Source organism: Rosa rugosa, chromosome 1, assembly GCF_958449725.1.
Source record: "Rosa rugosa chromosome 1, drRosRugo1.1, whole genome shotgun sequence".
Classification (NCBI taxonomy): domain Eukaryota; kingdom Viridiplantae; phylum Streptophyta; class Magnoliopsida; order Rosales; family Rosaceae; genus Rosa; species Rosa rugosa.
Window position 1 is genome coordinate 15533853 of NC_084820.1, and position 117196 is coordinate 15651048.

Consider the following 117196-nt stretch of genomic DNA (forward strand, 5'->3'; position numbering starts at 1 on the left):
ACATACAGTATCAGGAAAATAAAATTATTTCCAACTGTCTTAATGTATACACACTCATCTACAATATTTTATGTGAAACCAAATTTAGAGATTACTGAATCAAACTTCTTATATCATTGCCTAGAAGCTTGTTTAAGTCCGTAAATCGATTTCTTGAGTTTGCACACTAGATTTTCTTTTCCAGATTTTACAAAACCTTCAGGTTGTTTCATGTAGATGACTTCATCTAATTCCCCATTCAGAAAGGCTGTTTTCACATCCATCTGATGTAGTTCCATGTTATAATGTGCTACAAGAGCCATTATAATTCTAAATGAGTCTTTAGTGGAAACTGGGAAAAAGGTTTCTGTATAGTCAATACCCTCTTTTTGTGTAAAACCCTTAGCTACTAACCTGGCTTTATGTCTTTCTATATTACCCTTTGCATCCCTTTTGGTCTTAAACACCCATTTACACCCAATAGGTTTGTGGTTTGGATCAGGTTTGACAAGTTCCCAAACTGAGTTTTGACTCATGGATTCTAATTCAGCTTCCATGGCCTTTTTCCATTCCTTAAACTCACTGCTTTCAACAGCTTGTTTAAAGCTTAACGGATCATTGTCTTCTGCAAGATTTTCATCAAGTTCTTGCAAGTACACAATATACTCACTGTCTTGCCCTCCAAAGGTAGGTTTCCTAACTCTTTGGGATCTTCTGGGTGGAGGAATTTCTGCATTTTCAACATTATTTTGCACTGCAGGTTGAATTTGAGGTTCTTGGTTGGCTGGTTCAGCTAAATGGTGTGGTGAAGCTACTGGACTTATGATGTTTTGGTTCGAAACTATATTTTCTGTGGCAGTTGCAGTTAAGTCATGATCTTGTATCAAAGGCAATATCATACTTAAATTCACATTTTCTGTAATTTCCTCAAAATCTGAAGAAAGATCTTCAAAATTTGTGTTACAGAAATTTTCATCCAGAAATTTTGCTTGATTTGTTTCAAAAATTCTAGGTGAATGGTGTGATGCATAAAATTTATAGCCTTTTGATTTCTCACAATAACCAACAAAATTACAACTCACTGTTTTTGATTCTAGTTTCTGCACTTGTGCATTTGGAATTTTTGCCTCAGCTTTGCACCCCCACACATGGCAGTGATGCAAGCTTGGCTGCCTACCACACCATAACTCGAAAGGTGTTTTATCTACAGATTTACTTGGGGCCCTATTGCAAATGTAATTTGCTGTTCTTAAGGCTTCACCCCAAAGAAATTTAGGCAATCCTGAGGTGCACATCATGCTCCTCACCATGTTAAGAAGGGTTCTATTTTTCCTTTCTGCAACCCCATTCTGTTGGGGAGTGTACAAAGTTGTATACTGGGCCTTAATGCCTTGTTCTTGCAAGAACAAAACAAATGGTCCCTTTTGTTGACCTGCCTCAGTATACTTACCATAGAACTCTCCTCCTCTATCAGACCTTACAACTTTAATTTTTCTTTCTAACTGTAGTTCTACTTCAGTTTTAAAAATTTTAAAAGCTTGAAGTGAATGTGCTTTTTCTGATAGTAACTGAACATGGCAATACCTAGAATAATCATCTATAAATGTAATGAAATACACATTGCCACAAATAGTCTTATGCTTGAAAGGACCACAAACATCAGTGTGTATGAGTTCTAAAAGGTTTTGACTTCTTGTTGCTTTAAGTTTTCTGAAATTTGTCAATTTTCCTTTATAGCACTCAATACATTCTTCAAGATCAGAAAAGTTTAATTCTGGCAAGATTTTGTTTTTCTCAAGTACTTTAAGTCTTTCTTTTGATATATGACCTAATCTTCTGTGCCATAAATATGCAGATTTTTCATTGAATAAAGATCTCTTAACACCTGCAACAGTGTTATTTCTTAATGTGTTTTGATTATTTTCAATCAACATAATATCCTGTTAAGGAACAGAACAGTTTAATTGTAAATAATTGTTCATAATAACACCTGAACCAAGATATGAAGAACCTTGATAAATCTTTATTCCATCATAATCAATAAAAAGTCTACATCCAGAAACCTTAACCAAAAGAGAAACAGAAAGCAAATTCCTTTTCATAGAAGGAATATAATAAACACTATCTAGAATCAAAAATTTTCCTAATCCTAAATCTAGCTTCAAGGTTCCAATTGCTTTCACAGCTACCCTCATCCCATTGCCTACACAGACATGGACCTCATCACTCCTTGGCACCCTCCTGTTTGTTAAATCCTGCAAGGAATTCATAATGTGTATAGGTGAGCCTGAGTCCTACATTTATAAAATTAACTTCTAAGGAGAAAACTGAAGAACTAACTTACCCTTCTTAATCATCCAAGCTTTGAACCCGCTGCACTCTTTCTTCATGTGTCCAACCTTCTTGCAGAAGTAACACTTAAACTTGAATGGCTTTGTAGCCTTTGAGTCTGCAGGTTTTCCAGAAACTTTAGTATTGGTTGTCTTCTTCAGCTTAAGCTTGTTCTGTTTCTTCCACTTGGGTTTTTCAACCAAGTTCACTGCTTTAGTGGGTTCTCTATCCTCTTCATCCACACAAATTGAAATAAGTTTGTTGAGGTCCCATTTAGACTCGGTTGCATTATAGGAGGTTCTGAGGTTACTATAGTCACTTGGCAAGGAAAACAGTGCTACATGAACAACCTGTTCATCATTAACTCCCATCCCCATGTCCCTCAACCTAGCATTGATCTCTATCAGCTCCATAATATGTTCTCTCACACTCCCACTTCCAGAAAATTTCAGCTCATTGAACCTCTTAGAGAGCCTAGCTGTTTCAGCCTTATGACTTTCCCTGTATTTGTCAGCAATAGCTTCCAAAAAGTCCATAGCTAGGTCTGGTTCTACTATTGACCCTCTAACAGTGTTGGACATCGTGCTCCTAATTACATTCTTGGCCTTCCTGTTGCATTGGTACCACTCCTTGTAGTACTTCCTATCCTCTTCAGTGCTGTCTGTGTCCAACTCAAGTGGCTGTTCTTCAATCAGACAGAGGTCCATATTTTGGTGCATGGAAAGGTAAAACTCTACTTGATTTCTCCAGGTCTTATAATTCCACCCATTTAGCAATTGAATCTGACCTAAGGTCACCACAGAGAGTCCTAAACAAAAAGAAAATAATTTTGTGTAAGTTCCTTGTTTGTGTGTTTAAAGTTACTTAAAGTTTTATGTAACCATGTACTGTTTCAGGAAAAAACAAAACATACAAAACAGCTGCAATCACAAAACGCAGCCATAACATAAAACAAAATTCCCATAACTGAAATCAATGTTAAGCAGCACCTATTTGTGGCAGAAGACATAACATGCTTAAGTTCTAAATCATTACACTATATTCAGTAGATTCCAGTTATTCAAGGAAACAATCAACATCTTTGGATAGAGAAAAGTTTCAATGCATCGAAATAGGAATCTAGAGTTTACATGTAATGCTGTTCTGCATCTAAATATACACAGTAAACACTTCTTTGGAAGACAAAATATAAGTATATATTTAAAGGCAGTAACACAAGTTTCAGTTTTGTTAAAACTCAAAAATTTCTGAAAAATAATAGTGAGAGTTTGCTTTGTGCAACATAATCAATACAATTTTTCAGAAAATTACAAAACCAAAAACTAATAGCTATATGTTCTGATCAACTTAAGAACCTATTAGTTTTACATGTTAGCTGTGAAGACAACAATGACCATAATTCTGCAGATTCAATAAATTGGGAGATATTCATACGCTTAGTCATTGTCAAAAAACACATCAAGCTAAAGCAATCAACACTTGATCACAATTAACAATAGAGTCATTAAGAGCTTTATGAATCACAAAATCAAAAGTTAATACTACATGTTCCGAGTTACTGTTTTGAACTTACTAACTTTTATCTTACTGTGAGAACATCAACAAGACTATCATTTTACACAATTGGGAGATATTGTTATTCTTAATTCTTGTCAAAAATCACAGCAGCATAACCAAGCAACAATCAATCATAAAAACAATAATTGAATCAGTATAAGCTTTATGAACACAGAATTCCCAATTTCACGTTTCAATCTCATACCCACGAGAATCATTCAAATCACATATGCATAATTCCAACAACCAATATGAACAAGCAATATGAATATGATTATGACAACCCTTTCCATATGCTAAACAATAATACATATGACAACCCTTTCCATATGTAGAAATTGAAATTCGAATTGTGAAGATTCCATGGACATACCTTAGCCTCTGCTATAGCGCTGCATCAGAAATTAGAGGAAGCAAAAATCGAAAGCAAGCAAGTAGCAAAACCCAGCCCTTCATGAATCGAGCGCCTGAATGGGTCTTGAATCCCTTTGAGATCCTCAATCTCATGGTGCGCTCTCATCCCCCAAACCTAGGGCTGGCATTTTCAGCCGAGACAAACCAACCAACCGAGTTCGAGCCGAACCGGAAAAGTTGGTAGCCGACTATATCGGTAACCGAAAGTTTGGTACGGTAGTACCGAACCGAGAGAGATATATTGGTACGGTATTGGTACTGATTTTTAGACATATACGGTATACCTTACCGAACCGTATATTGTATATATTATTTATTTATTTAAATATATTTTATATCTATCGATCTGAACCGTTGATTATTATTAGTTTTATTTCATATTAAATTATAACCGTTCGATTTTAAATTTTCCAAACCTTAAGGGAGTAAGGGGGGTATCTCAATTCACAATTCAGATCGAGCCCTCTCTCAGTCTCTCTCAGACTCGAACCCTCTCCAGTCTCCGCCTCTCGACCTCTCCTTCAGCCTTTGAAGTTTGAACTTCGAACTATCCAAGAATCGAACCCAGAGATGCGCCGGTGAAGTTCGAACCTAGCGTCCTACGGCCGGTGAGTTTTCCCTAAGAGTACCTCGATTTTTGTTTCAATTTTAGCTAGATGCGCCTGGATCTCAAGTGGTATCTATGAGTGGTATTTATGCGCCTGGATCTGTGATTTGTTGCTCTTTCTTTACCAATATGTTCTGGGTTTTCATGGTTTCCCTTCTGTGCTTGTAGGAACAGGAGGATCGAGGACTGAGTTTGAGTGTTTGACTGTTTGAGACTTTGAGGGAGACGAAGAAGAAGAGGGAGAGCTGGGTCTGGTCTTAATCTTAAGGCCGTGTTTGGATCGCGGCTTTTCTACTCTGGTAGTCTCAAGTTTTGTGAAGTTCTGGGCTTTTTTGGGGATTGGCTTATCTGATTGGTGAGTTTTCTGGGGTTCTTACTTTGCTGCTGTAAAGGGTCTTAGAAGGTGTGGTTCTTGAAGGGTTTTTTTAATGGGTTGTGTTTAGTTTCTGGATTTGAATTGTTGATGGGTGATATGAGTTTTTGCAAAGAATGTTTTCCATTTCTTAAGAAGATAAGGAGATCTAAATTGTTTTCATTTCGTTTTGTTATGCCACTTTGTTTCATGTATATTTTGATATTTGTGATTGGGGGACGGAAAAGAATTGAACTTTTCTGGTGGGTTTTCTACTTAGTTTTCAGGATTTGGGGACTGAATATATTAACTTGTTAACATTTCTAACATTCAGGTAAATATATTTGCAGGATTTTCATCAGAAAGGCTGTCCATCCATGCTATTGGTCATTGCACAGTTGATGTATTGCTTTATTTGCTCATGGTTGAACTGAAGTGATGATGAGATGAAGATGAACTGAAGTTGATGTATTGCTTTAAAAGTTCTCTTGTTTATTTGCTTATGCTTGAACTGAAGTGATGATGAGATGAAGTATTGAACTTTGTTTATTTTTCATTTGCAGATTTGCTTATGGTTGAGCCTTTAAATTCATATGGTTATTGCTGTTTGAGTTTGCTGGACAGGTTTGGCCGTTTGGGCTTTTACAATTGCAGTTGGGCCGGAGCTGAAATCTGGCCCAATCTTAAAGTCAGTTGGAGGCCCAACCAACCGAAACCAACCGGCTATCTCGGTATACCGAGAAGTTGGTATACCGACTTTTTGGCCGGTAATTGGTAGCCCATTTTGTGTACCAACAATGTTCGGTTCGGTAGGTGGTATTGGGCTTCAAGGTCCGGTACCGAACCGAACCCAGCCCTACCCAAACCAATCCCAGATGCTAAAGTGAACGTCGTTCAGTAAGGTTTTCTGAATTTTTGGTTTTATTCCACAACGGGTTTGGGTATGGTGTAATTAAAATGGGCTGGGTCTTAAATCAGGTTTGGGTATAGTGACATAGCAGAGAAAAATAATTTATTTTCTTAAAATGATTTTTCTTTGTCTTTGTTTTTCTAAATCAAGACAAAACTCACATGATTTGTGTTTTATGAAAACGTGCTTTGATACCATTTGTGAACATGATGCAGCAACCATATCATCATACACTCACCATGATCAATTCATAATTACACAAATACATGTACTGCAGCTATATATATAAATATGCATTCAAGAACACTGCTAATAGAATTAGAAGTTCACCTGCATCCACACTCTTGATCCCATCTAGAATAGTTTGGCCAAAGGAGTACATGTTTGACATCAGATCACCAACACAGCAACACAGCAACAATGAAGCAAATCTGCAGCAGCAACTCTCCAAGGGAATAGCCTTCTGCCTTCTACTTACTATAAACCTCACTAATGGGAAATGAACTGAATGTTTTCGTAGTAGAGGCAGGGACTGTCTCCTGCTATATATATAGGCAAAACTCAAGATGAACTCATCCCATAAAGGAGTCCAGATAAAGCCTAAACTTATCGCTTAGAAGACTAAAGTTTATCACATAATCTTAATGTTAATCAGGTAAGGTTAACTTGAATTTCCAACTCCTAAAGAGAGACATACAATCTCAATAGGTAACTAGATAGAGATAACTCATGTATTTCTTGTTATTTATCTTAAACTAAATCAATTGTTATTTACTTAATGAATATAGATAATGTAAAGTCCACTTAATTCTAACACGATCTCCCAAAATAATTTCTGGGTTCTTTACCCAACAATGCTCCAAGTTGGAATTGCATTGGAAACTTCAACAGCCCTGTAGGTATTGTGATGAGAGAGATTTTATAGGTAGGGAATAATAACCCGCTAACTTGGAACAATGCTCCAAGTTAGAATTGCACTGGAAACTTCAACAGCCCTGTAGGTATTGTGATGAGAGAGATAGACAAATTTTATAGGTAGGGAATAATAACCCGCTCCTAAACTTGGAACAATGCTCCAAGTTGGAATTGCACTGGAAACTTCAACGGCGCTGTAGGTATTGTGATGAGAGAGATAGACAAATTGTATAGGTAGGGAATAATAACTGGCTCCTAAGGCTCTTCGATCGGATTAATTTCTTTGTACTAAAATGTCCATCTGAGACTCTTCAAGGCAATGCCTTAATGTCCCAAGAGAAGATTTTGTCCAGGTACTTTTCTCAAACGTCTCTTTTCCATCCCAGACCTTACTCTATCAGCATCAGTCCCTCTCCCATCTGCTCCATATATATTATGAAGCATTATTACTCAATTTCTTAATTAATGAATCAAATTTGTTTTAATTTAACAAATTTGAGTTGACCCGTGTGCTTAAATCTTCATCACCGTCGTCATTTTTAAGCATTTCCCAGATGAAGCGATCGATGTCTTCGTCCTTAACATCACTACTCCGTCCCTCTTCCTGATTCGCTGACTTCACAGAACTCGCGGTGACTTGATTGACCTCACCAGTCTCCATGCTTTGCCTAGTCAATGCTGCACCAGTAGTAGTACTACCAGCTTCACTGCTTAGCGGGAAGTTGAGCTTGGCTCTCTCTCCTCGGAACTCGATCGCCGCCGTGTCATAAGCCCTGGCTGCCTCCTCCGCCGTCTGAAACGTCCCGAGCCAAACCCGAACCGCGCGACGCGGGTCACGAATCTCCGCCGCCCATTTTTCCCCTGGTCTCTGCCGCACTCCCCTGTACTTGCTCGTCTTCATCTTTTTCCCTTTCCCTTTCCCTTCGTCTTGCTCGCTTGGCCGGAACAAACCACAGCCAAGGCAATCGTCCATCTTCATATTACATACCTGACACGTGTCACAATCCGAAAAAGGTATCACTACTTGATCGGTGCCACCCGTTGGAGGAAGTGATGATGAGGCATAATGGAGCTGCGGCGGCGGTGGCTGGGTGGTGCCACCGCGGACTACCTGTTTCAGGGCGGAGACAATGATAGCGTGCTCCTGCTCCTTGGGTAAACCGCCGGAATGCGAGGGCATTTTAGTTCCACTGCTTTCCATTTTTGAGTTAGAGTCACTAACTTCTCCGAGTGCAGATGGGAAGGGGAAAATAGAAATCCAAGGGAACAAAATGAGTTTTTATAGGCGGGTCAGGATTCTAAACATCAATAGGGGGAAAGGGTTTGTGGGTCAGGATTTAAACATCAAAAGGGAGGGGGGTGTTGGCGGTTTGTGCAAATTGTTGGGGGTGAGTCAGGGCTTTTTTACAGAAAATACGTGGCACGTGAGCTGCCAGACTTTAAAGTTTAAACAGCTAGGCGCTTGTGTGGGAACATTTTATGCTGCCACAAGCTTGATTGACCTCATCGTCTCCATTGTTTGCTTGGTCAATGCTGCACTAGTAGTACTAATAGCATCCCTGACACTGACACGTACGTGTGGCCATCGGAAATTGATATCACGAGTTCCACTTCCACCTTCAACTGCTGGCTGAGAGTGTCCACTGCTTTTGGAGGTATTGCCGCCGCTTATGAGGGCGGAGACCATGATAGCCGATCGATGGCGTGCTAATGCTCCTTGGGAATGCGAGGGAATTTTCGTCCCAAGGGTTTTCTATTCTGCTGGCGTGCTAATGACAGGTTTGGAAAAGATTGCGCGCTTAGTGGACGAAAAGAAACGGCGGGAGAGATTCGTTTCCAAGCGTTGATTCCAACGTTGTCAACGTGGTGGAAAAAAGTTGTCGACATGACTGCCGTGTAAGCATTTAATCCGCTGCTAGGAGCCATGGCGCTCAGGGACAGGGACAGATCGAACAGTGCCCTGGGACGTACCTCGTCTGGAATTCTTGTCCACCTGTCATCTGCATTGATAAGCTTACTGTTCATCTTTTGGTATCTTATTGGAACTTCCGAAACTGCTCATGGTTTGAGTGACGTGGAAGATTACCACACCTGTGTACTATCGTGTCTATGCGTCTTTGTTTCTACCGATTTCTACCTCCGTAGTCCATCGCTTCGAACTCCTCTTCTGTTTGTGTGGGATGGAGTACAGCAGACCAGTGATGGAGTGAAGGAGAAGTCCAAGGTGAGCTAGCTCTTTCTTCCCTTATACCGATTTCCAATTTGAAACTCAAATATATTTAAAAACTTAGTTTCCATGAAAAATGTTTCTGGGTTTTTTTAATTTCAGCAAATGAAACTAAATGTTAGGAGTATTATGATTATGTTCGGTGTGTAAAGATAGGAACTTTCATATTCTTTGAAGCATTATGGAGAGTATAGAATTGAGTGGTTTCATATTCATTTTGCATCCCTATACACATAATTTTTTTTTTTTTTTTGCCAGATCTGTTTTCTTTTCATTAATGGAGTCATTATAGAAATCAATGGTTCACTTTCATTAATTTCCCAGAATTATGTTCAAAGCTATTTTTTTGTTCCTTTTTGTTTGGGGTTTTGGATGAATTTTGAATTTTGATGATGTAGGTTTTCATTTTGGTGGTGAAAAGGGATTCTTGGATGATCCGTTTGCACAGCTGAAGAAGCTCCAGGATGAAAATAGTCCAGATTTTGTGGTTGAGGTTGTTTCTCTGTTCTTTCAAGATTCTGAGAAGCTTCTCAACAATATGGCCAGGGCTCTGTGAGTTTTCGACTTAATCTTTAGCGTCAATCTTTGATTGCTTCATTTTGTTTCGGTTTGTGGTTGTAGTGATGTGTGTGAATAATGTCAATTAGTTTTTTTTTTTTTTCCGTGTACAGAGCAGAATGTTGTATATTTCAAACAAGTAGATGCCTGTGTCCATCAATTCAAGGGTAGCAGTGCCCGTTGTGCAATATCGTAGATTTCAGAGAACACGTTTCTGATGTTGAGATTGGTTTTTTTCCCTGTTGTACAATATTGTGCTGTTTGTTTGTGTTTAAAATTATTAGAAGCTTGTAACCAAAAAAAAAAAATTATTAGAAGCTCTAAGGTACGCGCCTACGCGGTACGCTAGGATATATTAGCTAATTTTAAACAGTCTTTACGGTACGCGGTACGCTAGGACATATTAGCTAGAATTTTAATTATAATAAATTACTTATTTATTTTACCTAAATACCCCTTATTAATATACTATAAGAAACACCTTACTTATGGAGGATAAACAAGTAAATTAACAAATAACATAAAATAAATAATAAAAATAGCTGTTTTTATTTTTTATTCTTTATTGGATAATCTTGGAGTTGGATCAAATTGAGATGATTATATGGCACAATTTGGGATTCTCTCTAGATTGCGATTTTGTATTCTTTCCCAGAATCCCAGCAAATCGAATATTACATTTTTGCATCCGATTCTTTTCATCTCTTCAAAAACTAGAAGGAACTGCAGCCGCCGCCGCCGCCGATCTAGAGGAAGCTAGAGGCGAGCAGTCATTCCTTCTCTGCCGCAAGCTGAATTCGCGGTGGCGTTTGACGATGCGGTGCAGATCAGCAGAGGTTCTGGCTTCCTTAGATCGGTGTGGAAAATCAAAAGAGCTCTTGGAATTGGTTCAGATTCTCAGAATCTCAGTACCATTGTCTCTGATGTGTGTGAGTTTCCAGATTCCGGTGACACCATGTTTTTGATCTGTTAATCTGTTTGAGTTGTGATTGGAATTGGCTCTGATGTGCGTGAGTTCGCCAACACCATGGGATCGCTAAACATAGCGATCCGGATCACGAACGCCCCGCGATTGGGTTCGTTCGATCCGAAACGTGGGTCGCCGGCAGGTGCAGCGTTTCCGGTGACTCTGGTTTGAGGAAAACAGAAAACTCAACGGCTTGGTTCTCGCCGTCGAAAATCCCGGCATGTTCATCGTCGACTTCAACGTCTCCAAAGAGGTACACACAAATTTCCACTCCTCATGACTTCAATCACTGCCAAATCGTCGCCGTTTTTACCAACTCCCCCAATTTCAATTGTGGTTGCAAGACTTCAGGTGACAATTGGAATCTGGTGCTAAATTCCAAATGGACTTCACAGCAAAGGTGACAACAAGACTATTTTGGAAGGGAATCTGGTGCTCAATCCGGCCAACAAGGTCTCGGCCAATCATGTACTCGGCACCGGAAATGGGAAGCTCAATGGAAGAGGAAATCAACCTAGATTGATGTTTTTCTTCTTTTCGGAAGGGGAAAAAAAACTGCCCTTAATTACATTTTTTTAGATAAACAAGACAATAAATGTTTTTATAATTTTTTTATTTTCTCTTATAAAAAGTAGTGATTAGACAAAATTGCCCTCAATTTAACGGCTTAAAATAGTAAATTTAACGGCAATGACTAAAGTGATAGACGGTGTTTAAGTTGAGTGACTAAAGTGATATTTTCAAAAGTTGAGTGACCAAAGTGTCGAACATGTCATAGTTCAGTGACCATTTGTGATATTCTCCCCTTCATTATATTGTATATAGTACTGCCATGTAACCAAGTCATGTAACAGTTGATAGCTACAGGTTTTGATAGCTGTCAGAAAGTCATACATTTTCTTAGTGTAACCAAATTGTTCATAACAGTGGGCTGTACCTTTGGTTCTATCTGGATTCTTTGTTTCTGGTCTTACCATGTCAACATGGTTTTTCAGTCATCTGTGATTTGATGCAAATCCTCTTTTTCAGGTTTAATGTTAATTTTTCAGGAAGTGTGTTGGTGACGAGGAAAAGATGCTGATCATGTATTCTAATCAGGTGAGTTCCTGTTTTATTGTATTTGGAAAATATGAATGGCTTATTGTAGCTCTTTGAAACTTCAATCTGTATTCACTCTTTTTAATCTTTTATCAAGGACTGTCCACTATTGAGAAGGAATCAGTGATAAAAAATGTTCAGCAAAAAAAAGGTATACATATATACGATGACAATTTAAGCTACACAGTTACTTTCAGGGTTCAGGGATGCATCTCAGTGGTATTTCATGTAACCTCTAATATCTAATACGGAAGTCTAGACTTGGCTGCATGGATGTCCTTAATGTTTTGATAAGATTTTGATCATTGATCAAGAGAGTCAAAGACTATAATAAAAATATTAAACACTTGGAAGCCCTGTTTTTATCATATATACCTGCTACGATAGAAGAGAAGGAATACATGAAAATAGGCAAGTGCTGTAAAAAATACATGGAAAATACTTTCGGTTACTATGATTGAACCCATGGAAATACAATTGCTTCGAGTTTCTTGAATTTTGTCCCAAATTAAATTTTATTGCACCTTTTTTAATTGGGTGAAGCAATTTAAATTTCTTGATTGATTATTCGCTGGTGTCAACTCTGGAGCACAATGTAAAGATACAAGAATGTAATAGCAGCGACTCTTTATGCGAAAACCGGAATGTGCTAGCAGCAGCTTTTCAATTGTTCATGAAGGTATAGAAAGAGGTTCCATTGAGGAAACTTTGTTTTGGGGAGGTAGGGGTAAGAAAAAAAATGAAATATGTATTGAGAAGCAAGGCAAAAGCAGCCCCTTATTTGAGAAAAAGTTGAGAATTATGATATAGTTGAGTAATTCTGACCGTTGCATGTGCCTTTGACCATATATAAAAGATGGACAATATAAATAATGAGTTAATTTGATTTAAGTCTAAAATTCACACCCCATATTGGATGTAGTCCGGATGAATTTTTTTATTAATCGTGGTCCTCTGACTCAGCTGACACGTTGAATTTATTTCCTTTTCTATCTTACTGACTCAACACCTAAATTTTCCATTCCTAACATACCCTTATTTAATATATTCTACACAATAAACAGTAAAAATTAATATATTAATTGTAATCCTAAATTATTGCAATCTTGTTAATGTAAAATTAGCAATTTTAATATATTGACTTTAATTAACATTATGAGATCCTTTTTTTTTTTTTTAAAATAGAAGTTGAATGCATTAGATTAACAGCCAAAGGCTAAAGTCTACAAAGTTTACATAAGCCATCCGGCAAGAAAATCCGAACTACCTATCTAAACCAAAGCAAACTCTTAAGAATCTCTGGGACTCTCACATTTAAGCGAGTCTATACAAGAAAAAGACAAACCTCGCCTCCTACGGAAATGAAATCATTCAACTAGCCCTAGCTTGCCAATCACGCAATTGTGGTACAAACTAAAAACTAGAAACGTCATAGAAGACTCATAGAAGCTTGTCCCATCTCACACAGGCTCATACCCAACTGAAATAAAATGAGTAAATAACTAGCTCCTTCCCTTTCGAGTTGGAGCTCATACCAGCAGATGCAGCCTTCACCTTATTCATTTTGGGAGCCTTCTGCACTTGCCCAGCCTCATTTGCTGCACCTTTCTTTTTCTCCCCATATGGCAGCTTATTCCTACTGCCAACCGGACGACCTCGCTTCCTCTTCCCACTACTAGAACTGCCCACCTTCGGCAAAGAGACCAACCCTAGGTTTTCCGGCTCCAAATTCAGATTACGCTTGCCTACAGCCAAGCTAAGCTTTAACTTCTTCAGGGAGATCGTCACTCCCCCCTCAGATCGACCTCGACGCTTACCGGTAACTCTCTCCGGTGTCATAGCAGTTGCCTGGAGTTCTCTGATCACCACTTGTCGCCGAGGTTTGTTCAAGAACGAGCTCAGAGGAGGTTCCACAACCGGCTGAGGGATAGGGGTCTTAAACACTAGGGTTTTTCCATGAATCAAAACCCTAGCATTCAAAACCGAGCTGCTGCCTCCCTTCATCCCCGAACTCGAAGCCGAAGCTCCCAGCTGCATCTACATACCACCAGTCCAAGTCATCGGCGGTGCAGGTGCATTTTGCGATCCCAACACCATTCTCTCAGAGGAATTCAACCTCGTCTTCCACCCAATACCAACGTTTAAATGGCAGCGGCTTGTTCAACGAGATTTCCACCCGAATGCGAAGCTTTCTGGCCTTCTTCCCCGTCTTATCGATCTCCTGAAAATCCCCAAGTGTGTAACCAATCATAGTCATCACTCTTTCAGACCGAAACGCAGGGGGAATACCTTGCAGTGTTATCCAGTATGAGGCCATGGTCAGAGGAACCTTTTCCACGGGCGTCACACCATCATAACATGCCAGCGCCACCGGGGCATGATTGTACCCCCACGGAGCACCCTTCCAGATATGAACTCGATCCGAAGGATCCGACAAAGTGAACAGAACCCTCTAATCATCTGTCTCCTCCACCCGCAGGGATCCATTGATCCTCCATGCATTGCGGAACATCCCAAGAAAGGATCGGATCTTATAATCCCGAGCAGTGAGCAACTTCCCCACCATGAAAACCTCCGACTGACGCAAACCTTGACCTTGCGTAGGACAGAGGTCAATCTGTTTCTTTCCTTCAGCAATCGCGAGAGATGAAGCTAGCCTTGCAGCCATGGCATCAACAGAACTCATGGTTACGTTGAAAGAGAGAAGCAAAGAAACCTAACCCTAACCCTAGCAGAGAGAAAAGGAGGCGGCTCTAACTAGTTAAGCAGAACATTATGAGATCCTTGATTGAATTCAAAAGAGGAATCATTATATATTAAGACATTATTTTTCCTTGCTATTGCCTATTACATATTGTCTCATTCTCCTTCTCCTTCTCCTTCTTCTTATTCTTCTTCTTCTTCTTCTTCTTCTTCTTCTTCTTCTTCTTCTTCTTCTTCTTCTCTACCGAATCATCTCTTTTTTCCTCTCCTTCTTCCATGCATATCTTCTTTCTAACACATACTTCTCATTTTTTCGTTTATTTGTATTTTTTGTGTGGCTTCTTCCTTCTCAATTCGTTTTTAGGTCTTACTAACATGATTTCTTCAATTCGCAGCTACCTTTATTATAAACTTGGTAAGAAGTTTTCGTTTACGTTTGATATAGAATCGATTATGGTGTTATAGGTAACATTTGTCATAGAATTTGATCAGACATTTTTATTTCACATTTACATGCCTTATTTATTTATAGGTAAGATTTCACAAGTTAGCCATACACGATGGTTCTCTCATCTTTCAAGTTTCTCTATATCTCTATATCTAAGGTTCTCTCATTATCTCTCACTTTCTCTTTCATACCTTTATCTTTTTTTTTTTTTAAAGGGGTTTGGAACCCAGCCTAGCTGGGAGGCTCAGCCCCACGCCCGGTTCCATTTATTGAAATAATACTTTGCAACGGGAGGGACATAAAACCTGAACCCCGTGCTACATTAGAAAGATTACAATAATCCTCGTAGAGTACATCCTGAATAATAGCAGGAGTCTCCTCTAACCATACATCATCAACAATCTTGCAACTAACGAATCTGGCCTTTGAATCAACCTCCACCCTTGTTTAGCTAAGAGAGCTAAGTTAAAGCAATGCATATCTCGAAAACCCATCCCACCCTCCACTTTGGGGAGACATAATTTCTCCCATGAGACCCAATGTATCTTCCTATCATTTTCAGAGCCACCCCACCAAAACCGCGCCATAAGTTGGTGCATTTCGTTACACAAATGCTTCGGTAACTCAAAACAGCCCATCACATAAGAAGGTATAGCCTGCGCAACAGCCTTAATCATCACTTCTCTACCAGCAATAGACAACGTTTTTTCTCTCCAACCTTGACACCGGGTTCTAATCATCTCATTCAAGAATACAAAGGCCTCTTCTTTTGAATAACTGATCTCAACCGGTAAACCCAAATACTTGTCATGTTTCTCAACCCTTGTAACCCCTAGAATGGCAGCCAACGCAAACTGAGCATCCAATTCTACATTCTTGCTGAACGATATACTACTTTTTTGCAGGTTAACCTGTTGCCCGGATGCATTCTCATATTCCCGCAGGAGACTCAACAACACCATACACTTAGACCGTTCTGCTTTGAAAAAATAAACGAGTCGTCCGCAAAAAATAAGTGACTTATACTGGGGGCACCCCTACAAATCTCTACCCCATGTAATTCTCATTCCTTTCTGCATGAATAATTAATCTCGAGAGGGCCTCAGCACAGAACAGAAAAAGATAAGGATAAATAGCATCACCTTGTCGCAATCCGCGTGATGGGATAACACGCCCTCTAGGCTCACCATTCACAATGAAGGAATAGGAGACCGTACGAACACAACCCATGATCCATCGCACCCACTCATCACAGAAACCCATTCTCCGCATAACCGCTTCCAAAAAAATCCATTCCACACTATCATACGCTTTACTCATATCCAGCTTCAATGCACCATAGCCCTTCTTCCCACTCCGACGCCTTTTCAAACAATGAGATACTTCAAAGGCCAAAAGAGAGTTATCTGAAATTAGCCTTCCAGGCACAAAAGCACTTTGGAAAGGAGAAATTAAGGTATTAAGTAAAGGCTTCAACCGGTTAGCCAACACTTTCGAGCCAATTTTGTAAATCACATTGCAAAGGCTAATTGGTCTCAGTTGACTCAAGTACTGAGGAGTATCAACTTTCGGGATTATTGCGACAACAGTACCATTTACCAATTCCAAATGCTCCTCTGAACCCACAAACGCCCTAACTGCTTCCACCACATCATCTCCAACCAAATCCCAAAAGGCTTGATAGAAGCAAGGAGAAAAACCATCCGGGCCCGGTGCCTTAGAAGGATGCATTTTTAATGGCTTGATAGATCTCATCTGCCTCGAAACCTTTAGTTAAGCCCACATTATCTGCTGCTGAAATAGAATGAGGAATTGCTTCCAGAATATTCTGGAAGCCTGCTGGGTGAGAAGAAGAAAACAGGTCCCTGAAATAATGAAGCACTATATCCTTCAAATCCTTATCTTCCGTAAGTCAAACACCCCCATTATCAAATAGCCCCAAGATTGAATTCTTCTTCCGTCTATTACACGCTCGCTGATGGAAAAACCTCGTGTTTAAATCACTATCAGTTAACCAAAAAACCTTTGCTCTCTGCTTCCAAAAACATTCTTCACGTCGAAGCAAGTCATGCAGCTTTGTCTCGAGAGCGAACCGGTTGTCATCCGGTGGTGCTGACAATGAATCATAAAAAAAAACCGCCAGCTGCGCACGTATTTTTTCTATCTCTCTCGTCAAACTCCCGAAGTGATCAAAGCTCCAGTTCTCAAGTTCTCTCCTCGTATTTTGAATTCTATTCCACAAATTATGGAAAGGATTATCACCAGAACCTCCTTCCCACCCTTTCTTAACTACCTCTCTGCACGTCTCCTCCTGCAACCAAAATTCTTCAAACTTGAATCGCTTTTTCTTCCTTTTCTTTTTTCGACGGACCTGATCTCGAACCTCCAGAACAATTGGAATATGATCAGACTTTGAGGGATTCAGATGACGCACCGATGAAGCCGGAAAAATATTCTTCCAACTATCAGTGCCCAAGAACTTGTCCAGCCGGATTTTCACTTCTTCGCCTCCCCTCTTCCCCCTCCAAGTAAACCTAGGCCCGAGAAATTTAAATTCACCAAGCTCACAAAACCCCATAGCCTCCTGTAGCCCCTCCATCTGTCGGCTTCTTCTGACAACCCCTCCACTCTTGTCTTCAGAAGATGAAATTTCATTATAATCTCCCCCTACAACCCATGGCAAGTTCCCAAGTAGACTAAGCTGACGCAACAATAACCAAGTTTTATAACGATTTTCCACTTTACGTTGCCCATATAATCCCGTAAACCTCCACCTCTTTGGATCGTCAACCTCACCAATGACCACGTCAATATGGCTTTCCGAATATGACTGGAGTTCCACTTTGGTAGGTTCATTCCACAACAGACAAAGACCTCCTGACCGACAATACCCTTTACTTTTTTTCCTTTTGACAAACTTACAATCCACCACAATAGCATTCTTCCACCCTAACTAAACTCGTAACTCACTAATATCAGCCGTTGTACATCTAGTTTCACTTAAAAAAATGATGTCGGGATGAATGAGGGAAATTATCCCTTTAAGCCCCGTCACTGTCCAAGGGTTCCCGATCCCTTGGCAGTTCCAACATAGCACATTCATGACTCGTGATGGGCCGAGTCCGGACCCATCACGGATGGACGAAGAGGAGCACGTCCATTGCTCAACCTTGGAATTTTCAGAACTTTTGATGCCACCACCACACCCTTCTTTCTTCCACCCCTACTCTGAGTACTAGGCCTTACTGCATCAGGGGCTACCTTGGCCTGTAAGCAACCCCCCGATGCAGAATTAGTCTTTATCGGCCCAACAGGCCCAGAAACCTTATTCCCCATCTTCTTCGCAGACTTGTCAGTCTTCCTATCCCCAATAATGCCAACTTCATCGTGAAACCCACCAGCCCCATCCCTCAAATTGGATTCAGCAGCCACAGACACCCCTCCATCCACCAAGTTAGGCTGCAAAACACTCAGGCCCAAACCAGTCTCATTTGGCACCGTTGACTTTACTTTTAAATTATTCGGAGGCGGGAAACAAATATTTCGTCCAAACAGAGTAAAATTCTGCCCGGATTTCTCTCCCCGATCAGCTATCCCATCTTTATCCTTGCCGAATTTAGTCTCAATTACACTTAATGCTTGCGTTAAATCCGAGGCGCATTGAATCTCTACTTCCCGTAAATCACGCGTATCCAAACTTGGCATCGCCTCCATCGTCTCTTGCAGACGTCTCCGTTTTGGACCACGGCGGCCCTCCGCCTCCTTCCCCGTCTGAGCCCCATCAATTTCCATGTCAAAACCCCCTTCACCATCCCCTTCCCCCTCGTCCATTTCCTGCCTATCACGCACCATGCCAGATAGAGGAAACTCCGGCGCCCGCATTGACCACCCACCACGGGCCTCAGCAAAAAGACCATACCTTCTCCCCTCATTGATCAATTGTTCCTCCGCCGCTGCTCTCGCCCTTTCCTCCCTCTCCCGTAGCCACCGATCCTTCCTCTCTGCACAAAGGAGCTCATCAAACTGTTTCTCGGTGATCACTCCAGAGCGATGTAGCTCACACCTATTTGAGTCATGATCGAGTATTCCACAGTAAAAGCAGAAAGTTGGGAGTTTCAAATAGTCAAGCTCAAAGCATGACGCTCTACTCTGCCCCGAAAGTCGGATACAAGCAACTCTTCGCAGCGGCTTCTCCACATCAATAAGCACCCTCACCTTCAAGTTAGTGCCCAGATAAATACCCTGAACCGATTCCTCCATCCTTGCAAAACGCCCTGCAGCATTCCCAATCCTGACACCAGTTTCATGTTCCATATAAAGCGGGGGAATCCCCCATGCACGAACCCAAAAGAACTGCCAGTTCAATGAGATACTAAGCAAGTCCTCCATTCCATCAGTCGCTACCACCGCAAACAGGGCTCGATCGAAATGCCATGGACACCCCCACAATACCCGGTTTCGATCATATTCATGGGTAAAGGAGAAGACAATCGCTGCCCTCCAAGATACACGCCGAAACCCTAGGTTTCTCCTTCAAATTCTTCTTCGGCGTCCAGAGCGATCTCATCGTACCAATAAGTGCCTCCTTCCGGTAAGGCTTATTGGTCATCAACTGACCAACAATCAAAATTTTTTTCGTTTTCCACTTCCCCGGATCATCAGGCAAGATTATCTCCTGCGCTTCGTCCTCTGTCAGGACCAAGTTCCTTACCAAACCCCCAAGTTCATCCTCCATTGTACAACACAACGAACCAATCGCTGTAGCCCACTCTCCGATCCTTTTACACTGATCCAACATGCGCTGTGAGTACAACGCCGACGAGAACACAACTGTCACCTTTGATCGACGACTCGAATCAAAGGAACCCTAACTCTCATACGCTAGAAAGAAACGCGAGAGAGAAGAGACTTTCTAAAATTTAATTTATTTCTAGTCCCAATGTCTAGAGCAATAGAGTTTGCTGATATATTTCCTGATGAAATTAAAGACAAAACTCAATCAATTGAAGAGCATCACAATATGAGGTTTTTGGTCATTCTTGAAATTGTTCATACCTTTATCTTTTAATTAGGTATAGGTTTTATATGTACATATTTGTACCTTTTGATTAGATTGGTAATATATTCTATGTTTCTTTTCCTGCTTCGTATGTCTAGGTATGTCAAATCTCTACTATACAACTTTAAATACCTACTATATAGATACAATTGAAGTAATAATGTTTGAATTTTTGTTCTAATGTTTTTCATTCTATAATGTAGGTATATAAGTATTCAATACCTACATCTTAGGTATATTGATTTCATAGGAATGCATTTAATCTTATATGTCTGAAAATTATTCATTGATTAATTCTAGATTTTGGAATTTGATTTGAAATTTAAAATTGAGCTAAAATTGTGATTTAATCAGTGAATTTGAAATTATTTACCTTATTTGGTTCTAAGGGTAAAATAGACTACTAAAAAAAGCAAATGGACCGCAATTAACATGAAAAGATGCGCGGACTACATCCAACTTTTATATAACAAAAAGGACTTGGATCGAAAAACCCCTAAAATAATCATAATAAATAATACAAAAATTAATCGCACAGCGAGCACCGCATTTCTGCACTTGCGTAAGTCAAAATAATACGAGAGTATCCTCTTAAAGTTTAAACATGTGGTGGCCTAAAATTATATAATGATTTCTTAATGTATTTTTTATGAATGATGATGAATCAGTAATAGTGACTCTGATGTGTGAGTCATTAATACTTTGAGTAAGTAGTGTAGATGGGAATTATGGGATAGGTTGTTTACCCCAAATGTACGTTCATTTTACTAAATATTTATAGGCGAGCTCAAGCGAATATCTCGAGTATTGTGCATAGTGGCGTACTTGGTCCACAAGTCATGCGTTATTGGATTCGTGACGCCACTCTCAGGACGACATGGAATGAAGAAGGCTTTCCGTTGGCTGATTGGTTCCATCTTATCCTGATCTACCTTGAGAATATTCCTCTTCAAGAGGATCTCTCCTTACTTGGATCGTTCTTCGAGGAGATTTCTCTCCACTTGGATCTTCCATCATAGGGTTCCACCCTATTGCAATCCTCCTCAAAGGGTTTTACCTTGTTGAAATCTTCCTTGACGAGTTTCACATTTTCTCGAAGAGTTTCATCCTATTGAGATCATATATCTTCGAAGGGTTTTACTTTATTGAGATCTTTGTCGAAATGTTTCACTTTTTCTAAAAAAATTTCACCTTATTGAGACTTTCCTCGACTAGATCTCTCCTAACGTGGATTTTTCTTGAGAAGATCGATTTCTCCTCAAGCAGTCTGTTATTAAAACCACTCTCAAAATTCACCCCCACAGTGGGCTTTCTCAGTTCATCCTTAAATAGTTCTCTTGGTAGAATCAAACAAAGCTTTGTATTGTGAGTTGCAAATTCTCTTTCTTTTTTTTCTTTTTTTACTTTAGAAAAGAATTATGACTGCTGAAGATTGCTGATGGTTCTATTTTGTGTTCACTTCAACATGATTGAGTTGCCATGCAAAACAAATCTGTACTTACCTGACACGAAGTGAGGACTTCCAATTGACAGGTAATAGGGGATATGTTCTATTTGCCAGGTGCTCAACAACTCTTCAAACTATTTTAAACACCATTTACTTTGCAAATGCTTTGAACAATCCAGCATATGCAGTTACTCAGCTCAGTTGTTTACATGCATGTTGCATAGGTTTATGCCAGACACCAAGTCTTGGGACGCAATTGTAGATTTTTAAGCAGTAGGGTGGATACAGATTCCTCTGCAGTATATCGGGTATATTTCTTTTTTTCCGCTATGATTATTGGTCTTCACCGTGTGATTTCATGACTTGTTGAAATAGATAGATCTTAGAGTTTACCATCTCATTTGATCATTTCAGCTACTTTACTTCAGATAAAGGAAAGCGTTCAGAATGAAAAAGCATGCACAATACGTATCCTGAATTACATGTTGCTACTTAACTACTATTCAATATCTTCCAAATGAACTGACATTTTTCATCTAATTTTACTTTGTTATTGTTTTATTCTTAGGAAGGATAAGAGAGTTCATTTTGGAATCTTCTTCATGTATCACGAATTCGTAATGCAACTGGCAAGGTATTTTACATGTTTTGTTTTGATGTCTTCAATTGAATCTTACTTTCTGTTAATGTTTGTCAATGAGATTTATACTGTCAACTTGATATGCCTTTGGCGCAAAGTATATAGGGAAGGATATGCCTTTTGAGTTTACTGACTTTGTCAAATTTGTGAATTCTTCTAAGCAATCAGGAGAAGAGAATTTCATACGATTGAAGTTTCTACCATAATAGTTGTGCTTTCTTTGTGGCTGTGTGATCTGAATAACTTGTAAAGCTCATCGGTACTAAAATTTGCATCACACGCTGTGAATTTCTGTGTATGTTTCACAGCATGGATAGTAAGAATCTTAGGATCGATAAATCGAATAGAAATTCTTAACTGGGAGAGAAGTCAGAGAACAGTGGCAGAGTTTGGAGATGTGCAGTTTGTATTGCATTGTTGTTTTTTCTCATCATCAAGATTATAATCAAGTGCATCAAGATTATAATCAAGTGCATCACTCTAAAATGAGTTGCATAATTTCGTATTATACTTTTTTGTTACTCTTTAAAATCCGTCAGATCTGTCAAATTCCGATTTGATTTTCCTCACATCGGAGCTTGTAGAACTTGTTCTAACAGAGCCTCCTGTTTTTGGAATTTATGTATTGCGTTCGATCGGCCCGGTAGGAATTACGATTTTGGTTATATATGTGCAAATCATGAAATAATTTACTGCATCACCTATGATCATTGGTTATGAAAGATATGCTTTTGATAATGTTGTGCTTGCTTCATCTCATTTAAAGTGGGTAAGTAATTGCATGTTTACTGTTTTTGGTTATGATTACCTGTTATTTGTGATGACGCTACTTGAAATGACATTATTGATGCATTTGAGCTGATGTTGGAAATAAAATATACTGATCATAAATGCAATTGAATTTAAGCTCTGTGGAGTAAACATTTCTGCACACAACCCAGAGAAAATTGCCCATGAAGAGCAAAGATTAAAGCCACAAACTCTCATCGAGAAGAAACAGAGATGATGGTTTCTAATAGATTAAGCACATGTTGGATGCAAGTCATTTTCATGATCTTTCTCGGACGGGAAAGTTTATACGTGGCACTTATAATAGGCACTTATTCAGGTCAAACCGTCAAACCTCGGTACGAGACAAATATAATAGGCAACTTCCACACTTTTACCAGGTCTACCCGTCCCCGCGAGTACCAGGTCGTCAACATTATTCGCCAACACAATCGTCACTTGGTCCCCATCTTCTTCGTCCGTCTCAACTTTAAGCATATGTCCCAGATGAGCCGGATCACGGATCCATCTCTTCCTCTTCTTCTTCCTCAGCAGCGCTGCTCTCTCCGACTGGACTTGTTTGGACTTTGGTCTCATCAGCCATTGCTCCACTGGTAGTACCAGTGTCCCAGGATGGCGGGAAGTTTAGCTTGGCTCTGTCAGCTCCGCGAAACTCCAGGGCCGCCGTGTCATAAGCCCTGGCTGCCTCCTCCTCCTTCTGGAAAGTCCCGAGCCAAACCCGAACCGCGCGACGCGGGTCCCGAATCTCCGCCGCCCATTTTCCTCCTGGTCTCTGCCGCACTCCCCTGTACTTGCTCGTCTTCACCTTTTTACCTTTGTCTTGCTCGCTTGGCGGGAACATACCACAGCCAAGGCAATGATCCATCTCCATATTACATACCTGACACGTGTCATCACAATCCGAAAATGGTATCACAACTTGATCGGTGCCACCCGTTTCTGGGAGCTGCGTCGGCGGCGGCGGTGGCTGGGAGGGTGCATTGTTTGTGCCAACGCCACCGCGGATTACCCGTTTCAGGGCGGAGACAATGATAGCGTGCTCCTGCTCCTTGGGTAAACCGCCGGAATGCGAGGGCATTTTAGTCCCATTGCTTTTCATTTTCGAGTCCGAGTGTAGCTGGGAAGAAGAAATCCAGTACAGAAACCAGGATTTGGAGCGGGTGCGAAAGAAATACGATTTGTTATTTATACTTGTGAACGCGTGGGCCAGGCTTTCTAAAGCAAATACGGCGCGAGGACGGGCCTCTATATTGGGATGGCCCAAACTGGATTTTTTATGCTGCCGCGTAAGCTCGTGCGTCACAAGCCTGTCGTCGTGGCCTCCTTATAGATTTACAGCCCAGCGCTTTCTGAGCTTTTAGAATATAATAATATATTTGATTTATCGTGCTTTTACTTAAAAATAATGGTGAATAGGAACTGCAGTGAGATCATTTTGAGGTCCTTCTCATTTTCAAGTCATTCATTTGCAATCATGAAGACCGAGAATGCTCTGATGCGTTTGGAAACTTGTTTTCTTTGTTGTTTTGAATGCTAATTGGTTAAGGAATACATTAGACAGAAATTGGTGATAATTTGAAGCTATTTTGTGAATCCATGAATTGATAGCTATTGGTGTGATAAAAGTTTTGCTAAATTGAAATAATGTTCTAGCATTGTCTCACAAGTAGGGAAGGGATGGAACTGGAAGATGTAGGGATAATTTCAAATTTTATACAAATAAAAAAAATTGAAGAAAGTGTAATTTAGATCTGTTATGGAGTGGTCAGATTTCCTTAAGTATTAGTAATTATGTTGCTATTTATTGTATAAATTAACTTCATCGTTGCTATTTATTGTATAAATTAACTTCATCGAAAAAAGCTTGACCTCTTCTTTTTTTTTAAAATTTTTTTTTTTACATTTATATGTACTAGCCCCTTAACATATGCTCCGTACATGTCAATTGGGTTTTTTTTAATTAAAAGAGTTACAACAATTTCTCTCCTGATTTTGGGGAAGTTTCTCATTTTTTTCATGGGAGATATTGCAATTTTTTCAAATATGATATAGCCTATTGGCTATCTTATCCTCATATAGAAATAATTTGTTTATTATGTTATATATTCTGTGGGGGTATAGATGGTAGTTCAAAAATTTAACCATTTCCTCAATAATTGGCTTAATTATATAAGATATTTGTGTTAGGAAAACTGAAATTGAGAGAGAATTGAGTCGTGCTTTCATTGATAATATGAGTCTTTTTATATATAGGATTACAAGTATAGAGATAGAGTTATACATGGAAACATAATCGTACATTAATTGGATATTTACGAATATCTCCGAGAATATCTATCACATAAACCCTATTACAACTAGAGCAAGTAACCTAGAGTTTTGGCCAGACACATATTCTGGATTTACTTGAACACTCCTCCTTGGGTCGCCCAAAAGTGGTGTTCCTCTCGTTGCCTCGTCAAAAACTTTGCCGAGTAACAAAAACCCAGTGGCACAAAAATAACCTCGGTCGAATGAGAAAAAGAGTACAACACAGTTTTCACGTTTCGAGACCATACATGTAAACATCTCCCCCTGATATATGCATCTCCCCTGATGACAATGGTCATGGTGTGACGCCCCAAGCCGCACCTCACCAGCTTAAACTCGTTACAGTGCCGCGAATCTCTAAAACATAAATCGAACGCTCGATTTTACATTCTATAGAACCACTAGGCATTTGGTTTGAAAACCTTTTTGTAAAAACACAGCGAAAGCTACGAATACTTTTGAGGTGAAAATCCGTTTCATTCGTCTAAAGCTTGGGATTAATGTTCACAAGGAAGGTATAAACTTCAAAGAACAAAAGTGTAACTAGATTTGACACACAACTGACTATTCACAATCACGGAATACGAAGTTCAAGAAATAGAATATAGAATAAAACCCAAACGGTGATTTACCGAACTTGTTTTGCACACCCAGCTCCGTCCGCTAATGTCCCGTCACCAGTGCACAGTACCTGCATCCAAACTGTTGTAGGGGTGAGCTTTCGTCCTCGCTGCCCAACAGGAACTCTAACTCGACTAGGTTTGAAATCGCTAATTGAAGTTTTGGAGCTCTAGTATAAAAACAGGCTTAAACCAAGTATTTAAAAGAACGACAAACTTTTCTTAAAAATGCTTTCTGTCTCGAAAATCGATGCATATTACTCAATTGAATACGCGAGTTGAATCTTACCCGATGGCCGGTCCCATAGACCCACTACACGACCTTACCTCAATTTACTTTATCACCAGATAAGCGTAGCGAGAGCATCCACTACCTAGTTACACACACGTACCGGGTCCGTAATTAAGATCGGAGTGCCCGGACGACCGGCGTAACGAACCCTCCGGAGGTTTAGGGAATCGAACCAAAGGAAGTCAGTGCCCATTTCGCTCTCAAGCCATCACATTTCTCACGATTTGGTTAGTATGCATTGCATTTCAACATAACCAAACCATACCACTTAACATACATCACTTTAATAAAATATATAAGAAAACCACTAACCGAGGAAAGTCCTGAATCCCTACCTGGATTCCGATGCTTTCTCTCACGCACTCCGAGAGTCGCGAACCTTCCGTTTCTCAGGTAACTGGAGTCCTAGATTCACCAGTGCACAGTACCTGCATCCAAACTGTTGTAGGGGTGAGCTTTCGTCCTCGCTGCCCAACATGAACTCTAACTCGACTAGGTTTGATATCGCTAATTGAAGTTTTGGAGCTCTAGTATAAAAACAGGCTTAAACCAAGTATTTAAAAGAACGACAAACTTTTCTTAAAAATGCTTTCTGTCTCGAAAATCGATGCATATTACTCAATTGAATACGCGAGTTGAATCTTACCCGAAGGCCGGTCCCTACCTGGATTCCGATGCTTTCTCTTACGTACTCCGAGAGTCGCGAACCATCCGTTTCTCAGGTAACTGGAGTCCTAGATTCTGACATTTCGTTCGTTAATAATCCATTGAACAATTATATGAGATCTCGACGATTAATAAATCGTCCAAACCAACTTTTCTTGGGTTGACCAGGAGTTGACCAGGATTGACCATTTTGACCAACGTTTGACCAATCGCAACAAGTTCGATAATTAACCCAAATTACCGAACATTCACTTGAAGCTTACGATATCAACCGCATATATATTAAGTCACCCAATTACTAAGGCCGCCCAATATATAATTTCTTTTCTTTACTTATTATCAAACCGCAAAATACACAAGCAAACCAATAACGACTTCATCAACGAAAGATCCCAAATTTACTTAACAATTTTGTCGCATAGTAATTCAATGGAATTTACTATGGACACCCAATACTTTCCAATTTTCATACAAGGTGTACCCAAAAACTACTAAGGACACCCAAGCTTCATAACTTGACCATTTTTTTCAAACTTTTCACAACCATTTCGAATAACCTGCCCTCGCAACCTTAGCAAAACACTAACTTGCAGAACCATACACGACCTCAGTCCACCATTTCCAACAAACTGCGGTAGCAATACTAACAAGACATCAAACTTGATACACACAATTCATTAAAGTCAAGACACAACAACCCATTCTACACATGCAACCAAACTGTCGAAGTGTACAGAGAAACTGAATTTTAATTTCATTCAAGCAAGGCCAAACTCAGTAGCATCACTTCCGATTTCATTAACACAAACAAACTCGATTCAAAGATCGAATTATACCTTCGGAAATCGACTGCAACCGAGCCCAACACACTGCCGAGACTGGGAAGGTGATGAACTGATGATTCCTCGTGCTACAACTCAGAAAGCTTCTTAATTCATCGTCTACAGTTGAAATCGAGGCCGAGACCAAGCCAAAGAGAGCCGGAAAGGGCGCCGGTGTCGAATGACACGGCAGCCCGAGACCAAACCCAGAAACGAAATTGTGAAAACTTGATTAAATCGAAAATCTAATTATACTAGAGTGTAGAGCACGACGAGGAGGTGAGGTTTCATACCACAAGCAGCTGAGACGGTGGCCGAAGTCGCCGGGAATTGCAGAAATCGCCGAAGAAGTCTCGGAGCTTCCAGTCGTCGTGTTTTCTTCTTAGTTCAGTGCATGGATGATCCAGGGACATGAGGCTGCTGGCGACGGCGGGACGAAGAAGATGGTGGTCGCGCGCCGTCGTGGGGTGGCTGAACGGCGTCCTTCTGGTCGGGTTCCCTCTCTGGTCGCGGTGGCGTCCTGGTCAGAGCTCCCATCTCTCTCTCTCTCTCTCTCTCGTGTTTTTTGGAACTGATCCCCATCCTTGATCTGATCAAGGAATATAAATACCCTAACTTAAATTGTAATCAAGGGCTTGGATGAAGCGGTGGATAGATCAACGGCTAGGATTGCACTGCAATAGTTTCTTTTTATTTAAATGAATTTCCATAATTTCCAAACTTCAGAAATTCATTATAAACACTTCGAGTGTCTGAAAAATTCTCTGAAAATTCCCACGAACTCGTCGTGTCGTGTACTTTATTACCCAACTCTTAAATTGAGGATTTCACTTTATGAAAATTTCTGAAAATATTCTAGAGTACTTTAACGTTTATCGAGATAGATAAGTAAATTATCGAACTATTTCACTTAAACTCGATAAACTTTTTCGGGGCTCACACATGGGAATTCCGATAACTTCTGCAAACGATGCTACCAACATGTTTCTCGAAAGTGGAATTTAGGCAATGATTTAGTGAGCAACTCTGCCACACTGTCCTCAGATCGAACATAGTTCATTTTGATCTTGAGGAGAGTCTGTTGTTGTTGATTATGCTTGGTGTTGTCGCTTTTGATGTAGCCTTACTTCATTTGTTCAAAACAAGCAGCGGTTTCCCTCAACTCTTAAAGGGCTTCCAATGAAGATTATGTCCAACATGAACCGCGATAGAATCCGAAACTTGTTATGGAAACGCTCGGGCATTTACATATCCCTTCCCAATCAAGTAGTCACTTTAGTGAATGTTTCAACCTCATTGCAAAGCGCTCCGTGATCTGGAGCCACTTGACTTGGGTGAATGAAGTTCACCATGAACCTTCATGTATATTCCATATCTAGATCCCCATAGAGATATGTAGTGACCACATTTGTAAGTTGCATGTTCAGTTATTCAGAAATTACCAAACTGACAGGGTAGTGGATTGCAATGACATCCATTACAGGAGAATATGTCTCATTGTAGTCGATTCCAGGGCGTTTTGTGAGAAGCCTTGGCCTTAAGGCGAGATTGCCATCTGTTTTTCTCATCACACTTTCTAACGAAGACCCATTAGTCAGTAGGTTTTATGTTAGGAGGTGTTGGCATCACTGGCTCGAAAACCATCCTCTTCGTTAGAGAATCCAACTTAATCTGGATCGTTTATTTCCATTTAGGCCAAATTTCTTTACGTTGGCATCCATTCATCAACGGAGCGTGGTTTGATATCATCGGACTCAACAAACTCATGTTCAATGAAATGTGCGAATACATCATCAATCATGATGGAGTTTCTATCCCACGTCTCATGTACACTAGTGTAATTTTCATAGGGCTCTATATTCTCAGGAATAGGTTCTGACATTGAGGCGTCCCCCAACGAAAACCATAATCCGAAAGACTCTCATGAGACTGATTTTGAGTGTCGATGATCAAAGGATTGGGTTGTGCCAAAGTATCCTTCGAACCCACGAGCCTCCCACGCATCCTAGCTGGGGCCATGGCCTGTAACGCCAGAGTGCCACTCTCTATGGCGTTGGCGACATACCTACCTCCCTGTAGGGTGGCACTATGTCCTCTCGTAGGGACGTCCATCCTTGCAGGCATGTTTGCAGCAGATATGTGTGATCTCGTCACTTTAGCGGGGATCGCGATGAGATATAGTGGCGACAGACCATGACAATTCCTATCGTTCATGCTAAACATCCGTGTTCTTATCTCCCCCTAACGACGGGAAGACTATCTCATTAAAGTGACAATCCTCAAATCTAGCGGTAAGGAGATCGCCTAGTAAGGGCATTAAGTGGCGGACTATTGTTGGAGTCTCAAATCCAATGTAGTTGCCCTTTCGTCTGTAAGGACCCATCATCGAGAGCTGTGGCGGCGTAATTGGCACATAAATGGCACACTCAAATATAGGTAAGTACGAGATACTAGTACCCAATCACTAGCTGTAACACAGAGGTAGATTGAGTTTCGGTAGGTTCCAGACGAATTAGCATAGCTGCATGCGATATTGCATCACCCTAAGCGGATATAAGGAGATTAGTGCGCATTACCAATGTCCGGGCTACCATCGTAGTCGTTTTCGCGAGACCATATGGGTGTGTTCATGGGAATATGATGTCCAACATCAGTCCCATTGCAATAACCATAGAATGTCTTCGATGTAAACTCTCTAGCATTGTCAGATCCAATTGATTGAATTGGATGATTTGGGGTGTGAGCCCGTTGTCATATGATATGTTCTAGGAGTGTAGCATAAGCAGCATTACAAGTGGACAATGGCACAACACGTGACCAGCGTGTTTGCGTGTCAACCAACATAATGCGATATTTAAACGTCCGCAAGTTGGTTGAATCAGTCCACAGAATCCCCACGGATTCTATGTAAGAACAAAATGAGTATGTTCATATCCTTTGCATAGGACGGTCTCAGTCCTAATTTCCCTAAGGAACAGACTTTGTAAAACGAGTGAGAGGCCTTAGAAGCAACCAATAAGAATTTTGGTTGGGCCTGAGCGTCTGAAACGCTATTTGAAGCAAAGTTGGTGATTGCAGCATCACCTGGGGCGCCATCACCATGATGGACGCCATCCATGGCGTCATGCATAGGGACTGTGCCTGCCCTAGGCTGGTGGTGGACGGCAGCGGCGCTAGAGGCAGCAGCGGCGGTCACACTTAGTCCAGGAATCAACTTTTGATTCATGCTTCGTTTCGCTCGAAAGAATGGATGTCCGTGTGAAGTCTTTAGTAGACGGATCATCATGACTAGGATGACCTATGTTATCGTGACAAAGTCATTATGTGTCTAAATCCAAGAGATGTTCTTTCATAATTTTATTGGATTTAATAGCTCGAATAGTGACATATAATTCACTAGAGAGACACATAAACTTCTCTAAGATACGCATTTGTTTACAATCATTAGAGGTATTGCAAAGGAACTCATTTCCGTTCTCTACATGCATTCCCACAGGGAATCCGTTGGCTCGAATGGCTCAATAGGGTTTGATTGGCCCTAGGAGCGTAGAGAGTTTCTGTGACAATAATCAAGGTGCCATTTGGCAAATGGACTTTGGGCTATTCCGTGTCCTTGAACTAATCCTGATGGTTGAGCCATTGTAGTCACAAAGGAATATGCTCAGAATTAAAATGGAGTTATAATGAAAGGAACTCAAAATTTTATTCATAAGTCAACGGTGTACATCATTGTCTCTTAACCATTAAGAGAATCTAATCCAAATGCTAGCTAATGCAAAACAAAGATAGTCGTTTGATTTCTTTCGGGAACTCCAAAATAAATATGACCAGGTGAGTATAGAGATGTCGGTAGAGCAAAACTCGCTTAAGTACCACTTATCTCAAACCTTCCTAGACATCATACTCATTTTGGATGAGCCTATGTGAAGAAAAACTAAACCAATGGAATTTACTACAAAGTATATGGCAATTGCCTATTACATCTCTTGGAAAAATAAAGACTTAAACAGAATTGGCGATCTATTGATCCCAGCTAGATTTGAAGTCTTTAACCCTTCACTCTAGATCATCTTCTTGATCTTCTTGTTTCAAATAGTGAGCTTCTCTTGCTTCACAATATTCTTTGCAGGCGGGGACAATTTCTTCACGAGCTCTACAAATGTGTGCCCAATGATCGGATACTCCACATCGGGAACATTCATCTTTGTGCTCAGACTCCACTGATTGAGGCACTTTGAAAGCGTCATTTGGATGGCTCTTAGTGTTGGTGGCGCCACCAATATGACCAAGGGCGCTGCTTCCTGATTTGATGCACATTTACGCAAGCGCACGTATCATTGTCAAGATAGGGAATTATTATGCCCAAAGTTATCGTACCACGGGGATTAGTGGCTAACCCATAATCCTTGGGTGGTCGAAAATAAAGACACTTAGCAAACAAAGAAAAATAAAAAAGAAAATAAATAAAAATGTTACTCTAAGACACCAAGCCTTAGCAATGCTCGGCTTTGGTTTGCACCAAAGCCTAATCAAAACTAAGACCTAGTGATGACTATTTACAATGAGATAGAAATTGTCTTTCAAAAGTGTGATTTTAATTTTCTAAATGACTAAGCCAAAAACTAAATGATGAACAACAACAATTAAAAATGAAGAATAATAAGATAGAGAGATTTTGGGTACTAGGGATCGCTCTCTAGCAATTTCAATGAACGAACATATTTCAAGCAAACAAACATATCTTCATGAGAACCAAATCCCGTACTTAATGCCGGTCAAGGCCACTAAGACGAATTTCCTTAAGGGTATTCACATTTTCGGTTAGGACAAATATGAACTCTCTAATTCATGAGTTAGTACCTTACTAGGGCTACCAAAACATGAACTAAAGGCCTAGAGCTCTAGAAATTAGGGATTTAAGCATGCAATAGTTACAACCTAAAATTTAACGATTACTTAGTTCTCTACCTAATGCCGGTTAAGGCCACTAAGTCAATTTCTCTTATTTGGTATCCATTCTTCCGGTTAAGGCAAGAATGAACTCTCTAACTCTAATCATTATGCCTTGTTAGGGCCACAACGTCTAGGATTAAAGGCGAAGGGCACAAGAAAATAAAAACTTAAGCAATCATTCATTCTCGATTAAGCAACTACTTGACACACCACACTAATTACATGAAGCTAGTGAACAAAAGAACCACCAATTGTATCACACATCACAAATCTCAACACATAACAAAGAGAGTGGTTAATTCCCTAAATTCATACATCAAGAACCAAGTAGCATAGTAATTAGAGTGCACCCATATCACTTGAAAAATATGTCAATTACATCAAAATTGAGCTAGAGTTAGAAACCCTAGCCCCCAAAAGTAACTACTCACAACCCATATTCATGAACATCAAAATTGCAAAATTCAAATAGCAAAGAGTAGAGAAGTGTAGGAGAAAACAAGGATAGTCACAAATAGCTATGAAGCTAGCATGACTAGCCTTGAATTACAACCCCACAAAATACCCAAATCTTGAATCTTGTAGAAATTGAGTCCCTTGATGGATCCTTGAAGCTTTGTATGAGATGTCCTTCAAATCTCAAAACAAAATATAAAGAAAAGAGGAAAAAATGGAGGAAGAAGATGGGAGAAGAGAGAAGCCCAAAGGGCTGCCCTGTTTTGGTGGTGTGCAGCTACTGTACAAGAGTTTCTCCCCTGGGCGAGGAGTATAGGAGTATATATATGTAGCTGGGTTGTGTGGTCTACGAGCTAAAGAAATAGATAAGCTCTGCGTGTCAACACTTAATTGGTGGGCCAAAAGCAAAACAAAATCCGCGCGTGAGCAAGTGTGATAAATATCTGGGAGCCTTCAGTTCGTGAAAGGAAGAAGAGGTAAGGATTTGATGATTAATTGAATGAAGGCCACGTGCTATTAGCATTTGGCAAGTGAATGAAAAGGATAAATTGCCACGTATCAAGTGAGCAATTAATCAAGGGGGGTGAAATTTGCACACCCCTCTTTACATTCTACACACCCTTTTTAATTTTTTAATTATGATCTCCTCTTATATTCATTTCCCATATTACCCTTCTTCTCCAACATTTTTCATCAGTCTCTCTCTCTCTCTCGCTCTCGTGCTCCTACCGGCGACCCGATTCCATCTTCGCCGTCCAGCCACGACACGACGGCGGACCACCATCAATCGAAGAGTCTCTTCATCGTTGACCTCTTGGTGGTCTCGGATCATCCGGGCATTGGCTGTAGAAAGAGAATCGAAGGCCCGAAGTTCATGATCCTTTTGACGGTTTCTGGGCAAGTTCCGGCAACTCCGGCGTCCGGCCACCCCACGACGGTAGAAGAAGCCTCTGAGGCGAATCGGAGGCATGTCTGATGCTCTCTCTATTGCTTCGGATCCTGGTTTCTCGGTCGCCGCTGCTCCCACTCCGGTGAAGACCCAATCTTTTACTGTCTACCATGTCCATTTTTACTTCTTTGCTCACTTTGGGTCGGAATTAGCTCCACCCATTTCGATTATGAACTCAATTTAATTTCTTATCCCTTGCATTTCCACATTTCTGAGCTTGATTTTGAACACCGATTGAAAAAAGAACAATGCTTTGACCAAGATTTGGTTAATTGTGTCGATTGTTTGGTTAATTGTAATGTGGATGATTAGTGGTTGGAAATTCAATTAGGGTAAGTCGTTGTTATGATGCAGGAAGAGCTTCAGAGCTGGTCGAGTAGTACTGGTGAGAAAGGTGATGACTTGATAAGGGTTCTGAGGGAACTTACCAGTGTGCAAAGGAAAATAGCAGATCTGCAAGTTGAACTTCAAGGGAGAAAAGTGAGCTTTTCGAGTCTATCTTCTGTCCTGTTTTTCGATTTGCTATGCATATAAGTGTTCTTCATGTAGCAAAAGGGTTTCTGATCTGTGTTTTATTTTTTGATCTGTTGAACCGGCATTGTGTTGTGTTATCTTTAGGATGATAAAGAGGAGAGAGAGAGAGAGACTGATGAAAAATGTTGGAGAAGAAGGGTAATATGGGAAATGAATATAAGAGGAGATCAGAAAATATTAAAAAATTAGAAAGGGTGTGTAGAATGTAAAGAGGGGTGTGCAAATTTCACCCCCCTTAATCAATGGGTAATCAACCCATAATTTCATTGTGTGCTGCAGGTTTTGTGTCTTGGTTAATTAACCAATTAAGCTTAATTAAGCAATTAACATATCCACAATTTTGTCCTTTCGTCGAAAACTCAAATCTTCACCATTTTCGCGCCATTCTTTTTTCGTTTTAGCAACTCTGCTTATTTCCTACAAAATAAATAAAAGTAGATTAATTACATAATAATTAACTCGAGGATTAGCTTAGTTCTAGTATTTTAGATATAATTACCCGCATAAAAATGCGTATAATCACTTCCCTCTCTCTCTCCATGTTGACCTATTCGGTTCCGTGTCCACATATTTTGGCGGTTACCTTCCTCATTAGAGCGAGAATATGGACCAAAACGTCCAGAATATTCCCTAGATTTAGGGTTTCGCTCTTGGCGCCCTCCCTTAGGGGCGCGACTATAATTGGACTCCGGAATATAATCTGTTCCCACGAATCTCGAATTATAGTTCTTCACAAGGATGTTGTCATGCTTTTCAGCGACATTCATAGCTCCAATGAGCTCATGAAATCTTGTGATCCGTGCTACAGATACATCGATTCGATAGTTCTTAGCAACCATTAATGCAGAGACGGGGAAGGTAGAGAGAGTCCTCTCAATCAACATCGCATCTGTGATATATTTTCCATAGAATTCCATTAAGGATTTAATGCGAAGTGCTTCCGAGTTGTAGTCAATAACTGACTTGAAATCACATAAGCGGAGGCTGTGCCGTCTCACTTCTAGTTTAGGAAGCAGAGAGTCACGGACATTGCCAAATCTTTCTTTGAGTGAGACCCACAGCCTTCTGGGGTCTTCTTCGTTCATATACTCGTACTGGAGCGAATCACCCATATGACGAGTCATTAGGATGATAGCTTTCGCCTTATTTGCCTCCAAGGCTGCTCTATTTGCTTCCGAATGTTGAGCTTGCTCAATAGTTAGCACGTCATGGCTATGCTCGAGAATCGTATCCAGGATTCCATCGGCCTTGAGATGTTGGCAGACATCACAAACCCACTTGTGATATCCAGAGCCAGTTGTTCCCAATGGAGCAAAGTCCAATTTGTTCAGGTTACTCATCCTGAAAGACAACAAGAAAAAGGGTTAGTTTTGGAGCGGAAAAAACTATCACGAAAACATATAAAATTTCTGAGCGTAATCGCTTCCAAGAAATTAGGAATTTCTGAGCGTAATCGCTTCCAAGAAATTCAATTCCAAGAGGTATTGGATTAGATCGAAACAATGATTTCTTAATGTATTTTTTATGGATGATGATGAATCAGTAATAGTTACTCTGATGTGTGAGTCATTAATACTTTGAGTTAGTTGGTGTAGATGGGAATTATGGGATAGGTTGTTTACCCCAAATGTATGTTCATTTTACTAAATATTTTTAGGCGAGCTCGAGTGAATATCTCAAGTATTATGCATAGTGGTGTACTTGGTCCACAAGTCATGCGTTATTGGATTCATGACGCAACTCTCAGGACGACATGGAAGAAGGCTTTCCGCTGGCTGACAGCTGGTTCCATCTTATCCTGATCTACCTCGAGAAGATTCTTCTTCAAGAGGACCTCTTCTTACTTGGATCGTTCTTCGAGGAGATTTCTCTCCACTTACATCTTCCCTTATAGGGTTCCACCCTATTGAGATCCTCTTCGAAGGGTTTTAACTTGTTGCAATCTTCCTCGACGGGTTTCAACTTTTCTCGAAGAGTTTCACCTTATTGATATCATCTTTGAAAGGTTTTACTTTATTGAGATCTTTGTCGAAAAGTTTCACTTTTTCTCAAAAAATTTCACCTTGTTGAGACTTTCCTCGACTAGATCTCTCCAAATGTAGATTTTTCTCGAGAAGATTTCTCCTCAAGCAGTCTGTTATTAAAACCACTCAAAATTCACACCCACAGTGGGCTTTCTCAGTTCATCCTTAAATAGTTCTCTTGGTAGAATCAAACAATATTGTGAGTTGCAAATTCTCTTTCTTTTCTTTCTTTTTTTTAATTTAGAAAAGAATTATGACTGCTGAAGATTGCTGATGGTTCTATTTTGTGTTCACTTCAAGTCTTCAACATGATTGAGTTGCCTTGCAGAACAAATCTGCACTTACCTGACACGAAGTGAGGCCTTCAAATTGACAGGTAATAGGGGATATGTTCTATTTGCCAGGTGCTCAACAACTCTTCAAACTATTTTAAACACCATTTACTTTGCAAATGCTTTGAACAATCCAGCATATGCAGTTACTGAGCTCAGTTGTTTACATGCATGTTGTATAGGTTTATGCCAGACACGAAGTCTTGGGAGGCAATTGTAGATTTTTAAGTAGGGTGGATACAGATTCCTCTGCAGTATATCGGGTACGTATATTTCTTTTTTCCGCTATGATTATTGGTCTTCACCGTGTGATTTCATGACTTGTTGAAGTAGATAGATCTTAAAGTTTACCATTTCATTTGATCATTTCAGCTACTTTACTTCAGATAAAGGAAAGCGTTCAGAATGAAAAAGCATGCACAATACGTATCCTGAATTACATGTTGCTACTTAACTACTATTCAATATCTTCCAAATGAACTGACATTTTTCATCTAATTTAACTTTGTTATTGTTTCATTCTTAGGAAGGATAAGAGAGTTCATTTTGGAATCTTCTTCATGTATCACGTATTCGTAATGCAACAGGCAAGGTATTTCATATGTTTTGTTTTGATGTCTCTAATTGAATCTTACTTTCTGTTAAAGTTTGTCAATGAGATTTCTACTGCCAACTTGATATGCCTTTGGCGCAAAGTAGGGAAGGATATGCCTTTTGAGTTGACTGACTTTGTCAAATTCGTGAATTCTTCTAAGCAAGCAGGAGAAGAGAATTTCATATGATTGATGTTTCTACCATAATAGTTGTGCTTTCTTTGTGGTTGTGTGATCTGAATAACTTGAAAAGCTCGTCGGTACTAAAATTTGCATCACACGCTGTGAATTTCTGTGTATGTTTCACACCATGGATAGTAGGAATCTTAGGATCGATAAATCGAATAGAAATTTTTATCTGGGAGAGAACAGTGGCAGAGATGGAGATGTGCAGTTTGTATAGCATTGTTGTTTTGTTCTCATCATCAAGATTATTAATCAAGTGCATCACTCTAAAAGGAGTTGCATAATTTCGTATTATACTTTTTTGTTACTCTTTCAAATCCGTTAGATCTGTCAGATTCCGATTTGATTTTCCTCACATTGGAGCTTGTAGAACTTGTTCCAACAGAGCCTCCTGTTTTTGGAATTTATGTATTGCGTTCGATCAGCCCGGTAGGAATTATGATTTTGGTTATATATGTGCAAATCATGAAATAATTTACTGCATCACCTATGATCATTGGTTATGAAAGATATGCATTTGATAATGTTGTGCTTGCTTCATCTCATTTAAAGTGGGTAAGCAATTGCATGTTTACTGTTTTTGCTTATGATTGTCTGTTATTTGTGATAACGCTACTTGAAATGACAATATTGATGCATTTGAGCTGATGTCAGAAATAAAATATACTGATCATATATGCAATTAAATTTATGCTCTGTGGATTGATTCAGTTTAATGCAGTAAACATTTCTCCACACAACCCAGAGAAAATTGCCCATGAAGAGCAAAGATTAAAGCCACAAACTCTCAAAGGTACTGTTTGAGATCGAGAAGAAACAGAGATGATGGTTTCTAATAGATAAGGCACATGTTGGATGCAAGTCATTTTCATTACCTTTATGGGACGGGAAAGTGCACTTATTCAGGTCAAACCGTCAAACCTCGGTTTCTAATAGAGTAAGCACATGTTGGATGCAAGTCATTTTCATGACCTTTCCCGGACGGGAAAGTTTATACGTGGCACGTATAATAAGCACTTATTCAGGTCAAACCGTCAAACCTCGGTACGAGACAAATATAATGGGCAACTTCCGGGCACAATAGTTAGTTAATGATCAAAAAGTTGCAAATCTCACTTGGTCCCCATCTTCTTCGTCCGTCTCAGATGAGCCGGATCACGGATCCATCTCTTCCTCAGCAGCGCTGCTCTCTCCGACTGGACTTCTTTGGACTTTGGTCTCATCAGTCATTGCTCCACTAGTAGTACCAGTGTCCGAGGATGGCGGGAAGTTTAGCTTGGCTCTGTCAGCTCCGCGAAATTCCACGGCCTTCGTGTCATAAGCCCTGGCTGCCTCCTCCTCCGTCTGGAAAGTCCCGAGCCAAACCCGAACCGCGCGACGGGGGTCCCGAATCTCCGCCGCCCATTTTCCTCCTGGTCTCTGCCGCACTCCCCTGTACTTGCTCGTCTTCACCTTTTTACCTTTGTCTTGCTCGCTTGGCGGGAACATACCACAGCCAAGGCAATGATCCGTCTCCATATTACATACCTGACACGTGTCATCACAATCCGAAAATGGTATCACAACTTGATTGGTGCCACCCGTTTCTGGGAGCTGCGTCGGCGGCGTCGGTGGCTGGGAGGGTGCATTGTTTGTGCCAACGCCACCGCGGATTACCCGTTTCAGGGCGGAGACAATGATAGCGTGCTCGTGGTCGTTGGGTAAACCGCCGGAATGCGAGTGCATTTTAGTCCCATTGCTTTTCATTTTCGAGTCCGAGTATAGCTGGGAAGAAGAAATCCAGAAAACCAGGATTTGGAGGGGGTGCGAAAGAAATATGATTTGGTATTTATACTTGTGGGCGCGTGAGCCAGCCTTTCTAAATCAAATACGGTGCGTGTGTGGCGCATGTGTGGAGGGTGGGCTTCTTGATTTATGATATGACCAATTCCACGCAAATAATGGGCCTCATCTCAATGATGGCCCAAATTTGATTTTTTATGCAGCGCGTAAGCTTGGACGTCACAAGCCTGTCGTCGTGGCCTACTTATAGATTTACGGACAATACTTGGCTGACCAGGGCTGGTCAGCCAAGTATTGTCCTAGATTTACAGCCCAGCGCTTTTTGAGCTTCTAGAATATAATAATATATTTGATTTATCTTGCTTTTACTTAAAAAAATAATGGTGAATAGGAACTTCAGTGAGATGGACCTTCTCATTTTCAAGTCATTCATTTGCAATCATGAAGACCGAGAATGCTCTGATGCGTTTGGAAAATTGTTTTCTTTGTTGTTTTGTATGCTAATTGATTAAGGAATACATTAGACAGAAATTGGTGATAATTTGAAGCTATTTGTGAATCCATGAATTTGATAGCTATTGGTGTGATAAAAGTTGCTAAATTGAAATAATGTTCTGGCATTGTCTCACAAGTAGGGAAGGGATGGAACTGGAAGATGTACGGATAATTTCGAATTTTATATAAAAAAAATAAAAAATTGAAGAAAGTGTAATTTAGATCTGTTATGGAGTGGTCATATTTTCTTCAGTATTAGTAATTATGTTGCTATTTATTGTATAAATTAACTTCATCGTTGCTATTTATTGTATAAATTAACTTCATCGATAAAAGCTTGACCTCTTCTCTTTTTTAAAAAAAAAAAGTTTTACATTTATATATACTAGCCTTAAAATATGCTCCGCACATGTCAATTGGTTTTTTTTTTTAATTAAAAGAGTTACAACAATTTCTCTCCTGATTTTGGGGAAGTTTCTCATTTTTTTCATGGGAGATATTGCAATTTTTTCAAATATGATATAGTCTATTGGCTATCTTATCCTCATATATAAATAATTTGTTTATTATGATCTATATTCTGTGAGGGTATATATGGTACTTCAAAAATTTAACCATTTCCTCAATAATTGGCTTAATTATATAAGATATTTGTGTTAGGAAAACTGAAATTGGAAGAGAATTGAGTCGTGCTTTCATTGATAATATGAGTCTCTTTATATAGAGGATTACAAGTATAGAGATAGAGTTATACATGGAAACATAATCGTGCATTGATTGGATATTTACGAATATCTCTCACATAAACCCTATTACAACTAGAGCAAGTAACCTAGAGTTTGGGCCAGACACATATTCTGGATTTACTTGAACACTCCCCCTTGTGTCGCCCAAACGTGGTGCTCCTCTCGTTGCCTTGTCAAAAACCTTGCCGAGTAACAAAAACTCAGTGGGACAAAAATAACCTCGGTCGAATGAGAAAAAGAGTACAACACAACTTTCACGTTTCGAGATCATACATGTAGATATCTCCCCCCTGATATCTGCATCTCCCCCTGATGACAATGGTCATGGTGTGACGCCCCATGTCACGCCCCGAATTTTGAATAAAGGAATTCAAATCTGAAACGCGAGAACAAACACAAGAAAACACATATAGAAATTTTTTCATTTAAACTAAGCAACAAACAAACTAAACTCACAATGTCAATACCGACTCGTTCTTTAGAGTCACATATATATTACATTACAATAGTTTACAAATTAAACTGAATATCAATTCAACGTGTAACCACTCTCACCAACTCACTACACAGCGGAAGACTACAAGTAAAAGCGCCCTTCTACACCACGTGACGGAAAGTCCACCTCAGCTTCGATAACAATCACTCGATATTCTAACCTGCACAATAACCCCTACACCATAGAATAGTGCACCGGGAATGTAAACAACAAACCCGGTAAGCTTTTCAGCCCGTATGAGTAAACTCAATTAAAATGACTCACGTCACTCATGCTTATAATTTCTCAATTCGTGAGATAATTAAAGCAACAATATTTAATTCCACAAAACACAACCAAACATCAAGTTCATATCATATCATAACATCACAACGACAAATCACAATAAGAATTAAGCAAAATCAGTAATCCCTGCATAGAAACTTAGTTCAGGAGATCACATGAAAACAAACAAAAGAAATCATATAAATCCCTGCATAGAGTTTAGTTCAGGAATTTACATAAAAACAAACAATTCAAAAGCAGTAATCCCTGCATATAACTTAGTTCAGGAGATTACATTAAAATAAACAATTCAAAAGGTAGTAATCCCAGCATATAACTTAGTTCTGGAGATTACATTTAAAGAAAACAATAGAATTCATAGAAATCCCAATCTCACGTAAACACAAACGAAAAACCTCAAAAACCTTTTCTGAACTACGACAGACTCGAGCTCAACTGAATCGTAACCTGTCACCTCTGCCGAGGTTTAATCTTACGACCAAACTTCAGACCCTTCAGTCATCAGAATAACTGAATCGTAACCTGTCACCTCTGCCGAGGTTCAACCTTACGACCAAACTTCAGACCTTTCGGTCCTCAGAATAGAAATCCAGGTTACCACTGTAACCTTAAAACTTCGGACCACTGTAACCTGGTTTAGACGCACAAAGTATGGCACGTAACTTGTACCAAAGAAAAAAGTATGGCCGTTGTTCAAATACATTTAAATATCTAGGTTGTCAAGGGCGAGTACAATGCACGAGTACTATTTATAATTAAATATAATAAGACCAAGAAAAAATATAATATAATAGCAAAATGCCTTCTAACTTCAGTCCATTCCCAGTGATCACTGCATTGTAAAAGTTTGTCACTGAAGAATGAAACGGTGGAAGGAACACTATTTCAATCAAGCACCACTTGGCAACAGTGGCTAGTAATCGGTAGCCTTTGCCCAAATTTCTAGTAGTGTACTTATGATCAAAATTTTATACCAGCAAAAAAGAAAAGTTTTGGATTTCCAAACTGGATAATGGTTTTAAAACATGAAACTTTGTGCGTCTTTTGATGTATTGCATTGCACGTTTATGTAGCTAGGTTGATAATAAATGTTGCCAAAACCCAGTGGGGCAAGAACATGTTTCTTAATTTTTTTATTTTTTAAAGTAGAGTACACTCTCATATCAATCTCTTACTTATATCCAGATTTCCCAACTTGATAATATGATGGTACTTGGATGTACACTCTCATATCAATCTGTAATAAATATGAACCGCTACGGCTTGTTGACTCCTAGTACGACGTTGACCCTACTTAGAAGAAATTGAGTGAAATTACTCAATTTCTTTATTTGATTCAAATTTGTTTAATTCAACAAATTTGAGTTGACCCATGTGCTTAAATCTTCATCGCCGCGCGTCGTCATCTTTAAGCATTTCCCAGATGAAACGATCGATGTCTTCGTCCTCAACATCACTGCTCTGTCCTTCTTCCTGATTCGCTGACTTCACAGAACTCGCGTTGACTAGATTGACCTCACCAGTCTCCATGCTTTGCTTGGCCAATGCTGCACTAATAGGAGTATTAGTAGTACCAGCTTCACTGGTTAGTGGGAAGTTGAGCTTCGCTCTCTCTCCTCGGAACTCGATCGCCGCCTTGTCATAAGCCCTGGCCGCTTCCTCCGCCGTCTTGAACGTCCCGAGCCAAACCCTCACCGCCCTCCGCGGGTCCCGAATCTCCGCCGCCCATTTCCCCCATGGCCTCTGCCTCACTCCCCTGTACTTGCCCTTCTTGATCCTTTTCCCTTTGTCCTGCTTGCTTGGCGGGAAGAACTCGCAGCCGAGGCAGCCGTCGATCCTGCACACCTGGCACGTGTCGCCATCCGAAATTGATATCACAACCTTCTTTGTTCCACTTCCACCTTCAACTGCTGGCCGAGAGTGTCCGCTGCTTCTGGAGGCAATGCCGCCGCCGCCGATGACCTGTTTAAGGGCGGAGACCATGATTGCGTGCTCCTGCTCTTTCGGCAAACCCCCAGCATGCGAGGACATTTTCGATTCTGGTGGCGACTAAGTGAAGCAGTGGAGTGCATGCACATAGAAAATAGAATTTCAGTAGCGACTAGCTAGTACGTGAGGAGTTTGGAATAGATTTGCTGAGTCGACGAAAAGAAACGGCGGGAGAGATTGGGTTTATAAGGGTGACGCGCCTGGGGAACAGTGGGTCTGTCCACGTGGTTGCCAGCTGTTAGAAGGTTTGCGCTATTGAGATGGTGGGCCCTCCGAGCAGCTAAGTTTGAGGGTGCCACGTAAGCATTTAATCCGCCGCGTCCGTCACAAACTCGGCGTCGTGGCGGCCAAGTACAGTGACAGAAGAGCACCCCGGGACGTTAGAGCTTATCGGATTTGCAAGAGACAATCCTCATCCGATTCCTTTCCAAATATTGATTCAGCTTAGATGTTCTGGAACATATATTGATTCAGCTTAGATGTTTTGGAACATTCTGGGGTACTGTTCATCAAAGTAATACGAGAGCATCCTCCTAAAGTTGAGACACATGGAGGCTAGGCCAAAATTATACAAAATGATTTCTCAAGGTATTTTTAATAAATGATGGAATATGGATCATAGTTTTTTTTTTTTTTTAAAGGAGATTTTATGTGCACAATCCTAAATACTTACACACATTTATCTACTTATTAAAATTCTTTTACCGCAAGTAATAAACAAGAAGAACCATTGTCTCTGGTAATTCTGGCGTTGATGGAATGATCGGGTTGTGAGGAGGTTGCTACCAATTAAGAATTTTGATGTGCGCTGTGCTTGATATGGTATTGGTGAGATTATTAAGGAAGATGAGTTTATACCAATTAATAGTACTAATAACAAAAAAAATGGCGAAGAAGAATTTCAATGAGATCGTTTTGAGGTCCTAGTGTTGAAGTCTCTTATTTGCAATTATGAAGACCGAGATGCTCTGATGCATTCAGAAAGTTGTTTGCTTTGTTGTTTTGTATGCTAATTAATTAAGGGACACAATAGAAATTGTTAGTTATTTGAAGCTATTTGTGAATTCATGAATTTGATAGCCATAGGTGTCATGAAATTTGTAGAATTGAAACAATGTTCTGGCATTGTCGATGGAAGTGGAAGAGATATGGGGTCATTTAGAATTTATATAAATAAAAAGAATTAAAGAATGTGTATTAAACCAGTAAACAATTATGATGTTGTATATATATATACACTCTTTCTAAAATTACACTAAATCTTAGTTTAATTTTACATTCTTGCGTTGCCATAATATTTAAAAGATATATCAAGCTTTACATTCATAATTTTTTAATCATTGAGTTGATTATATAACTGACAGAACTAGTTACAGTTAAATTGGAATTGGGGATAGTGAAATGGCAAAAAAGAAATTGGATCCTGATTGGGTACTTCACTTGGAATTAAAGGGTTGTTTGGTCACTTGGTCGGTTAGAGTTACCCATGTGGAAAAACCCGACTAAGTTACAAGTGTACAACGGCCAGCTGTTTACAACCCCTTCAATTCCAAACGTGCGCAACCAAATTAACGGTCTAATACTATTTTTGTTTTCCTGAACCAAAGGACAAAAGTAGGAATAGTTGTATTGGATAGTGACGGAGCGACCTTAAATTGGATGCTGACAAGGACCCATTAACTGCTTAGCCTAATAATGCAAAAGAAAACTGCTAGCTGTTTACAGCTTCAGCAAATGTCACATGGAACCGACCATATAAAACCAGAGGAAACCCCTCCATGGTCCTTCCCTTTTCTCCGACCAAGCAGCTTCTTCACTCCTTACACTCCAGCCTCTCCTAAAACAATTTCTGGGTTCTTTACCCAACAATGCTCCAAGTCGGAATTGCCGTGTCGATGTTGGTCATGTGACGAGAGAGAGAGAGAGAGAGAGAGAGAGAGAGAGAGAGAGAGAGAGAGAGAGAGAGAGAGAATTGTATAGGTAAGAAAGAAAAATCGATCCTAATTCGGTTTATGTTATTTGTACGATAATCTCCGTGGCATGAGAAGACTAAATCAATGTACTTGTCTCAATCATCTCTCTTCCATGCTAGACCATACTCTATAAGCATCGGTCCATCTCCCAGCTGCTGCATAAATATTATGTAGCATTACATGATGTCTTGAATTTTCAGGGTCCAATTCAGAGAGCAAACCACCAATTCTCTCCAAATTCAACATCCCATGAATTCTACAAGCACCCAAGTAGGCTTATACAAGGTTTGCAGGACAGTTCCCTAACAATATCATAAGCCTCGGTCAAATTACTCGTTCTTCCTAGAAGGTCCATCATGCATATATGCATAGTACTTCGTTTGGGGTATTAAACCATGTTCTGCCATAGACTTCACATTGCGGCCTTGCTCGACCAATCCACAATGTCCCATCCTTGATAACTTCATCATCAAGCAAACATTCAAGGCAGCTTCACCACTCCCATTTCAAGCTATACCCATTTATCACACCCCAAGACCCACTACCTTTCTTAACATCAAACAGCTTTCTAGCAATCGATATGTTTCCACTTCTTAAATGCAAATCACTACTAGCAAAACGGGCTTCTCACACGGATTTAAATCTGTGTGAAATACTACCATTTCACACGGATGTCAGTATGTAAAAGGTTGTACCTACGGTGCAAGCACGGAATTAATTTCGGTTGCCTTCGGAGGGGGCGCTAATGCTCTATTCACACTGTTTTTAGAGTCCGTGTGAAATTTTAAGTGGGTCCCACTAGTCTTCCAGCATGCATAGTAGAATTTTATATAATCCGTGTGAGATGGAAATAATATTTTAATAACTTGTTCAGTGTGAAATACATTATTAACACACACAGACATCTGTGAGAAGTAGCTCCTTAATTCACACTGATATCTGTGTGAAATACATTCTTAACACACAGACATCTGTGAGAAGTAGCTCCTTAATTCACACAGACATCTGTGTGAAATATGTTCTTAACTCCCACAATGTCCGTGTGAATTGTCTCATACTGAAATCTGTGTGAAAATATGAATACTATTAAAAAAAACAGTTGTTAATTAACAAATACAAAAATAAACAATTGCATTTAATTTTTCCCAACAAAAATAAACTCATCCACAATAACTCAAAAATATTATTTCAAAAAAAAAAAAAAAAACTCAAAAATATATAAAATTTACATTCCCAACCTGTCATCATTGTTTTAATCCAACTATATATCATTGAGAAAGAAACCAATATATACAAACTGGCCATGCCAGCAAGATCTTTTTTTACATTTCTTGGCATACAAAAAGGACATCTAGCTACTTCATACCTTAAACAAATTCTTGGCATACAAAAAACAAGGATGTTTTCCAGAATACAGTGTTGTTCAAGGTATGACTAAGATTTTCCCCCTTTGAACAACAAAATCCTTGGCCAAGAACATAATTTTGATGGAGCTTTGAGGATTAACTCAAAGTAGACAAAAACAAAACCATCAAAGTCAGGAAATGACATCTACATAAGGTAAAACTAACCAGCTCAATTCCGCTGCGATTCTGGAACAATTTGAGGTATTTCCGGGCGATATACACTATCAGTGATGGCTGGGGTTGGGATCACGGGTCTACTACCTTTAGTCATTGGCTCAATATCTACTTGTGATGCTGTGTCAATCCCCGAAAAACCAGCTTCTTTCATCCATCTACCCATTTCAAGTGTTGCTAGTTGCTTCACCTTCCTTGCCATCATTGCCTCTTGCTGTTTCTTAAACTGCTCCATTTGGGCTGTGAACTTTTTGTCCAGGTCAGCAGCTTCCTTCCTAATTCTTTCCTCCCTTTGGGCAGCTTCAATTCTCTCTTTTTCAGCTTCACTCCTCAATCTTGCGGTCTCCATGCGTTGTTCTTGAATTGTTGCTGTCAATGCTTCCACAATGCTTGAAACACCTCTTTTCTCGATATGAACATATGGAACATCACGCCAGCAGACACCCGCTCCAAGACCCCTCACTCGGTTACGCTTCTCTACCCCAAGAACCTCTGCATAGATATCTTCTCTAACTTGTGGAGTTATTTCAACATTCAAATTCCTTCTCTTCTCTTCAGCTTTTTCCAAATCTTGCTGCATTCAAGTTTGAAATTATAAAGCATTCAATTCATAAACCATCAGTCCAATCATAATTATATGGAATGTACTATGGAAAAGTGAGATGTTCTAAAAACCACAGCTGGCCAACAAAACTGAACTAGGTACGTATTGTGTAATGCATATAGTGTACATAAGAACCAAACTCAAAGTAGGATGAGATCAGTTTGTCATGAATAATAGAAGTGAAAAACAAAAAAAACAAAAACATAATAAGAACCAACTCCAACTTACTCAAGCAACAGCTAAAGACAAGGCAAAATAATCATGTATGGATATCGTTGTTCTATAAGGTGGTACTGAAATTTGTAACTGTACAATTGCTTTTAAACTATTTGGCACATGGTGTACAATTACTTATCCTAAGTACACAGAGGCATATTTTCAGGAAACTCATTGAAAGAACCAGAAGCTAATGAAAATGAAAAATGGGGTTTATGATGTACATGCATGTCATAGTTTTGTATGGTCAAGTTCGTACCTCACATATCTAATTTGCTACCAACACACACAATGAATGCCAAAACATATCTTATCTAGATACATGCGTGTACATGACAAAACATAATATTTGCATTTTGCAACCGTATGATGCAGCTACTTGAGAATAAAAAAACTATGTGGTATCGGCACCTGCACTAGAGATTTTGTGAGCAACTTAATCTTTTAAAGTTTATCTTACAATCTTACATGTCAAGGCTATATCCAGACCAGAAAGTGTTTACATTTTCTCTTGTTACCAAGAAGAGGCAAAAGGTGTCAGCAGTAACTAAGAAATGCAAGTACTCATGCAAAGACATGTGATATATAGTTAGTTAATTTCCTGAACTCTAGGAGAGCTACCATACCCTTTGTTTCTTTCTCTTCAGTCCACGAATATGCAAATGATGGAACCTAGGAAGTATAACTTGAATACCTCTACAAGACATGTATATGTACGGATGTTCAAGCAGTCGGATCGTAAGAAGCTAAATTTAGAATCCTGAGATCATGCATTCAAGTAAAAAACAAAAACAAAAAAATATATTCTTGCGCACAAACTCTGCACCAAAGCTGTACATGGTCCACAAACTATGCACTACAAATTTCACATGGATTCACATAAGAAAAAAAAAATAGCAAAAACCTGTACCACACAACAAGAACAATAATTTTCAAACTATAGGACCAGATACTCACCACTGCTTTGGTAGATGCAGCATCTACATACTCATTTTTTTTCCCCTTCTTACGATGTGTCAACTTGAATATTTCTAGCCTATCAGGTTCCTCCTCAACCCCATTCTCAAGTTGCTGCGTTTCATGATATATAAAGTATTCATCACTTGTAGGGAAATTTATGCAATAATAACAGGTAAACCTAAAAACAGATAATATTCATACTAAAATACTCACCCATTCATAAACAACTGCTGGAAAGGTTCTTGTGCCAGTACTATGATGCATTACCCGTTGCGAGCGATTACTAACATTTATAGCAGCCTTGGTCTGTTAAGATCACGTAAATATCAGATTACTTTGTTCATATGGAGTCAATTCAAACTTATTGTTTGACACACACGTACATGTTTTACATTACCTGAGTATCCTCTTCATCCAAGTGAGAAACCCACCTTACCCATGATCTCTGTCAATGGCAGCATAAGGGCACCTAAAACGGTCAGCAGTCCCTTGATTAGGTAACCAAAACACTTTTTTCAGATTTGACTTGTGTTGCTTCCAGCGATCTGCAAGTCTTTCAAATGCATACGACTTGATTTTGGATCTTTTAGTGGAAGTTGCTTGGTCTGTCCAATCAATTGTCCCCTGCATTTAGTCCAAATACAATCACTACAAACTAATTGAAAAATCTGAAAAACTAATTGGTCTTTTTTCCTACCTCAATACGTGTCCATGCCTTGCTATGGACATCCTCCTCAAAGTGCCGCCAATCCTGGACGTCAATAGGGTAATATCCACAATCAGCCGCTAGACTACCAATGAATTTTGAGTAGTGTGCACACTTATCCCTCGGCCACACTGGTGCACCAGATTTTCCCCACTTAACTCTTTCTCGTACTCCATTCACACCCCATTTAATAATGGTTTTCCCTCTTGTATTTTTCTTATTACTCTCATTAGCTCCACTATTTCTGTTTTGGGGACTTGTTGTTCGTTCATTCACAAACAAACGACCTACATCCTGAGTTTCACTATCATCATATTGGACGCGGTCATTCAGCGATGCGATGACATCATCATCCAATTGAAAATCCATGCGTTCATTAGACATTCCTGCATATATTAAACAAATATCTCACTTTCCTCTTACAAATGACTGTAAAGTAACAAAGATCAACAATTATACCAACTTTAAATCATCAAATGCCATAACAATAATGAAAATTATGTTCCTGCATATAATAAACAAATATGTCACTTTCCTCTTTTCATTCATGACTGTACAGTAGCTTGAATCAACTATTATACCAACTTTAAATCATCAAATGCTATAACAATAAGCATAATATTGTAAATGATCATATAAGCAATAAGCAAAAACAGACACCTATCTTTCAAAGTGAATTGTGTGAGTGCAGCACCAGTATGAAGCTGGAAAGATTTCAAACAAACAACAAAATGATAAACATACCAGCTCACTGCTTATTTCTTTCCCAGTTCTCCAATTTCTTATACACAAATTACTTTAGAAAAGAAAATACAAAAAAAAAAAAAATAATAATTAAATGAAAGAAAGTCAACCATAGAAAAAACAATAGGACTATTATCAATTGAAAAATAGTTCAGGCAGTACAATTACCAACACTTTATTATAGGAGTGGCATGTTTTGTATTTGCAAGTACACAGGTTGACAAACATTGGATCAACTCACCATTTGACTCCGGTCGCTTTGTGGTGTCATAAGTTTTGTTGGAAAGTTAAGAATGCCTATGTTCAGCTTATGAACAAGTTTGAATAAAGTAAACTATTGAAATCAAATGAGGACATTATATATCAATCAACCAAATCATTTTAAAAATAATTAACATGCTAAAAAATGACAATATAATACAAATATTACTTCAGGTGGTTGTCAATTTCTGGACAGTTAAGCAACACATGCGTATGAGCTCGTTGCTTCTCCTCATCAGTTAACACAAACTTTTGTGGACTTTCTAAAGCTCGTCCCTTTGTAACAAACAGTGGCAATCCAGGTCTGACGATGTTATTAGGGTCATCAGCATTACGAGATAGTCTAGTTCGTCCTGATTCAGTATCACCTGATAAATACATAGTACAAAATGAGAGATACTCATCTATTATGTATCCTTCTGCAATGCTTCCTTTGGGATGAGCCTTATTGCGAACGTACTCTTTCAAAGTGTGCAAATACCTAAACAATAATAATTTAATTTAATCAAGCCAAGCGATAAATATATTATTCATTCATAACTTATCAAATTAAATTTACCTTTCGATGGGATACATCCATCGATACTGAACTGGGCCTCCTATTGCTGCTTCATCAGCCAAATGAATGGGTAAGTGCTCCATTATGTCAAAAAATGAGGGTGGCATTATAGATTCCAAGTCACATAACGTTAAGGCAATCTTCCTCGATAGATCTTCAAAGTAAGCTTTTGAACCGACCTTTGTGCACAATTGTTTGAAAAATCCACTCAACTCTAAGAGCACTTTAATAAGTGTTTTACACTTAATGGGCCGACGAATGGCAATTGGTAACACATATTGCATCAAAATATGACAATCGTGACTCTTCAACCCAATTAGTTTTCTTTCTTCAACTCGGACACAGTTGCTAATATTGGAAGACCAGCCGTCCGGTGGTCGATAGTCAGCCATAACTTCACATATCATCGTTTTCTCTTCCTTTAACAAATTAAAGTTAGCTGGAGGATATCTTAAGTTGTCACCTTCAGCCACAGGATGTAGACTATTCTTGACATTGAGAAGAACCATGTCGTTTCGAGCATTTTTACTGTCCTTGTTTTTCCCTTTTACTCCAAGTAAGGTGCCAACAACACTATCAGTGACATTCTTCTCGATATGCATGACATCTAGATTATGGCGCAATAAAAGATGCTCCTAATAAGGCAATTCAAAAAATATACTTCTCTTCCTCCAATTACCAAATTCCTGCTCAGGTGGTCCTTCAGATATACGCTTACATTTTCGAGGAATTTTCTTCCTCTTCCCATTCCCAAATTGAATTGTCAAGCCATGCGTTGCTCGTAGACAATCAGAACCCGTCATAGGCTTCGGGCGAGGCCTTCGTTCTGCAGCACCATTGAAATTATTTTTCCACCCACGGTACCGATGATTATCATTCAACCATCTTCGATGTCCCATATAACATTCTTTTTGACAATTCACTAGCCTAACAGACTCTGTATCTTCAGCACACACTGGACAAGCTTTGTAACCTTTTGTGCTATAACCGGATAACATGGCATATGCAGGAAAATCATTTATAGTCCACAACACAGCAGCTCGCATGGTAAATTTCTCTTTCTTGAATGCATCATATGTCTCAATCCCTTCAGTCCACAACATCTTTAGCTCTTCCACGAGTGGTTGTAAATACACATCAATATTATTACCGGGTCCCTTTGGGCCTGGTATGAGTAATGACAAGAACAAGTATGGTTGCTTCATGCATAACCAAGGAGGTAGATTATAGACAGACATCACAACAGGCCAAGTACTATATGAAGAGCTCATCATTCCAAAAGGGTTAAATCCGTCACTAGCCAAACCCAGACGAACATTACGACACTCGCTACCAAATTCTGGATATTTTTCATCTAACTTTGCCCAAGCTGGAGAATCAGCAGGATGTCGAAGTACCCAATCTTTAGTCCTTAGTTTTGAATGCCAAGACATCGAATCTGCAGTATGACGTGACATATATAAACGTTGCAATCGAGGACCCAATGGAAAATAACGTAAAATCTTAGCAGCTTTTGGTTTTCCACCAACTTCATTGCCATTCTTCTTCTTTTTCCATCTGCTAATACCACAAACTTGACAACTTGTATCATTTTCATGCTCTTTCCAATACAACATACAATCATTCGGACATGCATCAATTTTTTCATACGACAAACCGATGTCCTTGATCAATTTTTTTGTCTTGTAAAAACTTTTTGGGAGAGTCGTATTTGCAGGAAATGTGTCTCTCAATAGATCTAGAGTCTCAGAAAAAGATACATCACTATTTGAGTGCAAACACTTAATCTTATATAACCTTACTAGAAATTCAAGCTTCTTCATTCGTGCTCCAGGAAAAAGATCAGTATCTACATCATCCAGTAGCTTGTAGAATTTATTGGCATCTGGGGTTGGACGAGAGTCATGACCTCCACCTGTCCCTAAAGAGGACGGAGGCATGGTAGTATCATCATGAAACCCAAAAGCATCCTGCAACATATTAGCCATATCATCTTTTGGCATAATATCTTGTGGGGCAGACGAACCTGCTACATCAAGTTCATTTATTAGGGGTAATTGCTCGCCATGTGCGGTCCAAGGCATGTTTACATAGTCATTCCACATGCCTACACAACGTATATGGTTTTCTACATCTTTCACAGATTGTCTCCACCGGTTTTTACATTCTTTACAAGGGCAATAGATTCTATTAGGAACAAGGGAGATAGCTTGTGCATGGTTGATAAATGCACGGCGCCCAAAAATATATTCATCAGTGTCCCGATCGAGAAACACCCAATATTTGTCCATATTGCTCAACTACTCGCTCCTTCGGTAAAGAATCACTGCATTATGAAAAAATTCATTAATAAATCACACATGCATGATGAATAAATTAACTATCGCCTTATATCTTCATTCCTAAGGTGTAGGACCTAACCCATTCGGCAATGACATATTATGTATATCTCTATGATACCTAAATCATCGCTACATATTATTGAAAAATTCGGCAGCACTTCGCCTATGATCCCATCTATGCACGAACTTAATAAGCATAGCGGGATCATAGGGTCGGGCTGTCGAATATTCCAATACCAAATCCTTAAACGGGTACTAAGGCTTTATGCAATGTAATGAATTTTACATAAATTTGAATAGTATATATAAATTTTCTTCACAAGCAATTGGTATAAATTTATACAATTCATGTGTTTGGAAAATTTATGTCATCCTACTCTAAGCAAAGTTTCAGTAGTAAATTCTAATTATGAATATAATAAATTAGTAAATTTACAATCAATTTACAACCAACTAATTATTAATCTCATTTTAGTTTCTATACAAACACACAAATATATTTTCTATATAGAGTAAACCAATAATCCAAACAACAACTTTTATAGACTTTTACTCTTCAAATTATGTCTTTCTACATATCATGATAATGAATTTGTTTTTCCACATAAAAAATCTATATATATATATATATCATGATCATGAACATCCTAAAATCATTCATGAACACACCATCATATCATATTTACTTGAAATATATAATCTGAGGGTAAGGGAAGTGGAAATTAATACCTGAACTCTATTAATCAACTGAAATCATTCACAGTCTTCTTCTTCATCATCTATGCAGCTCAACAAATGAAAACAATGACAGAGAATAACAATGGCACACTTCTTATCAATCATCTGGTTTTAAGAAGTATAGCTACTGATGTCCGTGTGAAATGCACTTCCAACTCTTACGGATGTCCGTGTGTATTTACGTCGGTCATCTACTACTGTCATGTCAATTGTCATTCCAATTTTCACACGGAAATCAGTATGAAAATTATATTCTCAAACGGATATCAGTATGAAAATTATATTCTCACACGGACATCAGTATGAAAATTATATTCTCACACGGATATCAGTATAATTATATTCTTACACGGATGTCAGTATGAAAATTATATTCTCACACGTATATCAGTATAATTATATTCTCACACGAACATCAGTATGAAAATTATATTCTCACACGGATATCAGTATGTTCATTGTACACTGATATATGTGTGATGCTCATTTCACACAGACATCTGTATCAAATTATATTAGCTACTGAATACCGTAGTTGTATAATACGTATAAGAATTAAAAAAATTCATGTTTAAATAATGAAATACTTTATTCACACTGAAATCTGTGTGCACTGATTTCCCCACGGACAACCGTGTGAAAGTATCTTAACTTTCACACTGAATTCTGTGTGAATTGTTATTTCACACGGATGTCTGTTGCTATTAGTATGACAGAAACCCATGTGGGTCCAATTCAACTGATTTTATACGGTTGTCTGTGTGTAATTCTATTTCACACGGACATCCGTGGCTGTGAAAAATCTGTGTGACTAAAATCTGTGTGAGTTGCCCGTTTTGCTAGTAGTGTATTACTGATAACCAGATCTTCCTCAAAGCCCTTACGAATGATCCTCAAAGCCCTTACGAATGATGTAACCGGCCATTACATAATTAGCAAGACTGATCCTTCTTGTTGTTGTGATTCTTTTGCTCTTTTATACTTTTTAAATTGATTCTTGGATTCCATTGATGTAATAGTTTTTCTAGTAAGTATTCCTTTAGTAAGCAGAGATGGTGGTTCTTGTATACGAAAATACACTTTTGTCTTTGGTTGGTAGTAATATGACTGGATACAATAGTTGCATTAGATTAAAGATTCTAACTTGCATCAATTAGGATTGCGAGGTTTAGGGAAACTGATATCAAAGAGGTGCCAACTTTTGTAAAATGATCAGATTTCTCATTATTCATTGCACATGCTGAGATTAGTATAAACCTTGTGAGTGTGCTATTTCACTTTGTTCTCTATGGTTGATGATATGTTTAAAACTTACAGATTTTCCTCTGCTGAACTTGCTGCGAGGACTGGTATAATCTAGGTGGTTTGCAAGTAGGAGGTGGGATCAATTCAGATAATTCTTTGCAATACATAGAAGAAGGGGCTAGCCATGTCATTGTCACTTTTGTGAGTTCTGTTTTTCTCCTCTTCTAAAATTGAAATACCATGTATATTTGTTAGAACAATTGATATCAGGAAAACATTTTCTAAAACTTGTCTTGGTTTTCTTGCAGTATGTATTTATTTTTCCAAGAATTATGTAATGGCAATTATGCCTTAATTAATAAATGACAATTTTGTATTAACTCTTTCTCAAGTGGCGCATCCAATGAAGTATGATGTCTAGGAAACTAATTGAGATTAGTGGTACTTAAGAGAGCCTCGCTCCACCGACATCTCTCTCTACTTCCCTGGTCATATTTGATTGGAGTTACCAAACGGATTAAGTGACTACAATCTGTCTAAGTTTGATTTCATTTTGGATTAGACTTTGGTTAAAGAAACTTTGATGTAATCATTGGCTATTAATAAAGTGTCGATTCTTTTACTTAATGTCTTGGACATACCTTAATTCGAACTTTATTTGAAAGATATAAAAGCCAATGGTTTTCATGTGGAAACACATTGTGAGAATGGACAAGAGTTCCTTTGCATCACCTCTAATGACTACGGACATAAACGAGTCTTAGATAAACTTATGTGTCGTTCTAGTGGGTTGGATGCAACCACTATTCGAATCATTGAATCAAACCATGTCATGAGAGATGATTTATGAGATTCTGACACATATAGGTTTTGGGATGACCATTTGGGACACCCAGGTCGTGACATGATGATCCGTGCATGTATTAAAGACTTCACACGGACATCCATTTTTCAGAACGAAAAGAAGTAAGAACCAAAAATTGGTTCGAGGAGCTGCACATGCGCCTCATGGGCGCCATGATTGTGTAAGACTGGCCACACATGGTTGACGCCGCCTACCCCATGTGGCCAATACATGGCATTGACGCCATACACCCTAATTCAACTCCTCTTGTTACTTCTAAAGTCAATTGTGACTTTATGGCTTAACCGAAATCATTAGTGGTTGCTTCTAAAGCCCAACCTTCGTTCTGCAAAGCCTGCTCTTTAGCAAAATTAGGATCGAGACCATTCTATGCAAAGGACACAAAAAGAAAGCATACCATTCTTACGAAGATTCTAAGGGAATTCTGTGGATTGATTCAACCAACTTGCGGACCGTATAGACATTTTATGGTGTTGGTTGATATGCAAACACGCTGGTCACATGTTGCGCTATCATCCACTCGTAATGCTGCTTATGATGAACTCCTAGCCCAGAACATATGGCTACAGGCTCACTACCCAGATCATCCCATTCAGTCAATTTGACTTGATAATGCTAGAGAGTTTACATCGAAAATTTTCGATGACTATTGCATATCATTGGGTATTGATATCAAGTATCATATTCCCATGTACACACCCAATTGGTCTCGCGGAAAAGCCACCATTAAAAGACTACGATGGTAGCCCGGACTTTGGTAATGCGCACCAATATTTCCGCTTGGGTTATGCAATATCGCATGCAGCTATGCTAATTCGTCTACGACTCATAGCAGCCACTCAACTTTTATTTGCGTTACAGCTAGTGACTGGGTTCGAGTCTAAAATCTCGTACATATGCATTTTTGAGTGTGCGGTTTATGTGCCAATTGCGCCGCCATAGCGCATCAACATGAGTCATTGCAACGAATGCATATATATATATATATATATATATATATATATATATATTTGTGTTGGACATAAGTCTCCAACCATAAGTCCGCTATGTAAAACCCTTGACAGGCGATCTCTTTTTCGTTGGATTTGAGAATTGTCACTTTGATGAGACAGTCTTCCCGTCGTTAGGGGGAGATTAGAATGTCAATGTTCAACAGGAACGACATGAATTGTCGTGGTCTGTCCCCACTATGTCTCATCTTGATCCCCTAAAAGTGACGAGATCACATATACCTGCTGCAAACATATCTGCAAGTAGGCCTCGTCAACGGGCCGGGCTTCATTGTAAATCAACGGATCCAAGCCCGTCCATATAAGGCGGGCCTTGCGGGCTTTTACTGGCCGGGCCGGGTAGCCCACCTTTTTACGGGCCGGGCCGGGCTTTTCTATAATGCAAGTCTCAGACCATTTTATTGTGCAATATTTAGCCTCGTCCACAGCAACTACTTTTACTGATCTCATTCAACTAATTGATAAGGTCTTGAGCTGAAATGGATACATCTCATATTAAGGATGCTATTTTTTTCCTTTTAAGGGGTTTGGAACCTAGCCGAACTAGGAGCCTCATCCCCACGCCCGTTTTAAACTTTTAATGTACTGAAATAAAAAGACAGAATACAAAGTGTCCCAATTTACAACTTAGAACGAAAGCAAATTATTAATACAATTTCTATGAGTTTATCTAATTAGGCATATTGTCTTCCATTCAGACTTGGTATCAATGACGCTCACAGCCTCACACTTAGAATCTGCTGGCAGCCCTGCATAATTGGTACAGCCCTGCAAAAAATTCTTGAAATGAGCCACTTATTTGTAATGCACGGACTACACAAAATAACCAAAACTCCAGTTTTATTTCTACTTGGGCATAAAGTTGAACATGCTTATTCCAAATATCTAATCTGCAGATTGGTTGAAAAAGCAAGCAACTCACAGTTTCAAATGAACCAATTCAAGCTTTAAAACTACCCACTATAGTCTAACTTTAGATAAAGTTTGTATGTAAAAGCATCCTAAGAATTGTTAAGGATCCAATTACTATTTTCCACATAAACTGCAAGTCTGCAAACTGCAACTTACTGACCTTGAAAAGTTGAAAATTTAAGGCTGCAGATTGGTTGATAACTCATGGGATTCAGCTGATCTTGGTACCTACCCATTTAAATAAAGAATTAAAAAACCAGAAAACATGTTTTGGTAAACTGAAAATAAAAAAATAGAAGCAATGAACTAGCCAAAACAATATACCTGTTCATGGGACTCATTTTCAGAATCATCATCAGATTCATTTTCAGCTTCATTTCCAGCTTCATCTTCACTATTTTCCATCCAATCTGGTCGTCCTTCCCTAATGAGCCTCCTTTCTTCAGCTAGCTGCATTTCACGCTGAGCCTCTTGCATCCTTGATTTTGCTAAAATCCAATCCTTCAAGCAAATCAATGCCTCTATTGTATTTGGACTCAAGCTAGCCCTTCTCTCGGATACAATCCTACCTCCTGCACTAAAACATGACTCCGAAGCTACAGTAGAAGCTGGAATTGTTAGCAAATCTCTAGCCATGAGAGAAACCACAGGGTATAATGATTCATTTGATTTCCACCAAGACAAGACACTAAATTGATTATCATCATCAACTTCAATAGTTGGTAAATCATAATACATTTGTAAATCATTAGAACTCGTAGTTGAAGTATGAGAAGATGATACCTTTGCCCTTTTCAAACTTTGCATTGAGAAATTACCAACAATAGGCAATGCTATAGAACCCGGAGATAAACTCGAGGTCGAAGAAGCTAAATTTTCAGATTGCCTAGGTGCTACATTAGACACAATATTCTTCTTATATGTTTCATAAAGAGCTTGCAATTCGGTTCTTAACTCTAACAATTTTGTATCAACATCAAGCTGACCAATACCCATGCATTTTAGCCATTCTCCAAGAGCAAATAACTTAAATCTAGGATCGAAAATTGTAGCAAAACAGAAAGCTTTGGGAAATGTACCCCAATACTTATCAAATTTGTCCTTCATTGCAGCCAATGCATCTTTAAAGACAGAAAAATCAGAATATGCCACAAATGCTTCATGGATATCTATCAAGCAATTAATAACACGACATGATGTAGGATAATAGACACCAGAAAATATCTTAGTTGAGGATGCAAAAATCCCCAAAAAGCCATTAACTAGAAATGCAATTGACCAATCTTGTTCCGATGGAACATCTAAATTGCAAGACCTATTTTCATTCACCTTTTGAGCATACCTATTCAACGGCCCCTTATACTTTATTGCTAGGTCTAAAAGTTCATAAGTAGAATTCCATCTATGAGGCACATCATTGTCAATATTTTTTTTTGGCAAATCAAAATCCTTACAACAATGCACCCACAGTTCATGTCTCTTATTAGAAGAATTCATGCTTCGAACAACATTGATTATTTTATCAATAGATGGACCTAAAATACGTAAACCATCTTGCACAATCAAATTCAAAATATGAGCACAACAACGTACATGAAACAATCTTTTAGGCACTTCCTCAAGCATAAGATAAGTGGGAAGAACAAATGCAGCCACATCATTATTTGAAGCATTGTCTAAAGAGATGGAAAATATTTTATCATGAATGCGCCAAGACAACAATTCTTCAAATATATGATTTGCAAGTGACTCTCCCGTGTGAGGGTACTCAATCATCTTAAAGCATATTATTCTTTTATTTAAAGACCAAGTGTTATCAATAAAATGTGCAGTAAGTGACATGTAACCCATTTTTTGACGCGATGACCAAACATCGGATGTCAAACAAATTTTTCCTCTAAACTTTTCAAAAAGACTCAAAAGCTCATTTTTGCCCTTAGTAAACTTCTTCATCACATCTCTTTTACATGTTGAGGCTGAAATTCCTACATATTGAGGACAAAATCCTTGACGAATCATTCCTTTAAAATCATGTTTTTCAACAAAAGTAAAAGGCAGTTCAGCTCTAATAACATAATCAACAAGTTCTCTACGTGCAACATTCTTATCGTAAGCAAACACATTGATATTTCCAGAACTATCAGGACCTAATCTTTTCTGCCCTTTTTCATGAATTTGTAAATGCCTTCTTAAATGACTAGTACCAGCACTCGCACCACCTCTAAGCAATGCCTTACAAACCCCACATTTATTTTTTGGTACCATACTTCCATGGTCATTAACTTGAACCCTTTCAAAAAACTCCCAAACATTACTAGTGAATCTAGTTTTCTTAGAAGATGCAGAAATAGATGAAGCTCCGGCTTCTGTCAAGTTATCAGCATTAATATCATCCATTTCTAGCTGGAAATAAACAAAGTTAAGATATTACTTGAGAGTTTTGAATGAGCAAGCTAAAACTTATTCGCAGAGATGCTACTGTCCATTCCTTTGTTTGCTCTTACTCATCCTGCAATGTAAGAGATCGTTATCAAAACAAGAAATAAAAAACTATGTACATAGTACAGGATATCTCTGTATATATCCAATCAAGCACACAAATTAGATATATAAATATATATAGGTATATAGTTACAATACCTTTTTTTTTTGTATGTTTCATTTTTTTTGTTATTATCAGGCACAGAGTAAAAACAAATTGCACAATCAAATTCTTTATTCATAAGTGCATCACTTTTATTTTTTTGTGGTATATATCAGACCCAGCTGCATCAAGAACTGGTAACTTCACACATATAACTCCTTATAATCTTAACAACACAAAACAAAAACCACTTCAAAGAAAGAATCATGTTGCACGCATGTGAAACAAAACCAGAGACCAAAGACATCAACAAAACCAGTACCTGCTCAATCAAATTTTTGCTCTCAGATTATCCCCTCTTGCAGCCCGTGAGATGAGAAGGAGAGGAGCTCGCCGTGACCACTTCAAACAAAGAAGGAAAGCAGATCGCCCTAAACACAAAACAAAAACCACTTCAAACAAAGAATCATGTTGCACGCATGTGAAACAAAACCAGAGACCAAAGACATCAACAAAACCAGTACCTGCTCGATCAAATTTTTGCTCTCAGATTATCCCCTCTTGCAGCCCATGAGATGAGAAGGAGAGGAGCTCGCCGTGACCGGCTTTACAACATGACCAGATCCAACTCACCGTGAAGCCGCCGTGTTCAAATCGTTGGTGGATATCCAGCCGGAGTGGAACACGCTAGAGGAGGCTGAGGAGCTATGGAGGTTTAGGTCGAGATCTGATACTCTGAGTCGTCGAGAGGAGGCTGAGGAGGTATGGAGGTTTAGATCGAGAGGAGGCTGATCAGGTATGGAGGTTTAGGTCGAGAGGAGGCAGATCAGGGATGGAGGTTTAGGTCGAGTCGTCGAGAGGAGGCTGAGGGCCTGAGAAGGTATGGAGGTTTAGGTCGAGAGGAGGCTGAGGGCCTGAGGAGGTATGGAGGTTTAGGTCGTTTAGATCTGAGAGGCTGAGGAGCTATGGAGTATGGAGGTCGTTTAGGTCGTTTAGATGAAGATCTGAGACTCTGAGTCGTCGAGAGGACTCAGAGGAGGCTGAGGCTTGACTGCTTTAGAAATGAGAAACAGAGAAAGTGATCAATTTTAGCCTCAAGTTTAGGTTTAGGTCATTGTCTCACAGGAGTCACAGCTGGTATCCAACCGTTAGGATTAGAAAACGGAAGGATCCAACAGTAAGATTAGAAAACGGTAACATCACAGTTTTCTAAAAACATATATATAATTTTACATAATTTAAATATAAATCTATATTTATATATCATACACTCCAAAGAGCAACCCCTATCAATTCAAAGAAAATGAAAAAACCGATCGTTGGATGAGTTTATTACAATAAATTATGAGTGTGGTAAAAAATTTAGCCAATTTCACCATATTTTCGAATCCGATCGGATTGATCAACCGTAGTCACTTATATGTTTTCTTGGTTGACCGATGGCGTAACAACCGCGAAACGTGCTTATTTTTTCACATCACGTTTATATATATTCCATCGATGGATGTGCGTGGACATAAGATAAAAAAAATTAATTTTAATTACAAACACATTGGCCTATACCAATTTTCTTCCTAAAGTTGTATGACTTCTACATTACATTTAAATTGTTTAGGTTCATTCTAAAGCAACCATGAAGTGGGAAATGAATTCGGAGAAACCAACCGCTCGATGGAGAGATTGTAATGTTTTATGGTGTTTGTAGAAAATCTAGCCAATTTGGTTATCGTTTCGAATTCGATCAACTAGGTCAAACGTAGTTACTCTTATAAACCTATATTTATATATCATACACTCCAAAGAGCAACCCCTATCAATTCAAAGAAAATGAAAAAACCGATCGTTGGATGAGTGTATTACAATAAATTATGAGTGTGGTAAAAAATTTAGCCAATTTCACTATATTTTCGAATCCGATCGGATTGTCAACCGTAGTCACTTATATGTTTTCTTGGTTGACCGATGGCGTGACAACCGCGAAACGTGCTTATTTTTTCACATCACGTTTGTATATATTCCATCGATGGATGTGCGTGGACATAAGATAAAAAAAATTAATTTTAATTACAAACACATTGGCCTATACCAATTTTCTTCCTAAAGTTGTATGACTTCTACATTACATTTAAATTGTTTAGGTTCATTCTAAAGCAATCATGCAGTGGGAAATGAATTCGGAGAAACCAACCGCTCGATGGAGAGATTGTAATGTTTTATGGTGTTTGTAGAAAATCTAGCCAATTTGGTTATCGTTTCGAATTCGATCAACTAGGTCAAACGTAGTTACTCTTATAAACCTATATTTATATATCGTACACTCCAAAGAGTTGCCCTATCAATTCAAAGAAAATGAAAAAACCGACCGTTGGATGAGTTTATTACAATAAATTATGAGTGTGGTAAAAAATTTAGTCAATTTCATCATATTTTCAAATCCGATCGAATTGGTCAACCGATATTTAGAATATATATATGCACATATTTTATATAGAAGTATAATAGTATAAGAACTTCCACACACACACACACAGATATATATATATATATATATATATATATATATATATATATATATATATATATATATATATATATATATCTCTATATATATATTAATATATATAAACACACACACACATATATATTAATATATATATATATATATATCTCTCTCTCTCTCTCTCTCTCTCTCTCTCTATATATATATATATATATATATATATATATAAACACACACACAGTCACACACACACATATATATATATCTCTATATATATATATATATATATATATATATATATATATATATATATATATATATATATATAAACACACACACACATATATGATGTATTGATATATGTATATATATATATATATCTATATGACTATATGTCTGTTTATATATATATATATATATATATATATATATATATATATATATATATATATATATAAACACACACACAAATATAGATATATCTATATATATAACACACACACATATATATATATATATAAACACACACACACACACATATATATATATATATAAAAAATATTTTGAGGGCTTTTACGGGCCGGGCCTAGCGGGCTTTTGGCGGGCCGGGCCTATGGGCCGGGCCGGGTTTTTGCGGGCTTTTTGGCGGGCCTCCATCGGCCCACCAAGGCGGGCTTTTGCGGGTTTTTTGACGGGCCGGGCCGGGCCAAAAGTCCTGCGGGCCGGCGGGCCTCCATCGGCCCACTTGATCCGCGGGCTTTTTGATGAGGCCTATCTGCAAGGATTGATGTCCCCACAAGAGGACATGGTGCCACCCAGAGGAGATGGGTACGGCACCACTACCATGGATGGTGGTATGGTGATGCCACAAAGGTGGCATAATGGCGTCATAGGTCATGGGTTCCGCTAGAGAGTGTAGGAGACCCATAGGTTCGATGGATTCTCGCCCTAGGAAGAGAGCGAGTTTGGCACAACTTGATCCATTGATCATTGATACTCAAAATCCGTCTCATGAGAATATTCTGGATTGTGGTTATGTTCAAGAGACATCGTTGGGGGACGCCTCAATGTTAGAACCAATTCCTGAGAATATAGAGATCTCTACGAATTACACTAGTGTACATGAAGACGTGGAATTATTGAGACCAATGACATCGAACCTTACTCCGTTGAAGAATGCCAACGTAGAGAAATTGGCCTAAATGGAAAGATGCGATTCAGGTTGAATTAGATTCACTAACGAAGAGGAATGCTTTTTGGCCTGAGGTGCCAACATCTCCTAACATAAAACTTGTTGACAATAATAGGTCTTCGTTAGATAGCGTGATGAGAAAAAGAGATGATAATCTCGCCTTATGGCGCAAGGCTTCTCACAAAACGCCCTGGAATCGACTACGAGAAGACATATTCTCTCGTAATGGATGACATTACACTCCACTACCTTGTTAGTTTGGTAGTGTCCGAATAACTGAACATGCAGCTTACGAATGTGGTCACTACGTATCTCTATGGGGATCTGGATACGGAATATAATGAAGGGTCTTGTGTACTTCATTTACCCAAATCAAGTGGCTCTTGACCACGGAGCGCGTTTGCAATGAGGGTGAAACGATCACTAAAGTGACTACTTGATTGGGAAGGGATATGATGAACTATGCCTCTGCGTTTTCATGACAAGTTCTGGATTTGCAATTGTCACGGTTTATGTTAATAAACATAATTGGAACCCTTGTGAATTAAGGAAAACCGTTGAACACCTGAAATCCTAGTTTGAGAGGAAGGACCTTGGGAGAACACGGTTTTATCTAGATTTAGAACTTGTATACCGTGTCAATAGATGCTTAGGCATTTTGATAAAGTCAAAAATGCACTCCCATTGTCGTCCGTAGTCTTGGCCCTAAAATGGATCCGTTTCGTCCCAGGGATGATGACGAAGACGTGTTAATAGCAGAAATGCTTACTTATGTACAATAGGAGCATTATTGTACTTAGCACAATACAAGACCGGACACCTCAATTGTTATGAACTTGTTGGCTAGATATAGCCCCGCGCCAACGCAACGCCATTGGACTGGTATAAAGGCAATCTTTCGTTACTTAAAATGTACGATAGATATGGGCTTGTTCTATCCCTACAGAGAGAAAAGAAATGACGGGAATTTGGGATTGGACCCCATAAGGAAAAACACCAATTTCCTTAATGTAGCCGTCAATGCCACTATCCATGGTGGCCGGCGTCCTACTCCTCCTCCCCTCCATCAAAATGACAACGATGTGTTGATGGGTTTTGCTGATGTAGGGTATCTCTCTGATCTTCACAAAGGTCACTCCCAAACGGGTTATGTCTTTACCATGGGAAGCACTACGATATCTTGGAGGTCTACAAAACAGACCCTTGTTGCTACTTTCTCAAATCATGCAGAGATTATTGCTCTACATGAAGCCGTGCGAGAATGCATATGGCTAAGGTATGTGATTAGACATATTCGAGGAACTTGTGGTTTGAAGTCTATCACAGATGAACCTACTTGCATTTATGAAGATAATGCAGCTTGTAATGAGCAAATGAAATTAGGTTTCATCAAGGGCAACAACACCAAACATATATCGCCTAAGTTCTTTTACAATCAGCAACAACATTGATCACTTCTAAAGATTGAAGTGAATCAAATCCGATCTAAGGATAATGTAGCGGACTTATTTACTAAGTCATTACCAAAATCCACCTTCGAGAAACATGTGAAGAGCCTCGGATTGAGAAAGTTATCCGAACTCCTATGATTGTAGCAATCAGGGGGAGATGTCGACATCAGAGGGAGACATGATGTCTACATGTTCGATCTCGAAGAGTGAAGGACGTGTTGTGCTCTTTTTGTCCCTTCGACCAGGGTTATTTTTGTCCCACTGGATTTTTGTTACCTGGCAAGGTTTTTAACGAGGCAACAATCAAAGCGTCATCACCAAGTTTGAGCGGCACAAGGGGGAGTGTTGAAGGATGTCGACTACTCCACATTCACGAGCGTTGTGCTCTTTTTCAACTTCGACCAAGGTTGTTTTTTCCCACAGGGTTTTTATTACTTGGCAAGGTTTTTGGCGAGGCAACTTAGAAGCGCATAGCAGAGGCAGCACTATTGACATGGAATATCCAAGGGGGAGTGTTGTAAATGATAATGACTATTCATGCAATAGGTATTGCTTAATGTATGCGATTGACAGACTCGTAATGTGTGCAATTGACATACTTGTAATGAGCGATTGACAGACTCGTAATGTATGCGATTGACATACTTGTAATGTGCGATTGATTAGTATAGCTATTATGTATTGCCTTTTGTATACATGATGTAACCCTATATAAACCTCATGGTGAGATGAATACAAGATATATACAATTTTTCCAATTCTCTACAACATCAAATTTTCAATCCGTTTTCACCACTTAAACTAACGCCTCAAGGACTTATCGGTTTTCAGCTTTCGAATAATTACGAATGATAATTTCTACATTTTGAACAATGAATCGAACCCAACCCAGTCTAATTAGAAATTCAGAAACCAACAGTCATGTAAAAGAAACAACAAAAGAACAAACATGTCAAGGTTCATTTATTTTTAGCTAAAGTTCATCAACAACAAAAAAAACAAACATGTCAAGGTTCTCCCCAAATTTGTGCTTATTTAAAGCAACAATATCAGCTTTCTTTCGAGAAGAAGAGTATTATTGGATACTGACATGAGGAGTCCAAGTGAGAATTATGGACTTGCATGTCCCCCTCAGTTATCATCCGCTTCTTGTGCAAGTAGACATATCATCTCCCTTCTGGATTAATCTCAAGGTTGGAGGTATGATGGAGACAAAATCATTACTTGACTCTCCTACCCACTTTCCCCAGCTTGGTTGTTCTCTTACTCAAAAATAGGTGAAATATTATTGGGCATCCGGATCTTTATCCCTTTAATAAGGCATTTACCTCCTTCCTGGTTTAGAAGAAACTACCACTCACTAAGTTGGGTGAACGGAAACAAAGGTGAGGTTGAACCTGGAAGGTAACGACTCTTGCTTTCGAATTAGGAACATGTCGGTAGCAGTGAATGGCCTTGTTGACTCGAGCTTTTGGGCTGGTTGGAAGACCAGAAGCTGGTGTGGATATCATTTTCTCTTCGAAAAAACGTTATTGACGCGGAGATTACCTTTGTTATTCTAGGAACAAACTGCTGGGTTTCTTATTTCTATGGTCCCCCCTTACTGTAGTGCGAAATCAGATTCTACCTTAAATAGGAAGAACTATCTACCATGGCTTTGTATTGGGTTTTAATGAACTTCTTTGGTCTCATGAAGTGGAGAGGTGCCAATCGTGGAATCCAAATAGAAGCAAGTATTTGAGAACTTTTTTGGATTCTATATAATCTTATTGATTTTGGTTTCAGGGGTCAAAATTTCACTTGGGCTCGAAAGGAAGATGGTGTTATTACCTAACAATAATGCTAGATTGCTAGAAGTCGGAGTTGCAATAGAAACTACAAGGTTACCGTATGTTAATGTGACGGGATTCAACTGTCTATCTTCGTATATCTCTTCCATTTGAGTAATCTACATTGGAGACTCTTCAAGGCAATGCCTTAATGTCCCATTAGAAGACTAAAACCAGGAACTTTTCTCAAACTTCTCTCTTCAATCCTAGACCTTACTCTATCAGCATCAGTCCATCTCCCAGCTGCGGCATAAATATTATGAAGCATTACATGTGGTCTTGAATTTTCAGGGTCCAATTCAGAGAGCAACCCACCAATTTTCTGTCCAAGTTCAACGTTCCCATGAATTCTACAAGCACCCAGCAGAGACTCAAGTAGGCTTGTTGAAGGTTTACAGGGTAGTTCCCGAACAATGTCATAAGCCTCGGTCAAATTACCCGTTCTTCCTAGAAGGTCCACCATGCAAGCAAAGTGCTTCATTTGGCGTGTTATCCCATGTTCTGCCATAGATTTGAATACGGCGTGGCCTTGCTCAACCAATCCAGAATGGCTGCAGGCTGATAAAACACTTAAATAAGTAATCCCATTAGGTGCTATCCCTGATAGCTTCATCTGCAAGAAAAGATCCAGGGCAGCTTCGCCATTCCCATTCAAGCCATACCCATTAATCATCACACTCCAAGACACAGCATCTCTCTTGACCAACCCATCAAACAGCTTTCTCGCAATGCATATGTTTCCACATCTTGAATGCAAATCTATTAGTGCATTACTAATAACCAGATCTTTGTCAAAGCCCTTGCGAATGATGTAACCCATTACAGAATTAGCAAGAGTGAGGCTATTCAGCTGAGCACATGAAGAGACCAAATTCAGAAGGGTCAAATTGTCTGGTTCCAATTTCATCTGGAGCAAGCTATTGAAAAATCCCACTGTATTCTCGCTACTTTTCGCTTGTATTTGCACCGACATAATGGCATTCCACAAAGAAATATCCTCCATTTTTCTCGTTTTAAACAGTAAGATACATGAATCATGGTTGTCAAATCTGGCATACATAAACATGAGTGATGAAAGAAGAGGGGTTTCATGGAGAATACTTGTTCTAACTGCCAGAGCATGAATAGACTTACCCTGTAACTGGGAGTAGCATGCAGGCAATAAATTTAGCAAAGTTACATAATTTGGTCTCTGATCATCCTTTATCATTTGACCAAAGACGGCCATAACCTCATTCTGTAAATTATGATTCTTAAAGCCAGTCATCAGAGCATTCCAAGACACCACAGTTCTTTTGGGCATGGTTTCGAAAACCAACCTCCCAGCATCAAGGTCTCCACAATTAAAGTACATGCTAATAAGTGAGTTAAGCAGAGAAATGTCAGAAGCAAACCCGTGTTTTATAGCGTAACCATGAAAAGCCATTCCTTGCCGTAAGTTTTCCTCGTCACTCCAACTAGGGAGTATACCGGTCAAGGTGACCAAGTCCAACTTGAAACCCTCTTTCTGCATCTGATAGTATAAGGCAACTGCTCCGTCCATTTCTCCATGGTGCACACAACTGGAAATTAATGTATTCCACGTTATGCCATTTCTTAGAGGCATTTTGTGAAATAAAGTAATAGAATAAGAGAGACGATGACAATCAGAGTAAAATGCCAACAATGCATTTGACAGATTGATGTTCGAGTGGATACCCTTTCTTATACTAAATGCATGGGCAGACCTACCCAACCTATCAGCCTCAAGTTTGGAGCAAGCAGAAAGAATACTAATAACAGAGACTGCATCCGCATCAAATCTTGAAACTTGCATTTCACGAAACAAACCCAGACTTAAATCCCATAACCCATTGTACACGTACCCAGAAATCATTGAATTCCACAAAAGAAGGTTTTTACTTTGCATCTGGTTGAAAAGATACCTGGATTCATCAATACTACCAAGTTTAGCATACATTGATACCAGGGCAGTCAATACCGGAAGCTGATTTTCTGATCCATGTTTAACTACACAAGCATGAAGAGACTCGCCAAAAGAAAGGCTAATGAAATTCTCAAATGAGGGAATAATCGACACGAAAGTGACCAAATTAGGCCTTATGTCAACTAGCAGCATCCACCGGAACAACTCAAAGGCTAACACAGGCTCTTGCCTTTGTGTATATGCAGAAATCATGGCATTCCAAACAGCAACATTCTTTTCCACTACAGAATCAAACAACTTTCTAGCACCACGTATATCCCCATCCCCAGCGTACATTGAAATCAAAGCAGGAACCAGAAAATCATTCGAAAAGTATCCAGACTTGACAGCAAAGCAATGAAGAGACTTACCAGCACCAACACACCCCAAACGAGTGCAAACAGGAACAATGCTAGCCAGAGTACTCAAATTCGGCCTCAGATCACTGAAAACAATCTCCCTGAAAACCTCTAACGCTTCCCAATCGAATCCATTCGCCGAATAACCAGCTATCAATGCATTCCAAGGAACCAAGTCCGGTTGGGGAATTCTATCGATCACTTGCCGTGCAGTTTCCACAGACCCAGTTCTAGCATAGAAATCAACCAAACTAGTCTGTATAACAAGGTTCTGCTCAAACCCAGTTCTGAACACAACACCATGAACCTCTCTACCAATCTTAACAGCTCCCAAAGCCGCACAGGCCTTGATCACAAACGGAAATGTGAAATCATCAGAAGGGCAACCCGAAAGCCGAGATTTCATACACACATATAAAAGGTCTTGGTATAAGCCATGATTGCAAAGACACCTGATCAACAGGTTCTGCAAGCCAAGACTTGGCCTTTTGATTTGTTGGAATGTAGAGAGAGCTAAATGTGAAGCACCCAGATGAAAACAGGACCTGAAAAATTGTTCTAACAAAGAGACATGGTTGATGAGTCCATGAGCAAAGAGAAAGGACTTGAAGGGTTTCAAGTCCTCGCACGTTCGGCAGAGATTGAGCAGACCAAGGAAGTGTGAGGCTTTGGGATTGATTGAGTGGTGTTTGTGTCTGACAAAGGAGGTTATCGCCGGAGGAGAAGAAAGAGTGTTCCGGAGTCGGAAAAACAATCCCATTATTCCATTAGAGGTCTTGGGTTTAGAGAAACACAGCATGTAAGATTTAAAAACAAAGCCTATCGTTAATGGCCAGACATTTGGTTCTCTTTTACCGCCTATTCACTTGGATTTAAAGGTATTATAATGGCTAACTGGGAAGTGTAAAAGATTGATTAGCACTGCTCCAATGTTTTTATGTTGCTTCTTAATAATACATTCAGCAATTTCTAGTTTCACCTCTCATTTTCAAAGTTCTAATGAAATTACATCATATTGATCAGATTTTTAAATTTGAGATTGAGATGGGATAATGGAATTTGAGGCTACAATAGTAATGTATTCCAAATATCCTACAGCGTTGGGGAAAACGAGCTCTAAAGCACCATGTCTGAGATCATAATTGTACAGATAAAATGTCTGAAACAGCACATGTCTAAGATTATCAGTCATTTTTTGCTAATAGATACAACACATATATATGGATGGGATCAGGCTCCCAACACCAAGCAGAAGGGTGAAAGCTACTTGACTTCTAATAGCCATATGTTGTTCTCTTCATCATCCTGATGAACTCCTCAGCACTAACTTCTCCATCACCTGCATATTTTAATAATAAGCTCTTAGGACATAGAAGGAAAAATTCGAGGTCCCAAAAAAATGATGACTCAGAAGTTGAAGTACTCACGGTCTCGGTCTGCTTCCTCAACCATCTCTTGAATATCTCTATCAGTGAAATTCTCACCCAGCTCTTTTGCAATCTTCTTAATGTCTGAAGTAGATATCTTGCCCTAAATTCGGAAAGAATTAAGAGGTTACAGATTGAAACAAATCAGATGTTGGAAAAATAAAACTCCAGACTAATTTAGATTTAGTAACTGATAAAAGAGCAATACATTGTTATCTTGGTCAAGGATATGGAATGCTTTCATCAGTTCCTCCTTTGTGTCCCGTTCCCCGATTTTGGCTGTCATCATGTGAGCAAACTCATCAAAATCAATGGCACCACTTCCGTCCTTGTCAACATCTGCAATCATTTGGTTAATTTGCTGGAAAGAAACAACAGACAATATGTCAGCCATCGAGTCGATATCCATAGACTTTCAAGTGGAAACAACAATACTCTCAAGAAATTCAAATGCTGAAATGGTTGGTTACTTAAGAACCTAGCATCACACAGAAAAGCTGAGGTTGCACCAGAGGGGCATTAATAAAAATGAGGCAGAAGAAGAATATAGTGTTGATCAACAAACAATCTGAAAGAAATGAAACTACAGATGCCCTTTTAAGGATTTAGTTCAAGCAAACAAAAGTTTTTCCCCTCGATGAAGATAATTGAGCCAGAAATTCTGTAGTCCCAACAAGAGCGAACTTAGAGATACAATTTTTGGGTAAATTCACACATGGGTTATGGCCATTTCCCTCAAATCGGATAAGATACGTCTTCTGTCATCTCAAAACCAAAAGCCCTATCAACCAGATAAAAGATACCTAATATAATTTTGACAACTACACAAACAAGTATGCTATGGGCATGGTTCTACTCCCAAACTAAAAGATACACACAAATACAAGCTTAACAAATGAGTCTACACCGGCAGAGAAGTTACTTTACCTCTTCTGTCATCTCGAATCCAAGAGCCCTGTCATGACAAAAGGTATCAGTTGTTAACAAAACATGTCAAAACCAGTCCACAAGAGTTCAAGATAAGAAACCATACCTCATGGCAACATTCAACTCTTTGGCATCAATAGTGCCTAAACAACACAACATGATCATAATCAGAAACCTTGATCAATCAAAGCATTCTTATACAAACAAGACAACCGAACAAGAAAAAAACTATAACTTTAATTACCTGAGCCATCAGTGTCGAACAACTCGAAGGCTTCCTTAATCTCTTGCCTCTTTTGCTGATTTAACCCATGATGTCTCGCTCTAGGTTTCTCTTTCCTAGAAGGCCCTCCATAGAGGCTTGCCTGTTCACCCAATACCAAAGCCAACAAACCAAGTCAGAAACCAAACCCATCACCCAAAACTCGTTAGCTTCAAAAACCCAGATCCATTCTTTGATGTCAAAGCTATTGCTCAACATATTCGAATCGTTAAGTATGCAATTCTAACGTTGAATTGAGATTAAACAACAAAAATTGCTGGGAAGAAAGTTGAAAAGATCGGAACATTGGGAAGCTAACCATTTCGCGACGCGTTGAATACGAAAGTGGAAGAAACTTGTGTATTGTTTCTCTCTTCCCCAAGAAGCTCAGAAACTTCGTTTTAAGATTTATGTTTGGGGGAAAGGACGTGTTTTGGAGATTTTAATAATCAAGCGAGTCGGGCCCGGCTCGAAAATATGCATGGGCCGGATCGAATACTTATGCTGAGGTATTATTTTTGTTACTTTTTTATTTTTTATGCCTTCTTTACCGCAAGTAACCTATACCTAGGGCTGGGAATGGGCCCGGCCCGTGTAAAATTTGAAGGGCCCGGACTCGGACCGAAATTTTCGGGCCGGGCCTAAATAATGTTTTTTAATTTTTGGGACAGAGATGAGCCCAGACCGTTTTTCCCGGGTCGGGTTTTTGCAGGCTTTCAGGCCCAAAAGGCTAAAAAAAAAAAAAAAACAACAAATCGATTATCGAAGTTCCAAATTGCAGATCCCTAAGCTCCACTGCTCCAAACCCAAATTGCTCTGCCCAGATCAAAGCTCCAAGTCTGGGTTTATGGAAGATGGGAATCAAGCTCATACTTCGATCCTCTTGCTCAGACTCGGAAATCAAACTCAAACTTCGTAATTGAATCAAGCTTCCAGACTTTTGCAATCTGCACAACTCAGATTCGGCATCAACTTCCCCGACTCAGATTCAGCTTCCAGATCTTTGCAAGCTTCCAGACCTTTTGTGCATTATTTTCCTGGCAAAGCTACAGAAAATCTAGAGAGATTGAGAGAAAGAGAGAGAGAGAGAGATATGCGGGTGATGGAATGGAAGAGCCACTGTTCCAATGGAGTTTTGCAGATTTTGGGGTTGAGTGACAAAGGCAGACTAGGAATTCTCTCTAAAAGGAATTCTCTCTAATGATCTACCATTGATTTGATGGGGAAGGAGGCTTAGGAAGAGAAGGGAAAAGAAAAAAAAAAAAAAAAGAGGGAGAGAGGAACAAGAAGAAGACGGGAACTGGAGAAAGAAGAGATGGGAAGAAAAGAAGAGAACGAAAGAAGAGAGAGTGAAGGAAGGAGAGAGAAAACTAGAAAAATAAAAAATAAAATAATTGCTAGACTTTACATGATTTCAAGCCTTCGGGCTTCTTTTTTCTGACTTCTAAGGACCGGGCCCGGCCTGTTATATAATGTTTTCGGGCCGGGCTTTATAAAATTGCTAAATTTTTTTAAAGGGCCCGGACCGTTCGGGCTAAATTTCCAGCCCTACCTCTACCAACATTTATCTACATAAATGTATGGAACCAAAGTTACTAAATAAACTCAAAAGTGATAGATCTCAGACACAAAGAAAATTATTACAGAAACCCTCATTTTGGTTCTAAAAAATTATGCTTAGCCATGGATAAGGTTTCGAAGAATTAAAGTGTGTTTTTCACACTATAACAATATAATTTGACATAATTCAGGTCAAATTACAAACCCAAAAGAAAACCAATTCTCAATGGAAAATGAGGATCACGAGAAAGAATCCAAAATCTGTAGTACTAGGCTGGGCATATTTCCTTTTCATCTATCCAATTATTAGTGTGTATAAGAAGAGCCTTGATGGTGCTCAGACGCTACTACTGCGTAATTATACCAAATAACAAACAACTTGTGTAAAAGCATTACCTACAATCTATGAAACTTTTTGAATGCTTTATACCTAAACCAGTCCAACAAATATCACACGCACACATATTATGAACAAACGATGAAACCCCGTTCAAGTAATTTTGAATTTTCATTAAGGTGTAAAGTAACATCTTTACATTGCTTCTTCCCTGAGTAAGGTATTAGCCTGATACAAAAATCATTGCAGATAGCAAGGACTACTGGATACTGGATGAAATTGATGAAGGAGAAGTTGAATGTATTATCAGGTGGCTGCTGGCTATCAAAATCGAGTCTGCAACCAGCGGGAAACTAGCAAATTGTGGTTTTAAACTTATGAAGAGGAGGATTAGGATCAAACTGGATTGTGATTTTAAACTTATGAAGAGGAGGATTAGGATTAAACTGATGAAATTTCAATTTTGATGCCATATTCTAATTCGACTTTGGTAAAGATAGAATGATTTTCAACTTTGAATGTGAATTTAGTTCCAGTGACACCCCAATGTCTGGTTTAAAGTCAAGTGCTCGACCAAATCGTGCCTCTGGTGGCGGACTTAATTACCTATTGGGTGTGTTTTACTTTTATTTTCCAATTTTTTGTCTTTTTTTTTTTTAGAATGAATAATACTTTTATTTAAAGAAATAGCAAATTACATAATATGGGAATGACTAGTGGTGGACACTAAATCCCCACTCTCTTCCCTACTAACCAAACCAGTTATAGGTCCGTCACCATGGATAACATCCATGAGCCAAGAAGGCCCAATCCCTAACCAAACATACCGCCCAGTATCACGAGCTACGAATCCTGCTACTACATGAGCCGCCATATTAGCCCCTCTAGGAATATAATGAACGCTTTGAACACCAACAGAATCCATCATCGATTTAATTCTGTCGACCAACAATCCCTCCTAAGCAAGGCACTCAACACTTCCATTAATAAGGTGTACCGCCTCTAAACAATCAGTCTCAACAAACAAACCACTCCAACCATGGGCTGAACTCCATTCCAAGCCTCTCATGATAGCCAACAATTCAGCAGCGCGTGGTTTGAGTCTACGAAGGACCCTCTCACCCAACTTTGCTACCATTGCACCTCCACTATCCCTACAAACAACTCCAATTCCCACCCCCCATTTTGAATTATAGATGCATCACAATCAAGCTTTAAGGAGCCCACAGTAGGAGGACTCCACAAAGATGACGTTGGAGGTGTTGCTCCATTTCTTCCAACTTGGGTTGACGCTTATGCATCCATAATTCCTGCCCACTCCGCAGCCCCCATCTTTGTGAGGATAAAACTGAACGTGTATTTTGTAAAAATTCATGTGGAGGGTGAACTAAGAAATTTCCACCCTACTATTGTACCCGTTACATTTTCTACGGATATTAACAGTCAAAACAATTGATACAACTTTTTTTTTTTTTAATATAGGAATTAATTTTATTAGTAATCAAGTCATGAAAACAAATTTCCGAGAGAGGGCGATGAGTTAGTCCTCCTCTCGTTTCATAAAAAAAAAAAAGTCATGAAAACAAGCTAGAGTCTAACAGAACTTACATAAAAAAAAATATAAAAAAATAAACCAGATAACTTATCTAAGCCAAACTAAACTTATTAAAGTCTAAAGTGACGCTCGCTAAACAGCAAGCCTAAGTTAAACAAGAATAATCTCGCTTTGTACGGAAAAAAAAATTATTCATCTAGTCTAACCTGCCATCACGCATTTGTGATACAAATATCAACTAGAAACGTCTTAAATAAACTTATAGAAATTACTCCTACTTTAAAAGGCTTGAGTTCAGAATGTCTATATCTTTGAAACCCCAAGCAAGTACTTTCTCCTTCCCCTTGGGGTCAGAACTAGTACTCGCCTCAAACTCTTCAGCAGCCAACAACCTTGGCATCAGGTTGGTCTTTTTGCTCATCTATGAAATCTGAGTCGACTTGAGCCCAGGCCCAAAGTCCCAAGCCCAAAACTCAATTAAGTAAGTAGAAGCCCAATCTCTCTGCCAGGCCATCGCTGCCGCTGCCACCAACATCAAAATCTTCGGCGGCCGACTCTTCCACCACACCATCTCTCGTCGATCAGATAATCACCAAAATCATAAGTCATAACAACCTTGGTATACGTCTCTACGGCGCCGGAGAGAGAGAAAACCAATCAACAATTTGCCGATCCCAAGCTCCGCAACCCAAGACCACAGCAAGCCCCTGCTGTACCGATCAAAACATGCAGATACACCCAACACCGGAGGCTGGATCAAGAGATCCAACCCGACTACGAATCTGCTCTCTCCAACAGCAAGAGATTCAACCCGAGTCGATCAGCGGTCTCCAACGTACCTGACCTCGATCTAGCTCCGCGCTGCAGAACGTCGATCCCACCAAGACAAGCCAGAATTGGTCCAACCTTCTGCCACTACAACCAACGACGAGAGCTCCCCGGGCTGAAACAGACGGCAATGAGATGCCGCCGCACTAGACTCAAAACCCTAGGGCTCTGCTTGAGAGAATACTCGGATACAGATTCAAATGATGATCACTTCGTAGGAAATACATAATTGAACAAATACTCAGCTCTCAAGCAAATTAGTTTTACAACAACTATCTCAAATTATTACGCACTCAATACACAACACACGAGGCCTAGGGATTGATTATGCGTTGTCAATGTCGAGTTCTTCGATCAACCTTCTCTACCCCATGCTTAGCACATTCAAAATTTCAAATACCTATATTTTGCAACCTAAGAATTCAATCGAGTAAAAGGAGACTCTCTTTATAGGAATCAATCTACATGCTTTGATAATCGATACCTATTTTAGTATCCTTAGCACGAGGAGATTTAGGATCATATACACCCAAATAATAACCACTCTCCCCTCCCTTTGCTGACGTAGCTACATTAACTCCACCATTTTTAGCAAAGCACAAAGGCTGTGGTATTTCTCCTTTTATCTTTCCAGCAGGCAGACGAATGGTGTGAATCATTTTCCAAGTCTCCGTTTCCAGAACCCATATGTCAATAGTGGAAGGGCACCGATCGAAGTGAAACACCGCCAGCGATTTCTTGAACACTTGAAGACTAATATAGGAACAAATCACATTGGGAGTTTGCAGTCTAGGAAGTAAAATCCTACTGAAAACCTCGCTTTTCATGTCAAAAGAAAGGATGGAATGACTATACGTAGAATAATCAAATACTTTCCAAAATACAACTCCATTCAAGTGTACAGATGTACCCCGCATTCTGATATCTCTTGATTATGGAGGAACCGCGCTAGTTCTTCTCCACGAATTCAATCTAAGGTTATAAACCTCAACTTCATCATAAAACAATTTCCCCTCTGATGAATTGATGAATTTTCACAATTTTATAATCGTTCGGAATCCAAATCCAAGAAAAGTACTATATTCCGGAAATCCTCCATAGTCATACTCACGGAGGAGGCCTTTAGCCCTTTAGGTAGTTCCTTGAATCTTCTGATGGATGGATTCCATAGATATATGGGAGGACTACTTAAAGTAACAGTTAATGGTTTATTAGAGTATTACATGAACCATGGACATAGAAGGTTGGACCGAGTTCGTGCTACAAATTATTTGAGAAATAGCCGATATCAAATTATTTGAGAAATAGCCGAGTTCGTACATAGGTGGAAAAAAACATCGGCTATTAATTATGTACTAATTCACATTTTTCTTCCTTTAATTAAATTCTTTCTTATAATTTTTCTTTCCAAATAGCATTAATATATTGAATTAGGTGTCAAGAAATAGGCATTAAATTTTCTTTCCAAATATTGATTAATTTCATATAAAAAAATGGGTGGTGCTATTCACACACCCATTTTCTCTATTCACACACCCCTTCTATTTTTCTATTACTTTAATTCAATTTATTTTTACAAATTAACCTAATTACCCTCCCTTGCAATTCTAATTATTTTTCTTTTCTCTTTTTTTCTATTCGGCAAGTCAATCATGAATCAATTATCATCTAAATTGCAAGGTTTGTCCTCATACGAGTAGAAGGGGTAAGACGCGTGCTTTACTCCTTTGTTTGTCTGGGGTTTGAATATTGCACCTAGCTTATTAAAGTTTCTCGTCTCTTATAGATTGGCAATAAGCCATTTTCAGACGTAGTCTGCAAATTTGGAAAATTTATGGGTACGAAAACAAAAATAATTGGAGTATAGTTCAAAATTAATTGAACAAGACTTACATGAGGGGCTAGACAAATGCAGACACACGCATAATCAATGGTATGAAACTCTTAATATAATGTATTTTAGATAACTGTATTGAAAGAACACTCACCCATAAATAAAAGTTCAACATTAGGATGAAAAAAAACAATAGACTTTGGAACATTATTTCTGGTATGTAACAAGTAGATCCTATGCAATAATATCTCAAATATTGAAAAATAGCATCCAAAGAAAATATAATAGCACTTCAGACAAAAGATTGTTGTTATGTAATGGCATTACGAATCTGCAACAAAACATAAACAAAAAAAGCAAAATATTAGTCAATGCAGAGTTTTATAATGGATATCAGTAGTCACAGAAACTTTCTTCATTACTTCCTCATCACTCAAAACTTAACTTCTTCATGCAAAATCTAAAGATCATGGTGAAAATTCTGATGTAAGCAAAAAATTTGAATCATCAACCCTACATAAGATTTTAAGAACATTAGCTAATGACCTAGAAAAATAATTTACCTCGATCATTAAAATCGTCAACATTCAGGAAGCAACAAAGGTGCTCCTCATTTTAGTAAATATTTTAGTTGCCCTGCAAAAATAAATAAGACAAAACACTCAATTTCCTTGATTACTTCCTCATCACTCAAAACTTAACTTGTTCATGCTAAATCTAAAGAGAAATTAGGAAATTTTATACCAATTTGTCACACCCCAAACCCGGGGTATGACTTAAGGGGTTCTCAAGCAAGAGAAATTTAGAATAAGACCAAATTTAACACAATTTAAAGTGGAACCTTAAGGCAGGAACAGTTCAGCTTTGGAGATTTACTAAAAATGTATTTGTGCAGCAATGAACTTGAAATTTTTTAGAATCAAAGTAAACACAATAAGGTAGAGCATGCTAAAATTTCATGCAGTTTGGAGTTTGGGAAGTAGCTAGGGCAAAACTTGAACAGAAATTGACTTGCAAAATAAGGGTTTTGATGTCCTCGTCTGCGGGTAGAAAAAAAAAAAAAATCAGAATTGCAAAAGAGGGTAGTTAGGGTAATTTGTAAAAAATAAATTGAATTAAAGTAATAGAAAAATATAGAGGGTGTGTGAATAGAGAAATGGCACCACCCAAAAAAAATTGCATTAATAAATTGAATTTGGAAAATACGTATGTCTAAATTAAGAGGTAAGAAAAAATTCCATGTTAGTAGCAGTCATTAATTATCATCTACAATCTAAATATTAGGAAAAAACAAACAAAAAATAATAAACTCAATTTTGTTTAAGGAAAACTGAATTGGGAGAGAATTGAGTTGTGCTTTCATTGATAATAGGGCCTCTTTATATAGAGGATTACAAGCATAGAGATAGAGTTGTACATGGAAACATAATCGTACACAGATTGGATATCTCCTAAGATTCTCCGAGAATATCTCTAATATAAACCATATTTCAACTAGAGTAAGTAACCTCGAGTTTGGGCCAGACACATATTCTGGATTTACTTGAACACTCCCCCTTTTGTCGCTCAAACGTGGTGCTCATCTCGTTGCCTCATTAAAAAACCTTGCCAAGTAACAAAAACCCAATGGGACAAAATAACCTCGGTCGAAGGGGAAAAAGAGCACAACACACCCTCCACGTTTCAAGACTATACATGTAGACATCTCCCCCTAATGTCTGCACCTCCCCCTGATGACTACGGTCATGGGAGTTCGGATAACTTCCGCAAATGATGTTACCAACATGTTACCCGAAAGTGGAATTTAGGCAATGACTTAGTGAGAAAGTTTGCCGCACTGTCCTCAAATTGAACCTAGTTCACTTCAATCTTGAGGAGAGTCTGTTGTTGCTGATTATACTTGGTGTGGTCGCTTTTGATGTAGCCTTGCTTCAAAACAAGCAGCATTATCCTATATGCTCGTAGGCTCATCTGTGGTAGACTTCAAACTACAATTGTTCGAACATGCGTAATTATGGATCCAATCCATATACATTCATGAACCACTTTGTGAAGAGCAATAATCTATGCATTGTTCAAAGATATAGCGACTAGGGTCTATTCTGTAGACCTCCAAGATATCACAGTCTTTATCCATGGTGAACACTTCACCAGTTTGGTAATGACCTTTGTGTGGGTCAGAGAGATACCCAACATCAGCAAATTAAACCTTCCAAAACGCTTATCATTTTGGGATGGGGATAGTGTACGCAGGCCAGTGTTGGCGGCATTCCTGGTGTGTGATGGGTCCGAATCCATCGTCTCTCTGTAGGGATAGAACAAGCCCATATCAATCATACATCTCAAGTATTGAAAAATATCTTTTACACCAATCTAATGGCGTCGCGTTAGCGCAAAGCTATACCTTAGCTAACAAGTTCACTGCAAATGAGATGTCCGGTCTTGTGCATTCACTACTAGAATTTTTGCCTTTAACATCGGCTAGAAACCGATGTTAAAAAAAATGTACCGATGTCTTAGTGGGTGATGTTAAAGATCGGGAAATCCCAGACATCGGTTTTTAGCCGATGTTAAAAATGACTCTAGACATCAGTTTCTTATAAGCTCCCGATGTATAAAATGCCTCTAGACATCGTTTGATTTATAAAAAACTGATTTTGTTTCCTACTAAGACATCGTTTTACATAAGAAACTGATTTATATGTCAGTATTAGACATATGTTCTATAGATAGAACTGATGTCCTGAGTCATTTATAACATCAGTTTGTTATTTCAAATTGTTGTGTCTTCATTCTTTTTGCTTCAATTTATAGTTTAGAAGTGATTACTAAATCAGTTTCTTCACTAGATAAGTATCACAATGAGAATACCAGTGGTAAGCAAAAGAAAATTCTCATTAATATTATTGATAAAAACAGTACAAAGAGTAGGGAGAAGGGGACATATGGCCTAAACTTCTCTATATACAATAGCAAAAGAAAAGAACAAGATTGAAGTCTCCTAAATAAACCATAGGAAGACAAAACTAGAGGATCTTATTGCCAAATAAGAGTCAAGAAGAGCAGCAAGCTTGTTGCCAAAGACACCTACAACCTTATTTTGCAGCAGTCCAATGGTGTCAGACACTGAGTCCAACAGGTTGGAAGACAAGTTAAGCTCTTGTAGCTTCTCCAATCCAATGAATCATACCTCTATTTAAGAACCAGAAAGAAAAAAGAAACCAAATCTGGAGCATGGGTTAGAAACAAATATCTATAGTATCACAAGCACTTTCCTTAAGGAAACTTGACCGAAATTTCACATAAAGAAACTGCACTTTCAAATCTTCCCCTATTAATCAAATTATCATAAACAACAACCAACAATTATCCCATCATATGCTAAACTCCAGCGTGCCCTCTGAGAAATCGATGCTAGAGACCATAAAAAGAAAAGAGTATAAGTTACTTTTTACCATGACATCTTAGGATAGTATGAAGTGAATAACCAGGCTGCAGATTAAGACATAAACAAAACTTTCTTACAACTCATTACATATCAATTGAAATGATCAGAAAGATTACTTGCAAGAATATAGACCACCAAGAAAAAAATTAAAATGGTTAACCAACAGAGATAAGCTCATACTGGAAAGATTTCCGAAGATAAGGGTAAGAAACAAATAGTATTATGATTACTCAAGATCGAGAAATATAAATATTGATTACTCTAGACATGTTCGATAACAAAGCACAAGCTATGCACAATGTGACAATATGATGGAAAAGATCAGAATATTACACTCACATTATCAGCATCCCAGACTGACAGTTTTGTTGAATGAAGATGTTGCAAGATGTGGCATACCCGGCACCCCCTAGTTATCAAAGCTGAATGTTCTTCAAGTGTCACTACTAGAAATCTGTTCATAGACATCGCATGTTTTAAATCGGTCAGACTTGCACACGATGTAAAAACGTAATCTAACATCGTTTTACGAAAATACCGATTTAAATGTATATCATTAGCATCGGGTCTTAAAATGACCGGTGTTAAAAGTTTTGTTTGAAAATTTGCGGGAACCTATTTTTGCAAAACGCGCTAAGTGTTTTAAGTGAATTGAAGAAGCGGGTACTAAATCTAAAAACTTTCACACTTAGAAAAAAAAAAATTAAAGCCCGATCCCAAAAGTTAGACAGAAAACCCTAAGCTCTCGCGCGGCCTCCTTCTCACTCGAACTTGCCTTCATTCTAAACTCACCCCAATCTGGATCTCCTCCCAAACCCGACCTCCATCTCCTCCCTTCCTTCCTTCCTTCATCTACGTCCTCAGCTTCTTCGGCATCAACTCCGTCCAGTCTGGCATCGACTTCGTCCAGTCCGGCATCGACTTCGTCCAGTCCGTCCTCAGCTTATTTGTCGAAGCATTTCTAAACAGTGCCGTTCAGTCTTAGCCTGTGGAATCGAATCAAGAGAGCGGCGGCCAGTCGGCGCGACTCACTTCAGAGAACGACTCCGTTGTGGGATTCGAAGGATTTGCCTGTAGAAGGATTCTAGGAGTCGCCGGTCGGAGGCGAAGTAATCTTAGTACGTATCGTTCTAGTTCTATATATGTAAATGATAGAGTCAATTTCAGTTGATGGTATCAGGCTTGTGGGAGATTTGTTGTGTTTGTACTTTTTCTGTTTTGTTTTGTTGCAATTCTGACTGTTTGATAATTTACAACGTCTGACAGACTTCCCATCGTTTGCTTTGTGGAAACCTAGACCTAAGAATATGCTGCTTGACTAGAAACAACAGAGCCTCAAGATTGGCGATGGGATCAGTCAGTCTTTCACTTTCTTTTGCGAGTTTTTATGCTGGACATGGTCACTCTCTGTTACCAGGTGCTGGAGATTTTGCTTGGGTCCACAGATTACTTGACTTGGCGGACATTTGGAACCTCGGCTGCATCTTCGGTACTTTCAATTTCCATTCATACTTTCTTAATTCAGTTGAGATTTTAATGGTTCAATTAGTTGATTGAGTGTTTTGTGTATTCTGAAATTGAATATTGTAGCTGAGATGGTTATCGGGGATGTACTGTTTGTTGGAAGTACTAAGATTCTCCCAGGTAGGGCTTTGGGGATCTGGATAAAAACAATTTATTTACTGGGATCTGGATAAAAACATTCTTCATGGAACTTGTTCTTAACAAAACATTAGGAACTTGTTCTACAGAGAATTTAGACCCTTCTCTCAGAAAAAAGAAGAGAGATTTCTATCTCAGAGAGAGAGAGAGAGAGAGATTGGAGATCGTGTCAGATCGGGAACAAAAACTTGTAAGAGAAATCTCTAACATTCTTGGTGTTCTGTTCTGTGTTTGTTTTTGGGATTTCTGCAATGTTGGTTTAGTTTCCAGTGCAAAGCGTGGAACTTTGAGGGTGTTTCTAATTTTTCTTTAATGGGTATATCTTTGTTCTGCTAATGGTGGCTATTAAACTACTATTAAAGAAGTTAAAATGGAGAACATAACTACTATTAAACTAGTAATAGACTTAAAATCTAAGGACGGAACTTTTGTCAATGAGTGTGATACTTGTTCTTGAGTCTCATTGAGCTTATGGTTGCCTTTTCCTGACTTGATTTAGTGCAAGGGTTATAGATGCGTTGTCCTCCAAACTAACAGAGTCTGGGGAATTTGTTTTGATGTGTCGATTAAATGGTCATGGTGGTTTATACTTTGTAATTTTGCCCCTGCTTCTGTTTGTGAGTCCCAATTGAACTGGGTCATAGAAAATTTTGAGTGTTCTTGGTAATTATTATTGTGGATTTGTTCTTGTAACACTTGCTTAATGATTATCTGCATTGTATGTTCAATTCTTCATATGGTGATGAATTTGCTGATGATATGATTTTGTATGAGCTTGAGAATGGTAAGCAAGAACAATTTTAGTGACAGTTGGTTGGTTCTTGGAAAATTCTTCAGAAGTTAATGTTCTATTGGTGGTTGTTTCTGCGTTTATTATCTGTTTCTTGATAATTGTATATTCAATTTTCTACATTGGTCTCTCGTCAGGTTTTCGCACGATTTACACCTCTACAATGTGGCTGGATTCTTGGACTAAGAATGAGATGGACCTGGGTTTCTTGGTATATAAATATGCAGTGCGCTTTGGGTTGTCTTCAAAGAGCTTTTGTGACCTTATCACTGATATGGGTTCTCATGGGTGTACAGGGGTGGAATTATGATTTCTTATTTTGAAAGTTGATGATTATACTTCTTGAATCTCCATATATTGCAGCTTTTTACCATTTGGAATTGTATTAATAAGGTCATATCTACTATATCAAGTTAATCGAGAGATGCTAGTATGACATGCAAGATGTAATATATACCGGTCATGACATTGTTGATGCATGTAAGAGCAGTAAGTTCCTTTATTTGAATCAATAGATTTAACTTTGACCTCAACTAGCAACCTTCCATGGATACATGTCACCTCAACTAGCAATTTGACTTAAATGTCTACATTGGTATCATTCTTTGTCACAACATTTCTGATACAATCTGTTTACTTAGGTGCTGATCTCCAAAAGGGAATAGCCAGAGGCTCCTCTTTCCCCTGCAATGGATGCTGTAATAAGAGTATTCAAACGTGTCGCTGGATTATCTAAGTGTGCAGGCGAGGCAGAGTTGTCTGGTGCTGCTGGAGTTGCATTCTGTTCCATCCGTTTGTTGGTAGCATCCACACAAGCGATTAATTTAATTGGAAAACAAGGATCATTAATCAAATCTATAGAGGAGAGTACCGCTGCTTCTGTGCGAGTGTTGTCTGGAGGTATGCTTTTAGTGTGGTACAGTGTTGATTTTCTCTAATCAGTAAAATATCAGTGGTTTCCGTATCTTATCTTCATTGTCTTACCAGTGTTCAAGTCTTATCCTTTTTTCTCCAAGGCAGAGTATAATTATCATGTAGCTATTTTATGTGGTTATCACCGTTTCAAATTAGCAAGGAGTCACTTACTGAAATTTGGAACTAAAATGATTCTTGTATTTCAAATTAGCAGCATAGAGCCACAGAGAGAGGAGGAGAATTTTTTTGACCCATCACTTAGCTGAGAATGACCCATCACTACTATCAATTAAAAGCTTTGTTATTTGCAATCTCTCTTTACGTCCAGATTTTTGTAACCGTGTAGGTAAAGGAGCTTGCAGTCCAGCACGTAAAGTAAAGTACTTTTCAGCTGTAAGAAAGTACTCAAATTTTTGGAAGCAACAACTAAATGATCACCATTGTCTTTTCGGGTAGCTAGCAGCACTTTAATGATCAATTTTAAGAGAACCATCCAAATTGAGCAGTTTTAGTTTTTCTCTTAGTATGAGGAGGATTATGTCTCCTATAATTTGTGAAAATTAAAGAAGCATAAAACATAATTTGAACAGGTTCTATGAATATTTAGAAAATAAATCATAGCAAGTACATAAAGCAATAGAAAAAGTTGATGGCTTTGATGGCTTTGACCACAAATGTGATGAGAGATGATAGTGATAAGGTAAAGTGGTCATGCTTTTTCTCACTTGGTATTCCGATGTGAATTATGTGTATTGAGATTCACTGCCTTTTTAGTACCTTTTAAGCTCAGTCATGTCGGTATTTCTTTTTGTTTAGTTTAGTAATACCAAAAATCACTGTCATTAGGTTTTTGTTGCACTGTGAAACTGACTTTGTCATTCTCTTGCAGGGCCTTGGATTACAAGTTGTGAAATATTTGGCTGCCAAATATGAAGAGCTAGGGTGTGAAGTGAAATGGATGGGCAAGCCTGATAAGGTGATCTAGTCACATTGGTCTGGTTACCGCTGTTAACTTCACTTCATGTGAACCTTTAGCTTAATACATATTTCTCTTGCACTTGACTACTAAGATGAATTTTGAGCAAGGCTAGTTTTTGCTTTGAAGCAAAGTTTGGTGTTGAAATTTTGTAGATTGTTGCTCATATGTTTCTAGGCTAGCCTTTGTAGGTTTTGGGGTTTTCTTTTGTGACATATGTTCAATCATGAATTTGGAAAGAAAATTAAGGAGAGCCCCAATTTTTGGATGATTATGAAATGCATTTCTTTTCCTAGCAGCAGCTAGATGCAAACTTAGCTCATCACGCTTGTCAAAATGAAGTGAAGTATATAAAAGCATAACAAAACAGTAATGCCAAGGAAAACGAAGTCACTTGAGAGATTAGAAATCAGTATCAAAATAAAAATCGATGTCTTATGATTATTAATGTATCGAGTTGTGTCCGCAGAACCGATGTACTCAAAATCAGTGCACATTGATTTTACAAAACAAAAGCGATGTCTACAATGAAACAACACATCGGTTCTAGAAAAAGCAAGCGATGTACATAAAACCATTGAACATCGTTTTGCTTAAATGAAAACGATGTGCTGTGTTAAATGAAACATCAGGCCTTAAAAAAAAACCGATGACGCCTAAAGATACAGACATCGGTCCCAAGAAAATAATGTGCCAAGCTACATGTAAAAATGCCCACGAACAAACCATACTCATGGCAACTGATGTCTACAAGTGTACTGGACATCGCTTATGGAATAGAAATCGATGCAAATGTTCACGTAGGTATTGTTTGACATATACTTTATTAAGCATAAAATGTGAAAATATGAAGAATTAGACATACCTAACATACAAAAATATGATGATTATAACGATTATACATCGATTTATTTGTTAGAATCGATGTTGGTTGTTGTCTGGGACATCGGTTGAAAACGCGCTTATACTGATGTCTATACTTTTCTCTACACCCACTAAGACATCGGTCGAAAATTAGTTTAACATCGGTCCAGAACCGATGTCTATGAACAAAATTCTAGTAGTGTGTAGATTTTGGCTTCAGAGTATCAGTGTACCATAATATAGCCTGCACCATATATCAACAAGCAGTCTTAATAAGCAAAAGCAACACCAGAAAGAAGAAGTTACTGCACTTGAGAAACAATTAAACCAGTTTCCCATTTATGTTTCCAAAGAACCAATTAGTCAATATGGAGCAGAATTGAATTCTTTCCAGATCTCTTCTTCGCAATGTAGAAATTCACTCACTCACCTCTTTATCATGGCCGCCACTAGTAAGAAGTTTTCCATCCAATAAGAAATGACAACTAGTAACTTTGACAGAGTTTACTTCTGTAAATGTGAACCCTTGAATCAACTTCAAATTAAAAGGTGAGAGAGAACAATTGGATCTGTACCTTTGCTGACATCCATACATCGATCTCTCAAAGCATCTCTAGGGTCTGCATCATCATGAGATATATATTCCACATTATCATCAAGAGATCCATCCTCCACAAAGACTCCACATTATGATCAACTAATTAATCAGGTATTAAGTGTTTCGATCAGAATATATATATATATATATATATATATATATAGTCTCAATCTTTTGCAATCAACTAGTTTGACACAAAAAAAATCAAATGGACAAAATTACTTCAGTATTAACATCTTCTGTTCACTCATCAGCAAAAGATTAATAATGCCTGGTAACAATACGACTCTTCATTCTAGAATCAATGGTGCCTTTCTGAATATATAGCTTCTGGTAATCAAGGTGGTCCAAAAAATCTTTTAAAATTATAAACCATGACATAATGAAGGCAAGTATCAAAAAAGTGAAACCAACAATCTAATTAACAACTAATATGTGATGTGAGAGCTGATCAATCTGGATTCTAACCAGCAAATAATAGAGGACCTAAATTAATCATATTGGGGGAGAACTATCCACACCCAGAAACCAAATCAGAAAATTTCTTGCAAAATTTAAACCAAAAGGCCACCAAGGACCATCAAAATCTACGATTTCTCAACATGGGTTATGCAATTACACAAACACAAAGTCTAAAGATTAAGCCTTTTCATCAAAATCACCCAGTTATGAACATTTCGTTTCACAAATCAGATGAACAATCATCAAGAACAACAAAACCCCCAATTAGAATCAGAAAGCAATACCTCTGGCTTGTTGTTGATCAACGACTCTCGAAGCCATTCCTAAATCTTTGATTCAAAATCAATCCTTTCAATCTTTCTCTCTGTGAAGAACAAGAAGAAGAAGCGATTCAGAGAATGAATAAGAATTTGGAGCCGAATGGCCCCCTTTATAAAGCTAGGAAGAGAGAAAAGCACATACGAAAGAGAGAGGGAGGAGAGAAAAAGTGGATCTGGAGGACTCTCTCCTCCGTCACCGATCTCCAACCACCGGGGTGGGCTCACCGTGGCCACCATATTCTTCGCCTTCCTCTGATGAGTCAACGCCAGGTCGCACCTCGGAGATGAGCCACAAAGCGATCTCTGCGAATTCGTTTTCTGGGGCTTTGAGGACGTGGTTTGATTAGGACGAGAGAGAGAGAGCAGTTTGGGGGAAGAGCCGGAGAAGGGTCAGGTTCTGGTCGGAGGCGGAGAAGGAAGAAGAGGACGGTTCGGTTCGGAGATGGAGGAGGAGAGGAGGTTAGGTGCTGAACAGAAAGGAAAGTGGGAGGAGAAGGATAGGGCTTCGGGGAAGGGCGAGAGAGAGTGAGTGAAGTAAAGTGGGAAAATTTTTTTCCCCGCGTGTACCAACGTTTTAAACTTAGTCTTTCCGCGTTTTTGAAAATTTTAGAATGAAAATATAGACATCGGTCAACAGTAAAAATCGATGTCAGTAATATGCATAGAAATCGGTATTTGAGGAATCGATGTTAATGACATTTTTTTACATCGCGTGAATTCCTCACCGATGTAATTGTCGTGATATCTAAGGCCAAAATTCTAGTAGTGATTGAGCTAAGTACAATAATGCGCCTATTGTACTCAAGTAAGGCACTTCTGCCCCTAGCACATCTTTGTCATCATCCTTCAGACGAAGATGATCCTTTTTAGGATCAAGACTACGGACGATCATAGGGGTGCTTGAAGGTTTGACCTTATCAAAATGCATAAGCATCTATCAACACGATGCTCAGGTTCCAAACCGAGACATAATCGTGTTCTCCCAAAATCCTTCATCTCAAACTCGGATTTCAAGTGTTCAGCGGTTTCCTTTAACTCTTTAAGGGTTTCCAATGAAGATCATGTCCAATATGAACCGCGATAGAATCTGAATTTTGTTATGGAAACGCATGGGCATATCCCTTCCCAATCAAGTAGTCACTTTAGTGAGCGTTTCAACCTCTTTGTACGTAAAACGCGCTCCGTGGTCTAGAGCCACTTGACTTGGGTAAATGAAGTTCACCATGAACCTTCATGTACATTCCATATCTAGATCCCCATAGAGATACGTAGTGACCATATTTGTAAGCTGCATGATCAGTTATTCGGAAACTACTAAACTGACAGGGTAGTGGAGTGCAATGACATCCATTACGAGAGAATATGTCTCATCGTAGTCGATTCCAGGGCGTTTTGTGAGAAGCATTGCACCATAAGGCGAGATTGCCATCTCTTTTTCTTATCACGCTTTCTAACAAAGACCCATTAGTCAATAGTTTTTTTATGTCAGGAGGTGTTGGCATCACTGGCTCTAAGACCTTCCTCTTCATTAGAGAATCCAACTTAACATGGATCGCATCTTTCCATTTAGGCCAAATTTCTCTACGTTGGCATTCATTCATCAACGGAGCGTGGTTCAATATCATTGGACTCAACAAACTCATGCGCAACTACAACATCAATTATGATGGAGTTTCTATCCCACGTCTCATGTACACTAGTGTAATTTTCATAGAGTTCTATATTCTCAAGAATAGGTTCTGATGTTGAGGCGTCCCCCAACGATAACCATAATCCGGAAGATACTCATGAGACGTATTTTGAGTCTTGATGATCAAATGATTGGGTTGTGTCAAAGTATCATTCGAACCCATAGGCCTCCCACGCATCCTAGCTAGGGCCATGGCCTATAATGCCAGAGTGCCACTCTCTTTGGCGTTGGCCCCATGCCTACCTCCGTGTAGGGTGGCGCTACGTCCTTCCTTGCAGGCATATTTATAGCAGATGTGTGATCTCGTCACTTTAACAGGGATCGAGATGAGACATAGTGTGGACATGCCACGACAATTCCTGTCGTTCCTGCTGAACATCTGTGTTCTTATCTCCCCCTAACGACTGGAAGACTGTCTCATAAAAGTGACAACCCGCAAATCTAGTGGTAATGAGATCGCCTTGCAAGGGCATTAAGTGGCGGACGATTGTCGGAGTCTCAAATCCAACAAAGTTGTCCATTCGTCTGTAAGGACCTGTTATAGTGCCCTATGGCGGCGCAACTGGCACATAAATGGCACACTCAAATATGCGTAAGTACGATACTTGTACCTAGTCACTAGCTGTAACGCAGAGGTAGATTGAGTGGCGGTGGGTCGTAGATGAATTAGCATAGATGCATGCAATATTGCATCACCCCAAGCGGATATAAGGAGGTTGGTGCGCATTACCAAATCCTGACGACCATCGTAGTCATTTCTGCGAGACCATTTGGGTGTGTACAGGGGAATAGGATGTCCAACATCAGTCCCATTGCAATAACCATCGAAAGTCTTCGATGTAAACTCTCTAGCATAGTCAAATCCAATTGACTGAATAGGATGATTCGGGGAGTGAGCCCGTTGTCATATGATATGTGCTAGAAGTATAGCATAAGTAGCATTACAAGTGGACAATGGCACAACACGTGACCAGTGTGTTTGCGTGTCAACCAACATTATAAGATATTTAAACGTCCGCAAGTTGGTTGAATCAGTCCATAGAATCCCCATGGATTCTATGTAAGAACAAAATGAGTATTTTCATATCATTTGCATAGGACGGTCTCAGTCCTAATTTCCCTAAGGAACGGGCTTTGTAAAACGAGCGAGAGGCTTTAGAAGCAACCAATGAGGATTTTGGTTGGGCCTGAGCGTCTGAAACGCTATTTGAAGCACAGTTGGTGATTGTAGCATCACCTAGGGCGCCATCACCATGATGGACGCCATCCATGGTGTCATGGATAGGGACTGTGCCTGCCCTAGGCTGGTGGTGGACGGCGGCGGCAATCACACTTAGTCCAAGAATCAACTTTTGATTCATGCTTCTTTCCGCTCGAGAAAATAGATATCCATGTGAAGTCTTTAGTAGACGGATCATCATGACTATGATGACCTATATATCCTGTCGTGACAAAGCCATTATGTGTCTAAATCCAAGAGATCTTCTCTCATAACTTTGTTGGATTTAATAGCTCGAATAGTGACATACAGTCCACTAGAGAGACACATAAACTTCTCTAAGATGTGCCTTTGTTCGCAATCATTAGAGGTATTGCAAAGGAACTCATTTCAGTTCTCTACATGCGTTTTCGCATGGAATCCGTTGGCTATTCATAGGTATGATTTGCCCTAGGAGCGTAGAGAGTTTCTGTGACAGTAATCAAGGTGCCATTTGGCAAGGGGAACTTGGGCTATTCCATGTCCTTGAATTAATATTGATGACCCAGCCATCGTAGTCACAAAAGTAAAATGCTCAGAATCAAAATGGAGTCATAATGAAAAGAACTCAAAATTTTATTCATAAGCCAACGGAGTACATCATTGTCTCTTAACCATTAGGAGAATCTAATCCAAATGCTAGCTAATGCAAAACAAAGGTAGTCGTTTGACTTCTGTTAACGTTAGTGATCCGTGGGATCTCTAGTTAGCTTTAGTGAGAGAGAGAGAGAGAGAATGACACAAGCGAAGTATAGTGGTTCACCTCCCGCCTTAGCGGGAGACTACGTCCACTTGAAAGCTTAACTAGTGTGTGTTGAGCCTTGCGGCCCAAAGGGGATTACAAAGTATGTAATGGGATGTTGTGGAATGAATGGTGTTTAAGTGGGAGGAGAGTTCCTTTTATAGGTGAAGGAAGCCATCTCCTTTACATGGTTTTCGATGTGGGACAAGCAAACAACTATTCTAGTATAGAAATGCATATTGTGGAGGCAACTTGGCAAGGCCGGAAAGGTGGCTTTCCGGTGTTGGATTTGCGACTTCCGGATACCGTAGCGTAGCTTGAACATAGGGCTACAAGATGCAAGTAGCGGTTGGGCCTCACCATGGCTTGTGGGTGTCCCAAAGAGGGTGTTACTTATGCTTGGTGAGATAGCAAACTAGTCATGCTAGTAGAGGTATCTACAAGTCCCCGAAGTCCCCAAGTAAGAGGAGCTTCTTGGTTGGGGAGTTATACACATGATGTCACCAAGCATAAGTAACCGGGCGGTACGGAGCCCCTACAAGTCCCCGAACTCCGTAAGCAAGAAGGGACTCGTTAACCTGCACAACAAAGACAAAAAAACAGGCATACGTAGAATGCTCGTTGCATTGGGCAACAAATGTGAGTTGTATGGGTATGCGTTGGCATATATAAACGTATGGGGTGCGTGATACATGTTAATGCAAATGGATTGCATATGATAAATGTGTTATGCGCGCAAGGAGACGAACGAGGTCGAGTTTGACGGGGTTACGCTCGTGAGATGTAAGTTGCATGAGTGCCGCGAAGGTATGCATTTGTAACTCATGAACGATGACCGCGCGTACGGTTGTGTTTGTTTGGTTTTCGCTCGTATTAATGGAACGTGAAAAGAATTTGATTTGTCACGGTCGGTAAACGACAAATGGTAGAAAAATTCAATGTTCCATTAACGTGTGGTGTGTCGAGTAGACATGAGCGTAAAGCTCGGGGATTGCCGGGAAGGCATGAGCGGGAAGCTCAAGTGTTGCCGGGGAGGCATGAGCGGGAAGCTCGTGGGTGCCGGGAAGGCAAGAGCGGAAGCTCGGGGTGCCGGGAAGGCATGAACGGAAACTTGGGGTGCCGGGAAGGCATGATCGGGAAGCTCAGGGTGCCGGGAAAGCGTGAGCGGAAGCTCAAGGGTTGTCGGGAAGGCATGAGCGGAAGCTCGGGGTGCCGGGAAGGCATGAGCGGGAAGCTAGTGAGCGGAAGCTCGGGGTGCCGAGAAGGCATGAGCGGGAAGCTCGTGAGCGGAAGCTCGTGGGTGCCGGGAAAGCATGAACGGAAGCTCGGGGTGCCGGGAAGGCATGAGCGGAAGCTCGGGGTACCGGGAAGGCATGAGCGGAAGCTCGGGGTGCCGGGAAGGCATGAGCGGGAAGCTCGTGAGCGGAAGCTCGGGGTGCCGGGAAGGCATGAGCGGGAAGCTCGTGAGCGGAAGCTCGGGGTGCCGGGAAGGCATGAGCGGGAAGCTCATGAGCAGAAGCTTGGGGTGCCGGGAAGGCATGAGCGGGAAGCTCGGGGTGCCGGGAAGGCGTGAGCGGTGAGCTCGTGAGCGGAAGCTCAAGGGTCCCGCGAAGGCATGAGCGGTATGCTCGTGAGCGGAAGCTCGGGGTGCCGGGAAGGCATGAACGGAAGCTCGTGAGCGGAAGCTCGGGGTGCCGGGAAGGCATGAGCGGAAGCTCAAGGGTGCCGCGAAGGCATGAGCGGGAAAAGCTCGGCGGCGCATTAACGGGTAGCTCGAGGTGATGCCTTGAGGCATGAGCGTGACCGTTGCTAATTATGCTGGGCTGTATGTACAAGTCCCCGAAGTCCCCAGTCAAGGAGGCTGTTCTTGCGGGTTGATACCAAAGCGTAGCTTTGTGCCATATATCAAGCATAATTAGTGCGAGTGCGTCGTCCATCTAGAATTGGTTGGAGCGAACGCTTTTGCCCTTTCGGGTGGGCCCCTGCTAGGCCCGCCAGGGAGTCCCCCACTCCCCAGCCACGACGGACCTCCGGATGGTCGGTAAATTATTTGTTGAGGGGGAGCTACACGGAGCAGAGGGTGTTGGGTAGCGAGCCCAATCTTTGGTACCCAAGCGTCGGGGTTAACTGCCGGATCAATGACTGTCGTGGGCTGTGTTAACTAGTCCATTTGCTATTTCTCGGAGGAGAAACTTGACTGCAATGCCGCGTAGCGGTCATTGTCATTATGAGGCGTTGCCTTACCGCTTGGCGGTGACCATAGACTCGTAAAGTTTGTACTTGTATGAAACATGACAAACAAATAGAGCAAGTAATAATATTTTGTTTGAGTGTCCCATGTTTATTTAATTGTGTTGCAATTAAAATAGAAGCATGGCATATGTGTATAGCATGTACTTGTAATGTGGATGCTAATATCATTTTTGCATTTTTGTAGATATGCTAAAGGATCATTGAGATCGGTATGTGAAGCATGGCATATCTAGCATGTGAGACCTAGAAAGTGTTGCCAAATTTACGAAATGTTGTAGGCATGCTTAAAAGTTATGGAAGCATGTGATTGGCATGGCACTAGCTCAATTTGATAGAGCGTAAAAGATAAGATAAAGTGACTTATCTTATGCCAATTTGGAGGCTAGCGGAGTTGGCCGAGCGTGACGGTCCATTGCTCCGGCGAAGTTCCTTAGTAGAAGGATGGTGATTTTACCGATTTGGAGAGGTGATTGGTGACTATGTATCCTTGCAACGAAAAAATAGGTGATTAGTATATGTGTGTAAAATCAACACTAGTATTTATGTTTTTTTGCGGTAGATCACGTAGGAGAAGTACAAATAAGCAAGTAATGCTAGCGGTTGAGTTGGAGCATGTGTACTTATGTGTGATAACTACCTTAATAGCACATGCATGCATAGTTGTCCATAGCGGATTGGGAAGGCACAAGAAGTCCATGCCTAAACATACATATATGTGTGAAGTGTTTGTGCAGGCAGGTGTCGCCTAACTTATGCAGAAAGCAAAAGCACGTGGTGCCTGGGCGGTGGGGGTACAGACATATATCATGGATAGCTACGTATGTTTGTGTGTGAACAAGCCAATTACTTTGTTCAATTGTATGGCAACGTAGTTGCCGACATACAATTAGTTGAATTAAGATGATCTATGCATGGGGGCACACATGGCATAATATATAATTGTGTTCAATAAAGCAGCATATATATATAACCATGAATCACATTAAACTCTGTGGCGCCTCATACCCATGCATGAAGAGCATGTTGTAAGTGTAGTGATTAAATATGCTTGTATTGTATGTGTGCATGGCAGACAAGGGTACACATGGCATAGCATTGTAATTATGTCTCTGTTGGCTTCTGCCTTAATTATGCGCAAGTAGAAGGCACGTGTCGTGCATATCGAAATAACATAAACTTATCTTGTTGGTTGGCCCTGCCGCAAGCTCAGTGAAAAGATCAGCTGTGCAAGCCAAAGAGATTCAAAGTGCTCGGAGAAGATCGTGGGGATGAAAACTCAGCGGATTTGGTGCAAATTTGGTGTTGCCGCTGACCCAGTGTGGCGGTGCCGCTGACCCAGTGTGGCGGTGCCGCTGACAGCAGCTTAGGCTGAATGAGCCCAGCCCTTTCCGTTGACGGAGATGAGCGGAGAAGGTGCCGCTGAGTTTGGCGGTGGCTAGCCTTGCTGCCATTGATGAAGCTTGGCGGAGGTTCTCGATGGTTGCCGCTGACGAAGCTCGGCTGAGGAGTTGTTTGGTGGAGTTGCTCAACGTAGAAGCTCGGCGGAGGTTCTGCCGCTGATAGTGTTGGGCGGAAGATGCCGGCGCTGATGCTCGGTGTTGGCAGGCTGGCAGGCGCTGCGGGCAGGCTGGCTAGCCGCTGGTGTTGGGGAGCGCCACTGGTGGTGGTGTCCAGCGGAGATGGTGTCAGCGGAGATAGTGTCAGTGGAGAACTCAACGGAGCTGGGCGGAGCAGAGCCACTGGCTAGGCCCTCGGTTGGTAGCGGGTTTCGTCAGCGGTGGTATAGTGTGAAGCTTGGTCAGCGGAGGAGCTCGGCGGAGCATTTGGTCAGCGGTGAACCTAGGGGTGAAGCTCAGTGGTGAACTTCGGTGGAGCGGAGACTGGTGCTCGGCGAAGATGTGTAGGGGGCTTTCCGGTTGAACCGAGCTAGTGGGTTGTCCGGCGGAGCCGAGCTTGCTCGCGGTACCGCCGATGGTTGTTGGCGGAAACACGGAGCTCTTGGCCGGCGGAGCCCTTGTCCAGCAGAGCAGATTTTTGGCCGCGGAGTGGGGATGCTTGGCAAGTGACGTTTGGAGCTCGCGGTGCTCTGGCCGGTGGTAGCGGCTGGCGGAGGTCTTGGCTAGCGGTGGTGTTTGGCCAAGAGAGCTAAGTTAGTGGTGGTTTGAGCTAGCGGTGCCGCTGAAGGATGGTCAGTGGGGCGCTGATGGATGATCGGCGGTGTGGTGCCGCTGAAGGATGGTCGGCGGTATTGTGCCGATGAAGGATGGTCAGCGGTGCGGTGCCGTTAATGGATGGTCAGCGGAGGATTTCGCCGCTGATGATTGATTGAAGATGGAATGGGTGTCAAGAGCAATTTGGCACCTAAAATTTTTTTTTTTTTTTTTGTGGTCAATGTTGACCCCTTTTTTTTGAGTTGGGCGTTGACCAAGTGAATAGTTCAGCGTTGACCAAGAGTTGATCAAGCCTTGATGGGCGTTGACTTGGCCTACGGGCGTTGACCGACCCCAATTTGATGTTTGAATGAGCGTTGACTCGACTCTTTCGGGTCAAAGTTCGTGGTAGGTGACGAAGCCTTTGTGTTGGCTTCCCACAGACGGCGCCAATGTTAACGTTAGTGATCCGTGGGATCTCTAGTTAGCTTTAGTGAGAGAGAGAGAGAGAGAATGACACAAGCGAAGTATAGTGGTTCACCTCCCGCCTTAGCGGGAGACTACGTCCACTTGAAAGCTTAACTAGTGTGTGTTGAGCCTTGCGGCCCAAAGGGGATTACAAAGTATGTAATGGGATGTTGTGGAATGAATGGTGTTTAAGTGGGAGGAGAGTTCCTTTTATAGGTGAAGGAAGCCATCTCCTTTACATGGTTTTCGATGTGGGACAAGCAAACAACTATTCTAGTATAGAAATGCATATTGTGGAGGCAACTTGGCAAGGCCGGAAAGGTGGCTTCCCGGCGACGGATTTGCGACTTCCGGATACCGTAGCGTAGCTTGAACATAGGGCTACAAGATGCAAGTAGCGGTTGGGCCTCACCATGGCTTGTGGGTGTCCCAAAGAGGGTGTTACTTATGCTTGGTGAGATAGCAAACTAGTCATGCTAGTAGAGGTATCTACAACTTCTTTCGGTAACTTCAAAATAAATATGACCAGGTGAGTAGAGAGATGTCGGTGGAGCAAAGCTTGCTTAAGTACCACTTATCTCAAAACCTTCCTAGACATCATACTCATTTTGAATGAGCATATGTGAAGAAAAACTAAACCAATGGCATTTACTACAAAATATATGGACATTGCCTATTACATCTCTTGGAAAAATAAAGACTTAAACAACATTGGCGATCTATTGATCACAGCCATATTTGTAGTCTTCAACCCTTCACTCTAGATTATCTTCTTGTTCCACATAGTGATCTTCTCTTGCTTCACAATATGCTTTGTAGGCGGTGACAATTTCTTCACGAGCTCTACAAATGTGTGCCCAATGACCGGATACTCCACATCGAGAACATACATCTCTTTGCTCAAACTCCATCGATTGAGGCGCTTTGAAAGCGTCATTTAGATGGCTCTTAGTGTTGGTGGCGCCACCAACTTGGCCAGAGGCGTTGCCTCTCTCTCTCTTTCCACGTTGACCCCTTCGGTTCCGTGTTCGCCTATTTTGGCGGTTACCTTCCCAAGTAGAGCGATTATATGGACCAGGACGTCCAGAAGTATCCCTAAGATTAGGGTTTCGCTCTTGGCGCCCTCTCTTAAGGGCACGACTATAATTGGATTCTGGAATATGCTCTATTTCCACGGATCTCGAATTATAGTTCTTCACAAGAATGTTGTCATGCTTTCAGCGACATTTATAGCTCCAATGAGCTCATGAAACCTTGTGATCCGTCTTGCAGTAACGACGATTTGATAGTTCTTAGTAACCATTAATGCAGAGACGGGGAAGGTAGAGAGAGTCTTCTCAATCAACATCGCATCTGTGATCTCTTTACTACAGAATTCCATTAAGGATTTAATGCGAAGTGCTTCCGAGTTGTAGTCAAGAACTGACTTGAAATCACAGAAGCGGAGGCTATGCCATCTCACTTCTAGGTCAGGAAGCAGGGAGTCACGGACGTTGCCAAATCTTTCTTCGAGTGAGACCCACAGCCTTTTGGGGTCTTCTTCATTCATACACTCGTACTGGAGCGAATCATCCATAGGACGAGTCATTAGGATGATGGCTTTCGCCTTAGTTGCCTCTAAGGCTGCTCTATTTGCTTCAAAGCTTGAGCTTGCTCAACAGTTAGCACATCCTAACTAGGCTCGAGAATCATATCCAGGATTCCATCGGCCTTGAGATGCTGGCGGACATCACGAACCCACCTGTGATATCTAGAGCCAGTTGTTCCCAATGGAGCAAAGTCCAATTTGTTCAGGTTACTCATCCTGAAAGAGAACAAGAAATTAGGGTTAGTTTCGGAGCGTGAAACGCTACCACGAAAACATATAAAATTTCTGAGCATAATCGCTTCCAAAAAATTCAATTCCAAGAGGTATTGGATTAGATCGAAACAATGACGTAAGTGGTCGATCATAAATTCTCTACAAACTCTAAGTTTGGAGATCTCAACAAGCTCCAAGCTTGGAGTAAGCACCAACCCCCACAGTTCGGTTTAATTAGGTCTCCCCTATGATTTAGCAAGGGGGGTAGAAAAAAAAAGGGAGTTTGCAAGTCCCCGAGAAAATGAATAAACACTAAAAAACGGGAACTTTTAGTAAAAAATACATTGAAATAGATCGCCGGAAAATTTGGCCGGAAAAAAGTGGCTGAAAAGTTGCCGGAAAAGTCATTGACCGGAGGCTGACGTGGCAACGGTGCTGATGTCCGTTGCTGACGTAGCAATGGGGTCCGGCTGCTAACGTGGCCGCTGCTGACTTGGCAGGCTGATGTCAGTGGGCTGGGCTTTGACTTCTTCCTTTTGGGTTGGGCTGCTTTTTTCTTCTTCTTTTCTTTTTCTTTTCTTTTTTGCTTCTGCCGGTTCAAGAGTGCTGAAGCTCAGGTGGCAGTTCAGAACTTTTTAGGCCGGTTCCGGGGAAAGTTTTTCCGGTTCCCAGATTCTGTGATCGAGACGCTACTTGTGGAAAAATTTGGTAGCAATTGGAGGTGGTGAATCGGTGGAGTATTTGTTGTGGGTGGCTTGGATCTTCCGGTGGCCGGTTCGGTAGGTTTCCGGCCGGTTCTTGGGGTGGCGCCGTCGGTTCTGGACTACTGGGAAGGAGGGCTTCAAGATATGCGGTAGGGGCCGAAAGGGTTTCAAGGTTTTGTATTCGGATTTAGGGTTTTGGCTATTAGGTTTTAGGGTTAGGGCGTCGTGCTGATAACGTGTTTAAGGAAAACTGAATTAGGAGAGAATTAAGTTGTGCTTTCATGGATAATAGGGGTCTCTTTATATAGAGGATTACAAGTATAGAGATAGAGTTGTACATGGAAACATAATCGTACATTGATTGGATATCTCCTAAGATTCTCCGAGAATATCTCTAATATAAACCCTATTTCAACTAGAGCAAGTAACCTCGAGTTTGGGCCAGACACATATTTTGGATTTACTTGAACAAATTTCAAATTTTTTTTTTTGAGAATAAATGTCAACTCCATTAATAATAAGAAAGATTACAAAAAACAGATGTAGAAACTACATCATAAATGAAAAATACGAAAATAAAACAATGTACATAAAACCTAGCAAAGATACGATTGGATGCAAATATGCATCTGAGGACGCATCGGGTGTAAACTATGCTATGTGAAAAGTTACTAATAGTATGACCGACCATAAAAGGGCAATCTTCTATCAAAGTAACCAGTGGTATGACCGACCAAGCAGATTCCTCGTACATCTTACGTCGAAAAGAGAACAATCTTCCACCTATATTACCTATAGTATGACCAGCCACGAATGGGCAATTTTCTAACAATGTAACTGGTGATCGATGTGACCATCCAAACATCTTCCACGTAAAAAATACGCCAAACAGAGATCAATCTTCCACCAAAGTGACCTATGAACCAAAAAGATGAAAACCAAATGAAAGTCAACCTCAAAGCCCAGATCCAAGCCCAGTGCCAAGCCCAAATCCAGACCCGACCCCTGATCCAGATCCAGATCCGACCCGGATCCCAAATCCGGATCTTCGGACCAGTCTGCACCACGCCTTCGCGTAGCATCTTCAACCTAGAAAAGCTGCTGACCATCGGCTCAGCATCCGGTGATCTGTCGCCCACCGCACGCCGCCCATATCAACCTTCATACACAAATCCAGATCTGCCGTATGCGACCAAGACCAGGGACGAGGTTCCCTGCCCCCGTTGCTGGCTGACAACCGCTTGACCCGCTCACCACCGCGTCCACCGTACTACCCTTGTCCACTACCAGAATCGGAAAGCTATTCAACCATCCGATCCTCCACTGGCCTCAAGAATCACAATAGTAACTCCGTCGCAAGGAAGAGAAACGAGGCAAGCAACCCCAGCCGCTACGTCAGATCCCTACCGCGCCATCGGAGTCACCCAAATCCTCCATATTCATGGAGGAAGCAGATTCAGAAGTAGACTGCGAGGGCGGCCACTCTCTCCCTTAGTAGAGCGCTAGGTCAGTAGATAAAGAATACAATCTAATATTATAAACTCAATTTCAATGTTTAAACCCTAGCTACATAAAGAGAAAAAAATGAACAAAAGAATATATAATAATCATATGAATATGTATTTTTCACATTATATTTTTAAAATTTGCAGGAACCCAATAAAGGTTGAATTTATATACATGTGTTATGCAAATCTTTTGTTCGAATGTATGTGCAAATCTATTGACTGAATTACATGAAATTTTTTCTGTTCTTGATTGAAGAAAAAAATTGTTGTTTAAATCGAAGCATGAGTGTAATGAAAAGGAAAAATGAAAAAAAAAACCAAAATAATTTTTTTTTAGAAAATAGCCAAACTAATTTAGGGTCATTAGATTTTGGAATGATAAGATGATATTTTTCTCAATAATTACATAACATGATCTGACAAATAAGTGATGTGTGTAGGTGACATGGCATGACACTTAACATTGAGGCCATAAATCTTAGGTCTCATTGAGGTCACAAATCATTTTTTTTTTTGAAAATATAATGTGAAAAATGCATATTCATATGATTGTATATATTATTTTGTTCATTGTTTTCTCCTTATGTAGCTAGGGTTTAAACGTTAGATCTGAATTTATTATTTTTTGTTTGTTTTTCTCTTATATTTAGATTGTAGATGTTAATTAATGGCTGCTAATTAACGTGGAATTTTTTCTTACCTCTTAATTTAGACACGAGTATTTCCCAAATTCGATTTATTAATGCTATTTTTTTTTGGGTCCTTGACCCATAGCCCCAAAATGAGCAAAAATTATCCCATTTACCCCACCAACAGATTTTTATTCCCACCTACCCAATTTAACACCAAATGACCATTTTGCCCTTAAATCAATTAATTAATTACATCCACGGCCACTCTATCTCTCTCCTCCTCCGATCTCTCTCTCTCTCTCTCTTTCTCTCTCTCTCTCTCTCTCTCTCTCTCTCTCTCTCTCTCTCTCTCTCTCTCTCCCCCCAAATCAAATGAGACGAACTCCGTCGTACGGACGCCACTGCAACTCCAGCTCCGATGCTCGGAGCAAGCCTGACCGCTTCCCCTACTCGCCTACCCCCTCATCCTACTCCGACGCATCCACCTCCGGCCAGAGCGCAGTCGCAGTCGCAGCTCGCTTCTTCGTCGGAGTCTTCGTCGACGGCGTTCTCACCGGCGATAGCGACGGCGACGACGAGAGCCTCCAAATCCAGATGCTTCGCTCGACTTTACTGAGCCGACCGGAGGCGCCGTCACCGGCATGGCTGAGAATACCGATCACTGGGCGGTAATTGAGCTTGGGGTCAAGCGTCGTACACCTCTGCGAGGAGTCGGAGGCGGCGAATTGAGTGGGGAGCAGAATTTCGGCGTCGACTGGGCCTTGTCGGAGCTGAGCTCGTTGGAGAGGGAAATCAAGAAGAGGATCTGACGATTTTCGGTGGTCTTCAACCTCAGTCCTAGTCTCACCTTCACAGCCTCTCTCTACCATGGTCTCTGATTCAGGCCATTATTATCCTGCAACAGTGCTACAGAGGCCGAGCTTGGATCCCTCAGCAACACCCAACGTCCGACCGGTGCAGAGGATTTCTCGGTTTGCTCCGATATGGTGCCCAGAGTATTTCTTTGGGTGGCCAAATAATTTTTTTTTTTTTTAGTAAAGTGTAGGCAGAAAGAAAAAAGAAAAAAGAAAAAGTTTTATACAATTTCTACACATGCAGAGCTTTGAAAAAAATTTCATCATCTAATTTGGTCTTGTTTACTTTATACAATATGTTCTTTTCTTCTTCTTTTATTTGGCAAAATGGAGGCAGAAGGCCCGGAAAGAAAGAAAAATGAAGAAAAAGAATTCTATTGGGGAGCAATAGGCGCCTATTGGGGGGCAATAGACGTTTTTAAATTGATATAATTTCTTCGTTTTTTTTCTTAAACAAAGTTTTATTTGTCTAAATTTAGGGAGATTAGTTCATATTCTGGCAACCGAAAGTTCTATTAGGGGACAATAGACATCTATTGGGGGGCAATAAACGTATATTGAGGGGCAATACATGGCTGATAGTCGTCTATTGGGGGGCAATAGAGGTCTACTGGGGGGCAATACAAGGCTGATAGTCGTCTATTGGGGGGCAATAGATGTCTATTGGGGGCAAAAAAACTTTCCGGTGAGATTTTCAGCAAATTCCGGTGGGTGGCAGCCAGTGACCGGAATCTGGCGACGGTGACCGGATTCCTGCGAAAGTTGGCCGGATTCCGAAGAAAGTTGGCCGGAATCCGGCGAAAGTTGGCCGGATTCCGGCGACCGGTGACCGGATTCCGGCGGCCGGTGACCGGACTCCGGCGGGTGGGACCGGGCTCCAGCGAAGTCTCCTATGGTTTCTCTCTCTTGCATTTTCTCTATCTCTCTCTCTAAGTAACAAAGGGGTGAGGGGTAAAATGGTATTAAAAAAAAATTAAAAACAAAAAAAAAATCTTAATGGGGTATTAGGGAAGACTCCCTTAGAGTGTATTGGGTAAGAGAGAATTAAAAAAACTTAATGGGGTAAGTGGGAAAAAAATCTCTAAAAATGGTGTAAATGGATAAAAACCCTTTTTTTTCATGAAATTAATCAATATTTGGAAAGAAAAGTTAACATCTAGCTATTTCTTGACACATAATTCAATATATTAATGCCATTTGGAAAGAAAAATTAAAGGAAAATATTTAATTAAATGAAGAAAAATATTGGTCAAAGAATCCGTAGATATATCTCTTAAATTAATACATAATTAATAGCTGATATTTTTTTCGTCACCTAATTAAATTAAGAGTTAATTCGATTCAAGTCATTTTTGTTATATAAAAATTAGATCTAGTCCGCACATATTTTCTTGTTAATTGCGGTCCATTTGCTTTTTTTAATAGTCCAATTTGCCCTTAGAACCAAATAAGGTAAATAATTTCAAATTCACTAATTATATCACAATTTTAGCTCAATTTTAAATTTTAAATTCAAATTCCAAAATTTACAATTCATCAATAAATAATTTTCAGACAAAGAAGACTAAATGCATTCATACAAACTCATGCAATATACCTAAGATGTAGGTCTAATACTTATATACCTACATTATAGGATGAAAAACATTAGAACAAAAATTAAAACATTATTGCTTCATTTGTATCTATATAGTAGGTATTTAAAGTTGTATCGTAGAGATTTAATCTACCTAGACATACCACTACAAAAAATAATTGCAATGGCCACCCCAGTTAGCGTCGGCGCAAAAATGCCGTCGCCATTGGTCATAGATTTGCTACGGGAAACAAGGCGTCGCAAAAAAAAAAAAAGTTTGCGACGGCAAAAGAGAGCCGTAGCATAAAAATGCTTCAATTGCAACGGCATTAAAAATGCCGTAGCAAGATTTTTCCTAATTCTTGCTTCACTGCAGGTGCCGTAGCCTTTATTTACTTTTCAACTTATTTTCCAGATATGTTGAAAAGCAAACTTAACCTAGCTCCAAGGCGCCAAGAGACGAAAATTAGGCGCGTCTATCTTTTAGTTCCCGATGAACTAAACACAAACTCCCTGAGATTTGAAACCTAAACGCAAACTCTCTTCTTCTTCCTTAAACATTCAACGCCTTCTATTCTCTTCTTTTCTTTCTGGGCTTAATCAAATTCCAAGGTAAATCCCATCTCTTTGTTTCCAATATTTTCATTCTATTCGATCCCTCTGTTCGATCCATCTCATACTCCATCTTCCCCTCTCCTAAACCCTAAAACTTGTCTGCATCCGAAGAACCTCATATGCCATAGTCAGTACTGACCTTCTCTTTCGATCTCTCAAGTTGGGTGCAATTCGCTCTCTCAGTATCTTCTCTCTTCCATCAGTGGTTCAATTCGGTGGGTTCAATTCACTCTCTCAACTATCTTCTCTCTTCCATCAATGGGTTCAATTCAGTTAGTTTAAATTATGAAATGGAAGAGTATGATTTCTGTAGTCTGAGAGGAATTAACTATAGAAAATTTGTCTGAAATTACTTTTGATTTTGCTTATTTATGGAAGAATAGTTATGTTTTTTGGTTTTGGATATGTCAGATTGGGTGTTTCGTTGGTTTTTTTTTTCCGATTTTTTGGATTGGGTGATTAGTGGTTTTGAGTTTGGATGAAATTTTTTTTCAGAGTTTCTCTACAGGCATAGTTGTATTGGTTTATCAAAGTTTGCATTTTTATTGATTTAGAGAGACGATAATGATAATCAACCCATCAGAAGTGAATGAAAGGATTACTGAGGAGTGTTCTGATATGGGTTTATATGAAGAATAATGGAAAACAAAGGGTTATAGTTTTGGAACTGTATTTGAGTTTAGAGTGAATTGCAACATGTGATTGAGATTCTAAATGGTTGGTTTGGTCTTTTTCTTATGAGTGAGTCAGTTTAGGCTTTTGCTGAAATTTCGTATACTTGTGTTGTGCCATATTGGCTCAAGAGATACATGGGTTCCTTGTTTGTTCCATAGCCATCTTGGTAGTACCTGGTTGTTGACAGGAGTTCTTGTTCAGTGTCCGCTGGTGTTTGTGACTTTTTAAAAATTTGAAGAATATGTTGCTTCCATTAGTTTACTAAGGGACTAGGGATTCTAATATCATTCACTTGCTGTAGCCTTCAGGCAGTGGGCCATTGCTTCTGCAAAGCTTCCACATATGCATGTTTCAATTTTTTTTACACACATATATAATGCTCGGTTGATGTGTAAATATGCTTTGAAATTGCACTACATATCTACATTTATTGATGGAACCTTGGCATTTGGCAATATGAACTTTAATTATTTCATTTTTTTTTTTCAGGATATAATTTATCAGTGGATCTGTGGGAAACAAGAAGGGGGATCTAGAGTTGCAACAGGCGATATACTCAACTACCTTCAGGTTTGTTGCTAAAAACTTGTCTTTAACAATAATGTGTCATAGTGAACTTAAATGTGCCTTGTTAGAGACAGTAGGCATCTATGGACGCCAAATTCTTGTTGTAGTTTTATGATGCATTTTTTTTTGTGTGAACTGTTAGAGAAAGTACTTTCTAACTAAGGTACTGCTATTTGATTGCAGCATATTAAAAATTAACCTTCAGATCACGTTTCTTCTTCAAATTATTTCTGAAGCATTATTTGTCCAACTGATCAGCGAACAGCATTTAATAAATTAATAGATTTCTCATAGAACTGGTTCATTTGAACCAACGACAAATGACCACTATGATGCTTCTAATCTGAAACTACTTACTGGGCATTTGCTTAATAAAGAGTTAAAGACAACGAAATCTACCATCTTTGCCCTAATATGGGCCTTTATACTTTAAAAAAATGGAGGATTATTAGCTAGCACTTAACTGTTAGAACTGGAAATCTTAAGCATTGTCCTTGAACCATTAGGATCAAGAGAGTCGTGTGTCTTCCTCCCCATCTTCCGAAGTTGACAGACCATTTACTTCTTGCTTGTCATCCCAGTCACCATCTTGTAATGGAAGTGTCTCAGACCACTGCCACTTCTTGAGCTTTTTGTTGTTAATGGAGTGACAAGTCACCGCCAAGAATTCATCCCACTTGAACTTCATCAGTTCCTGCTTCTCCTCTTCAGGAAGCTCAAAATTTGGCTCCCTCCCACACATGAAAGCAACCCTATCGTACAAATGAGCAGGTGGATTTGGGACCTTCTGTAAAAACAAAATTTGAGCTATTGATCATTAATCAGGTTATGTTATTGGACTTTAGCAAAATATATAGTAGTATTATTTGTGGTGGTCAAGCTGAACTTTTAGGAATTTTTTCTTTTATTTTTTCTCACTAAGAATTCAAGAGATCTTCATTTTCATTTTTTTTTTCCTTTTTTTTCGTTTCCAAAAGAAGGGAATGAAATCCATTGTTGGCTTTAAATTTGGAGAATGGCCACTGTTCTAACTTTTTGACTCCAAAGTTTGCTTGAATCTTTAACCATCACATGATTACCTTTTCATAACTAGCAACAAAAAGCCCATTCTAATGTTTTGTCATCTTCGATCATGGGGCAATGCTTTGTTTATTCAGCTTTTTTCCTCTGATGAATAAGAGGCGTTACTATATGCATTCTTTTTTTTTCACGATCAGGACTGGATGATTATGCATTGTGTGGTTTGTTTGGTGGTCATCAATCCATGGATTGTTTGGAAATCGTCAGCAAAGCACGAAAGAGTTTTGTATTGTGTTTGGTTCATGCATGTTTACTGATTTTGCTGAATTTCATTCCCTTTCAGTTAATTGGTTTTGTTTGCCTGAAGCACTAAAGTTTGATACTTCATAACCTGTTTGCATCTTATTGTTTGGCTTTGCAGGTTATTTGCTTATCACTTGGAGGCTAATCTGCTCTGTCCTCTATTCTCTATCATCTATCTTCCACTCGTCATAGAAAATTCAAGGTAAGCCTCAACTTTTTTGTGTCTTGGATGAGATTATTGGGTATAAATGCAGTAGCTATCTGCTTTATCTTTTTTGTTTGCCGCTTTTATATATATTTTTGTTTAATGTATTTTTGAACAAAGCTTATCTGTTTATTGGAACTGGAGTATATGTTCTTTGCTTAATTAATTACCTTCTTTTAGGGACTGAACTAGCTGATAGTAATTTTATACTTTTGATGTTGGGAATTTATAGTTTTTGTGTTGTATTTTGATGGCAGCTCAGTTGTAGGCAATGTTTGTTCACTTTGGTTAATTGTTTGAAGTCCTTTGTTTGGTTAGTAGTCATGGTTATAATTTAATAAACTGTTTTTTTCTTGGTTATTTGACGTAGATGTTGAATCTGATTGCTTAAGGAGAAATATGGACAAATCATGGATAGATTTAGCAGATAGACATTCTCTAGCATATTATGATGCAATAGATCAATTTTTGACTTTTGCATACATCAATAGGGATCTGGGTTCAAGGATTTATTGTCCTTGCAGAAAGTGCGAAAATCGTTATCTCTATGTAAGATTAGTTGTGCGGCAGCATCTTCGTGATTATGGTTTCTTTAAGAAGTATAGGAAATGGGATAAACATGGTGAGCCTAATCATTATGTTCATCCAGTGGATGGAAATCAAAATGGTATTGGGTTAGATTGTTATATGGAGGATGATATGGTCAGACTTGTCCAAGAAGCTTTAGGAGCTCCTAATGTAGGAACACATGATCAGACTAGTGAAGAAAACTCAACTAATCCTAATGTAGGGGCAAACGAACCTACCAAGAAGTTCTTGAAACTTCTTGAGGATGCAAACCTTCCATTGTATCCGGGTTCTAAGAGACACACAGCTTTGTCATATACAGTTCGTCTTTTGCAAGCGAAGGTGCTCCATGGATGGACAGATAAATCCTTCAAAACTTTACTTGAGATAGCAAAAGAATCTATGCCTGAAGGTGTGCAACTTCCCAAGTCATATTATGAAGCCCAGAAGTTAACAGAAGATCTCGGATTCACTTATGAAACAGTAGATGCATGTCCTAACAGTTGTATGTTGTTTAGAAATGAAGACATAAATTTGGATGAATGCAGAATATGCAAGACATCTCGATGGAAAGATAACAATGGTAGTTCAAATGATGTTGCAGCACTTGGGAAACGAAAAGCAGCAAAACAAGCAAGATATTTTCCTTTAAAACCAAGGTTACAAAGGTTGTTTATGTCTTCAAAAATAGCAAAGCTTATGAGATGGCATGGAGAGGAAAGAACCGATGATGGTGTGTTTAGGCATCCTGCAGACTCTCTTGCATGGAAAGATTTTGACCAAAAACACACAAATTTTTCGGGAGACATTCGCAATGTAAGGCTTGGGTTAGCATCTGATGGATTCAACCCATTTAGGTCTATGAATATAGTTCATAGTACCTGGCCTATCATATTGGTTCCCTACAATTTACCACCTATGATGTGCATGAAGCAGCCCTTTATATTTTTATCTGTTCTTATTGATGGTCCTAAGGCACCCGGTGATAAAATTGATGTCTACATGCAGCCACTCATTGAAGAATTGAAGGAACTATATGAAGATGGTGTAGAAACATTTGATGCATTCAGCAATGAAATGTTTAAAATGCATGCTGCATTGTTGTGGACGATTAATGACTTTCCTGCCTATGCTAACTTGTCGGGGTGGAGTACAAAAGGTGAATTTGCTTGCCCATCATGCAACTCTGAAAGTGGTTACCAGCGGTTGAAGTTTGGTAAAAAAGCTTCATACATGACTCATCGGCGGTGGTTACCCTATGATCACAAGTATCGAGCAGATTCAAGGTCATTTAATGGCAATACAGAATATAGAAGGAAGCCTAAAACTTTATCTGGCGCAGATCTTCTTGCACAATTGGAATCAAATGGTGTTCTTACAGAGTACAAGCGGGAAGATCTAGAGCGAAGGAAGGTGCTTGGGGTGCAAAAACCTGATAATGATCCTTTGATGAAAAAGAAGCATAATTGGAAGAAGAAAAGTATATTTTATGAGCTTCCATATTGGAAAGACAACCTGATACGTCACAACCTTGACGTGATGCATATAGAAAAGAACATTTGTGATAATGTTCTTTTCTCAATATTAGGAGTTGCTGGAAAGTCTAAGGACAATTTGAATTCTCGTCGTGATCTGGAACTTATGGGAATTAGGGAGCAGTATCATCTAAAGAGGAGAGAGTCCGGTACAGAGTATGCTGATCCTGCTGAGTTTGAGATGAACAATAAGGGGAAAGATATGTTCTTTTCAGCCTTATCAGGATCACGAATGCCAGATGGAGCTGCTTCCAATATTGCACGTCGAGTACGTTTACATGATCGTAGTATTGGAGGTCTTAAGAGCCACGATAACCATATTCTATTGCAGCAACTTATTCCTTTATTTATAAGAAGTTCTTTACCAGAGAATGTGGTTCAGGCCTTGATTGATCTGGGTAGTTTTTTTAAACAGTTATGCTCAATGGATAATTGTGCAGCAGATCTAGAAAAGGCTCGTGCTCGTATAGTGCTGACACTTTGTGAACTTGAGAAGATATTTCCGCCATCATTCTTTGATATAATGGAGCATTTACCAATTCATTTAGCTGATGAAGCATTAATTGCTGGTGCTGTAATTTTTCGGTGGATGTACCCTATTGAGAGGTATCTACTGACCTTGAAGGAATATGTGCGGAATCGGGCTTGTCCTGAAGCATCAATGGCTAAAGGTTATTTGATGGAAGAGTGCATGAACTTCTGTACTCAGTATCTCAATGATGTGGAAAGCAAGTTTAATAGACCAGCAAGGAAAAAAAATGATGACGATATAAACAAGGGAAAAGACTTTGTACTTGAGGAAATTACTCGAACACAAGCTCATCGATGGATCTTATTCCATACAGAAGCAGTCACACCATTTCTCAAGTATGTCATGTTGCTTATTGTTTTGTTTTTTTATAATCTGCATATAATCAACAATATATATGAGAAGTAAAACATTTCTTAGAAACTAAGAAACTTAGTGGATAGTTTCTGAGTTTCTGGGCAGAAAAGTAATGATGTTCTTGTTACTTTGCAGTGAACATCTTATTACTATTCGACGACAATTTCCTGCTGCAAATGAACACTATGTTCAGAGAGTTCATTTTCGGGAATTTGCAAACTGGTTTAAGGAGCATGTATGTTGCTAGCTATAATTAGATATATTTAGTTCATCTTTCGGTCTCTTATAGTGTGCAGTTTTTAACTATTGTTTACCTAAATCAGGTTATCAATTTGCAAAGAACAAGTTCTGTATTGTTAAGTGAAGAAGTTATTGCTTTGTCTAATTCTCCTAGTCCATCAGCAAAGAGATTGACTTCTTACAATGCGAATGGGTTTTTCTTTCGAGTGAAAAGTCTTGATAATCATCGCTCAACACAGAATAGTGGTGTAACTTTACAAGCAGACAAGAATCTTTCTATTGACTCTTCACCATACTATGGGAGATTGACAGATATTATCAAAATCTCTTATGGTATTGATATCAAATATGTTTTGTTTAAGTGTGATTGGGTTAATCCTGCTACAGGTATAAAGTTAGACCATTTTAACTTTCCTTTAGTTAACTTCAAGCGTTTGTTGTACAAAAATGATTGCATAGGGGATGAACCCTTCATATTGGCATCTCAAGCTCATCAAGTTTGGTATGCTCTAGATCCTTCAGGGCAAGAATGGCTGAATGTTGTTGACATGCCTTCAAGAGACTTATCCCTTGTGCAAACTAACAATACTGAAGAAGCTGGTATTTCAAGCGAGTCAATGGATGTTGAAATGGATGATTGAGACCGTAACTTGTAATATAGTAGATGTAGGTTAAGATGGCACTTATAGGTGCAGATTTTTGTGTGCATAGGTCTTTTTTGTTTGCTGGAACTTGGTCTTCGTGTATGGAATATATGGTATTAATTACGGTCTTTTTTGGGCAATGGAATGTGATTCTGTCATTTCAATTTATAATAAACTGTGGTATTTCTGTCATATAAAACTTGTTGGTTATTTCGATTCGAAACATTATGTTCTCATATAATTGTAAATGTCCTTTTTCAGTTAACCATGAAGAAAAGGAAGATTGGTCGACCGCGCACCATGGCTGAATATTTGAGTTCCAGCAGCTCTCAATCTTCAAGCAACAGCATTTCCTCATCACAACAGCCATCACAGTCTTCAAGATTGTCACCACCATCTCCTTCCCCTCCACCTCCTCCTCCACCGCCTCCTCCACCTCCTCCACCTCCTCCACCACCGCCACCCCCTGCACCACCATCTCCACCAGCAGGTAACTCAATATCTAATATATTTGTAATGTAGTATCTTTTTTGTTTTAAAGTTACAATTTGATATTGAAAAAAAACTTGGTTAGAGATGGAAGTACAAGCTACTGCTGAAAGTTCCAGAGGTCAAAATAAGGGTATCTCAGAATGGAATACTGGAGTTAAAGTTGAAATCAAGTTTGATTCTACGTTCCAACCTGTGGGAGATAGGGCTGCCCAATTAAAGTCGCAGTTAGGACAAATTGTAAGGGATGGGCAAAGAATTCCCCTTACAATAATTGATTGGAAGTCTGTTGGAGCTGAAGTGAAAGATGGAATATGGAAAGAAGTTAAGGTACATATGTCATTTATATTTGTTGGTAAACACTAGAATGAAAGAAAAAAAAAACTTGATTCCATGTATTTGCAATTAGTTTTTGGTTCTGATTTGTTTTAAAATTATAAAGCAAAAGTACTAGTTTCAAGTATAGACTAATCCTAACCTATCAATGTTTCGTAGGATAATTTGCTCAATGTTCCAGAAGGATATAAAACTGTATGTTTGAGATGTTGCAATAGTCTGTGGAAGGATCATAAAAGCAAAACGAAACTCAACTTCTTTGAGAAAAACAAAGAAGATCCAGATATTCTTTCAAAAGTTCCTGCCAATATTGTGACAGAGCAATGGAGTGAGCTAGTTGCCTATTGGAGTAGTGAGGAAGCTAAGGTATTAGTGGCACAATATTTATAAATAGATTATCGAATACCAGAATCACTATTTGTTTTAACCTTGAGATTGATGTTGCAGATGATAGCAAGAAGAAATTCTATCAATAGGGAGCTTCGTGGACCAGTTCATACTACTGGTCGAAAACACTTTGCTCAATTACGATTTGAGGTATTCCACTTCATTCTACATTTATGTGTTTCTTCGGTAGGAGATGAGTTTCTTCTTTTTTCCATTTCATCTATAAATTTGGTTCTTGTATTGAAATCTGAAAATATGGAAATTTGGACTGGAATATAGATTCAGTTTGCTATTATTTTGCATTCGATAGATGGAGCAAAATGGAGAAGAAACTGTTAAGATGAATGTGTGGAAAAAAGCACGAGACCAGTCAAAACCAGAAGTAGTTGAAGTCATTGTAAGCTTTATTTTTAGTATATTGTATGATAATGTTTCAGTTTCTAATTTATATGTTATTTTCAAGCTGGTAATTCTATACTTGAATGTAGGAAGAATATGAAAAACGACTTTTATTAGAACCTGAGGACCAAAGGAACCTTCAGGCTGTCAAAGACCGTATATTTCATGAATTGATTGGAGAGGATGGCCATGGATATTGTCGCACCTATGGATCTGGCGTGCCTAGAAGATTTGTCTACCTACATGCACCAAATTCCTCTGAAACCACTGATGATATAATACAGAAAGTAACTGAATCTGTGGCAAAAAAGTTTCAGGATCAGCTTAATATGCTACAAGCTCGAATTGATTTTTTGGAGAACAAAGAGAAGAGAGGCACAGATCAAAATGGACAGGTTTGTCATCACAACAATAATTGTTTGAATATTTAGCTCTTATTTGATGTGCACAATTTATAGTTCTGCAAATTGTTTAGTTTCGAAAATATATCAGGTAAATTGGAAATGCCATGTGTGAGTTTGATTGGGGAAGGCCTTTAGTTTGATTTAACACATTTAGGCTACGTTTAATCAGAATACATGTGAATGCATATAAGTTTAGTGTGATTGAATGAGTTGTAGTCTAAATACTTGCACTACTATGTGAATGCATTTTAGTGGTCGGTTTTGTAGCTTACTGTGCATGATTGTTGACAAATCTGCATATTCAAAAATTGCTGTGCATGATTATTACCAACTCAGTCACAGAAAACCAGAAACAGTAACTTTTAGCGCGTTGTAGTTGATGTTCAGCAAGAAGTCTTTGCAATTTTACTGATAATTGAGCTTCACAGTAGCTTGTTCAGCTTCGTTCGATTACTTCTGTTTCCGGTATTCAGGATATTAATCTTTGTTTAATAATGCACATAATATGTTCGATGAAATGCCTCAAAGGACCAATCTTCATGTATTTTGAATTGCATGGGTCTTGATTTTTGGGTTCCAGATCTGAGCTGGCTTGTGATATCTCTCTAGATCTTGATTTTGCTATTTCTTTACAATGCCTGCTATATCTGATGTCATTTTGCTTTGGTTGCTCGGCAAATTTGTTTAGGATTATGGATTAGTAAGTTACTCTATAGCTTATTGTTTTAGATACTTGTGTTTTGTGATCTTAGTTCATATATGATTGTGAATTAGAAGAGAAGAGATCACTCTTTAGCCATTTGTGTTCTGTGACGTGAGTAATCAAATCCTTAATGCAATAGATGTTTCTCTGTACTTTAACTTTATATGGTGTTGCTGCATTACATTCTATATTTTTCTTACTAATTAGTACTGCATTACCTTCACTGTACCAATCAACTTGAAGCTGCATTACGTACTGACACTTGGTTTGAAATTTCCTCTCATACTGCCATATTCTCTTTGTAATATGATTATAAAAAATGATGCAACCTGCGAATCTGCGTGTTTGGTTATTGGAATTGGGTTATGGTGTGATATTGAAAAAGGGTGATATGCAAAGCCATACATGATATATCTAATTTTTTTTTTTGATGTCTTAGGTTCCAGATGCAACTAGTGACCATGAAATTCGGAGGGAGTCTATAGGAGAAGAAGGGAATCCAGATTCAAGCAGTGATAGAGCAATGGGTTGAGTTTCAATATGTTATTGCATATTTTTGTTAAGTGTTACTCTTGGTTGTCTTCATTAGGAACTTGGTTTTGGGCATAACTTAATTTGTACTTCTTCTAATTACCTATACTAACAGTGCAACAACTTAATTACATTGCAATGAAATAGATGAGTTAATGAACAATATATGTGTTGTGTATTGATATTTTTATCCCATTTTTGGATATTGCAAAATTACAGGTTTTGTTAAAAAAAAAAAATACTGGTTGGCTACTAGCATCGGTGAATTGCCGTAGCCAAGAATATATATTTCTATATAACACCACACCGAAGCTACGGCAACGAGACCGTAGCAAAATTTTCTATTGAAAAATTGGCGGGAAGCAAATTAGTTTGGCAGCAAAAAAAAAATTGGCGGGAAAAAATTGGCGGGAAATAAATTTGGTAGGAAATAAATTTTGGCGGGAAGTAATATAATTATCTTAATATTAATTATGCTGCGACGGAAATTTGCCGTAGTATATTTTGCAATGGCGACGGCATTAGGGGTAGCATGAAACCGTAGCAGAGTAAGTGTCGCAAAGCTCTTTGCCGTCGCAAAAGTGGTCTGCGACTGCATTTTGCCGTGGCTAAAAATATTGGCGACGCCACCAACGGCGTCAGAAGCTTTGCCGTAGCAGAGCCGTCGCAAATGCTTTTTTACCACGGCAAAACAGATTTTTGCTACGGCAGTGCGTCGTGGCTGTTGCAATTTTTTTTTGTAGTGATACGAAGCAGGAAAAAAAAAACATAGAATATATTCCCAATCTAATCAAAAGGTACAAATATGTATATATAGAACTTATACCTAATTAAAAGATAAAATGTATGAAAGAGAAAATGTGAGACAATGATGGAACCTTAGATATAGAGATATAGAGAAACTTGATTTTTTTTTTAAACTTGTGAAATCTTACCTATAAACAAGGCATGTAAATGTGAAATAAAAATGTCTAATCAAATTCTAGGACAAATCTTACCTATAACACCATAATCGATTCTATATTAAAGGTAAGCAAAAACTTCTTACCAAATCTATAATAAAGGTACCTGCGAATTCTCTCTAATCTTGGATCAATAATACTGTAAATGTCTCCTTGCGCAAGCATGGAAGCAACCCATTGACTAATGTGGATTCTCTCTACAGTTCCTGATATAACAGGTCGGTTTGTGATAATTTCCAACAGCACAATCCCAAAGCTATAAGCATCACTTTTCTCATTTAGCCTGCTTGTTAGGTAGTACATGCAGCAAAGCCAAACCATGCAACTCGAATCACAATGATTTCGCAAAATTACAACGTTGGATTGAAGTTTGAAAAATAAAGATTTGAAAACTAATGATGATCAGTAAACTAAAATTAATCTAGAAGTACTACTTACTCAGGGTCAAGGTACCCGGGAGTACCAGCAACGTCAGTTGTTATATGAGTCACAAGGTTTGTAGGGAAATTTCTGGATAGGCCACAATCAGATACTTTGGCTTGGAAGTTTTCAGTCAGCAAGATGTTTGCTGATTTCACATCCCTGTGAATTAAAGGTGGCTTACAACCATAATGCAGATACTCCAATCCTGCATTTCAAAATTCATCACAAAAACTTTCAACAAAAAGAGGTAAAAACATGGACCAAAATCATTAAGTTGCTGACCTTATGCAGCGTCTACTGCTATTCGAAGTATGTCTTCCCAATCCAAAGTAGTGGAACTGTCATCTAAATCCATGGTAAGGTATGATCATTTTATATAGGGTGTAGAAAAATGATGGTAAGGTATGTAAAATGATCATAAGTTATAATTTTTTTTAATGACGATGCATCAATTAAGGGTATTGTACGTTGTGCTGATGACATATTATAATTGATATGGTTTTTATGAATACCAAATTGATTGAAAAACAACATTAACTCTCAATTTATTGATACATAAATTATTGATTGTTTTGAGTAATATTGTTATGGGTAAATTTGGTATATGAAAAAGTAAAAGTTGACTCATCATGCTAATATAGGAAAGTAAGCTGATGTGGATGCTTAGTCACTGGACCGCAATTAACAAAACTTTTCGTCCGGATTACAATCAAAACAGGTCATGGTTTTTGGACTTATAACTAATTAACTCTTAAATTAATTAATGTAATTGATTCAT

The 117196-nt window shown here is 39.4% G+C and overlaps 9 protein-coding genes and 4 long non-coding RNA genes across 16 annotated transcripts; 5 read left to right on the plus strand and 8 right to left on the minus strand.

The window, feature by feature from the left end:
* The first annotated feature begins 4707 nt into the window (after window positions 1–4707).
* Window positions 4708–5760, plus strand: LOC133710171 (uncharacterized). Its single transcript, XR_009846556.1, has 3 exons — window positions 4708–4889; window positions 5057–5243; window positions 5591–5760. It is a non-coding gene; the product is annotated as an uncharacterized LOC133710171 (long non-coding RNA).
* A 1380-nt stretch (window positions 5761–7140) lies between these two features.
* Window positions 7141–8330, minus strand: LOC133740908 (ethylene-responsive transcription factor ERF109-like). The gene has a single exon (XM_062168849.1). It carries the CDS (start codon window positions 8264–8266, stop codon window positions 7547–7549), a length of 720 nt encoding a protein of 239 aa, XP_062024833.1. The 5' UTR covers window positions 8267–8330; the 3' UTR covers window positions 7141–7546.
* A 12766-nt stretch (window positions 8331–21096) lies between these two features.
* Window positions 21097–22656, plus strand: LOC133745685 (uncharacterized). Its single transcript, XR_009863740.1, has 3 exons — window positions 21097–21658; window positions 21797–21880; window positions 22141–22656. It is a non-coding gene; the product is annotated as an uncharacterized LOC133745685 (long non-coding RNA).
* A 742-nt stretch (window positions 22657–23398) lies between these two features.
* On the minus strand, window positions 23399–24335 carry LOC133737044 (ethylene-responsive transcription factor ERF096-like). Its single transcript, XM_062164679.1, has one exon. The coding sequence runs from the start codon at window positions 24098–24100 to the stop codon at window positions 23498–23500; it is 603 nt and encodes a 200-aa protein (XP_062020663.1). The 5' UTR covers window positions 24101–24335; the 3' UTR covers window positions 23399–23497.
* Window positions 24336–36368: 12033 nt separating this feature from the next.
* On the plus strand, window positions 36369–38037 carry LOC133727374 (uncharacterized). 2 transcript variants are annotated; one of them, XR_009855145.1, is made up of 4 exons: window positions 36369–36825; window positions 36927–37002; window positions 37141–37221; window positions 37331–38037. It is a non-coding gene; the product is annotated as an uncharacterized LOC133727374 (long non-coding RNA). The 2 variants fall into 2 exon arrangements; XR_009855144.1 differs by having other exon boundaries at window positions 36371–36825; window positions 37141–38037.
* A 412-nt stretch (window positions 38038–38449) lies between these two features.
* LOC133727373 (ethylene-responsive transcription factor ERF109-like) lies at window positions 38450–39754 on the minus strand. The gene has a single exon (XM_062154967.1). It carries the CDS (start codon window positions 39481–39483, stop codon window positions 38893–38895), a length of 591 nt encoding a protein of 196 aa, XP_062010951.1. The 5' UTR covers window positions 39484–39754; the 3' UTR covers window positions 38450–38892.
* A 2901-nt stretch (window positions 39755–42655) lies between these two features.
* Window positions 42656–43672, minus strand: LOC133727375 (ethylene-responsive transcription factor ERF109-like). The gene has a single exon (XM_062154968.1). The coding sequence runs from the start codon at window positions 43570–43572 to the stop codon at window positions 42928–42930; it is 645 nt and encodes a 214-aa protein (XP_062010952.1). The 5' UTR covers window positions 43573–43672; the 3' UTR covers window positions 42656–42927.
* Window positions 43673–46953: 3281 nt separating this feature from the next.
* On the minus strand, window positions 46954–49918 carry LOC133727376 (uncharacterized). 2 transcript variants are annotated; one of them, XR_009855146.1, is made up of 5 exons: window positions 49561–49918; window positions 49261–49487; window positions 49077–49169; window positions 48861–48974; window positions 46954–47653 (listed from the first exon to the last, which is right to left on the minus strand). XR_009855146.1 is itself a non-coding variant. In XM_062154969.1 (5 exons), the coding sequence occupies exons 3-5, from the start codon at window positions 49125–49127 to the stop codon at window positions 47079–47081; spliced, it is 744 nt and encodes a 247-aa protein (XP_062010953.1). In that variant the 5' UTR covers window positions 49128–49169; window positions 49261–49487; window positions 49561–49918; the 3' UTR covers window positions 46954–47078. The 2 variants fall into 2 exon arrangements, 1 of the variants encoding a protein (XP_062010953.1); XM_062154969.1 differs by having other exon boundaries at window positions 46954–47657.
* A 1850-nt stretch (window positions 49919–51768) lies between these two features.
* LOC133711883 (uncharacterized) lies at window positions 51769–53424 on the minus strand. The gene has a single exon (XM_062137985.1). It carries the CDS (start codon window positions 53422–53424, stop codon window positions 51769–51771), a length of 1656 nt encoding a protein of 551 aa, XP_061993969.1.
* Window positions 53425–66999: 13575 nt separating this feature from the next.
* On the minus strand, window positions 67000–71052 carry LOC133720562 (pentatricopeptide repeat-containing protein At5g39350-like). The gene has a single exon (XM_062146935.1). It carries the CDS (start codon window positions 70923–70925, stop codon window positions 67950–67952), a length of 2976 nt encoding a protein of 991 aa, XP_062002919.1. The 5' UTR covers window positions 70926–71052; the 3' UTR covers window positions 67000–67949.
* A 124-nt stretch (window positions 71053–71176) lies between these two features.
* Window positions 71177–73219, minus strand: LOC133720571 (caltractin). Its single transcript, XM_062146947.1, has 7 exons — window positions 73062–73219; window positions 72725–72845; window positions 72587–72623; window positions 72481–72508; window positions 71762–71914; window positions 71554–71656; window positions 71177–71465 (listed from the first exon to the last, which is right to left on the minus strand). The coding sequence occupies exons 1-7, from the start codon at window positions 73062–73064 to the stop codon at window positions 71401–71403; spliced, it is 510 nt and encodes a 169-aa protein (XP_062002931.1). The 5' UTR covers window positions 73065–73219; the 3' UTR covers window positions 71177–71400.
* Window positions 73220–83283: 10064 nt separating this feature from the next.
* Window positions 83284–86953, plus strand: LOC133727378 (uncharacterized). Of its 2 annotated transcripts, XR_009855148.1 has the most exons (5): window positions 83284–83422; window positions 83571–83793; window positions 84894–85236; window positions 85398–85656; window positions 86561–86953. It is a non-coding gene; the product is annotated as an uncharacterized LOC133727378 (long non-coding RNA). The 2 variants fall into 2 exon arrangements; XR_009855147.1 differs by having other exon boundaries at window positions 84894–85656.
* A 21358-nt stretch (window positions 86954–108311) lies between these two features.
* Window positions 108312–111781, plus strand: LOC133712014 (uncharacterized). The gene is made up of 3 exons (XM_062138117.1): window positions 108312–110881; window positions 111036–111135; window positions 111224–111781. Exons 1-3 carry the CDS (start codon window positions 108312–108314, stop codon window positions 111779–111781), a joined length of 3228 nt encoding a protein of 1075 aa, XP_061994101.1.
* Window positions 111782–117196: the final 5415 nt, after the last annotated feature.

Excerpts from the sequence above, each read along its gene's own strand:
- LOC133727376 (XM_062154969.1), bottom strand. The coding sequence starts at position 49,127 with ATGCATCATAGTACTGGCACAAGAACCTTTCCAGCAGTTGTTTATGAA. Across the intron at positions 48,975-49,076 it reads CAGCAGTTGTTTATGAATGG|CAACTTGAGAATGGGGTTGA; the intron begins GTGAGTATTTTA and ends CATGAAACGCAG. Across the intron at positions 47,658-48,860 it reads CTGCATCTACCAAAGCAGTG|CAAGATTTGGAAAAAGCTGA; the intron begins GTGAGTATCTGG and ends ACTTGAATGCAG.
- LOC133727373 (XM_062154967.1), bottom strand. The coding sequence starts at position 39,483 with ATGAAAAGCAATGGGACTAAAATGCACTCGCATTCCGGCGGTTTACCC.
- LOC133737044 (XM_062164679.1), bottom strand. The coding sequence starts at position 24,100 with ATGAAAAGCAATGGGACTAAAATGCCCTCGCATTCCGGCGGTTTACCC.
- LOC133720562 (XM_062146935.1), bottom strand. The coding sequence starts at position 70,925 with ATGCTGTGTTTCTCTAAACCCAAGACCTCTAATGGAATAATGGGATTG.
- LOC133720571 (XM_062146947.1), bottom strand. Across the intron at positions 71,915-72,480 it reads GATTCGAGATGACAGAAGAG|CAAATTAACCAAATGATTGC; the intron begins GTAAAGTAACTT and ends GTTTCTTTCCAG. Across the intron at positions 71,466-71,553 it reads TGAGGAAGCAGACCGAGACC|GTGATGGAGAAGTTAGTGCT; the intron begins GTGAGTACTTCA and ends TAAAATATGCAG.
- LOC133727375 (XM_062154968.1), bottom strand. The coding sequence starts at position 43,572 with ATGTCCTCGCATGCTGGGGGTTTGCCGAAAGAGCAGGAGCACGCAATC.
- LOC133712014 (XM_062138117.1), top strand. The coding sequence starts at position 108,312 with ATGGACAAATCATGGATAGATTTAGCAGATAGACATTCTCTAGCATAT. Across the intron at positions 110,882-111,035 it reads GCAGTCACACCATTTCTCAA|TGAACATCTTATTACTATTC; the intron begins GTATGTCATGTT and ends GTTACTTTGCAG. Across the intron at positions 111,136-111,223 it reads CAAACTGGTTTAAGGAGCAT|GTTATCAATTTGCAAAGAAC; the intron begins GTATGTTGCTAG and ends TACCTAAATCAG.
- LOC133740908 (XM_062168849.1), bottom strand. The coding sequence starts at position 8,266 with ATGGAAAGCAGTGGAACTAAAATGCCCTCGCATTCCGGCGGTTTACCC.
- LOC133711883 (XM_062137985.1), bottom strand. The coding sequence starts at position 53,424 with ATGGACAAATATTGGGTGTTTCTCGATCGGGACACTGATGAATATATT.